General features: G+C 57.1%; 5 protein-coding genes and 2 long non-coding RNA genes across 12 annotated transcripts; 3 read left to right on the top strand and 4 right to left on the bottom strand.

Annotated features, from left to right (window-relative positions):
* TNFRSF13B (TNF receptor superfamily member 13B) lies at nucleotides 3973–28151 on the top strand. The gene is made up of 6 exons (XM_021068044.1): nucleotides 3973–4112; nucleotides 14908–15036; nucleotides 18852–19097; nucleotides 25433–25618; nucleotides 25893–26165; nucleotides 26304–28151. Exons 2-5 carry the CDS (start codon nucleotides 14928–14930, stop codon nucleotides 26150–26152), a joined length of 801 nt encoding a protein of 266 aa, XP_020923703.1. The 5' UTR covers nucleotides 3973–4112; nucleotides 14908–14927; the 3' UTR covers nucleotides 26153–26165; nucleotides 26304–28151.
* Nucleotides 31936–66378, bottom strand: USP22 (ubiquitin specific peptidase 22). The gene is made up of 13 exons (XM_021068045.1): nucleotides 66000–66378; nucleotides 54020–54152; nucleotides 44536–44649; nucleotides 42460–42561; nucleotides 41965–42134; nucleotides 40562–40709; nucleotides 39494–39599; nucleotides 38455–38613; nucleotides 37321–37447; nucleotides 36104–36195; nucleotides 35422–35484; nucleotides 34800–34949; nucleotides 31936–34555 (listed from the first exon to the last, which is right to left on the bottom strand). Exons 1-13 carry the CDS (start codon nucleotides 66135–66137, stop codon nucleotides 34513–34515), a joined length of 1545 nt encoding a protein of 514 aa, XP_020923704.1. The 5' UTR covers nucleotides 66138–66378; the 3' UTR covers nucleotides 31936–34512.
* Nucleotides 74069–77114, top strand: LOC110256147. The gene is made up of 3 exons (XR_002337423.1): nucleotides 74069–74528; nucleotides 75828–76084; nucleotides 76451–77114. It is a non-coding gene; the product is annotated as an uncharacterized LOC110256147 (long non-coding RNA).
* Nucleotides 78662–105539, top strand: DHRS7B (dehydrogenase/reductase 7B). 5 transcript variants are annotated; one of them, XM_021068046.1, is made up of 7 exons: nucleotides 78662–78766; nucleotides 94285–94463; nucleotides 97534–97643; nucleotides 100794–101010; nucleotides 101374–101466; nucleotides 103609–103761; nucleotides 105094–105539. In XM_021068046.1, exons 1-7 carry the CDS (start codon nucleotides 78747–78749, stop codon nucleotides 105297–105299), a joined length of 978 nt encoding a protein of 325 aa, XP_020923705.1. In that variant the 5' UTR covers nucleotides 78662–78746; the 3' UTR covers nucleotides 105300–105539. The 5 variants fall into 5 exon arrangements, with proteins under 5 accessions (XP_020923705.1, XP_020923708.1, XP_020923707.1 ...); XM_021068049.1 differs by having other exon boundaries at nucleotides 78757–78959; XM_021068048.1 differs by lacking the exon at nucleotides 78662–78766 and adding an exon at nucleotides 87920–88497.
* On the bottom strand, nucleotides 88667–90861 carry LOC110256148. The gene is made up of 2 exons (XR_002337424.1): nucleotides 90234–90861; nucleotides 88667–89311 (listed from the first exon to the last, which is right to left on the bottom strand). It is a non-coding gene; the product is annotated as an uncharacterized LOC110256148 (long non-coding RNA).
* Nucleotides 108799–120858, bottom strand: TMEM11 (transmembrane protein 11). The gene is made up of 2 exons (XM_021068054.1): nucleotides 120529–120858; nucleotides 108799–109579 (listed from the first exon to the last, which is right to left on the bottom strand). Exons 1-2 carry the CDS (start codon nucleotides 120585–120587, stop codon nucleotides 109063–109065), a joined length of 576 nt encoding a protein of 191 aa, XP_020923713.1. The 5' UTR covers nucleotides 120588–120858; the 3' UTR covers nucleotides 108799–109062.
* On the bottom strand, nucleotides 124735–135032 carry NATD1 (N-acetyltransferase domain containing 1). 2 transcript variants are annotated; one of them, XM_021068053.1, is made up of 3 exons: nucleotides 134566–135032; nucleotides 128128–128246; nucleotides 124735–126991 (listed from the first exon to the last, which is right to left on the bottom strand). In XM_021068053.1, exons 1-3 carry the CDS (start codon nucleotides 134669–134671, stop codon nucleotides 126875–126877), a joined length of 342 nt encoding a protein of 113 aa, XP_020923712.1. In that variant the 5' UTR covers nucleotides 134672–135032; the 3' UTR covers nucleotides 124735–126874. The 2 variants fall into 2 exon arrangements, with proteins under 2 accessions (XP_020923712.1, XP_020923711.1); XM_021068052.1 differs by lacking the exon at nucleotides 134566–135032 and adding an exon at nucleotides 133999–134460.

Consider the following 138191-nt stretch of genomic DNA (forward strand, 5'->3'; position numbering starts at 1 on the left):
CTCGAGAGGAAGCAACGCTGTGCGTGCCCCTCGCTGGATCCAGAGTCGTGGAAGTCAAGGAAGCAGCGGTGACAAGTTCTCAGGGTGACCGGGAACCGTACGGACAGACCAGACGGTAGACGACACCTTCGAAGGACCAGGGACTTTCTCCGGTGTGAAAATGACAGCCCGTGTGGGAGACGGCCCATCTCTGGAGACTCCGCCGGGTGCTCAGAAGAGGTGTCGGAGCAGCCGGCCAGAGAGGCGGGCAGGGCCGGGCAGGTGGCAGACACTCATGTGAGCAGGGGCTGAACCCCGCAGGCGTCCAGGGGTGTTCATGTCACTCTACTTTGACCCCTTCTCTGGATTTTGAATTTTTTATGATAAAAAGACTGGAGGGGAAACCTTTCCTTTCTTTCTTTCTTCGAGGGCTGCACCCGCGGCATGTGGAGGTGCCCAGGCTAAGGGGTCGAATCGGAGCTACAGCTGCCGGCCTCCACCACAGCCACAGCCACGCGATCCCCAACCCACTGAGCGAGGCCAGGGATCGAACCGGCAACCTCAGGGTTCCTAGTTGGGTTTGTTCACCGCTGCGCCACGACGGGAACTCTGAGAGGAAGCATTTCTAAGTGGAAATTAAGTCTTCCCACAAAAGGCTGGGAACTTACAGCAGAAACCCGCGGCCAGCTTCTTCGAAGTGGGTTTTGCGCAAGTACGGGTCTCGGGCGTTTCTGAGAAATCAGGACCAGTCATGGCAGCGGAGGAAATTCTGCACATCTGAGTCGTGCATGCAAATCACCGTGATGGAAATGAGGGCTTTCGCCGCGTTTCTAAGAAATGCCCTTTTTTGGTTACTCTTGCTTTTCTCTTGCCCCCGGGACGGTTTCAGAGGAGGCTCAGCCGCGTGGCCTCGAGGGGATAGCGGTGGGGTGTGGGGGGGAGGCAGACACGAGGCCCCTGGGGGCAGACGCAAAGTCTGGGGGCAGGGGCCTCAAGGCCAAAACCTCTCGGGGCCCGTGGCAGCGGAAGCGTCTCACCGGAACATTCCACCAGGCCGAGTGATTCCCCCCACGGAATCCAGGCCATGGAACACGGAGGAGGCAAAACCCACAGGGAGCGAAGGAGGGAAAGGTTGCAACAGAGCCGACGATGCTACCTCATTACCCGTAAGGAGCACCCAGGAGCTCATTTAAAAAGACAAAGGCGCGATCGATGGGCTGTATTAAGGGAAAAAAAGAGCCTCTTAACAGTGTTCAATAAACCCAAAATTGGGTAGGAAAAAATGGGGGGGGGTGACAAAACCCATCGCTGGTGGCGCGTGTGCCCCGGGCTCTGCCGAGGCCGCGTGGCCTGGCCAGGGCGCTGCCTCTGAGCAGTCCCATCTCTGGGGGAGTCATCCGCGATGGCCCCCCTTCCTCAGGCCTCGGGGTCCTGTCTACCAAGTGAGCTCTAGGAACTGTTTAAGGACACACATAACTGAACTGGCTCCCAAACCTTGAGGTGACAAGGTGTCTTTACTCCTGGTTCCAAAACTCTTCTGTCACCTTGACTGCAGAGCTTAAAATAAGACTCCCATCTGCCCCGGGGAGACGGTTCAGAAAGGGCTGGTTTCAGAATGAGGTTCAGAGACATCCGGCACCTGTTCTGAGGGAGCCCAGCACAGGGGTCTGTTTCCAGGGGACCCTGAAATCCAGGCCCTGTCACACGGGGGGATGGTGCCGGCAGTTGGGGCCGGCGGGGCAGGGGTCCCACGTGCTACCGTCCTGTCTGAGCTCCATGCTCACTGTTTGGGCAGGAGGTCTCCGGAGACCCCCAGAGGTTCCCCAGTTGTACTGTCTGGTGGAATAAAATCTAATTTGAGCAAAAGAGCCCAGAAGAAAGGGGTGGATAACCCCCTTAGCCTGTTTACACAAAGTTCAGGGACAGACCGAATGCATCTGTCCCGGCAGAAGTCACCCACCGAAGTGGCTATTCTGGGCGGGGTGGGAGCCTGGGAGGGGCAGTGGGGGGCTTGCGAACGCTCTGGGTCTTGATCTGTGCAGTGTGGCCTCGGTTTGCACACATGGAAACAGTCGGCCTGCCCCCGAGAATACCTGCATTTTGCTGCATGCAAAGTACACCTTTAATTAAAGAAAATAGAAAGTAAATAAAACCCCTCATTCGTAAACAGTCTTTGAGCAAAAGCATCAACCAGCTGAGATCAGCAGTGAGACGGTGGGGCCCCTGCCATTCAGTTCTCTGCCACCCAGTCAGGTTGGCTTGTTTGTTTTCCATCTCACGCGTAACCCACGCAGGAGTGAAAACTCTGAAGTGCTGTCCCATCGCATGAGACCGCGTGCACGGCCTGGAGGACAGCAGTCTGTGCCCGGGTCCCCGTCGGGAAGGCGGGGCCTGCTCCATCCAGAGACGGGCTCCGGGTCAGAGCTCACCCCTGCGGGCCAGCTGCCCCGGGAGGCGGTGAGGGCCGGGCCCGGGGGTCTGGCCCCCCAGCAGCGTCTGTGACCGGCCCCCAGAGCCCTGCTGCGGGGTTGGTACTTCTCCCTGACACAGGATGTGTGGGCATCTTCCCCGTGGGAAGATTGAAACAGACAGGGCTGAAGTCCCCGTTGGCCACCCTGAAATCCTGGCCCTCTGCTGCCCTGCCCAGTGGCACTGCTGTCATCGCACTGCCCTTCCCGCGACTTCTGTACCACTTCATGTGCCCACAACCAGGGGGCCGGGAGGCCTGTGTGTCTTTGCCTCCCTGCAAGGTATCTCACTGCCAGCACCATGCCAACGCCACCTGCTGTCGCCCAGCCATCTGAGGTCACCGTCTCTTTGCACCGCGCAGAGGCCTGCCTTGTCCCTTCTGCCCAGTGCAGAGAACTCCTACCACGGCCGTGGCCCAGCCCCACGTGGGCTCGCCATCGCCTGCGTGCCACTGGGCATCCGCATGCACCTGCGGCCGAGGAGGAGAGTCCCCAGGGAGCGGGGAAGCGCAGGTTCCATGTCTCACGCGACCCTGGCAGAAGGCCCTCCCCGCCGCTCCCGGCTCCGCAGGTCGCCTCCAGCACCTGGTGGCTCCAGACTGTGCCGACCTGGTGGACGAAATCTGGCTTTTCGTCGTGGTCTGACTGCATTTCCTGATGACCGAGGAGATGGAGCATCTTTTAGGATTTCCAGCCACTGGTGTCTGCTCTCCTGCCCTGTCACCACCCCGAGCCCTTTGTCTTCCCTGCCCCCACTCGGGCTCTGGCCCAACTCCTCCTGGAACCCCTATCTCTCCCTCCGTCCACCTGACTGCTCCCCAAACAGCACAGCCTTCTGTGACTTCGAAACCCGTTGCCCCCCAGTGCTGTCCCCACAGACGCTGGGAGCACAGGAATGCAGCTCTGAAGGGTGACAGGGACACGTGTTAGTCCTGGACGCCGCGTCCTGAGAACTCACTCGGTGCCAAGAACTTGCTCTGGGCCTGTGACTGTGCACTCTGTGCGCCGCCTGCATGCGCATCACAGCCTCCGAGGCGGGTCCTGCCTGCACACCCACTTTACAGGAGAGAAGACGGAGGCACAAAAAGTTAAGTAAATTCCCACCAAGGCTTCCTGCTGGTAAGAGGCTGAGCCGAGATTCAAGCCCAGTCTGTCTGGCTCTGGTGCCAGCCTCTCGGGTGCTTTGACAGGGTAAGGTCAGCACCCAAGAAGCAGAGAACGGCCACCAACCCGGGCTGGGGCAGTCAGGACGGCTTCCTGGAGGAGGTGACACCTCAGCGGAGCCTGAAGGAGGAAGAAGAGGAGATGACGGGGCAATGACCTGGCAGAGGGAAGGGCCCTGAGCCACACTTGCAGGCCCGAGAGCTGGTCCGCCCTGGCTGAGCCTGGGGTATGTGGGGGGGACCAGGCCCAGGGGGCAGCGAGGCTGGGGGCTCAGCACCCAGCTGGACTCCTGGATGTCAGGCCAAGTGAGCCCCCAGCTCCCGAGACGGAGCGCGCAGGCGCGGGGGGACGGGGGGGCTGATTTACATCCTCCAGGTTGGGGGGAAACCCCGGAAGTGCCGCCCGGGCGCTAATCAAATCTCAGGCTAAGAATAAGCGTCCTGAGGAAGGAGTGGCCTGGGCCGGAGCAGCGGAGGTGACGAGCGGGCCAGGAGGAGCTGCGTGAGTAGCGGGGAGGCGGGGGCGCGAGCCGGGGCTGGGTCGGGGCGCCACGGGCACCGGGGGGCTCAGGGGTGGCGGTGCTCACGTGTGGCTCAGGGGTGGCGGGCCGCCCCGGGGCCTCCTGGGCCTGCCCGCCGAGGGCCTGCAGGCTGCGGCCGCGGGGCCCGGCCTGCTTTCGGGGGCAGAGCCGCAGGGCCGGAGGTCGGCCACACCTGCAGGAACCCCCGGGCCTCCCAGCCCTCGCGGGCCCCGGGCCCAGAGGCACATCCCCAGGACGCCGTGGTGACATCCTGAGGCCGAGAGTCACGCAAGGCAGAGCATCTAACTAGCTCTCTGGCAGCCGGCAGCCGGCAGCCGGCCTCCACCTTCACACCCCCCGGGCGGCCGGACGGCTGCGAAGACAGCCACGCCTTGCATTTTTGATTTGTCAATCCCGCAGTATTTACCTCTTAAAGACAAAAACACCTTAAAAAAAACAAACCCCCAACTTTTGGGGGGAGCCATGACAATGTGTGCAAAGCACGAGTCCTCAGCGCCACCGCAGGGCCCGCGTCCAGACTTGCGACTGCCTGGCCAAGGCCCGTTCCCGCCGATTTGATGACATCAGGGCCCAGACGCGTCCCTTTGGTTGTACGTCCGAATCTAGAACGTTCCCACCCTGTCTCATTTTGTTCCCTGGCTGGTTTTTGAATGAAGAGGCCGGATCGTTTACCCTGGAGAATTTCGAGCAGGTCTTCTTTTGAAGGTTCAAACCTGGCAGCGTGGCTGGGCTGGCATCTGGCCATGTGGGCACTGCGTGCACGGCAGGTCCAGTGGCTCAGTGGCCTCCAGACCCTGAGTGGGTCTGGGGGCTCCCTCGGGCGGCCCTTGGCCCAGCCAACCCACCGTCGCCCCGGCTTCCCTGTGGCCGGGGCGGCGGCCGCTCTCTCCCTCTCGTCTCCCCAAATGACGAGAGGTCCAGGTTGGGCTCTTTCCAGTTGTCCCCAAATGACGAGAGGTCCAGGTTGGGCTCTTTCCAATTGTGTTTGGTCCCCTTTGCTTTGCTTTGCTTTCTTTTACCAGAAGGATAGTTGATTTACAATGTTGGGTTGGTTTCTGTGCCCAGCTTCATACGCACACACACCTTCTTCGTCAGATTCTGCTCCAGTCTGGTTCGTCACAGGATGTGGCATATAGTTCGCCGTGCGACACAACAGGGCCTTGCTGTTCACCTATCTTCTACATACTTGTGTGGATCTGCTCATCCCAAACTCTTAAGTCAGGTCTTCTTGCTATCTATCTGTGCCTTATTTATTGATTTATTTTGCTTTTTAGGGCTGCACAAGTGGCACATGGAAGTTCCCAGGCTAGGGGCTGAACCAGAGCTGCACCTGCCACAGCCACAGCAATGCAGGATCCAAGCTGCATCTGTGACCTCCAATGCAGCTCACGGCAACGCTGGATCCTTAACCCACGGAGCGAGGCCAGGGATTGAACCTGCATCCTCTTGAATATGAGTCAGGTTCGTTACCACTGAGTCAGGACAGGAGCCCCCTCTGGCTGTTTAAATTTGCTTTGTGAACAGTCGTCCCAGGCTGGAAGCCCAGAGAGTAGATTGCGGTAAATATAGCCGCTTTCCTCCCAGCCCTCCGCCCGCCCCGTTCCTGCCTCCCCCAGAATCAACAGCTTTGTTGAGATAATTTACATGGCCGCTCACCCGTTTACAGTAAACAATTCAGCAGTTTTAGGATATTTACAGAGCTGGGCAGCCACCACATAATCTAATTTTAGAACATTTTCATCACCCCAAAAAGAACGCTCGTCTCTCCTCGTTCCTCCCCACGCCCAGCCCTACGCTGCCACGAACTTACTTTCTGTCTCTAAAGAGTCACCTGTTTGGGACAGCTTATAAACACGGAATATGCTGTCTTACGACGGCCTTCCACCATTAGCACAACGCCTTCGAGGGTCATCCATGCAGCCTGGATGTGTTGGGACGTCATTCCTTTTTCGTGGCCCAATAACGTTCCCCATACGGAGAGGGCACATCGTCTCCTGCAGCCGGGGACCGACACTTGGGTGGCTTCTGCTTTTCGGCTGTTGTGAATGACGCCCTGGGAACATCCATGTGCACGTATTTCTTTTTAAAGATTTCTGCTCATTTTCTGTATTTTTTTGTTTTGATTGCCACATTTTATCTTTATTTTTTAAATTACCCCATACATTTTATTACATTTATAGCTGTACATCTATAAGTAATATCATATGATATTCGTCTTTCTTGGTCTCACTTACTTCACTTAGCATGATAATTTCTAGGTTCATCCATGTTGCTACAGATGGCATTATTTCACTCCTTTTAATGGCTGAGTAATACTCCACTGTGTGTATGTACCACCTCTTCTCGATCCACTCCTCTGTCGATGGGCATTTAGGTTGTGTCCGTGTCTTGGTTATTGCAAAGAGTGCTGCAGGGAACGTTGGAGTACATGTGTCTTTGCGAGTCGTGGTTTTCTCTGGGTAGATGCCCAGGAGTGGGACTGCTGGATCCAGTGGGAATTCTGTGTTTTTTTCTGAGGCATCTCCATCCTGTTTTCCAAGTGGTTGCACCAGTTTACATCCCCACCAACAGCGTAAGAGGGTTCCTTTTTCCCCACACCCTCTCTCCGGCACGTATTGTCTGTAGACTTGTGGATGATGGCCATTCTGGCTGGTGTAAGGTGGCCCCTCGTCGTGGTTTTGAGGTGCCCGTGTCAAGTATTTGGACGGACATGTTTCCATTTCTCTGGGGAGTGGAACTGCTGGGCCACATACTACTTCTGTTGCCCGGAACTGCTAATCTGCTTCCCAAAGCTGCAGCATGGTTTGCACCATCCCTGTTAACACGCGGGCTCCAGGGTCTCCAAATCCTTGCTAACACATGTTGCTGCACCTTCTTTCACTACCGCCGTCCCAGCCAGTGTCTCAGTGTGGTTTTCACTGCGTTTCCCTGACAACAAACGATACTGATCACCTTTCCATGTGCCGATGAGCCATTCGACCCATGGTTAATCTAGGTCATCCCATCCGTCTTTTCACTACTCAGTTGTAAAGATCTTTATGTTTGCCGGATACAAACCCCTTATCAGATATACGCACTGCAAATATTTCCTCCAAGTCTGAGGATTATCCTTTTGTCTTTCTTTTTTATGGCCGCACCTGTGGCACATGAAGTTCCCAGGCCAGACACTGAATCTGAGCCACAGCTGCAGCAACACCAGATGCTTTAACCCACCGTGCTGGGCCGGGGGTCCAGCCTGCGCCTCTGCAGCAACCCGAGCTGCTCTGGTCAGAGTATTAATCCACTGTGCCACGACAAGAACACCTGCATTATCTTTTTATCATCATTATTTTTTGGCCACACCTGAAGCCTGCGGAAGTTCCTGGGCCAGGGCTGAACCCACACCACAGCAGCAACCCAAGCCTCTGCAGGGACAGGGCTGGATCCTGAACCTGCAGAGCCACGCGAGAACCCCTGCCTTTTCATTTTCTTGATGGTGTTCTGGGAAATACAAAAGTTTTCAATTTTGATGACGTCCACACTCTCCATCTTCTTTTTAATCTCATGGTTCCTAGTTGGGGTCGTCTCCGCTGCGCCACGAGGAGCTCTCCTAGCTTCTTTGCAGTCACGTGCGGGCTTGGTCTCCTCGCCGAACCCCAACCATGAGCGTTCACACCTGGTTTCTTCTGCAGGCTCTCTGCTTACACTGAGGTCTACGATCCCTGTGAGCTGGTTTCTGGGTGCGCGGTGAGGTAGGGTCCAAACCACTTTTTTTTTTTTTTTTTTTTTTTGTCTTCTAGGGCCGCACCTGCAGCATGTGGAGGTTCCCAGGCGAGGGGTCAAATCGGAGCTGCAGCTGCCGGCCTCTGCCTCCGCCACAGCCACACAGGGTCTCAGTTGCGTCTGTGACCCACACGACAGCTCACGGCGTCACTGGATGGTTGAGCGAGGCCAGGGATGGAACCCACATCCTCTCGGATTCTAGTCGACTCAGCCACAGGGGAACTCGGGTCCAAATTAATTCTTTTGCACGTGGGTCTCAGCAGCATTTTTTTTTTTTTCCTGTGGAGTCCTTTTGGTGCCCTTGGGGAGAGTCAATTGATCATAAATGTTAGGCTTTTGTTTTTGACTCTACATTCTGTTCTCTTGACCCATGTCTGTATTGACGCGGCTCCCACAGGGGCTCACTCGCAGGGACTGTTTGTAGTAAGTTTTGACATTGGGAAGTGGGTTCTCTGACGTTCTCTCTCAAGAGTGTTTTACCCCCTGCGTCTCTTGCGTTTCCATGTGATGTTAGGATCAGCTTCTCGCATTTTGCAGAAAAGCCAGCTGGGAATTTAACTGAGACTGGGTTGAATCCGTGGAATAATTTCAGGACTCCTGCTGTCTTAACACGAATCAGTCTTCCATCCATGAACGTGGGATATCTTCCGACCTTTTTAGTTCTCCTTTGACCTTTTTCAGGAATGTCTTGTAGTTTTCAATGAACAAGGTTTGTACTTTTGTTCAATTTATCCCTAAGCATTTTATTTAAAGCAGGTTTTCGTTTCTTACATTTCCTTACAGCGTTTCTTTAGGCACAAACGCTTATAAATGTGTATTAGAATTTCTCCCCTTTTGCAAAGAGAAAGGGGGCTTAGAAGCCATGTTGTTGTGGACCTCGGTTTGTTTTGATTTTTGGTTACCCGCTTGATATATCCGGGCATTCTTTCCAAAGCAAAATACAAAGAGCTTCCTTATGCCTTTTTACTTTATGTTACTATTTTTAGGGCTGCACCCGGGGCATATTAGAGGTCCCCAGCCTAGGGGTCAAATCAGAGCTGCAGCTGCCGGTCTACACCACAACCACCGCAACACCAGATCCGAGCCATGACTGTGACCTACACCACAGCTCACGGCAACACCGGATCCTTAACCCACTGAGCGAGGCCAGGGATCGAACCCGCATCCTCATGGATCCTAATCGGATTCATTTCCACTGAGCCACGACGGGAACGCCTCCTTTTTCCTTTTTTACAGCTGCATAATAGTCCAGTGTATAGGAGCATATGACTTCATTGGTCAATCCCTTATTGCTGGACATTCGGGTTACTTCCGATTTTCTGCTATTACAAACACTGCTGCTGTGCACGTATCATTTTGCACTCGGAAACAGATCCCAGAGGTTAATCACTGCACGGGCAGGGAAACACATCCACAACTTTGACTCCAAACTTTGCCACCAAACGGCCTCCGCGAGGCTTCTCCCCACTTCCTCTCCTCCCAAACTGAATGGGGCCACTGTTCCCATGGCCCTGCCAAGAGGAGCTGTTACTGAGCTCCCGGATTTTTAAGTCTGTTAGGGAGAAGATGGTCTCGGCACAGCGAGAAGTTGCTTGTCTCTCAGGAAAGCGACCGGGCATCTTCAGCTGTGTGTCGCTGTCGGTGTGCTGCCTGCTCATCGCCTTTGCCCAGTTCTCTGTCAGGGGACTTGTCCTTCCTTTCTGTTTATTCTTTAGACACAAGCAGCAAAGGTTTTCGTCTCATTTTTCGTTTGTCTTTGGACTCTCCTTAAGGTGCTTCAGGCTATGCAGACGTTGTTTGGTTGTTTGGTGTTTTGGCAGAGTCTATTTTATCCGTCTCTTATGTGACAGATTCTGGATTTGGCGTCACAGTGGGAAAGGCCTTTCAGACGCGAGGGTTAGAAAGAAGTTGCTGAGCTGTGCCTTCTCTAGAAGGTTTTATAAGTGTATTCTCTGTCACACTGAAATCACTGATTGAGCTGTTCTCTTTAATCGAGGGGAAATTATTTTCTGTGCTGCGTTCTGGCCCACAGTCACTGTGTACCAAGAGTCCTCTCCTCTAAGTCTTAAAGCAAAGGCCAGGCTCTCTGCCCTTCATCCCCTTGAAGGGAGGAGATGCCGGCGGAGAGGGGGCCGCACGAAACCCAGCCATCCTCCCGGCCCAGGGCAAGAACGAGGACCGCTTTCCAGTCACCGTCCTTGCTGCAGCCCTGTCGGGGGTGTTTGGACCTGGCATGATGGCAGGTGCCCGGCTCAGGGATGGGAGGCCGACGGCTTCCCCGCAAACGTCAAATGACACAAGAAGCAACATCGCCTGGCAGAGGGTACACAGGCCGCATGGTCACCCAGGACGGCAACCTCTGACATCTGAGAGGCCAGGTGACACGACACGGACAGGGACGAGGGGCTTTGGGGTGTCATGGTGCTTGAGCCACAAACTGAGGTTCCGGGGTCAGTTCACAGGCCTGGAGGGCAAATGTGGTGACACTATCTATCACTGTTTCTGATACGATGATGAAACGGCTGTCACCAAGCGCTCATATCCTAAACCACTCAGCCCGACAGCAACTAGCAGGCGGCAGCCTAGCCGTGGGCCGGTTCCATGCCAGTCGGGTGCGTGTCCTTGAGGAAACTCCTGTCCCCATGTGCAGAAGAGGGGGACCGAGGCGGGCTGCCGGGGTCCCCCAGGTGACTGGGTGGTGACTCAGAGCTGTGCTGTCCCCCACGGGCACCGACGCGCTCACACACTGTCGCTGAACCGTGGCAAATCGGTTTTCAGAATGAGCCCGTGAGGCAGAAATGACACCGAGGAGCAAAGTCATCCCTGCCCCCTCCTTCCCGAGTCACACACGTGAGGGCGTGAGTGAGCACACGTGCAGCCCAGAACGCGGGACCCTCTGGGACCCGCAAGCCCACCAGGTGCCCAGCGACGGGCCGGCCTCTTTGCTGCCAGCTCATCCGTTTGCAGTTCCCCCGCCCCGTCCTTCCTGCCCTGCACGTCCTGCCACTGCCCTGCTCGTGGACAGGGTCTAAGGGCTGTGTCCCCTCTCACAGGCGCGTGACTGCTCCGCAGGGGACAAGACCCAGTTCCCCCCGATCCCTGCTCACGGCTGTGACGGGGTCATTTCCCTGGGGCTGAAACGCCTTGATTTTCTCAGGCATCCACCCGCAGTTCTGGGGGGACGGCCGAGCCACCTGTCGGCCACGCGGACTTTCTTATCTGGGTTCCTGGTTTCCACTGGAGACGTTTCTCCCTCCTTCCTCCTATTTTAGCTGAGACGGGGCGCCCCTGGCCTCCCTCCACCACCGCTGAGCACCTCCGCCTTCTCCTCTGGGCTGGGATGCGCCCCGCTTTCCCCGCTCCCCACCACTGAAAACCCGTTGACCGTGGAGAGCTTATTCCGGGATTCCGTCTATCCCACTGGCCCGCATGTCTGTTTTTTGTGGGGGGTTTTTGTTTTGTTTTTCCCCTCTGCTTTTTAGGGCCGCACCCACAGCATATGGAGGTTCCCAGGCTGGGGGTCAAATCGGAGCTGCCACTGAGGGCCTCCACCACAGCCACAGCAACGCCGGATCCCTGACCCACTGAGCGAGGCCAGGGATCGAACCCGTAACCCCATGGATGCTCGTTGGACTCATTTCCGCTGCACCACAACGGGAACTCCCTGTAGTAAGTTTTGCAAGCGGAACAGCTGCATCCTCCGCCTTTGCTCCTCTTCGGGATTGTCCGGATTACTCAGGAGGAAATGAATTTTGGGGGGCGGGTTAATCCATTTGTGTAGAAGAGTCATTGGGACTTGGTTAGGGATTGTACTGCATCTGTAGGTCACTTTGGGTGGCACTCACATCGTAGCAATATTAAGTCTTCAAATCCATGGACATGGGGTATCTTTTGTTCAGGTCTTCTTTAATTTCAAGGTATACGTCTTTCACCAATTTGGTTAAATTCATGCCTAAGTATTTTATTTACTTTTATGCCTTCGTAAGTGGATTTGTTTCCATACATTCCTCTTGGAATCGTTCAAGTATACACAAATGCAACTACTTTGTGTGTGCTGATTTTGTACCTGCAACTTTGCCGAACTTTAGTTATTTAGCGGTTTCTTTGTGTGGGAAATTTTTTAGAGATTTTACCTATGAGACCATGTCATCCACGAGCTTTAGCCTCTCCTCGCCGGTTCGGATGCCGTATTGCTTTTTCTTGCCCAATTACTCTGGCAAGAGCTTCCGGGACTATGTCGGATTGAAGTCGAAAAGTGAGCATTCGTGCCGTGTTACTGGGCACAGGGAGAGGCTTTCTGTGTTTCCCCACGGAGGATGACGTCAACTGTGGGCGTTTCACCTTCGGCCTTTAATCACATTGAAGGAGTTCTCGTCCATTCCTCCTTTGCTGAATGTTTTATCCTGAAAATGATTTTTCTTCATCGAGATGATTGTGTAATTTTCTTTCCTTCATTCTTTTAATGTGGTGTATTACACTGATTGATTTCCAGATGTTGAACCATCCTTGCCTTCTGGGAACGATTTCATTTGGTTATAATGTATAATCCTTGTAATGTGCTGTTGGATTAGATTGGCTAGTACTTTGTGGAGAATTTTACACATATATTCCGAGGCATGTTGGTCTGCAGTCTCCTTAAGTTGTCTTTATTAGGCTTGGATAGCAGTGCAATGCTGACCTCCGAGAATGAGTCAGGAAGTGCTCCCTCTTTAACTTTTTTGAAAGTCTGAGAAGGATTAGTTTTGATTCTTTTTTGCATGATCGATAGAATCGCCAGTGAAGCCATCTGGTCCTGGCCTTTTTGGGGGAGTTTTTTGATTACTGATTCAGTCTCCTTGTTATTGGTCTATTCGGACATTCTTTCTTCATGTATCAGTTTCTGCAGATTGACTGTTTCTAGGAATTGTCCATTTGTGTAGATTATCTAATTTGTTGGTGCACAATTTTCAATCTATAAAATATGTACTAATGCCCCACTTTCATTCCTAACTTTAGTAATTTATTTATTTTTTGTAAGTAATTTAATTTTCCTCTTTTTCTTAGTCAAACCAGGTAAGGGTTTGTCAACTTTATAAATCTATTCAAAAAACCAAATTTTGGCTGTGTTGATTTTGTTATAACTCTTCTATTCTCTCTTTTATTTACCTCCACTCTAACTTTCACGACTTCTTTTCTTCTTCTTGCTTTGAGCTTAGTTTCCTTTTCTTTCTCCAGTTCCTCACGACACAGCGGCTGTGATCTGAGAAATTCTTTTTTAGTGTATGCATTTATAGCTATAGATTTCCCTCTTAGCATTACTTTCACTATATCACATAACTTTAGGTATGTTGTGTTTTTCTTTTCACTTATTTCCAGATATTTTCTAATTTTTCTTGTGACTTCTTCTTGGGCCCATTGGCTTTTTAAGAATGTATTGTTTAATGTCCATTTATTTGTGAACTTTCCAACTTTCCTTCTGTTATGTTTCATTTCATTTTGATCATAAAAGATACTTTGAATTAATCTTTTAAAACATATTGACTTGTCTTGTGACCTAATATATGGTCTGTCCTGGAGAACGTTCCATGGATACTTGAGAAGACTGTGTAGTCTGCTGTTGCTGAGTGTGGTATGTCTGCTCTATGTTTGGTTTTAGTGTTTTTCAGGTCCTCTCTCCCTTATTGTTTTTTTCCCTGGTTCTTCTCTTCATTACTGAAAGTGGGGTATTGAAATAACCAAATATTATCATAGAACTCTTTCTCCCCTCAACTTCACTGCTTTTTGTTTGGCGTGTTCGGTGGTCAGGCAGCAGCATGATTGACTCCTTGAGCATCTCCCGTCAGTGTCCCCAGGTCTTCTCCTTTGGGGCAGGTGGCTCAGAGCAGAGGCTGCTCATCACGTGCCCAGTGCAGGACGGGGAAGGAGACGTCTTTACAAACCTGCCCGCAGCACTCCTTAGGTATGGCTGTAGGGGGAGTGGACCCCACTGCCACCCTCAGCTGTGTGGATGAGAACCCTCAGCCTCCTGCCTGGGTGGGCAAGAGGCCATGGCTTGCTGGGGTCAAGTCTTCTTTATGTAAAGTGCACTGCTTCGCCCTCCCATCTGCTGCTCAGAGGTACCTGGTGCCTCCGGTTCCAGAAACTTCCCGGGTTCTATGACTCAATTCTGCCTCCCTCCCCATGAGCATCGATGTCATGCTCTTCAACGGACACCAGTCACCCCAGGCCACCTGCCTCTATCTCCAAGTGCTGTGGACATCTGTGCCCTCCCACAGAAACCTCATTCATTCTATCTTTGAGGACAACTATCTTTTCCTGTCCTTTTAGTCTGGTTTCAAGAGGGAAGGAAGACAAACGCACGTGCTTAAGCTGCTGTGTCAAGTGGGAGCTGCTGGTCTTTGCTCAATTCATTCTTTCTTTCTTTCTTTCTTTTCTTTTTTTTTTTTTTTTTTTTTTGGTCTTTTTAGGGCTGTGCCTGTGGCATATGCAAGTTTCTGGGTTAGGGTTAAATAGGAGCTACAGCTGCAGGCCTACACCACAGCCACAGCAACGTGGGATCCGAGCCACATCTGTGACCTACACCACAGCTCACAGCAGTGCCAGATCCTTAACCCACTGAGTAGGGCCAGGGATCGAACCTGCATTTTCCTGGATACTAGTTGGGTCCGTTACCACTGTGTCACAATGGGAACTCCAGTACTTTCATTAAAGAAGAAACACATAGGAGTTCCCGTTGTGGCTCAGGCATCAAGAACCCAACATAGTGGATGTGGATTCAACCCCTAGCCTGGCTCAGTGGGTCCAGCATTGCAATGGCTGTGGTGTTGCACCTCTGATTTGACCCTTAGCCCAGGAACTTCCATCTGCTGCAGGTGAGGCCATAAAAGGAAAAAGAAAAAAAAAAAAAAGAAGAAGAAGAAGAAACACGTGTTCCACAGGTGTTCTGATAAAAAGTAGCTCCTGAGAGAGAGCTGTGCCCGTGGCCCTCACCCTCCCTGCCTCTCTGCCCCACAGGGCCAGCGGACAGGGTGGCCATGGATCCCTGCCCCGAAGAGCAGTACTGGGACCCCCGGCTGACCGCCTGCCTCCACTGCAGATCCATCTGCAGCCATCAGGTTCCGCGCACGTGTGCAGCCTTCTGCAGTGAGTCCTGGGGCCTGAGCCTGGGTGGAACTGGCCCTGCTGCCCCTGCTGCCCCTGCCCCTGGGCCCGAGGAGGGGCGGAGGGAGGCGGACAGCGTGGCACCCTCCGCCCTCGCCCTCTTGCTCTCCTTGCTGCTTCCTGCTCCCAGCCTCAGGGCCTTTGCACGGGGACTGCATTTTCCCACGTCCCCCGGGCTCCTCCGACGCACGCTTCAGGTCTTCTCCGACAGCGTCCTCCTTGGTCCTTCTCTGTTCACACTTTCTTCAGAAATTTTGTCACAGAACGTATCAGCCAGACAGTGGACAGCATAATCAACCTGTCTAACCAGCAGAAGACAACTCTGCCCTTGTGGTCCCAAACCAGTTTTTTGCTTATGCGGGGTTTTTTTTTTTCACTGCCAAAACTCTCATTTTATTTTTGCATTCTTTGCTCTTTTGTCTTTTTTTAGGGCCGCACCCTCGGCATATGGAGTTTCCCGAGCTAGGGGCCCAATCGGTGTCAGCCTACACCACAGCTCACAGCAACACCAGATCCTTAACCCACTGAGTGAGGCCAGGGATCGAACCCGCAACCTCATGGTTCCTAGTGAGATTCATTTCCGCTGCGCCATGATGGGAACTCTATTTTTGCATTCTTATGAACAAATGCTTAAGTATTTTAAAGCAAATCCACGAACTCCTATCATTTTACTTTTAAGTAGTTGATCATGAATCCCTAACATACAAGGGTCTTTAAAATACAACCTCAGTACTTATCACCCTCAGCAAGAATTCCTTAATATCCTCTGTACTCAGGCCACATCCGGTTCTGTCGTGAAGTGTATTTGCTTTTGCTGTTCTTTTCACAGCTTCGTCTTTGCCTGATGGAACTCGGCACACTGTGTGTTAGGTTCTTGCCTGTGTGGCTGCTGGGTGTCTGTCTCACCAGCATACTGTGAACTCCTGTCCTTTCTCAGGCCTGGCACAGTGCCTGACACAGAGTAAGGGCTTCCTAAACCCTGGCTGCGTGGGGCTCGGAGAAACTGGGTAACTCGCCCAAGATGACCCAGCACACGAGTGGCAGAGTTGGGATTTGCACACTGACTCAGACTCCAAAGCTGTGGCTGTGAGCCTCCCTAGGAGGTAGAACACCCCTCATGTCGACTCCCAAGCCCCCGAAAAGAGACAGGCCCTCCCAGGAGGTTATCACCTAATGGCCAAAAGGTGCAGTGCCACACGACGTCACAGTTGGGAGACACCAGCTTCGGCTGGGGGCTGGGAAGTGCCCCGAGACGCACTGCTATCAAGTCTGTGGGCACAGACGCTAGATGCGGGAGGGCACCCTGGAGGGACCCGCGTGGACAGAGGCGCGGTGCAGGCAATCTCGACGGGGAGCAGCGAGGCCCAGCGGGGAGCTCGCGAGGCCGGGCGGGGGGGACTGTCACCTGCAAAGGCCACACGGGGGTCCGAAACCAGGGACAGGCCTGCCCTCAAGCCGATTACCTCTCACGAGTGTCGGGTCAGGGAGACCCGGGGCCGGGCTGGGGGAGGGGAGGGCACTGGTCCCCTCAGGGCCCCGCGTCTCCCCTGAGGCCCCAGCTCCAGTCTTCCGCGACGGTCGTTACTCTGAAAAGGATGTGAGAATGTGTGTGTTTGGTTCAAAAAGAAGCAGAAGTGGGAGTTCCCACTGTGGCTCAGTGCAAATGAACCTGACTGGCATCCATGAGGATGCGGGTTCGATCCCTGGCCTCGCTCAGGGGGTTAAGGATCCCGCGTGGCTGTGGCTGTGGCTGTAGTTCCGATTAGACCCCTGGCCTGGGAACCTGCACATGCCAGGGGTATGGCCCTGAAAAGACAAAAAACAAACAAAAAAAGAAGCCAAAGTGTACATTCTACTCAAAGCTTGAGCATGACTGACTGTGTGGCAGGCACCGTACGGGTCACTTCAAGTCCTCCTCACAGCCCCGAGTCTCCGTCAGCCTGTCATCAGCCCTCCCGGGAAAGAGGCGGCCAGGACACGGCGACGCCAAGCCCCCACGCGAGGTGGCCCGCCAGGGCTTCCCCAAGCCCGCGTGGCTTCAGGCTCTGGGTTCTCGGCCTCTGCCTCGCACCGCCTCCAAAATGCACCCTTAGGACCTGCATGTGAGATGCATTTTGATATGAGCAGAAGCTTATTAAAGACACATGCTGTCAACGTGGAAATTTCTGTTACGCCTGCGAAGCCGCTCTCGAGCAAGTGTGCTCAGCTTATGCGCCTTGGCACTGGTACCTGTTTGTACTCCTGCAACTCTCATTTATTATTAAGACAGGAAAAACACTTTTTTTTCTTTTTTTTTTGGTCTTTTGTCTTTTTAGGGCCACACCCGCAGCATACGGAGGTTCCCAGGCTAGGGGTCCAATCGGAGCTACAGCTGCTGGCCTCCACCACAGCCACAGCAATGCTGGGTCCTTAACCCACTGAGCAAGGCCAAGGATCGAACCCGCATCCTCATGGATACTAGTTGGGTTCGTTAACCACTGAGCCATGATGCCAACTCCAGAAAAAACATTTTTTTTTTTTGGTCTTTTTTGCCTTTTCTAGGGCCACTCCCGTGGCACATGGAGGTTCCCAGGCTAGGGGTCAAATTGGAGCTGTAGCCGCCAGCCTACGCCAGAGCCACAGCAACTCGCTCTCTGAACCGCATCTGTGACCTACACCACAGCTCACGGCAACGCCGGATCCTCAACCCACTGAGCGAGGGCAGGGATCGAACCCGCAACCTCATGGCTCCTAGGTGGGTTCGTTAACCACTGCACCACGACGGGAGCTCCCAGAAAACCACTCTTTTTTTTTTTTTTTTTTTTTTTGTCTTTTGTCTTTTTTTGTTGTTGTTGTTGTTGTTGCTATTTCTTGGGCCGCTCCCACGGCATATGGAGGTTCCCAGGCTAGGGGTTGCATCGGAGCTGTAGCCACCGGCCTACACCAGAGCCACAGCAACGCGGGATCCGAGCCGCATCTGCAACCTACACCACAGCTCACGACAACGCCGGATCGTTAACCCACTGAGCGAGGGCAGGGACCAAACCCACAACCTCATGGTTCCTAGTCGGATTCGTTAACCACTGCGCCACGACGGGAGCTCCCAGAAAACCACTCTTACTTTGAGTCTTCCCACCTTCCTTCCAGCGCCTGCCCCAGCTTCCTCTCCATTCCTCATGTTTACATGAAACAAGTTTCTCCTTCATGACACTCAAAAAGTCCACATAAAGAAACCATGAGACAACAAAGTAACCTGGACATCAGCTTTAAAAGATAACTAAAAAGTCCTTACGTGGTTAGAACTAAGAAATACACTTTCAAGCAATATATATGTCAAAGGAGAAATAATAATGAAAAACACAAACATTTTAAATTACATATAGAAAAAATACTACATACCAAAATGTGTGTGATGCAGCTAAAACAGGACTTAGTGGACAATGTATAGTCTCACCCTCGCATATTGGAAAAGGACTTGGATTATTCTGGGATTGCTTTTGGAGAACTGGACTAGGATTTTTTTTCCTGGCACCAGTGGCATGTCGAAGTTCTTGGGACAGGGAATTGAATCTGAGCTGCAGGCGATACCTCTGCCGCAGTTTTGGCAATGCAGGATCCTTAACTCACTGCACTCAGCCGGGGATTGAAACTGCACCTCTGCAGTGACCTGAGACACTGCAGTTGGAGCCTTAACTCGATGTGCCACGGTGAGAACTCCCTAGGACATTTTTATTTTTAAACTGTGATACCCTTTGAGGCCAGACCTACAGTTGCAGCAAGTGTGGGTCACCCCGCAGCATCACACATCTGTCTTCCAGAGTCATTCAGCTGCCGCAAGGAGCAGGGCAGGTACTATGACCAGCTACTGAGGGACTGTATCAGCTGTGCCTCCGTTTGCGGACGTCACCCCAGGCAGTGCGCATTCTTCTGCGAGAGCAAGGTCAGGAGCCAAGGGAGCCTCCCACCGGAGGTCAGGAGACAGCGGACCGGAGAGGCCTCGACCAGGGCAGACAGCCTGGGCAGGCACCAGGGGTCAGAGCACAGAGGATCGGATGCGGGTCCAGGTAAGCCACCTGAGGTCGGCCGGTGTGGAGTCCAAGGGTCAGAATGGGTGGGAAGCAGGCACCCGGCCTCGGCAGGGAGGCCCTGCCAGGCGGCAAGGCCAGTGCAGGCAAGGGACCAGACGCTGGCTGGGGTCGGGTGGGGGGAATGGGAGGTCATCACAGGAGAGGAAACACCAGGCAAAGCCCACAGACGTCTGCGGGCAAGGAGGAAGCAGGAGAGGGAGAAAGACCCGCCAGGTGGGAGCCTTGCACCGGAGGACGAACGCGTTCCTGAAACAAAGGGGAGCAAGTGGCCCGCACAGGCGACCTGTGAGCAAGACTCGCTTCCAGTGACAGGGGGTGGACTTCCTACGGACGAGGAGGAACAGGTCACCAAAAAGCTCACGGTGGGGGGCAGCCAACTTGGACTTGGAGGGGCCTCCACGAAGCACGAGCGTTGGCCTTGACCTGAAAACGCCTCGGCTCAGCTGCTCCGCTCTATGGCGCCAGAAGGGGCGTGTGGCTGAGGACCCGCAGCCCCTGGGGAGGGTGGCCACGCGGCTCCTGGCCTGGCGGGGCGGCTGGTTCCCTCCTGCACGTGACCTTCCTCGTGGCATCGTTTTCATGAGGCCAGGCCCTGCGTGTCCCCGGAACGGAGGGGCCCGGCCTGGCCCCTCATGGTCAGACTGCCACCCTTTGCTCTGCTCTCCCGTCAGGGAGCGGCTGCCACGTAGCAAACAGCCCCAGGTCCAGGGGCTGTTACTGCTCACCGGTATGGGTCTGGCTGGAGGGAGCCGAGCTCTGCATGTCTCGCACTCTCCTCCTGGGGCCAGAGGGCTGGCGGGAGCGTCAGAGGCAGACGCGCAGCCTCTGGACCCTTGGCAGGAGGAGAGCGAAGCCTCCCTGTGGGAGGAACTGCCAACGCACAGGCAGGAGGCGTGGATGTGGGGCAGACGATCAGAACCAGGCCGGACCCTCCCCGTGCCCTGGCTCTCCTGTCAGTTTGCCCCGTCGTGGGGCGGAGGGGCCTCAGTACCAAAACACGGGGGAGTGGGGACCCCAGGCCCTCGTGAGGGGCTCCTTCCTGCCAGGGGTTGGGCACGGGGAAGGGAGCAGCCGCCCCGGAGCAGTGGGTGCCCGGGCAGAAAGGGGGGTGGGCCCCTTGCGGGAAGAAGCAGGGGACCAGCTGGAGGGGCCTGGGGAGGGGACAGACAGCAGAAGTCAGACAAACGATGCCACGAGGAAGGTCACGTGCAGGAGGGAACCAGACAAACGCCCCATCTGCCTGGCGTTTTCCTGGAGGCTGGGGGCAGCGTCGGAAGGAAGGCCGTAACTGGGATGCCCTAAGAGAGCGCCCCCGTCACGCTGGGAGACAGGTGGTGGGTGGCACAACCCCTCAAGGGGCTGTTTCTGGAAGAACAGAGGGGACAGGTGACAAGGACGGGACTGAGGGCAAGGGAACCGATCCGTTCAGATTGGCAGGATGAAAAGGCCTCAGCCCCATGGGCCCCACGGCACCGGGGGCCCAGCACCCTGCCAGGAACAATGTTCTGAGGTGTCTCAAACAAAGCCACAGGGTTAGAAGAACCAGCGACACGGAGATACCGTCAAAACGGTACCTCAAAATAGTAAACCAAATGAAATACTAAATCTAAGTATTACCAAAACGGCACAGCCTGCGACATGAGAACAAATCTAGGTGCTTCTCTACAGAAGTGTTTCGATAACCAGACGGTGTGGCGGGGGCCGTGCTGGCGGCCCGAGGCCTGTGGGCGGGGGACTCCCTGTGGACAGGGGCGGCTACCGCTCGGACGCCGGGCCACGGCCTCCCTGACGTGGGAGCAAAGGCCAAATTCAGTGAACGTAAGACCGGCTTTTTCTTTTTTTTTTTTTTTGTCTTTTTGCCATTTCCTGGGCTGCTCCGGCGGCACATGGAGGTTCCCAGGCTAGGGGTCGAATCGGAGCTGTAGCCACCGGCCTATGCCAGAGCCACAGCAACACGGGATCCGAGCTGTGTCCACACCACAGCTCACGGCAACGCTGGATCATTAACCCACTGAGCAAGGCCAGGGATCGAACCCACAGCCTCACGGTTCCTAGTCGGATTCGTCAACCACTGAGCCACGACGGGAACTCTAAGACTGGCTTTTTTTATCGAAGCCCACGGGGCCCCCAGACCCTACGTGTGGGCCCTGGTTCCCAAGTTCAGAGCTCTGGGTGGCGTGACGAGGGCCCCCTCAGCCTCTGGGTGACCGGAAGGACTCTGGGTGACTCTGTGCTACCCGGCCCCCACCAGGACAGTCCCGGCAGTGCCCAGCTCCAGGGCCTCGCTGGGCGGGGAGGGTGCACGCGGGTCCTCTCCTGGGGGGGGCACACCAGCTTCCCGCGGCTGCCGTGTCGCCGCGCCACCACTGGGGCTTGAACACAGACCTCCTCTCAGCCTGGAGGCCGGACGTGTCCGGCCCCAGGGCACACGTCCCTGGCTCTAGGGAAGGGTCCCCTGATCCTTCCCAGTTCCGCAGCCACAGCCCCCCCACACCTCTGCCTGTCCCCACGGGGCTTCCCTGCGTGTGTCTGCTAAGGACACTTGTCTCTGAATCAGGGCTACCCTTCCCCAGGCCGAGCCCATCTCAAGACCCTAACTGGATCACACCTGCCAAGACTCCTTTTCCCCAGACGCAGGTCCCATGTCCTTTCGTGGGAGGGCCGTGTCCATGAAGGCTGGGGTGGACGTGGCGGGAGGGGCACGCGGCTCCCTCCCCGGAATGAGCGCAGGGGGTCATCTCTGGAGCATCCCCCCCCCGCCACATGTCACAGTGGAGGCTGCCCCGGCCCCCCACCCAGGGCTGAAGCCTGGTGTCCTCAGTGACCCCGCTTGATAAGAGGCTGGGGGCAGGAGCCAGAGAGGAGAGGGGTAGCTGTCCGGGAAATCGGGGCTGGGGAGGGAGCCGGGGAGGGGGCTGGAACGGGAGCCACGTCCCCCTTCCCTCCCATTCCCAGCAGCAGGACTGGGGGCCCCAGGCCCTGATCGGGGGAGGGGGGCATTCTGGAAACAGCTCCTCGCCTATTCTGGCCCAGATGTGTCTCCCAGGATGATGGCGGCCAGGTGTCCCCCCAACACACACACGGAGGAGACTCAGGTGTGTGGGCATCGCCCCAGTTCCCAAGCAGGCAGGTTGCCAGCAGGCCGTGGTGGCTGCAGGGCCCAGGCTCCAATCACGTCCCGCCCTCGGCTACACTGGCTGAAACAAGGCCCCTCTGGACGGTCACAGCGCTGCTTCCCATCCCAAGCCCATCCCAAGCGCAAGCCCAGGCCCAGGCAGCCACTGCTGAGAAATCCTCTTTCTAGGTGACTCCTGGCTCTAAGAAACAGTAAAACTAAACAAACCAAATGGAAAAGCCACTTCGAAGTGAACAGTGCTGCCCCCAGGTGGCGGTGCTTGGAACTGCACCTGCAGGCTTGGTTTTCCAACAGGACGGAGGTCAGAAGTCACATCCTTTCTGAACAAGAGCCCCCAGGTCACTGGGGTGAGCAGACGGTGAGGGGCCAGCTGAGGCTGCCCTGTCCTGAGGCCCAGGTGACCGAGGGCTGGCAGAAGGCAGTGTCCAAGCCTGCAGATCTCCACGACTCAATGACAGAGCAAAGCAGTCAGAGGTGGTGGGGACTGCGTCCTGCAGCCTGCAAGCCGCTGGGACTCCCTGACCCCCTCCTCCCATCTGGCCGGCCTCTACCTCAGCCTCAGCAGTGCAGCGGTGGGCAGGCCCTGCTGCTTCCCCAGCCGGAGCGGACGACACGCACAGGTGGCGGCAGACGACGGAGAGGGCACTGGACAAGACTTTGGAGACACGGCACCAGCTGGGCTTGCTGGCTCACCCGGACTCTGACCTGCGCAGGTTCCACACCAGCCGCACTGCAGCACCACCTCGCCCTTCCTGTCCACCTCCTGCCTCTCGGGTCCGGCCCATCTCAAGCCCGACATGCCGTGCGTTCCCAGCCGTGGACACCCCCCCACACGCAGCTGGTCCCCGGCTTTGGTTACACACGAAGCTCCTGCAAACGCCTGTGTCCACGTCGGGTGGGCTGGGGTGTCCCCTAACGTGGAAGTGGGGGATCAACAGGAAGCTGGAAAGTGCATGCCCCAGGAGGCCCTCAGGGGAGGCCACCCACCAAGGAGGGGCCTGTTTCTCCAGCCTCCTGACACAGGCAGAAAGTGATACCTTTTGCAGTTTTAACAGCCTTTTGCCTCTGGGTCCAGAGGCTTTATAAAGCATGTGCCAGGGGCAGGTGGCCAGGCAGGCACTAGTTCATTTCCCTCAGGAAGCCCCAAATCACAGGTCTGCCCTCCACCCTCCACCCTCCGGAGCAGGTCCCAGCTTTGGTTGTCTAGCACAGCCACTAAAAGCCACTGAGAACTCGGTGGCCTGCAGACAAGCCTCCGCATCTTCCCGGCTGTGGGCTGCGGGGCTCAGAGCCAACACTGGGCTGGCCAGGCCTCACTTCTCCCCCAGGTCAGGGCGGCGGCCCTGCCAGCTGCACTTCTCATGTGGTGGCTGAGGGCACCTGGGAGGGCGGAAGCCACGCCAGGCCACCTCAGGGTGCAGCCCAGGCGAGCCAGGCCTGATCGAAGGGCAGGACTCGGGGACCACCTCTGAACACTTGTCGCCAATCCTGAGTTATCTGGGTGTCAGAAATTGCACTGAAAACATCGGCTGAAAGACGCACGATCTTTCTTCTTGCGCTGACCCCGAGGTTCGCTGCAGACTTAGCAGCATTCTGGCCGCGGGGAGCTCCGGCGCTGACGTGAAGGCTGCCTGCCTCTCCCTGATGGCCCAGGATGATGCTTTAATTTTACTCTGGAGATGATCAGGGCAGGGGAGCAGGTGAAGGACCTGGGCATTGGGAAATCCAGCTATCGAGGGCCCTGCGACCGTTCCCTGGGTCGTCTCACCTTAGGGCCTCCGCCTCAGATCTGCAGAGCCGGGTTCCGTGTGCTCCCCACCCCCGACCTGGGGGCTTGGCTTCCCCTGCCCCGTGGCCTCTCAGAGACCTGGACCAAGGACACAAACACCAGCATCCCACGCCCGGGGTGCTGACGTCAGCCCACTTTTGTCACTTTACAAAACGGACTCTAAGGAGCACACGGGAGAGACAGCAGCCACCAGCCTTGTCACCTCTGTGTGGCCAGCCCGGAGCCCTGGCCTGGAGTCCATCAGACTTATCCGTTTACTGCTCTGCCTTTGGGACCACGGGAACTTCATAGCTCAGTTGTGTCATCTGCAAGATGGGCTATAAAACGGTGGAACCACCGTGGCAAAGAGTCTACAGTTTCCTCAAAGAATTCGACACAGAGGTGCCACATGACCCAGCGATTCCACCCCCAGGTGCATGGCCACAGGAACCTGTGCACGAACGCTCACAGCATGAAGCAGGCGGAAACACCCACAGGCCCCTTGTGAACGAACAGAGCAAGGAAGCATCCTTCAGTCCTGCACCCACAGGGATGAGCCTGGGGAACGAGCAGAGTGGGAGGGGCCGAGCCCAAGGAAGGCCCCGTGTCACGTGACTCCACAGATGCCAAGTGTCCAGAACAGGCAGCCACAGGGACCAGGCACGCGGCTGTGGCTGGGGGCGGGGAGTCAGGGGGGACACGCCCAGGCGGTAGTGACAGCACACAGCCACACATCCCCTTTAAGTGGCGTGTTTGAGGGCGTGCGATTGTATCTCAATTTCTAAACGGAGGCGATGGATCCCCCTTTGCAGCATCGGGAGGGGTATCGAGACCCTGCAGCAGTGTTGGCACAGCCTGAGGGCGCAGCGGGCGGCCAGGAGCATGTCACGCTCCCTTACATTGGCTTGGGCTCAGCAGTCCTTGCCCGGCCTGGGGGTGGGGGGTGGATCTCAAGGGACCATGTCACGCTAGCAGGCTCTGGCAGCCACACCAGAGGCTCAGGGCCCTGAGGTGGGGACACGCACCCACCCCAGGGGCCCCCCGCTTACACCTGCAACACACTGTGACCCCGTCAGGAGACAGAGACACCCTCCCCGGACACCTGTTCACCTCTGCTGCTGCCCCAACTACGCCCCCCAGCGAGGGAGGCGGCGCAAAGTCCCCTCTGGGTCTGAGGTCACACTAGCAGGCTGGGGCAGGGCCGGGAGAACAAGCACACCGGCAGGCCTCAGGGCGGGGAAGGCCCCCAGTGGTCTGGGCCCAGTTCTCCAAGGGACACGGTAGCGTCTCGTGGTCTGCCTAGGGCCTGAGGAGGAGAGAGCCCACAGACCAAGGGGTTGCGGGCGGGCGGGACAGGAAGCTTCAGAGGAGGCCCCTGCTGACCTCGGGCCTCCTGCTGTCTTGCAGCCTCCGCAGGGCTGAGGCTGAGCGCCGACCAGCTGGCCCTGGTCTACAGCACGCTGGGTCTCTGCCTCTGCGCCGTCATCTGCTGCTTCCTCCTGGCCGTGGCCTGCTTCTTCAAGAGGAGGCAGGGCCAGTTCTCCTGCCGGCCGCCCCCCGGGCCATGCCGCATCCAGGCCAAGTCCTCCAAGGGTGAGCATGCACGGGGCCCCGTCCTCGCTTTCAAGGGGAGAACCGTGACCGGCTCTTCCCCAGCGAGCTGGGGGCACGTCCTGCCTTGCTGAAGCCAGCTCAAAATCAAGGCGAGCAGAGAGAGCAGGCACCGGGGGAAGGGGGCGGGCCTGCAGGGCAAACAGCCGAGGAGGTGGGGCCCTGGAGCGGGCAGAAGCGCCCGGCCGTGGCCAGGGTGACTGGGGGGCGGGCCGGAAGGGTGCCGGTGGAGGCCAACGCCCTCCCCCCTGTGCAGATCACTGGATGGCAGCGGGCAGCGCGGCTGGGGGGCCGCCGGAGCCGGTGGAGACTTGCAGCTTCTGCTTCCCCGAGCGCAGGGCGCCCACCCAGGAGAGCGCAGGCGCGCCCGCCTCACCCGGGCCCGAGCACGCGGGGAGGTGGGCGCGCTGCGGCCCGAGCGCAGCCGGACAGCCCTGCGTGCGCGCCCCCGACGGCGAGACGGCGGGCTTCGAGGTCATGCGCACGCCTGCCCAGGAAGGAGGCCCCCCCACGTGAACCTGGCGGAACGGTGAGCGGAGCTGGGGAAAAAGCGAGGAGAGAATTGGAGGGGGCGGACAGGGGCGAGAAGGGGAGCGAGGAGGAGGGACGGGGTGGGGGGCACGGGGGGAAGGGCCGGGGCCAGGCCTTGACCCGGGTCTCCCTGCAGGTCCACCATCACCCCCCCACACCCCTGCTGTCCGGGCGCCACACCTGCTGGACACGGCGAACCCTTCTGAAGAAATAAAACCGCCCTCGCTGCCCAGTCCCGTCTCCCCGTGATCACTGCGCGGTCGGGCCCCCCACCCCCCGCTCGAGGGCTGGGTCTCTCCAGGCAGGTGGCCTCTGTGGCGTCCGAGGTGGCAGGTGCGCTGCCGCTTCCGTGTAAGAGGACAAAGCTGCCGGCCTCCTGCGCCTCCTCAGGGAGGCGTGACAGCTGCTGTGCGCGCGCGCGGGCACGGGGTGCTGGTCCCTGTGTGCGGAAGGCTGGCCGAGGGTGCAGAGGAAGGGCGGGCAGGCTGCGCCCGCCGCCAGGCTGCCGCGTCCCCAGACCACCGCAGGAGCGCGCTCACTTAGACACGAACCTGCACGCTTCTTTAAATAATCTTTTCTTCCTTTGTTTTAAGGGCCGCCCCGCGGCATATGGAGGTTCCCAGGCTAGGGGGCTAATCGGAGCTGTAGCCGCAGGGCTACACCACTGCCAAGCCACAGCCACATCCAGGCCGAAGCTGCGGCCTGCTCCACAGCTCAGGGCGACGCTGGATCCTTAAACCACTGAGCGGGGAGGCCACCCTGCGTCTGCACGGGTTCTGGCCAGACGGGTTTCCTCTGAGCCGTGTCAGGTACTCCAGTCATCGTTTTAACTTACCTTTGCTTCTAGACCCCCTCTCACCTCCTGCTGAATTGCACGCATTCTGACTGATGGCGCTGGTGACATCCAAGCATTCCTACGTTCCCAACGCCACGTATTCGATGTACACACATCCCCGTTAGCACTGAAACCTCCATTTTAGCAGCATTTAAACCTGAAACCGCATGACTCCGAGAGGCACTTGCACAGAGAGATAGAGGCAGGGTCATGCACATCACCAGCCACCTCCCGAAACGGCCTGGCACACGGACACACATCCAAGGCTCACACAGCACACTTTGGCTGGTGTGGACAGGAAGGCTGATGCTCGTCTTCGAGCCACCCGTGGGCTAAGAGGCCCTGCCCGCTTCCAGGGCTGCCGTTTGGAGCACCTCACACCAGCAGCTCCACCGGCAGACACCGTGCTGTCTGAGGCTGGAGCCCACGGAGGTGTCCTCGGGCCGGTCCTGCGGAGGCCGAGGCAGGAGGAGCCGGGGCCCTGCGGGCGGTCTTGCTGTGACTCCTCTCATCCGCTTCCCTCCGTGCAGCTGTCGCTGCATCCAAGTCCCCCCTTTTCATAAGCACCCCATTCTCACAGGACCACGGCTGTACGTCTCCGAAGAGGGTCGTGCGGGTGGCAGCCAGGGTTAGGAGGCCACCTTCCAGGGGACACGCTCAGGCCAGGACACGTGCCTCCCCAGGTCACCCCTGCTTCAGCTCTGTCTGAAGGCAAGTTGGCTTCTAACAAGTTCCTGCCCAAGACAAGTCAGCCCAATGTGGGAAATGGGGACATTTCAGTGCAGTGTCGCCTGTACAGCACTGACTCTCAACCCTGTACCTGCCGGCAACGCAACAGCACACTTCCGAGCTGCCCACATGCGCCAGACGTGAAAGCCCGTCCAGGGAGTGGGGAGCCCCTCTCCCTCTGCAGTTCTCGAATTCTGCTCATCTGAACCCAAGGGGCTCTGGGGATGCTTCTGGGGCTGGAGGGGGCAGGGTACGGCTGCCGAAAACACAGGGAAACGAATGCCATACTATGGCTTTTGACAGACAGAATAACCTTGCTTTTTGTCAGTTTTTCAATTGGTCTTTTGTACATTTACATGGGTTTCGGACCGGGGTTCCTTGCTGGAAAGAAAATCTGAAAACTCTGCATACCATCAATTTTATCTGCGTTCTGTGTTCTGCTTTGACGTCCGAGATACACCCTGATTCCCAACACCTGCTGCACCTCAAGCGGAGCTCCGGGGCTCCCCCAGCCCCCACGGGGCTCCCCAGTGCCCCCTGTGCCCTCCCGCCACCTGGCCCCTGCCGGACTCAGCAAGCTCTTCTGCAAAGGACCAGATGGCAGACTCTGCTGGGACTACCCGACGGCCACCTGGCTGTGTCCACGCAGCCAGAGCCAAGGGGAAACCTGAGGAGGCCGAGCCCCCAGGACCCAGCATGGGCCCCACTCCCGCCTGGCCGCCCTGCTCAGTGGCAAGAGCGTGCGTGACCTGAAACATTGGGTTGTTGGGGCGGCGATGGGATACGGATTTGACACATGCCCACACAACCGCTCCCTCTGGAGGGAGCCCCCGGCACACCTCTGTCAGGTTCTGAGAGCTACTCTGCGGGGCACGCGTGACACGGCATCGACAACCACCAGCCGCGTCACACCCTTGGCCTCACCCCCAAGTCTACGCCCTCTGACGGGGATCTGAGCACCCCCGTCCTTTTTGTGCCTCCTTCTGTGGCTTCGAAAGGCTGTTCGCCACACACACCTTCGCGTCATCCCAGCAACCTCATCCAGCAGTGTCATGTCGTGTGTCTGGTGGTGACGCCCAGACCACACCTGGTGCTGGTTTTGCTCTTAAGTGTTCTGCACCTCCTGATGCACTTGCTATTCTGCTTTAGACACTCAAGTTATCTTTCAGAGTGATTACAACTAAGACAGGAGTTCCCCTGTGGTGTAGCAGGGTTGAGGAGCTGGCACTGTCACTGCGTCAGAGCTTCCACCTTCCGTGAGCACAACCAAATGTGCAAATGAAAAAACCTAAACGATGCCTTTCAAATCCACTTCACGCCTAGAAATCCTCATTTTCCGTGTGGCTTTGCCTCCTTCCCGTGGTAGAGTCTGCAGGTGGTGAATACTGTTCCTTTGCCCTGAACGTCTCTCTCTCACTTTTGAGGGATTTTGCGGGTGTGCAGATTCTGAGCTGCCAGTGTTTCCCTCCCAGTATTTCGGAGACGCAGCCCCACTCTCAGGCTCAGTTTTTGACAAGACAGATGCTCTCCTTCCTATCTTCACTCTTTTCCCTTCATCTCACTTTATTAGCAGTTTGAATGTGATGTGTCTAGGAGTCTCTTGCTGTGAGTACATTTGCTTTGTCATCTACCCTGCTCGGGGTTCTCTGAGATGTTCGGATCTGTAGGTTGACTTTTTTTTTTTTTTTCCCCCCTCCGCCACACCTGCAGCAAGTGGAAGTTTCCGGGCCAGGGATCGAACTTGAGCCACAGCAGCCACCACCGCAGTGACAACTGGTCTTTAACTCTGCTTTGCCGAAAGGAAACTCCCTTAAAACTGTTGGCTGTCACCTGTCCAACTGTTTGATGTTGTCCCACAGCTAAGGTGCCCTTTTTTTTTTTTTTTTTTTGTCTTTTGTCTTTTTTTGTTGTTGTTGTTGTTGCTATTTCTTGGGCCGCTCCCGCGGCATATGGAGGTTCCCAGGCTAGGGGTCGAATCTGAGCTGTAGCCACCGGCCTACGCCAGAGCCACAGCAACGCGGGATCCGAGCCGCGTCTGCAAGCTACACTACAGCTCACGGCAACGCTGGATTGTTAACCCACTGAGCAAGGGCATGGACCGAACCCGAAACCTCATGGTTCCTAGTTGGATTCGTTAACCACTGCACCACGACGGGAACTCCAGCCCTTTTCTTTTGATCCCAGCAGGGACCCAAGGGGATGCCGGCACTGCCCTTCCAAGCACATCAAATCCATCTTCCCCCGTAGGCGCCCCCACCCCCACCCACAGACATGCGACCACACAACCCAAGTGTTGTGCCGCCGACCTGGGGGGCCCGCGGCTGGGTGTGCACAGCAGTGGACACGGCTTGGCCAAAGGTGCAGCTGGAGCAGGTGGCTCACTCTTCCAGAGACACACCGGCTGTTCGGCCCCTCAAGCATCCTTGGGACCAGGTGCCAAGGACAACCCCACAGGACGGGGACGATGGGATGTCTCTGCTGCGTGAAGGAGTGTCTGGTCACCCACCTTGTCTGAACTGAGATTGAGCCAAAAGCGCTGACTGACGCCGACTTAGGGGGAGAGACCAACGGCTCTGCCAGATGGTGAAGGGTTTGGAAGGAACAGGTGTGAAAGACCAGACAGAAGACCTGGATGGGAAGGGACCTCTCAGAGCAGGCAGACTCTGCTCACCAGCAGCCCTTCAGGGGACACCTGCCACCAGCAAGACCAAATACCAGATGGCAGGTGTGGGTGCAGGAACAAAGGGCCCATTGAGACGGCTGGGGGCCAGACCGGCTCCACCTGCAGTCCTCACCCCACCTCACCAGCTAACTCCTAACGCCTGGCAGGTGCCCACCAGGTGAGAGCCTAGCAGCAAACCCCCCGGGGCCGTGTCACTTTCCACTTCCAAAAACCTGTCAGCCACCTGCTGGCAGGTCAAGTGCACGGAGGGCAGAGGCTGGCCGCCTCTAGAAGAAACCCATCTTCTGGACGTGGAGCGGCCCCGCTTGTCAGCACCAACGCCAGGTCAGGCCCCCAAGCACAGAACGGGACAGTTGGCAAGGGGCCTGCACCCACACAGCCGCTTCTGAAGGCACGAAGGTCGGCTTCCAGGACAACCAAACGCCCTTAACCAAAGACCAGTGTGCTGACCACCTGCGGCCAAAGCTTCGGGTCCCAGGATGGAGGACGGGGCAGGATGTCGACACTCACCAACCCAAGCACAGGCCTTCGTTCCCGGCCTGAAAACTCTGGTTTGAAAGCCTGAGACCCCAGAGTGAAGCTTCCTGCAGGGGACGCAGCTGGGGACAGGGTGGGTACTCTGGAACCCAGGGGGATTCACAGGTGCTTCCGCGAAAGGGCCCTGTGACAAAGGTGTCCAAAAGGATGCTTCAGAGACGAAAGGTCAGCCTTGGCACACGGCCAGGCGCAGACGGCACGGAGCTGCCCCTGGCCACACGCCTCTCTGACCATCGCCGCATCTCGGGAGGAGCTCGCTGCAGGTGCAGGTCCTACACCACGTCCCAGGCACGTCTCGGCATCACGCTCTGGCAACGGTCCCTGCATTTGAAACACTCCGCTTGGAGTCCCCGGCGTGGGTGAGGCGTCTGACCACAGCATCTCAGGGCACTGCAGGGGGGCGGGTTCGATCCCAGCCTGGTGCAGTGGGTTAAGCATCTGGTGTTGCCGCAGCTGCAGCGTGGATTCAATCCCCGGCCCAGGAACTTCCCCATGCCTAGCGTACAGCCATGGCAAGTGAGATAAGTCAGTGAAGATGGCCCTCAGGTGACTCTATGTATGTATTTATTTATTTCTGCTTTTCAGGGCCACACCTGTGGCATATGGGGGTTCCCGGGCTAGAGTCTGAATTGGAGCCGCAGCTGCCGGCCTGCACCACGGCCATGGCAACGGGGTATCTGAGCCACGTCTGCCACCTACACCACCGCTCACGGCAACACCAGATACCTAACCTGTTGAGCAAGGCCAGGAACGGAACCCGCATCCTCATGGAACCTGGTCGGGTTCATTTCTGCTGAGCCACACCGGGAACTCCCCAGGTCACTCTGAAGTATCCAAGTCCTGGACGTGTCACCACCCTGCCCCTACAAGGAGGAAATGCAGGCAGCAGGGACACCCCGGCCCCAGGGCAGGTCTGGGTGGGAAACAAACTGGTCCCAGCCTCTCTCCTCGGCTGCTGGAGGCGCTAAGGGGAGAATAGGCCGGTTTTCAGAATAAAATGTAGCTTTATTGTAACAGAGGAAAGACCACAAGCCATTAAAGAAAGAGCAGAATCGAACGTTCCCTCAACTCCACAGGTCAAGGGAGGTGTGAACAGCTCGGTGATAAAGTCCACAGCACAATCACTGGAATCTCATAATTTTTGTTTTCAAAGTGAGAGTAAATGAAACAGTCACTGGAATTCTCAAAAGAACAGCGATTTCACAACGCGAGCATCCACACGAGCAGAAGTACAACAGCACAAGGAGAGATGTTGCAGGAGGTGGCATCTGGTCGTCCGGGCACCGACGGGGAGCTGGAGGTGGCGGAGAGGGGCCCAGGGCCCGAGGGAGGCTGGCCAGGCCCGCTCCAGACCCACTCGGCCCAGCCGCGCGGCCACTCCCCAGCTTCTTGCTGGTCAAAATCCCCACTCACGACACTGAGGACGCAAGGCCCACTGCCTCCCTGGGAGGAGCTGCGTGGCAGACACGCTAGTGGGAGGGGCCGGCTGGTGACTCAGTGCTCGGACACCCGGGACAGCCTGGCCACCCCACGGCGTGGTTACAAGGACGGGAGACCATTCTATTTAGTAGCTGGACTGAAAGAAAACAAATCCCAAGTCCATGGGGTTCCTGACGAGGCGAAATCAAAGGCGGACCTCCGTGTGGAGGGCTCGGGGTGGAGCAACCCCCACCCGCAGCGCCTCCGGTCACAGGGGAAGCTCGGCAGCACAGAGAGAGGAAGCGCCCACAACACCAGCGCCGGGAAAAAGAGGATTCACCTGGATGTCCGCATTCAACAGGACGTCCAGAAAGGACGCGGCCTGCCTCCCCAGCCCTCACGCTCCTGGAGCAGCTGAGCCCTCAACGAGCGGGTGGCGGGGAAGGGGTGCGAGGAGGGACAGAGCGGGCAGAGAGGTGACCAGACTGCAGGAGACCTGCCAGAAACCCCGAGGCCAGGACAAGGGCTGTCCCCGCTTTGCCCGGGGGACGCCCCCGAAATGCACTGGCCACAGGTTGGCAGGAAGCCCCGGGACTCAGAGCCTGCAGCCACCATCAGCCAAGGGCCAGCCCCGCCAGACCTCTGCCCAGGGGAGCTCTCCCTGCAGTCACACACAGACGGGCCACCTGTGGCCACGTATGAGGACGTGGAAAGTGGACCTGCCCACGCTTCTCTGAGGATGCCTCTGGGTATTGACAAACAGGCCTTAAGACTTGTGTTTCCTGAATGCAGAAACACAAGGCAGACTGAAGCACAACCTGAACCCAGGCCTCTACCCTACACGGTGACCCCACGGCTTGACCCCAGCACCTCAGCACAGAGCAGCAGCCACTCGGCGCCTGCAACGCAAGCAGCCGAGGAGCCAGACCTGGGACCCGCCGGCCTGTGTGCGGCCTGCAGCCAAGGACAGTGTGCTCACCCTACGTAGTGAACGAGCCTAAAATCTGGAGAGGTCTGAAAAGCACATGCAATTCAAAGGTCCGTGTCCCCCCCAGGTTTTACTGGAACACAGCTTCGCTCACTTGCGTGGGACCTGGGGCAAAGACGGCACCGTCCACAGCCCCAAACAGCTACTGCCTGCCCCTGATGGAAGATCTGCCGACCCTGCGATGGCCCAGCCCCTCCGGGAGGAACCTCGCAGGTCAGGGCAGACTGGCTCCAGGATGCCCCCTGCCTGGGGCTCCGGCCTGTCACTCCCCAGACGCAGACAACCCCCAGGGACAGTGACGCTGTGGCTGCCCCTCACCCACCCTTCCCAGGCGCCAGCCCCGCCGTGCCTCCTGCTCCAAGAGAAAAGGCCAGATGCAGTGCCCACTGGACAAGGCGGCAGGAGAGCTCTTAGGACGGCCGGGCGGCCGGAAAGGAGACACGAGGAAGGGAGACAGGCCAATTCTGCGCCTTCCTTCACTAAAGGATGGGCACGATGGAGACCGTACCCGCTGCGCCCGCCAGCGTCGGCCAGGACACGGACGCTCCGACCAGGGGCGGGGCAACGAAAACAGCACCAAGTAAAAAGCAAGATTCACTCAGGGAAAAGGGAAGACAACCCAGTGTCAGCACGAGATCAGCAAACCCTCACGTCACTACCACTACGCCTACGAGACCCACCGTTCTAGAAAAAGAAAAAGAGGAGCCTAAGAAAACGCCTATTCCTAGAAAGCCGGGACGGCACAGGCGGCCTCCCGCATGCAGGGTGGCGCTAAGTTATCTGCGGGACAGACCCGCCGGCGCCTCCAGCTCCACAGGCTCCGGGGCTCCCGTGCCTAAGCCCGCGCCACGCACGACACACTGACAGAGAGACAGACCCCGCCAGGGCCGCCCCCTCCACTTGCCTGCTTTCTGGACCCACGAGAAACGCTGGCACCTCCACCCCCGCCCCGCGAGAAGCAGGAGCCACGGCCCAGGCCCCCCCGCACCCGGCCCACCTCCAGCCCACTGTCCGAACCCCACGTCCTGGGCACTCCTGGGGCCGCCTCCTGGGGGCCCAGGCTGCAGGGGAGCCGGGGCGCTGGGGGCGTCTGGCGGGCGGCAGGAAGCGGGGGCGGGGGGTCAGGATCACTCTGGGGGGCTTCCAGCTGACGGCTACTCGTACTCCAGGAACTGCTTGTGATAGAACAGCAAGTACCTGCGGGGAGAGAGCAGGAGCTCACGCCCTGCAGCACCAGGGGCCGAGCACGCAGGCCCCGGGGAGCAGAGACCCAGCGGGGAGCACCAGCGCCCCCACCCACATGGCCCAAGGTCTGCCTGCCGCTGCCGCCAGGGGCCAGGTTCCAGCCTCAACTCCCGGCCCCGCCTCCCTGCAGCCCCAAGGCTGTCTTCTCAAACTCGGGCTCCTCAGGGACCCGCGGGACCCAGGCCAGCACACCCACCCCTCGCTGTCCAGCACGTCCTCAATGCTGGCCTTGGTGATGATGGCGTCGTCACACTTGAACCACTGGTCCTTGTGCTGCCGGATGAAGCTGGTGTAGTGGCCGCTCTCCAGGGTCCCCTGGTGGTTGACCACCGCAAACAAGGAGTACCTGGTTTGGGGGGGCAGCAGGGAGGTTCCCTCAATTCCACCAGCTCCCGAGACCGTGGTCCCCACGGTCAGAGGCCTGTGTGTGGGGAGCAGTCCACTGACCAACGGCGAGAGCCCAGAACGAGCGCTGATGGATGAGGGCGCGGGGACTGGGCTCAGCCCCCGCCCCAGCGCGAGGGGGTGGGGCCGAGGGTCAGTGCCGGAGACACCGCCGCCGCTCTGCCCTCCCTCCTCCCGCCAACGAGAAGGATGGGAGAGAAGGAGCAGGGGCCCCACACCCAGGGGAGAAGGGCGGGCGCACGAGCCGCTCGTCAGAGGGTGGGAGGCCCCGGCCAGGAAGCAGGCCAGCCGCCAAAAGCACGAGAACGGCCCCTCAAACGCAGCCGGGCAACGCTCTGGCCACCCCTGCCCAAGCACAGGCCCACAGCCCGCCTCGCGCTCCAGCTGCCAGGACACACACAGGCACCGCTTACTTGTTGTCGTTACTGAGGCTGTCCGTCGGCTGCTGGTACTGGCCGTTCATCCTGCTCTCCTTGCTGCAACAGAGGGCGGAGACTCAGCATCGGGCCGCACAGTTAACGCAAGGCCTGCCGCTGAAATGATGCCAGCACTGTGCCAGGTGCGTCTGGTCCTGCCAACTCCACCCTCGCGGCCCGTGAGGAAACCCAGGCCCAGGCCGGCGGTGTGAAGCGTCGGGACGGAGGCTCGGAGACGGGATGGGCCCAGCCCCACGGCCGCTGCCCCACGACTTCCGGCTGCCGGCCTCCAGAACTGGGGACGGGTCTCTGCCGCTTGAAACCTCCAGCCTGCAGCTGTGCTCGACGGCAGCCTCGCTCATGAGAGACTGTCCTGGCATCAGAGGAGGGTCCGTTTTAAGTGCTCTGCGACATATCGACTCCGAAACAAGGCCACCGAACTCTCCAAGTGCAAAGTCACACTACTGCTCTGTGCTCCACGCCTGTGCCTTCAGCTGCAACGCTACCCTGTGACCCCGCGTGGAGGGTCCCCGTGTGGAGACCCCCCTGCAGGAGCACCCCCCTCACGCGGGGACTGTTTTGGGCTGAGTCAGGACAGTCGGCATTAGCAGATGCAGCGGCCCCACCAGGGACCTGGCAGCAGCCCGCGCGCCCACCCGCCCCTGGACCGGGGACAAACCTGGAGGCCATGAAGGGGGTCATGTCCAGCTCCAGCGGGAAGGACACGTAGGTGGTGATCTTCCGCCGGAGCTTGGCCGAGTGCTCGAACCGCTGCAGAAACGGGAGAGGGAAGCGGTGGTCTCCGCGGCCCCTTCCCTTTTTAGGCGGCCTCGGCCACAGCAGAGCCCGGGGACAGCCTCCACCCATGCCACGGCACCCACGGGCTCCGGCCAGCCGCCAAAGGCACGAAATGCTGGGACGTGACCAGAGCGCAGTCGGGGTGTGGGGGGCACTGACACACCAGACCTGACACTTGCAGATCCAGCTCCAGACCTGCCAGCCAGGACCTTCCTTTTCTCCTTTTTAGGGGCACAGGGGTGGCGCATAGAAGCTTCGAGGCTAGGAACGGAACTGGAGCTACAGCTGCTGGCCTACGACACAACCGCAGCCACGCAGGATCTGAGCCGCGCCTGTGACCCACACCACAGCTCTCGGCAACACCAGATCCTTAACCCGCGGAGCGAGGCCGGGGCTCGAACCTCATCCTCATCAGTACTAGTCGGGTTTGTGACCGATGAGCCACAACGGGAACTCCTGTCTTAGGTTTTTAAAAGGTCACGAAATAAAAGCAACAGAGACAATGATTTATACACAAAACCAGACAAAGGTCCAAAACCAGCACACGCGCAACCTTTGCTGCGAAACCTCCTGCAACACGCTGCCCACAGCTCGCAGCTCGCACCCACTGCCGGCCTTCCCGGGAGAGGCCGGCCCGCGCCAGGACGAGACGGGAGCGGAGGGTCTTTGCCGTGGGCCTGCGGGATGCGCAGGGAGGAGGAGCAAAACCCTAACGCGCCCTGAGGAACTCACCCCGCCTTCCTCACGAAGCAGCTCCTCTTCTTCTTTCCCTTTTCTGCCTTTCTAGGGCTGCACTTGCGGCATACGCAAGTCCCCAGGCTGGGAGTCAAATCTGAACTGCAGCCGCCGGCCTACACCACGGCCATAGCAACACTGCATCCAAGCCACGTCTGCCACCCACACCACAGCTCATGGCAACGCCGGACCTTTAACCCACTGAGCAGGGCCGGGGATTGAACCCGCAACCTCGTGGATACTAGCTGGGTTCCTTACCACTGAGCCATGATGGGAACTCCTGAAACAGCTGCAGGTCCTCCTCCTACTCCGGCCGCTGCCCCCCTCCCGCCCCCCTGGCCTGGAGACGCCGGTGGAACTTACTTTGAGATGAAAACAGGCAACAATAGGCAGCTTCTTCATGGTGAGCTGCTTGGTGGACTCCTGGTAGCTGTGGCAACCGCTACACTTGATCTTGGCACTGCTCCCCAAGTGCTCGGGTCTGGTAAACCTGCCGTGCGTTGAAAAATGCAATTTTAGGAAAGAGGGATGGAGAGGTCGGGGTGAAAGGTTACTTTATTACGTTCAGCATCACTTTAAAAAATATTTTCTTGCAGTTCCCGTTGTGGCTCAGTGGTTAACAAACCCGACTAGAATCCATCAGGATATACTTTAATCCCTGGCCTTGCTCAGTAAGTCTAGGACCCAGTGCTGCCATGAGCTGTGGTGTAGGCAGGGAGCTACAGCCTGGACTGGACCCCTAGCCTGGGAACCTCCATATGCTGCAGGTGTGGCCCTAAGAAGACAAAAAACAAACAAAATTTCTTAAAACTTTTCTAAAAGTGGAAAGTCTAAAGTGCCCACTGTGGCTCAGCAGGTTATGAAACCCAACATTGTCCCCATGAAGAAGCGGGTTCAATCCCCAGCCTCGCTCAGTGGGTTAAGGATCCGGTGTGGCTGTGGCTGAGGCAGAGACCTCAGCGGCAGCTCCGATTCAACCCCTGCCCCAGGAACGTCCATAGGCCGCGAGGTGGCCCTAAAAATGAGGGGGGAAAAAAAAAATCTTTAAATGTGGGATTTCTAGAAATGGAGACCAGATCTGCGGCTGCCAGGAGCTAAGGAGGCAGTGGTGGTGGGTGGGCAGGCGTGTGGCTGTGAGGGATCCCGCAGGGACTGTGCGATGCTGCTGGCCTGACTCTGATCCTGTGCTCTAGCCTTACAGGATGCTACCCCTGGGGGAGCCGGGTAGAGAGCACGTGGGATCTCTCTGGGTTACGTCTTACAACTGCAGGCAAAACGTCAATTATCTCAAAGGAAAAAGGTTAATTAAAAAAAAAAAATGAGATTTGGGGGGTTCCCACGGTGGTGAGTGGGTTAAGGAGCCGACTGCAGCGCTCAGGCCACTGGAGAAGCGAGGGTTTGACCCCGGCCCAGCACAGTGGGTCGAGGCTCTGACGTTGCTGGACTTCACCCTGAACAGCCTGGACGCAAAGACGGGCCCCCTCCTCCGTAACTCGCCTCCGCAGGCAGTCCGTGAGGGTCGTGGTCCCCGACGCGTGGCTCTCCCCGTTCACCACGCTGCCCTCGCTGCCGGGGCTCAGCGGCCAGAAGGGCGTGGAGGAGCCAGGCAGGTCCAGGCTAATGTCCCAGAAAGGGTCGATGGTGGTGGAGACGCCGCTGGGAACGAAAGAGACAGGACGTGTGGGCGCGGATGACGGGAGAGCGAGGACGCCGCCGGGCCAGGGGCACAGCGCGCAGACCACCCACGGCCACGGCTGCCCCTGCAGCAACGGCCTCCGAGCCCCAAAGATCAGCACGGCTGTTCCGGGAACTGCGGAAAAACACAAGCTCCTGGGCCTCCCCTGAGGGATCGACCGCAGCGCCTGGACCGGGGGCTTCGGGCCCAGGAGCTGGGAGCTGCAGGCCTCGCCGCGAGCCGCCCTCCGGGGCACGCGACGCACTGCCTCACAAGCCGACTCCACCCGAGGACCCCGGCCGGGAAATGCCGCAGACGGGCCCACAGGACAAGAGCCCCGAGTCCAGACCCTGCTCGGTCGGCGGCCTGGAGCACCCTCGCCTCGGAGGCGGCGTCACACGGGAACCTGGCCCCTTCCCAACCGCAGGGCCCGCTCACCACAGGTTCGGAGTAGCTTCAGTGGGTGACCAGGGCTTTTTAAAAACACAACAACGACCGAAGTGGAAGAAAAAGCGGGGAGGGCCTGAGGGGAAGGAGGGCTCGCGACCTCCCCAGCCAGGCCCTCGGCCCCCCGGAGTCAAAGCCGAGCCCAGGACGAGGGACGCTGCTCCCGAGAAAACGGAAACACAAATGCGGAACCACCACCAGGGACACCCGTGGGAAGCGGAGACGTGGGGGCGGTCGGAGCAGCTTGGGGGAGGCCCCCGCCCCTGAAGGGCACCCAACGCCGCACCAAGAAGGCCCGGCTGGGGCACCGGGGTCTGAGCCCTTCGACCTCGGCCGTGACCAGCCCCGTGGCGGCAGCGGGCGGCACAGGAGCAGGCGGGTCTGAGGCGGCCCGCGTCGGCGGGAGGCACTTACTGGCACACCTGGCAGGTGACGTCGGACTGCAGCCCGCCCGTGAAGATCTGGTCTATGATGCAGTTGCAGTGGTTGGGGTTGTTGGCCTTCTTCCCGTTGTCGTCACCTGGGGAGACCGCAGCCCTGTGATCCCGGCCCCAGGCCGGCGGGTTCCCGCCGCAGCCGCAGGCGGCCGCGCTTGCCAAGGCCGCCCGGTCTTTCCCACGCGGCGGGGAGGGCCGGCCGGCCGCGCGCGTCCCGTTTCCTCCTTGTGCCCCTCCCGCGGACTCCCCACCACCCGCCAGGACCCTGAATGCGTCTGCCGGCAGCAACGGGGGAGGCAGGCGACGCCCTCTTCACGAGCGGAAACGCAACAGTTTCTCACTGGGGGGCCAACACTCTGGCCAGAAGCCCCCAGAAGCCTTCCGCTCCTGGACCAGACAGAATGGGGTCCCTGCTCTAGGAGGCAGCCCTGCAGGACCCCTGCCCATCCCTGTCAGCTCCGGCCCTGGGCACCCGAGAGCCCCGATGGCACACGCTCCCCACACACCCGGCCGGCAGACAACCACACACGCGTGCTGCGGGGCCTGGGCTCAACTACATGCAGGGCATGGGGTGTTGTCTGGGCCCGTGTAAAGTCACGTAAAGCTACACTGTTACAAGGGATACAGGACGGCCGTTGGGTCTTCTGACAGCAGCTGTCTGGAAAGACAGGAGAGAAGACCCCAGAAGGATTTCAACCTTGGGCACAAAAAATTAGGATACGGGAAACACACAGAAAGATGCCACGAAAAACAGGCCGAAAGTCACCTGAGGTCACGACCCACGTGCAGGGCAGGCCTGGCTGGACGGCCCTCCCGGTGCTGGGGGCCGGGAGACCTGACCAGCCCAGGGCATCCTGACGGCCAGGCTCCCCACAACCAGGCGCCCAGGCCGCAGCTCCCTGTCCTCAGGGTCAGAGGCCACCCTGCTGCCCCTGCTGCATAGACACCACGCGACGTTGCCCGCTCAAGACGCACCAAGCAGCTCGCTGTGGACACAGCTCGCTGGGGACAGGGGCCGCCCCCGCCCCAGGACCCTCTCAGGCACCTTTGCAGTGGCGGTGCAGGACGTCCAGGGCCGCGATCAGGAACTCGTGCGCGTCCTGCTGCTCGTACCCCGCCAGGTGCCGGGCGTGCGTCCACACCAGGTGCAGCAGCTTGTACGGGATGTGTGGGGACCGGTGCCCGGAGTAAAACTGCTCAGAGAGAAGGAGAGCGAGCCCTGGACGCTGGGCGTGGACCTCGAGCAAGACCCTCCGACCACGGCGAGCTCCACGGACAAGCTGCCGCCTCTCCTTCAGCTCCGGTTTTATTTGGAGTTTTTTTTTTTTTTTTGTCTTTTGTGTTTTTTGTTATTGTTGTTGTTGTTATTGTTGCTTATTTCTTGGGCCGCTCCCGCGGCATATGGAGGTTCCCCGGCTAGGGGTCAAATCGGAGCTGTAGCCACTGGCCTACGCCAAAGCCACAGCAACGCGGGATCCGAGCCGCGTCTGCAACCTACACCACAGCTCACGGCAACACCGGATCGTTAACCCACTGAGCAAGGGCAGGGATCGAACCCGCAACCTCATGGTTCCTAGTCGGATTCGTTAACCACTGCACCACGATGGGAACTCCTATTTGGAGTTTTTGATCTGCACCTACTTTTCTCTATCCCACCATCCACTTCCCAGAGATGAGCAGAGGGATGAAGTGGGACAAACACTTGCCAAAACAAATACATACACAAAAAGGCGATGTTTGCTGTGTGTAAACTGTACCTTAATAAACCCGGGCCAAAAAACCAACCCCAGCAGCTGCTGGCAGGTTCCGGTAGGGGAACTCGTTAGGCTTGGCCAGCGGTTCGCCACCTCTTCCTGAAACGGGCCTGGCGATGAGCAACCGAGCTCTGCGGCCAGACGAGCGTGGACCAAGTGTACCCTGCTCTTGCCCCTGCCCTGGGCAGCCACTGCCCCGAGAGAAACGCGGGGGTGCAACAAGGGTCCCGACACAGTCAGACCAGGCTGAGGCTGCTGGCCCTGCGGGTGGACGCCTGATGAGCTGCTGGGCCTCCTAGTGGCCGAGGGGGCGGGAGCCAGGCCTGCGGGGTGGCAGGGCGGCTGCAGCGGAGTGCAGTCCTGCCCTTGGGGCTGGCCCGGGGTACGTGGACGCGCGTGGCTCAGGGCAGCCTACGAGCCGTCAGACAGAACCTGACTTCAACACAGGCGCCCCTAGAGAAGCAGGATCCCAAGGTCGGGCCACAGAAGAGGAACCCGCCCACCCTGCGAACGGAGCAGGGCACACGCCCTCTGTGTCGTGCTGGACACTCGCCCGCTGCTGACACCCACTAGACCCCGGGGCTGCCAAGTCCTCCCCGACAGCCCCTTTGGGAAAACCGTGCGTGCCACTGTCGAGGCACCTGTGAAACAGGCCCCCGCCCCGCGGTCCCGGGCTCCGCGGTCCCGGGCTCACCTCCTGGAAGAGCGACGACATCTCGCAGACCAGGCAGGAGCTGGGGCTCTGCATCTCGCAGCGGTGCCGGTCCGACAGGAAGAAGTCCCGCAGCAGCGGCGTGTGCGTGAGCGCCTGCACGATGCAGTTCATGAAGCACGTGTTCCCCAGGTTGATGAGGCCCCGCAGACCTGGCGCGGGAGAGCGGGCTGACGGCGCTGCGGGCAGGCGGCTACCCCCACCCCGCCCTCCAAGGCAGGACACGGGCAGGTCTCCAGTTTTATGCCGCTTTCCTATAAAACGTCCGGGGGGGGGTCCCCTGCCCCAGGACCCGAGGTTGCGATGGCAGCGCCAAGGTGTTCGGTGGCAACGGGAAGCCAGAAAGGAGCCTGACAAACTGGTGAACCAGGTGCGTACTTGCCGACGCCTCAGGAGGCCTGGGGACCCGCTCACAGGTGCCTCTGCCCAGGCCCCCGACCTGCAGCTGCCCACCAGGATGCGCGAGCCCAGGCCCACCTATGGTGCAGTTGGCGGTGATCTTGCGCCTCTTGGGGTTGTGGGTCAGCAGCTCCAGCTCCCGCTTGGTGGGCTCCCAGGTGGAGAACTTCTCCCCGATGCCTGGGCGGGCGGAAGGTGCCGTCAGGCGGCCTGCACGTCAAGGGGGGCCGCGCACGGGGCTCGCGGAAAGCGCCTCACAGACATCAGGGAGCGTCTTTCGGAGCCGGGGCCATGACCAGGCTGCCTTCTCGGGGGACAGGAGAGCAGCGCCCCGGCCCCCTTCTCCCCCGCCTGTGGCCCCGGAGCCCAGACGGCGGCGTCAGCACCCACGGGGGCACCAGGCAGGAAGGTGGAGGACCCTCCTGTGAAGGAGCCAGGCCCGAGAGGGGCCGGCGAAAGACACAGCGAAGCCCGGAACTGGGCCAACACTGCCACGAGCCACTCTCCCCCCGACACACAGCCTGCTCCCAAGACCCTGGCTCCATGGACCCCAGATTTCTGCATAACAACAATTAAAAGCCACACCCCCTGCGGGCAGGTGGAGACGAGGCGTGATTTCAGAAAGACTCCGACACGCGTCCCTGAGGTTTCAACGCTCTACGCAAAGAAGTAACGTCCTCAGACTCGGCTGCCTGCTCCCCCATCCCCAGGCTCAGCTCACAAGACAGTTCTCCAGAGAAGATCTGCCAACCAGCTCTGTGACCAGCACTGTCTCTCCTGTTCTAAGATCTCACATGAGGCGTCATTAAAGCAGAACAATTAAGGCAAAGAAGTGCGGGCCAGATGCTGGGGGTGTACACCCGCTGCACTGGCAACAGCTCTCCTAGCTGGGACATGGTCAGAGTCCATCGGGCTTTTCTGTACCTGTGATGCTGCCGTGGCCCACGGCCGTCTGTTAGAAGTGAGAACAAAATAAGCAAAAGAGAACGAAGAAGGAAAAATACCGGGGCAACCAAAAGGAAATACATGAACAAGAAAGCAAGCAGCCTGCATCCATCCCCCCACCTCTAGCCTGCAATCCACGTCCCTGATTCTCTTCTCTGTGGAAAGGTTCGTTTGTGCCGTAGATCAGACTCCAGAGGTGAGTGATACCATGTGGCATTTCTCTCTCCTTCCCACGTACTTCACTTAGTGTGAGAGTGGATGAGCAGTGGGACCCTGCTGCAGAGCACCGGGAACCACATCTGCCCTTACGACAGAGGCGATGTGAGGAAAAGAACGCACACTGTGTGCCACGGGGCCACCCTGCTGAGGAGCACAGCTTGACGACACTGTAAACCACTGAGGCGGGAAAATAAAAATCACTACAAAAGGGGGGTGCGGAGTTCCCGTCGTGGTGAGGTGGAAACGAATCCAACTAGGAACCATGAGGTTGCGGGTTCGATCCCTGGCCTCGCTCAGGGGGTTGAGGATCCCGCGTTGCTGGGGCCCTGGTGGAGGCCGGCGGCTGCAGCTCTGATTCAACCCCTAGCCTGGGAACCTCCATGTGCCGTGGATGCGGCCCTAAAAAGCAAAAAAAAAAAAAAAAAAAAAAGACAGAAAGCAAGCAAGCAGCTACGTGACGCGCGTACCCTGACTGTGTGCCGGGTGTGGACAGTGTGTGCCGCAGCCGTGGGGGCGGGAGGGTCCGCAGGGCACCGTGGCTCCCGCGGGACAGGAGACCCCCGCCTGTGGCCCGGCCCCGTCCCTGACAAGCACCCCAAACCCGCCAGGGCCCTGGCCATGGGGGCCCCAGGAGAAGCTCTCGTCCTAAAGATGAGAGTCCAGGGCTCCCCGGGTGGGGGCTGCTCAACAGAAAGACCAGGCGGGGATGAGACGCTGGGGGTTTTGAGCCCCCCGCCCCGACTCCACGTGGGAGGGAGAGGCTGGAAATGCAGCGGAGGACGCAGCCTGCCTCCGGAGGGGCCCTCGCCGGCCCCGAGCGCGGGGCTCAGGGGCTTCCGGGCCAGGGGGGGCGGCACCCCAACCCCGCGGGGGCAGCCGGGGCGCTTCACTCCCAGACCAGAGCCCGCAGCCTCTGCCTGGAGCCGGGCCCCGGCTCGCCGTGCGGACGGTCGGGGGCGCGGGGGGCGGCGCGCTCAGTTGAGGCCACACCTTGCATCTTCCAAGCCTTCCGCTGCTCCTCTTTGGCGACGGCCTCGATGTCCCTGTCGTAGATGTAGTCCTGGCACAAGAAGCAGTAAACGCCGCCGTACACAAGCTCGATGGCTGAGGACAGAGAGGGAGACACCACGTTTGCCGAAGACCAAAGCAGACGCCGCCTCAGGACACAAAGCAAACACCCAGCTTCCGAGGCGTCTCGCGTCTGCACCCTCCGCGCCCCCGAGAACCTGCAGCCCTTGAACCTGAGAACCTGAGAGAGCGCCCCCCAGAGGGTCCCGCCAGGAGCCGAGGGACCTGAGAAGGCCCGTCCACACCTCACACACTGTTTAAAAGGCGCTGTCACATTTCGGCAATTCTCACGATACTTCCAGCACCTCCATCATCACCGCACTTGTGCGGAGGTGTGGGAGCAGGGACCATCTGCTGAAGGCTCACACGATAGCCCTTTCCGGCAATAACAGGGTGTTTTTGGGTCTGCGCCCTCAGCACCCGCAAGTTCCAGGCCAGGAATCAGACCCAAGCCACAGCAGTGACAACAATGAATCCTTAACCTGCTAGGCCACCAGGGAACTCCAGCAATACAGTACTTGTCAACTGAGGTGTCTACCCTTTGAAAGACATTACTACTATCACACACCTAACAAACTACAGTATACTGTCAACGTAATTTTTTTTTTTTTTTTTTTGTCTTTTGTCTTTGTTGTTGTTGTTGCTATTTCTTGGGCCGCTCCCGAGGCATATGGAGGTTCCCAGGCTAGGGGTTGAATCGGAGCTGTAGCCACCGGCCTACGCCAGAGCCACAGCAACGCGGGATCCGAGCCGCGTCTGCAACCTACACCACAGCTCACGGCAACGCCGGATCGTTAACCCACTGAGCAAGGGCAGGGACCGAACCTGCAACCTCATGGTGCCTAGTCGGATTCGTTAACCACTGCGCCACGACGGGAACTCCCTGTCAACGTAATTTTTAAGTGCAGTGGGAAACCAAAAATTTGCGTGACTCGTTATGGAGGTATCTGCTTCATTAAGAAGCCAACCCACAGTGTCTGCGAGGTCTGCCAGTACCCAGAAGAGATGAAAACATGTCAGCACAAGAGCTCCTATATGAGGCTTGCCACGGTGGCCCAGCGGTAACGACCCACTAGTACACGGAGGACACGGGTTCAATTCCTGGCCTTGCTCACTAGCTTAAAGATCTGGCGTTGCCATGAGCTATGATGTAGGTCGCAGACTCGGCCTGGATCCCGCGTTGCTGTGGCTGTGTAGGCTGGCAGCTACAGGGGATGGCAACGGTAGCCTAGGAACTTCCGCATGCTATGGGTGCAGCCCTGAACAGACAAACGTGCACACACACACACGCGCGCAGCCTCAAGCGTTATCATCCACAGCAGCATCATTCAAAACCCAAGACAGACACCCAAATGTACACGAGCGGCTAACCAGATAAGCAAACTGTGGAACAGCTGCCCCAGGAACACTCTGCAACCACAAAGTAGTCCTGACACGTCACGGATGAACCCTGAAAAGCTGCTCAGAGAGAGAAGCAGATACTAAGGCCCACATTCCAAGAGTGCTTCCACATCAAATAGTCACTCAATGAAACCAGAACACACTCTCAAACTATGCACAAAAAATAAACTCAAAATGGGAGTTCCCGCTGTGCCTCAGTGGGTTAAGAATCTGACAAGTATCCATGAGGACTGGGTTCCACCCCGGCCTTGCTCAGTGGGTCAAAGGATCTGGTGTTGCCGTGAGCTGCGGTGTGGGTCGCAGACACGGCTGGGATCTGCGGTGTAGGCTGGCAGGTGCGGCTCCAATTCAACCCCTAGCCTGAGAACTTTCACTTGGTGCAGGTGTGGCCCTAAAAAGACAAAAACCAAACCAAACCAAACCTCACAATGGCTGAAAGAATTAAACACAAGACACCATAAAACTCTTAAAAGCTGTGTTATGTTGTGGCTCAGTAGTAAGGAACCTGACTAGTACCCATGAGGATGCGGATTCGATCCCTGGCCTCACTCAGTCGGTAAAGGATCCAGCATTTCCGTGAGCTGTGGGAAAGGTCGCAGACGTGGCCAAGATCTGGCGTGGCTGTGGCTGTGGTGCAGGCTGGTAGATGCTGCTGTGTCTCAACCCCTAGCCTGGAACTTCTATATGCTACAGGTGTGGCCCTAAGAAGACAAGTAAAAAACAAACTCTCAGCGGCCTTGGTCTTTCGGCTTCCAGGACTTAATGGACCCTCAGAGCCTGATGCCAACGCTACCAGAACCCAGAACCGCGGGGGCAGAGGGGCTTTGCTCTGACTTTCCAATAAAGCTGTTGGTCTGAAAACAAAAAACCAAAAACCAACCAAACAAGAAACCTCCTAGAAGAGAACACAATCGAACATTCTCTGACATCTGAGAATTGATTAGGTGAGTCTTCCACGATCAAGAATTAAAAACAAAAATAAACAATTGGGACCTAATCACTCACAAGCTTTTGCACAGCAAAGGAAACCATAAAACAAGTGAAAGACCAACCCACAGAATGCGAGCAAACAGCTGCAAACGACGCAACCAAAAAGGGCTTGATTTCCAAAATACAGAAACAACTCATCCAATTAAACGGCAAATAAAACAAACAACCCCACTGAAAAGGGGACGGAAGACCTCAGCAGACATCTCTCCAAAGAAGATACACAATGGCCAACAGGCACAGGAAAAAATGTTCCAACAATGTAATCACTAGAGAATCCAAGTCAAAACCACAGTAAGGTACCCTCACACCAGTCAGAGCGATCCTTGAGAAGCCCACACATAAATGCTGGAGGGGGCGTGGAGAAAAGGGAACCCCCTGCAGTGCTGGCGGGAATGTAAACTGGTACAACCACTATGGAGAACAGTATGGAGATTCCTCAGAAAACGAAATACACAACCACCACATGAGCCAGGAGTCCCACTCCGGGAACATAGGAGGAAAAAACTTTCATTAAGAAAGATACACGGAGGAGTTCCCGTCGTGGCTCAGGGGTTAACGAACCCAACTAGGAACCATGAGGTTGAGGGTTCGATCCCTGGCCTCGCTCAGTGGGTTGAGGATCCGGCGTTGCCGCGAGCTGTGGTGTAGGTCGCAGATGCGGCTCGATCCCGTGTGGCTGTGGCTGTGGTGTAGGCCGGTGGCTACAGCTCCGATTCGACCCCTCGCCTGGGAACCTCCATATGCCGCGGGAGCGGTCCTAGAAAAGGCAAAAAGACAAAAACATAAAGAAAGAAAGAAAAAGATACATGAGATGGGATTAAGACGGTGGAGGAGGAGGACTGGAGCTCACCTTCTCTCATAAAAGCAGCAAAATTACAACCAACTGTTGAACTTACCTTCAACCAAATGGACTATAAACTATCAAAAAAGACACCCTACTCCAGAAGACAAAGAGGAGGCCACGTCAAGAGGCAGGAGGGGCGATTACATGATATGAGCAACCCCATGCCCGCCAGGTGGGCAGCCCAGACTGGGAGGTAACTGTATCACAGAGACTCACCTGTGGCAGTGAGAGTTCTGAGCCCCACGTCAGGTCCCCACACCTGGGGATCCGGCACTGGGAGAGGGAGCCCCCAGAGCATCTGGCCTTGAAGGCCAGTGGGGCTCGTATGCAGGAGCTCCACGGGGCTGGGGGAAACGGAGACCCCATTCCTGAAAGGCGCACACAGGCTTTCATAGGCACTGGAGACCAGGGCAAAGCAGAGGCCTCCTGGGAATCCGGCTCAGACCTGCCTGCTGTTCTTGGAGGATCTCCTGGGCAGACAGGGGGTGACTGTGCCTCATTGTGGGGCAAGGACATTGCAGGCAAAGGTCTCAGGAATAGTCATCAGTGTGTGTTCCTCTAGAGGGGGTGTTTTGAATTTTTTTAAAGAAAAAAAATTTTTTTTGGTCTTTTTGTCTTTTTAGGGTCGCACCCATGGCATATGGAGGTTCTCAGGCTAGGGGTCGAATCGGAGCTACAGCTGCCGGCCTACACCACGGCCACAGCAACGCAGGATCCAAGCCATGTCTGTGACCTACACCTCAGCCCACGGCAACGCTGGATCCTTGACCCACAGAGCGAGGCCAAGGACTGAACCCACACCCTCATGTATACAGGTTGGGTCATTAGCCACTGAGCCACAGGGCATCTCCTAGGCGTGGCCATTTTGGAAAAATCTGGGCACACACATCAGGGCTGAGAAGCCCCAGGCCTAACAGTAATCTGGGTTGGAGCTCAGCCCCACCCTTCAGGAAAAAGGCTGCCTAAAGAGCCCCCAGGCACACAGCTACCTCAAATCCCACCCAGACAAAGCCCCACCCACCAGAGGCATAAGAATCAGCTCCATCTACCAGTGGGCAGACTTCAGAGCAGGAGAGGAAACCACCCACTGTCTGCAAGAAAGAGACCACACCAAACCCCACAGTGACCGTGCTCCAGACAAGGGAGCAGAAAATCCCCAGAAAAACAGCTGAGCAACCTGGAGACAACGAGCCTCCAAGAAAGACTTCAGACGGACGACAGGGAAGATGCTCCAAGACACTGGGAGTAAAGTGCAGGCGAAGACGGACGCATTACAAGAAACGCTGAGCAAAGAAACACAAGAGTTAAGGATTAAGCAGGCAGAGACGCAAAATTCAATAACGGAAATAAAAGATTCATTAGAAGCAACCCACAGAAGAATAAGGAGGCAGAAGAACAAACAAGCGAGGTGGAGGACAGACCAGTGACAATCACAGATGCGGAGCAGAAAGAGAAACCTCCCTAAGTGCGTGGGGAAGTTATCGCTCACTCAAATCCAGGACGCAAAACGAGTACCACACAAACCCACGGAGGAACACCCCGAGACACGGCTTAGTCAGACTGACCAAAATTAAAGACAGAGCGAAAACACCGAAAGCGGCTAGAGAAACAAACCAGTAACACACAAGGGAACCTCCATAAGGTTACTGGCAGATTTTTCAGCTGAAGCTCTGCAGGCCAGAAGGGAGTGGCAGGATACACTTAAAGAGAGGAAAGGAAAAAAGCCTCCAACCAAGATCACTCTACCCAGCAAGGCTCTCATTCAGATCTGAAGGAGAAATCAAAAGCCTTACAGATTAGCAAAAGCTAAGAGAATTCAGCACCACTAAACCAGCTTTACAGCATTTACTAAAGGAACTTCTCTAGGTGGAAAAACAGCCAAAACTACAAACAAAAGTATCACAAATGACAAGGCTCACCAGTGAAGGCACACATATGGTAAAGGCAGGAAATCACCCACCCACGAATATGCCACCAAAATCAGAAATCGTGAGAAGGGGAGGGTACAAATGCAGGACACTGGAGGTGCACTTGCAATTAAGAAACCGACAACCTAAAACACTCGTGTGTGTGTGTGTGTGTGTGTGTGTGTATAGACTCATGTATCAAAACTTCATGGTAACTACAAACCAAAAATCCACAACAGAGACACAAATAAAAAAAAGCAATCCAAACACATCACTAAAGACAGTCACCAAACTACAAGAGGAAAAGGGAAGAAAAAAGACCAACAAAAACAAATTCAAAACAGTTAATAAAATGGCAATGAGAACATATTTATCAATAATTACCTTAAACGTTAAATGGACTTAAATGCCCCAACCAGAAGACTGTCTGACTGGACACAAAAACAAGACCCACACATACGCTGTCTTCACGAGACCCACTTCACTTCTAGGGCCACATACAAACTGAAAGGGAGAGGATGGAAGAAAATACTCCATGCAAACGGGAGTCAAAGGGAAGCTGGAGCAGCAGTGCTCCTATCAGACAAAACAGACCTTAAAACAACACCATGAGAGACAAAGAGGGACGGTACATGATGATCAAAGGGTCAGTCCAAGAAAGAGGTAGAACAACTGCAAATACATATGTGCCCAAGACAGGAATCACCTCAATATAAAGGCAACTGCTACCAACCTTAAAAGGAAAAATCTACAGTAACACAATCATAGTGCGGGACTTTTAACACCCCACTTACAGCAACGGACAGATCATCCAGACAGAAAGTCCACAAGGAAACACAGGCCTTAAAAGACACATGAGATCAGATGGCCTTAAGAGACCCGTACAGAACACCACCTAGAAGCAGCGAGACACATGTTCTCAGGTGCACACAGAACACCCTCTAGGATTGATTACCTTCTGGACCACAAATCAAAGCCTCAGTAAATTTAAGAAAACTGAAATCATATCAAGAATCTTTCCTGACCACAACGCTATACAACTGGAAATCAACAAGGAAAAAAAACGTGCAAAAAACACAAACATGTGGAGACTAAACACCATACTACTAAACAACCAACGGGATCACTCAAGAAATCAAAGAGGAAATTTAAAAATACCTAGAAGCAAACGACAACAAAGATACAACACTCCAAAACCTATGGGATGCAACAAAAGCCGTTCTAAGAGGAAAGTTTATAGCAATACAAGCCCACATGAGGAAACAAGAAAAAGCTCAAACAACCTAACTACATCTAAAGCAACTCGAGAGAAGAGACAAGACCTAAAATTAGCAGAAAGAAAGAAATCATAAAGATCAGAGCAGAAATAAATGAAATAGAAATGAAGAAAACTCTAGAAAAGATCAATGAAACTAAATGCTGGTTCTCTGAAAAGATCAACAGAATTTTTTTTTTTTCCTTTTCTAGGGCCTCTTCCCTGGCCGACCTACACCACAGCCACAGCAACTTGAGATCCAAGCCACATCTGCAACCTACACCACAGCTCATGGCAACGCCGGATCCTTAACCCACTGAACAAGGCCAGGGATCGAACCTGCAAACTCATGGCTCCTAGTCGGATTCATTAACCTCTGAGCCACAAAGGGCACTTCTCAACAGAATTGATAACCTCTTAGCGAGACTCATTAAGAAAAAGAGAGGACTCAGGAGTTCCCGTCGTGGCGCAGTGGTTAACGAATCTGACTAGGAACCATGAGGTCGCGGGTTCGGTCCCTGCCCTTGCTCAGTGGGTTAACGATCCGGCGTTGCCGTGAGCTGTGGTGTAGGTCGCAGACGTGGCTCGGATCCCGCGTTGCTGTGGCTCTGGCGTAGGCCGGTGGCTACAGCTCCGATTCAACCCCTAGCCTGGGAACCTCCATATGCCGCGGGAGCGGCCCAAGAAATAGCAACAACAACAACAACAGACAAAAAGACAAAAAAAAAAAAAAAAAAAAAAAGAAAAAGACAGGACTCAAATCAATCACACAAGAAATGAAAAAGGAGAAGTTACAGCGGACATCGCGCGAATACAAAGGATCACAGAGATACTACAGGCCACTAAAATGGACAACCTAGAAGAAATGGACAAGTTCTCAGAAAAGTACTACCTTCCAAGACTAAACCAAGACGAAACAGAGAAGATGAATGGACCAATCACAAGTACTTAAACTAAAAACTGTGATTAAAAAACTTCCAACAGAAGTTCCTGTCATAGCACAGCACAAACGAATCTGACAAGGAACCACGAGGCTGCGGGTTCAATCCCTGGCCTTGCTCAGTGGGCTGAGGATCTGGCATTGCCGTGAGCAGACGTGGCTCAGATCCTGGGTTGCTGTGGCTGTGCTGTAGGCTGACAGCTGCAGCTCATTCGACCCCTAGCCTGGGAACCTCCGTGTGCCGCAGGTACAGCCCTAAGAAGGAAAAACAAACAAAAAACCACAAAACTTCCAACAAACAAAAAATCCAGGACCAGATGGCTTCACAGGCGAATTCTATCAAACATTTAGAGAAGAGCTAACACCTACCCTTCTGAAACTATTCCAAAAAATTGCAGAGGAAGGGATACTCCCAAACTCATTCTATGAGGCCACCATCACCCCAATACCAAAACCAGACAAAGATACCACCAAAAAAGAAAATTACACGCCTACATGACTGATGAACACAGATGCAAAAATCCTCAACAAAATACCAGCAAACCGCATCCAACACGACATTAAAAGGGGTGGACATGATCATGAAGTGAGATTTATCCCAGGGATGCAAGACTCAGTGTCTGAAGATCAGCGTGACACACATGAACAAACTGAAGAATAAAACCATATGATCCTCTCAATAGATGCAGGAAAATCCAACAGCCATTTCTGACAAAAACCCTTCAGAAAGTGGGCCTAGAGGGAACCCGCCTCAACATGATAAAGGCCACAGATGACAACCCCACAGCGAACATCCTTCCCAATGGTGAGAAGCTGAGAGAATCCCGCTGAGATGAGGAACAAGACAAGGATGCCCGCTCTCGCCACTACTCTTCAACATGGTTCTGGAAGTCCTAGCCGCAGCCATTAGAGAAGAAAAAGAAATAAAAGAAATCCAAATTGGAAAGAAAAAAACCACTGTTTGCAGATGACACGACACTATACCTAGAGAATCCTAAAAGATGCTACCAGAAAACTGTGAGAGCTCATCCATGAATTTGGCAAAGCAGCAGGATTCAAAATTAACACACAGAAACTGACTGCATATCTATATACTAGCAACGAAAGATCAGCAAGAGAAATTAGGGGAACAATCCCATTTACCATCACATTAAAAAGAATAAAACACTTAGGAATAAACCCCAAAGAGACAAAAGACCTGTACTCTGAAAACTGTAAGATGCTGATGAAAGAAATTAAAGACGACACCAACAGATGGAAAGACACACCATGCTCTTGGACTGGACGAACCAGTTCCCGTCGTTGCGCAGTGGAAACGAATCTGACTGGGAACCAAGAGGTTGCGGGTTCCATCCCTGGCCTCACTCAGTGTGCTAAGGATCCGGCGTTGCTGTGAGCTGTGGTGTGGGCTGCAGATGCGACTCGGATCCGGCGTTGCTGTGAGCTGTGGGGTAGGCCGACAGGTGTAGCTCCGATTAGACCCCTAGCCTGGGAACCTCCATATGCCATGGTGTGGCGCTAAAAAAAAAGAGACCAAAAAAATTTATATATATGTATCTCTAAATGACTGTACTACCCAAGGCAATGTACAGGTTCAATGCAATTCCTATCAAATTACCAAGGACATAGAGACGGCCAAAAACACAGGAAAACATGCTCCACATCACCAATTTTTAGGCAAATGCAGATCAAACCACTATGAGATACCACCTCACACCGGCCAGAATGGCCATCATCAAAAAGTCTACAAACAGTAAGTGCTGCAGAGGGTGTGGAGGAAAAGGAACCCTCTTACGCTGTTGCTGGGCATGTAAACTGGTGCAACCACTTGGAGAACCGGATGGCGATGCCTCAGAAAACTAACACAGAATTCCCACTGCGTCCAGCAGTCCCACGCCTGGGCTTCCACCCAGAGAAAACCACCCGATGCTACAGTGTGGGGGCCATGTGCGCTGCTGCCCCTGGAGCTCCAGGAGGACCACGCAAACCTCAGAGGAGCGGACGTCAGAATGCAAAGAACAAGACTCAGGGCCTCGACCCCAAAGCCCGGCGGCATCTCGGGACCTTACCCAGGTTGTGCCTCTTCGACTTGGCGTGCTCGTGAATGTGCTTCTTCGTGAAACAGCCAAAGAAGACGCAGTGGAGGCAAGAGTGCAGCCTGTTCAGGTGGACGCCACACACGTGGCAGACGCAAGACTTCGCCTGAAATCCAGAAAAGGGAATTAGAAAGCTGTCATTCTCCGGTGCCGGGCGCAGCTCAGAAGGAAGCGCGAGCCCAGGTTCCGTCCCAAGGCCCTATTACTTAGCAGAGCACCTCCTTAATCCTGCCTATCACCCCAAAATGTCCTCAGGTCACCTAGCTCAGTGTACGCTAGGAGAGCTCAGTCCGGCCTCAGGGACCAGGGCCCGCTGCCTGCTGACCCAGGTGAGAAGCCTCCAGGTCCTCCTGCGTCCCACGTGCCCCCCATGGCTCCTGCCCCCCAACCCTTAATCTGGCCGTTGTTTATTTTTTAGTTTTTTCCACTACAGTTGATTCACAGCATTCCTTTATTATTATTATTATTATTATTTGCTTTTTAGGGCTACACCTGTGGCATATGGAAGTTCTCAGGCTAGGGGTCCAATCAGAGCTGCATACGCCACAGCCGCTGCAATGAGGCATCCAACCTGCACTACAATCTACACCGCGGCTCACGGCAATGCCAGATCCCTAACCACTGAGCGAGGCCAGGGATCACACCCTGCCCTCGGGGATACTGGTCAGGTTCTCCACCTGCTGGGCCACATGGGAACCCTGTGGACGTCACTTCAAGGATGACCTGTCAGACTCCACCACCGGATCAATTCGGCATCCACCCACCGGGAGGGACACGGGTCAAAGCGAGACACAGAAACGGGACAAACACCGAATCCATACCTAAGTCGTCATCCACCCACCGGGAGGGACGCGGGTCAGAGCGAGACACAGAAACGGGACAAACAGCGAATCCGCACCTAAGTCGGCATCCACCCACCGGGAGGGACACGGATCCAAGCGAGACACAGAAACGGGACAAACACCGAATCCGTATCTAAGTCGTCATCCACCCACCGGGAGGGACACGGGTCAAAGCGAGACACAGAAACGGGACAAACACCGGATCCGCACCTAAGTCGTCATCCACCCACCGGGAGGGACACGGACCAAAGGGAGACACAGAAACGGGACAAACACCGAATCTGTACTGAATTCGTCATCCACCCACCGGGAGGGACGCGGGTCAAAGCGAGACACAGAAACGGGACAAACAGCGGTCAGAGGTGGAACCTGAGCAGAGGCCCGACGGCTTCACTGCAGCAATGACGCGTGCGGGAGTAAAACCTCTCACCCACCCAAACTCCCAGGGACGCCCAGCAGGACGATCACACCAGCGCTCACCACGGACCCCACGCACGGGGCTGTCAAGAGAACACCCAGCCTCGGAGGGAGCCAAGGACACGGTCGTCTGGCTTTGATGGGGGTGCAGGGAGCACGGGGAGGAAGGGGGCGGTGAAGGCGAAAGGAAGCGAGGAGGGAAGGTTAAAACAGAAAGGGCCCAGGAGCTCCTGCTGTGGTCCTGCAGGGTCAGCAGCGTCTCTGCGGTGCTAGGATGCAGGTCCGACATCCACCCGGCACAGCAGGTTAACCGCCTGGAGACGGCTGCCGCTGCGGCTCATGTGCGATCCCTGGCCCGGCGTCTCCTTACGCCATGAGTCGCGAAAAGTGAAATGCGGGGTGGGGAGGGGGGAAGGACAGCACCACGGACATGACACAGACTCTGTCTGGGGCTGGACATGGGGCCCACTTATGCCAACCAATCCTGGCGGCCAGTTCTAGAAGAGGCTGTAAGCTCTACTTTTTTTTCCTTTTTAGGGCTGCACCTGCAGCATGTGGAAGTTCCGGGTTAGGGGTCGAAGAGAAGCTGCAGTTGCTGGCCTACACCACAGTCTCACAGCAACGCTGGATCCCTGGCCCACTAAGCGAGGCCAGGGATCGAACCTGCAGCCTCACAGCGGAAACTCCAGCTGTAAGCCCTTCCCACGTAAAGCCGTAGCTGACTAGTGTGTGGGCTGGTGACCACATGCATAAGGACCCTTAGAAAGGGATTCCTGGCACCTGTTTACTGCTCACTCCCACTATGGATGGAAAGATTAAGAGGTGTTCCTTATTTTATCTCTAAAGGCATAATCCTGATTTTGCAAAACTTCTCTGTGGACTTGATAAACAAGCAAACACGATTCTATTTATAGAATTCAAGAGAAGACTCAGGACTGGCCTCACCCTGAAGATATAAACAAACACACAAGGATAAGCACGTAATTCTAACACTATTATTTTCCCTTAAGCCCCACAAAACTTTGAAAAACAGGTCAAAATTAAGCCTTGATTCTTATTTTGTTTGTTTTAGCCAGATCCACAGCAACTGGAAGTTCCCCGGCCCAGCGACTGAATCTGTGCCAAAGCAGCAAGCTGACCTGCTGCAGTGACAATGCCAGATCCTTAACCCGCTGTGCCCCAAGAGATCTCCAAGCCCTGATTTTTAAATGCAAATCTACATTGCCCAATCTCTTGCAGAACCTCAAAAAGGAAGGAAACATCTGCCTAAAGAAAAAAAAACCTTCAAGAATTTTAGCTGCACAAAAACAAACTACAGGAATTAAACAGAAGCAAATCAACTACAACCAGAAACAAAGGAACTGGTCACAGTGGAGGGAAAGAAAGCCTCAGATATAACCCAACACACACACGGTCTGACTAAATCTTTTCCACATAAATAAAAGCCATGCTCAGGACTCATGTGAAGGCAGCGAATCAGGTTTTATAACTGGGGCTCCGCTGACTGGCAGCCCCAAGCACAAACCTAGTTTCCATAAATGCCAAGGACTCGCCACACACTCAAGGTATGAACAACTCTTTGTGGTGCTTCCTAAATAAAAACGACCATGAACGGGCACCTCTTCACAAGCCACTGACTCCCACACTGCTGGGCATGAGAGGAACAGAATGGCACGGGCTTAAGAAATTCCTACTGGGCAATCCTGGCATGATTTGAGTATATAAATTAGTGACAAAAAGAATGGATTACACTAAATAAAAAAACCACAGTCTTCCTCATAAAAGGATTCCATCTAATGTAGCAGAAAAAAACAAAATAGAAAACCCTCAGCATTCCTGCTGTAGCGCAATGGGATCAGAGACGTACTGGAAGCCCTGGGACACAGGTTCGATCCTCAGCCCAGCACAGTGCGTTAAGGTTCTGGTACTGCTGCAGCTGTGGCTCATGTCAAGACTGCAACTCGGAATTGACGCCTGGCCAGGGGAACTCGATATGCCTCGGAGTGGCAAAAAACGAAGGAAAGAAAAAAAAAAAAAAAACAGTAGAGAAAACCCTCACTGTATAATCATCACAATAATAACTGATTCGAGCTAAAAAAAAAAAAAAGTCAAAACCATGGGGTAAAAACATATTGGGTCATTCACTGCAGTTAATAGGTGGAAACAGGAGTTTCCACTGTGGCTCAGTGGTAAGGAACCTGACTAGTGTACATGAGGGTCAGAGTTCCACCCCTGGCCCCACTCAGTGGGTTAAGGATCCTGCAGGGCCATGAGCTGTGCTGTAGGTTGCAGACATGGCTCGCATCCAGTGTCGCTGTGGCTGTGGTGCAGGCTGGCAGATGGAGCTCCAATTTGACCCCTAGCCTGGAAACTCCCAGATGCCGCAGGTGCACCCTAAAAAGCAAAAAAAACACAAAACCAAAAAAAACCGGGGGGGGGGGGGGGAGACAGCCCAAATCTCTCGTCTCTATTAAACTCCATAACGGATACACATAATGCCGTGTAGTCACACAACAGTCTCACCCAACCACATAAACCAGAAGGCAACGACGCATGCTACAGCATGGGCGAACCTTCAAAACACGCTAAGTGAGAGAAGTCAGACTCCAAAGGTCACGGAGCATGACCGAGTCCGTTGAAATCTCCAGAGATGGCCAATCCACACGGCAGAGAAATGAGATGCGGCCGGGGGCTGGGAGAGTCTGGGGAGCAGATGAGATGGTTGGAAACACGACAGAGGCGGGGAGGCAAACGTGCCGGATACAGCAGCTCATTTTTTTTTTTTTTTTTTTTTTTTTGCTATTTTTTGGGCCGCTCCCGCAGCATATGGAGGTTCCCAGGCGAGGGGTCTAATCGGAGCTGTAGCCACCGGCCTACGCCAGAGCCACAGCAACGCGGGATCCGAGCCGCGTCTGCAACCTACACCACAGCTCACGGCAACGCCGGATCGTTAACCCACTGAGCAAGGGCAGGGACTGAACCCGCAACCTCATGGTTCCTAGTCGGATTCCTTAACCACTGCGCCACGACGGGAACTCCAGCAGCTCATTTTTATGTGACCTTCACCTCAGGGTAAAAACAGGCAGGTGTACAGACACAGGCGTGTCACCGGTAAAGGTAACAGTCGGGGACAAGGGTTGACAGCACCTCTCTGTTTATTTTTGATAACTTTCCCGTAAATCTAGAACTACCGTGTCATTGATATGTATCAACCCACATACAAACGGGCACGAAGAAAAACGGGGGGAAAAGGAATAAAAGGGGAGGACGGTGTTGAATTCAAACACAACACACAAGACAAGAGAACAAAAAAAGAAATGAAAAAAAAAAAAAAGACTTACAAAAAAAAAATCCAAAACAATTAACAAAATGACAATAAGAACATACATAACAGGAGTTCCTGCAGCAGCCTGGTGTTAATGAACCGGACTAGTACCCATGAGGATGCGGGCCAGACCCCTGGCCTCGCTCAGTGGGTTAAGGATCCAGCATAGCCGTGAGCTATGGTGTAGGTCACAGATGCAGCTCAGATCCTGCATTGCTCCGGCTGTGGTGTAGACCTGTAGCTGCAGCTCCAACTGGACCCCTAGCCTGGGAACTTCCATATGCCCTAGGTGCAGCCCTAAATAAAAAGATAAAAAAATAAAAAAAACCCAGGACCTGTACATGCCATCTACAAGAGATTCACTCCCGCCCTAGAAACACAGACAGACTCAGAGTGAGGGATGAAAACAGGCATCACACACAAGTGAAAATCCAACTAGGGCATTCCCGCCGGGCTCAGCATTAACCAACCCCACTAGGAGCCATGAGGACACAGGTTCAATCCCTGGCCTCTCTTAGGGGGTCAAGGATTCGGTGTTGCAGTGAGCTGTGGTGTAGGTCGCAAATGCAGCTCAGATCTGGTGTGGCTGTGGTGTAGATCAGCAACTGCAGCTCCGATAGATTTTAAAATAAAGACAAGTACGAGAAACAAAGTATGAGACATTAAAAGATCAAAGGATACATAAAAAATCAAAGACCACAGGACCAATCCCAGAGGAACACACAGCAATTGTACAAATGTACACGCACCCCACGGATAAGGCAACTGTGAACAGACGAGTAAAGAGAAACTGCCTGTAACGGAGTCTCGGGGAGCTTCTGCACCTCATTTACAGCAAGAGGTCATCCAGACAGAAAACCACAGAGGAAACACGGGCCTTACATGACACATCAGACCAGATGTGCTAAGGCGACATGTACAGAACATTCCATCCTAAGGCAGCGGGATGCACATTCTTCTCAAGTGCACACAGAACATTCTCCAAAGCAGATCACAGGCTGGGCCACAAAGCAAACCTCAGTGAACCTAAGAAAATTAAAACCATACCAAGCATCTTTTTGGACCATAGCGCTCTGAGATGAAAGATCAACTACAAGGACAAAAAAACGGCAAAAAACACAAAAATGTGGAGGCTTAACAATATGCTATCAAATAGGGAGTTCCGGTCGTGGCTCAGCAGTAACAAACCCGACCGGTCTCTGTGAGGACAGGGGTTCAATCCCTGGCCTTGCTCAGCGGGTTATGGATCTGGCGTTGCTGCGAGCTATGGTGTAGGTTGCAGACACAGCTCAGATCTGGCATTGATGTGGAGCAGCTACAGCTCCCATCTGACCCCTAGCCTGGAAAATTTCAGGATGTGGTTCTAAAGAGACCAAAAAAACCAAAGTTATTAAATAGCCAACAGATCACTGAAGAAATCAAGGAGAAAATCAAAACATACTTTGAGACAACAAAAAATGAAAACAAGTGATCCAAAACCTGTGAGGTTTTTTTTTTGTCTTTTTGCTACTTCTTTGGGCTGATCCCGCGGCATATGGAGGTTCCCAGGCTAGGGGTCCAATCGGAGCTGTAGCTGCCGGCCTACGCCAGAGCCACAGCAACGCAGGATCCAAGCCGAGTCTGCAACCTACACCACAGCTCATGGCAACGCCGGATCCTCAACCCACTGAACGAGGCCAGGGATCGAACTCGAAACCTCATAGTTCCTAGTCAGATTCGTTAACCACTGTGCCACGACGGGAACTCCAGCAAATGCAGTTTTAAGGGGCAAGTTTTCAGCAATACAAGCTCACCTCAGGAAACAAGAAAAACCTCAAATTGGTGATCCCACCGTGGGACATGGGATCAATGGAGTCTCTGCAGTGCCTGGATGCAGGTTCCACCCCTGGGCTGGCACAGTGGGCCTAAGGATCTGGCACTGCTGCAGCTTCGGCATAGGTCACAACTGTGGCTCAGATCGGGGGGAAAATGAAGAAAAACCTCCAATAAACAAACTTACGCCTAAAGCAACTAGAGAAAGAAGAACAAGCACAACCCAAAGTTAGTAGAAGGAACAAAAATCATAAGGAGCAGAAATAGATCAAATAGAGGCTAAAAAAAGAGACAGAACAATCAGTGAAACTAAAAGCCAGTTCCTTGAAAAGACAAAACAAAATTGATAAACCTTTAGCCAGACTCATTAAGAAAAAAATGGAGTGGCATTTCTGTTGTGGCATAGCTGAAATGAATTCAACTAGTATCCAGGTGGACGCGGGTTCGATCCCCGGCCTCCCCCAGTGGGTGAGAGATCTGGTGTTGCCATGAGCTGTGGTGTAGGTTGAAGACATGGCTTGGATCTGGCGTTGCTGTGGCTGTGGTGTAGGCCTGCACCTGCAGTTCCAACTGGACCCCTAGCCTGGGAACGTCCATATGCCACAGGTGCAGCCCTAAAATGCAAAGAAAAGGGAAAAGTTCCCACTGTGGTGCAGTGGGCGGAGACTACAGAGGCACGGGGCACCGGGTAGGCGTGGGTTTCATCCCAGACCTGGTGCAGTAGGTTGCAACTGCAGCCAGGATTCAATCCCTGGCCCAGGACCTTCCACAGTTTGCCGGTGCAGCCATTAGAAAAGATAAAAAACGGAAGAAAAAAGATTAAGAGTAGAGTTCTCCTGTGGTGCAACACGTTAAGGATCGGACGTGCCAATGCAGCAGCTTGTATCGCTGCCACGGCACAGGTTGAATCCCCGGCCTGGGAACTTCCACATGCCACGGTTACAGGAAAAAAAAGAGAGGGAACCCAAATCAAGAAAATTAGAAATGAAAAAGAAGAGTTCCCGTCATGGCGCAGTGGTTAACGAATCCGACTAGGAACCATGAGGTTGCGGGTTCGGTCCCTGGCCTCGCCCAGTGGGTGAAGGATCCGGCGCTGCCGTGAGCTGTGGTGTAGGTTGCAGATGCAGCTTGGAGCCCGCGTTGCTGAGGCTCTGGCGCAGGCCAGCAGCTACAGCTCCGATTCGCCCCCCCACCTGGGAACCTCCACGTGCCGTGAGAGCGGCCCAAAAAATGGCAAAAAGACAAAAAAAATAAAAAAGAAGTTAAAACTGATGCCACAGATTTACCTATGACCATAAGAGACTACCACAGGCAACGATATGCCAATGAAACGGACAACCTAGAAAAAACTGACAAATTCTTAGAACAGTCCTCTCTCCCAAGAGGGAGTCAGGAATAAACAGAAAAAAAGGAACAAACCAATCACAAGTACGGAAACTGAAGCTTTGATTTAAAACTCCCAACAAAGACTGGGGCCAGATGGCTTCACAGGTGAATTCTACCAAACATTTAGAGAAAAATTAACACCTGTCCTTCTGAAACTATTCCAAAAAATTGCAGAAGGAACGCTTCCCAACTCATTCTATTAGGACATCATCACTCTGATACCAAAGCCAAAGATATACAAAAAAATAAAATGACAGGCCAATATCCCTGATAAACATAGATGCGAAAATCCTTAACAAAATACTAGTAAAAGCAAACCCAACAAAACATTAACAGTATCATACACCATCATCAAGAGGGATTTATTCCAGGGATTCAAGAATTTTTCCACGTCCATAGGACAACCAATGTGTTACACCACATTAACAAACTGAAGAGCAAAAACTATACAAACCATCTCAATAGATGCAGAAAACATTTCTGATCAAATTCAACAGCTGCTTCTGATAAAAACCCTCCAGAAAGTGGGCACAAAAGGAACCTACCCCAACACAATGAAAGCCATATACGATAAGCCCATAGCCACCGTCACACTCGGCAGTGAAAAGCTGAAAGCATTTCCTGTAAGATGAGGAACAAGGATGCCCACTCATGCCAGTTTTACTCAGCGGAGTTCTGGAAGTCCTAGCCACAACAGCCAGAGAAGAAAAAGAAATAAAACGGATCCAAATTGGAAATGGGAGTTCTCGTTGTGGCTCAGTGGTTAACAAACCCAACTAGGAACCATGAGGTTGAGGGTTCGATCCCTGGCCTCGCTCAGTGGGTTAAGGATCCAGCGTTGCTGTGAGCTGTGGTGTAAGCCAGCAGCTACAGCTCCGATTTGACCCCTAGCCTGGGACCCTCCATATGCTGTGAGTGCAGCCCTAAAAAGACAACAACAAAAAAGGAAACGAAGTAAAATCACCACTGTTTGCAAAGGACATGATACAAAGGAAATTCTAAAGACGCTACCAGAACTCATCAGTGACTCTGATAACACCATAAGACACAAATGTAATACACTGAAATCTAATGCCCCCCCCTTCTTCTGTTTATGGGCAGGCATGCAGGATATGGAAGTTCCCAGGCTGGGGAGTCGAGGTGGAGCTGCAGCCTACACCACAGCAATGCCCAATCTGAGCCAGGTCTGTGACCTACACACACCACAGCTCACAGCAATGCCGGATCCCTACCCCACTGAGAGAGGCTGGGGACTCAACCCACCTCCTCGTGGATATTAGTTGGGTTCATTAGCACTGAGCCACAACAGAAACTACCCTAGTCCCCAAATCTTGTTACAAAAGAACTTCACAACCTGTTTTTTTTCCCTCCAACACTGCCCAAGTTAAATCAGAATCAGTATGGTCCAGAAGTGTCACTGCTTCGCTTCAGGTAAAGTATTTGGGGGCAGTTCCTGCTGTGGCGCGACAGGATCAGAGCCCTAACGAGAGGTTTGATTCCTTAGGTTGAAGCTGTGGCTTGGATCAGGTCCCTGGCCTGGAAACTCCATATGCCAAGGTGGCCAAAAGAAAAAAAAAAGTGTTTGGGTTAAAACATTTACTGTGGCTACAAAAAGGGCTCTGGTTTGTGTGGGGTTTGTTTGTTGTTTTGGTTTTTTGGTTCTGGGGTTGTTTTGTTTTGGCCGTGCCTGAGGCATACGGAATCTCCAGGACCAGGGACTGGACACAAACCTCAGCTGCGACCTGCACCACAGCTGCAGCAACAGCAGATCCTTAACCCACTGTGCCACCAGGAAACTTAAGGGCTTTGTTTTTTTGAGGACACGCTGCTGGAAAATTTTAGAGTCACAGAAACAGTTCAAAGAAGAGAGATGTGATTATTTAAAAAACATTACCTGTCCCCCAAAGTGTCTACACACTCCAAATGCAACATAGACTGTGTTAAGTCCTAACATCCAGGAGAACTGAAAATTCCTGATGTCTTCATTGCCAGGTGCCATTTTCACACACACTCACGTGGCAAGTCATATAATCGGAAACATGCAGATGGCACTCCGTCCTCTATCCGAGGAATATCTTACGTCTAGTAGTACCAAAAGTTGTCAAGGCTGACCACTCTCTTCTCACTCTGCCTACCAAAAGAGTAATCAAATTTTGGGTATCAAAAACCGTTACCCACCTCTACCTAAAGGAAAGGGAGTTTTTTGCTTTTGCTTTTTAGGCCACATCCGAGGCATATGGAAGTTCCCAGCCTAGGGGTCAAACAGGAGCCACAGCTGCTGCCCTATGCCACAGCCGCGGCCACCCCAGATCCCAGCCGTGCCTTCAACCTACACCACAGCTCAGGGCAATGCTGGATCCCCGATGATCCACTGAGTGAGGCCAGGTATGGAACATGCATCCTCATAGATACTAGTCTATTTCCTCTGAGCCACCACAGGAACTCGGAGGAGGAGCAGGAGTTTTGTAGTTACACTGTAGCTGGGACCTCACTGTAGCCTCTTTAAGTAACTAAAAAGAGACTTAACTTATGTATAAAAAACTTCCTACTGTTAAAACCAACTGCTAAGCCTACTGAGAACCCCCAGTAAACTGCCCAACATGAGAACATGCATTGCTTACTATTCCTCAGTGTTAAACCATTCCTCAAACCAACTTGTCCCTGGCTGGGCCACTCCTAGGGAGGAGAACTGCACAGGACCCCCGCCGCATTCAGCGCATTCAGAGAATACCGGTGCTCCTGGGACAGGATCAAATGATACTGCAGTGCTGACACACCTGACCTCTGAAAAAGGTACTTCAGCTCCTGCCTGTCTGTAGTTCAAGTTCCTACTAGCGAGTAACACAAATGTGGTTCAACAGCTTTTGAACTGGGCAACTGACACTAAAAGATCAAACCAAGCCACAGAGAGCAAAAAAAAGGGGAGAATTCCTTCCTTATGAAATTAGAAAAAGTCCATAATAGGTTAAACAATACTCCTTCCTCGATGTTAAAACTGCAGCTGGAGGAGAGGGTGGCGACGAAGAGGAAAGACAGGCAAGGAGCTGTGGCGACGGGTCACACATCTCACCCAACAAACACAGCGGAGCAGTAACACACAAGGTTATCGTTGAAAACCTCAAAGGTAACCAGTCGGTTTTATTTCACGGGCGTACAATTCCATCAGCAAGGACCTCATTCCCATCCTAGCGGAAACCTTTCACCCCCAATTTAGTTCATCCTAAGAGATCGTGCTTCCCAACGCCGTTTCTGATCCAAGAAATTGGTGCTTAGCGCTCTGGGCAGTCTCACCCGAGGTTAGTTTTCCCATTAAAGATGCTACTAAACGTGGACACTGCCAACTGCAGAATCGCGTTACACAGTAAAAACAAGGCGTGTTCATTGTTCAGGTAAAAGGAGAGAAAAACGCCGTCCTCAGATTTTCAGACCGCTAATAAGCCGAAGGGCGTAGATGGCCCGTTTCCTGAGCGCCTCAGGGAGGCGACTCGCGTCTCCCAGGAGGCACCCAAGTCCCACCTGCGGTCAGACCAGCGCCCCCCCCCCCCAAACCCGCTCCTGCGCAGCTACAGGTGACGCCGCAAATCACCGTCGTGACCTCACGACTCAGCCCTGGGCCGGCTCTTTTCCCGGCGCCGCCGCGCGCCGCACCTGCGCCCTGCACACCTAGGGGGAGGGGCGCGGGCGGGAGCGTCCCGCGGACCCCGGGCCCGGGACGTGCCCCGCGCTGGAGCTGGGGGGGCAGTGAGCGCGTGTGCCCCCGCTGATATGGGGGGGAGGAAGGGGCGAGCGGCACCTCTACAGCATCCAGGGGACCCCGCCCGACGGCCGGCCCCCAGCACGGCGACTCCCAGGGCTCGGGCCGCAAAGGCCGCTTCCCCTGCAGCTGGGTCGGTCCTCTCTTTCTCCAGCGCCCCCATCCCCGCCACCACCCCCAACGGGAAGGCCCCTAGGACACGCCCCGCAGCGTCGAAGACCCTCCCCCTCCTACCCAGCAACCGCGCGAGAGACCGCCCCCCGCACGTCAGCCCGCGCCCACCCCACCCCCGCCAGTGCCACAAGGGGTGGGGGAGGGGAAAGCGAAGACCCTACCCCCCCACCGTCCCGAGACAGACGGACGGACGGACACACACACACGCACACGCCGCCGCGTGTTGCGGGGGGGGGGGCGCACCTTGCGCTTGCGGGCCTCCGCCGAGCCGCTCCACACGAAGCACTGGTAGATGGCGCGCAGGTTTTGCTTCCAGTTGTCCACCTTGAAGCTGCCCAGGTGCGCGCAGCCTGGCGGCGTCACCACCAACTCCGCGTCCATGGCCTCGCCGTCCGGCTCAGGCCGGGGCGCCGGCGGGGACGAGGACGACGCCAGCGCGGCGCGAGGCTTCGGGCGGCCCGACCGACGGACCGGCCCAGGACAAAGCAGAGCTGCACAGCTGATGTGGAGGGAGCCGCCCGCGCTGCGCTCGCGGGTCGCTGAGGCCGCGGCGGAGCTACGTCACCGCCGCCGAGCGCGCACCGCGCATGCGCTAGCCGCCCCCAGCCCGCCTGCTCCCCGCTGCCCCCGCCGACTCCAGAAGGCGAGGGGTGGGGCCAGCGAGGCCCCGCCCCACCACCACCACTGGCCACCGCCGGCCGCGTGACGTCGCTCGCCCGCACCTCCCTCTCCCCGCCCAGGAGGGGCGGTGCCAGACCGGTCTGTGCCGCCGGGCGTTGCCGCAGGGGCGGGGCGGGCGCCCGGCTTGGCTCCCGCACTCGGGCCCTCGGTCCGGTTCGGCCCAAGCGTCGGCGACTCGGGTCCGCCAGCCGCGCTTCAAGGCTAGGGAGTTGGTGCCCTGTCCGGGGGCGGCAGGTTGTGCGGATAGGTGAGTGCTTCTCGGGAACCAAGGCCGGAGCCCCTGGGGCTGCCCCGCTCGCCCGCATCGCCAGCGGGAAGGTAAAGATGGAGTCGCGGCAGCTGCAGCTCAACAGCCAAGCCCAGGGGAGAAGCGCTCGTGGTGGGGACACCCCGCCAGCCCTGCGCCCGCAGCGCCGTCAGCCCCGGTCCACGGTGGGCCGCCTCAGGGAGGCAGCGCCTGCCCCCCAATGGGCCTGACAACCCCCGAATCCTTCATTTCCTTACCAAAGAATTTACTGGTTTAACTCATTGCATGAAAGCTCCGTGAGGGTAATGATTTTTGTGTTTTATCAGTCTCTGTATCCCCCACTGCCCAGAGTAGTAGTGGTTATATGTAGGGTCTCAAAAGTAAGTTTCTAATTAATTAAACCAAACAAACTGATTTTCAGAATTAAACATTAGTGAAGTTAGGCACGCTGGGGAAAGGAGTACCATTTTAGTGAGAAGTGAAATCAGTAATGGTAGCGACATGGGAAAGATATTACTGGAATCTGGGTTCTTGTTCACAGAGCTTAAGAATGAACTTCACGAACACAGGCCGCGAGCAAGCAAGTCTTTATTACAGGAAAGCAAATAGCTGCCAGCACGGACACTGGGAAGGGGAAGAAGAGTCCGCCTTTCTAATCTTCTAAGGAGGTTTTATCTCTTAAAGACAAGGGTACAGGAGTTCCCATCATGGTGCAGCAGAAACATATTCGACTAGGAACCATGAAGTTGTGGGTTTGATCCCTGGCCTCACCCAGTGGCTTGGGGATCCAGTGTTGCTGTGAGCTGCGGTGTAGGTTGAAGACGCGGCTCGGATCCCAGGTGGCTGTGGCTGTGGCATAGGCCGGTGGCTACAGCTCTTGATTAGACCCCATCCTGGGAACTTCCCTATGCTGCAGGCGCGGCCCTAAAAGGACAAAAACAAAAATAAAATATGACTAAAACTTAAAAAGAGATGACGAAACGTGATACAACTAAGCCTGGGAAAGGGAACTTGCTCAGGACCCACAGCGTCAGCTGTGTCTAGACTTTCCATTCCTTCATGGACTCAGAAAAGAAGGCAGGACGGCTAAACCTGAGACTGGCTCCACCATTTACTACCTGTGTCACCTGGAGAGGATCACTTATCTGTTGAAAGTGGTGTGACACCAACTCAGCGCCTACATTAAAGGCTTATGGCAAGGAATCAGTGGTGAAACATGCCCAGCTCTTAGTACACGACTGTCAAGGAAACATTAGTAATTGACCTGAGAGTGGCTGGGCATTGAGATGATTAAGACAATACCCTATGTTAAGAATCCCACAGTGGGAGCTCCCTGGGGCTGAATGGGTTAAGGATTTGGCATTGCCGCTGCTGTGGCACGGGCTGGGGAACTTCCACAGGGCAAGGGGTGGCCAAAAAGGAAAAAAAGAATCCCACACAGTAGTGGGATAAACAGCCACATGAGCAGGTAATTATAGTACAGTCATCTCTTCCTAACCGTGGGTACCTCATCCATGGATTCAACCAACTTTGGGTGGAAAATATTTGAAACGAATTTCCAAAAAACAAAACTTGAATTTGTCCTGTGCTGCCAACTAATTACATGGCCTTTACATTGTATCAGGAATTATATGAGTTCCCATCATGGCTCAGTGGTTAACAAAGGCGACTAGTATCCATGAGGATGCAGGTTCGAGGCCTGGCCTTGCTCAGTGGGTTAAAGATCCGGTGTTGCTGTGAGCTGTGATGTAGGTCACAGATGCAGCTCAGATCCTGAGGTGCCGTGGCTGTGACGTAGGCCGGCAGCTGTACCTCTGATTTGACCTCTAGCCTGGGAACGTCCATATGCTGCAGGTGCAGCCCTAAAAAAAAAAAAAAAAAAAGAAAAAAAAAAAAAGAGAGAGAGAGAGAGAGAGAGAGAGACCAAAAAGAAAGGAATAAATAAGCTAGAGATGATTTGAAGTACACAGGGGAGTTCCCATTGTGGCTTAGTGGTAATGAACCCGACTAGTATCCGTGAAGACTTGGGTTCAATCCCTGGCCTCGCTCTGTGGGTTAAAGGATCCAGTGTTGCTGTGAGCTGTGGTGAAGGTCACAGACACTGCTCAGATCCTGCATTGCTAGGGCTGTGGCGTCGGCCAGCAGCTACAGCTCCCGTTCAACCCCTACCCTGGGAACTTCCACATGCTGCGGGTGCAGCCCCAAAAAGACGGAAAAAAAAAAAAGTATACAGGAAGATGTGTATACGTCATTTTATATAAGGGGCATGAGCGCCTGGGGGCTGGTGTCTACAGGGTGTCCGGGACCAGCGCCCCGAGGATACTGAGAGATGACTCTAACGTGACCCTGCAGAGATAAAGGCAGGTCCGGTGGCTGAAGACACTCTGACATCTCTTGCCCCGCCCCCGTCCAGACGGTTTCGGGGGAGGGATCCGAAAACGCCTTATCTAAGTGTAGAAGGATGGGTAGGAGCTGGCCAGTTGAAAAATAAGTGACACAGTGGGGTATCTGCCTCAAAAGGGATTTCCCACTGTCCATGGGACTAACATGGCCTCAAGTGGTATTCACGTTTTCTTAAAAAATTGATTTCAGGAGTTCCTGTCGTGGCTCAGTGGTTAACGAATCCAACTGGGAACCATGAGGTTGTGGGTTCGATCCCTGGCCTTGCTGAGTGGGTTAAGGATCCGGTGTTGCCATGAGCTGTGGTGTAGGTCACAGATTCGGCTCGAATCCCGCGTTGCTGTGGCTCTGGTGTAGGCTGGCGGCTACAGCTCCAATTAGACCCCTCGCCTGGGAATCTCTGTATGCCGCTGGAGCGGCCCTAGAAAAGGCTAAAAAAGACCAAAAAAATTTGATTTCAGATTTTCAATTTTTTAAATTTTTCTAGCTGTGCCCTCAGCATGTGGAAGTGCCCAGGCCAGGGATGGAACCCATGCTGCAGCAGTGACCCAAGCTGCTGCAGTGACCATGCCAGATCCTTAACCTGCTACACCACAAGAGAACTCAATTTTTTTTCTTTGGTTTTTTTTTTTTTTTTTTGGAGGGCTATGGAAGTTCCCAGACTAGAGATCAAATCCAAACCACATATGCAACCTACACCACAGCCCATGGCAACAGCAGAATGTTAACCCACTGAGCCGGGCCAGGGATTGAACCCACATCCTCATGACTAATCAGGTTTGTTACTGCTGAGACACGACAAGAACTTTTTCCTTTTTAAATTTTTTGGCCACTTTGCAGCGCATGAAGCTCCCGGGCCATGGATCAGATCTGAGACACAGCTGAAGCTGACCTACGCTGAAGCTTCGGTAATGCTGGATCCTTTAGCCCTCTCTGAGGGGCAGGGAGTTGAACCTGTGTCCTGGTGCTACAGACACTTAAATCTCATTGCACTGCAGCAGGAACTCCTTTGCTAATTTTTTTTTGGTCTTTTTAGGGCCATACCAGAGGCATATGGAAGTTCCCAAGATAGGGGTCAAATTGGAGCTGCAGCTGCCACCCTATGCCACAGCCACAGCAAAATGATGGGATCCAAGCCATGTCTGTGACCTACACCACAGCTCATAGCAATGCCAGATCCTTAACCCACTGAGCAAGGCCAGGGATCAAACCTGAGTCCTCACGGATCCTAGTCGGGTTCGTTAACCAGAGCCACGAAGGAACTCCCAGGCCTTGAAGTTTCTAAGGCCTGGCTCTGAAATACTACTCAGCATCACGTGCAAAGAATATAGCTGCAAAGTGCCTTTTTTGCTGCAGAAATGGAGCATGGCCTGAACGCGCATCTTGTTGAACACGAATGAAACGGAAGCAAAGAGTACACCCTGTGGGGAACGCATCAGGCCATCCTGTATTTAACTTTCTTCTGGAAAACGTTCCAGGTGTTATTAACCTTTGATGCTTCTTGAAACAACTGCTTTCCCATCCACACTGGTGTAACGGTCACAGCAACCCTTGAAGCGGGCATCAATTTTCATGTTGCCCACTCAGGAAGTGAGGCTCAGAGACCCAACGCACAGGCCTTGCTCCGCCCAACTCTTTCATGGCAGTGCGAGGCCTGGAAGCCTTGCCTTGTCAGGCTTTGATGATGGCAGTGATACAGACAGTAACGGCAATGACTAACACCTACGAACACCTGCTACATACCAAAGACGGTTCCGTGAAAGAAATCCCCTCATGAGAGCCCAGTGAGGTGCCTGCTGAGACCAGCTCTGTCGCACACAGATGCATCAGACTCTTAAGCCCCCAAATATTTACACTCCAAAAGGCAAAGAGGTTTACATTTTTAAAAACCTTTTGCATTCTGAGATGGGCCATAAATATAGATGCTTCCAAATATCCTTGAAGCAGAGTTCCTGTCATGGCTCAGTGGTTAATGAACCTGACTAGGAACCATGAGGTTGCAATTCGATCCCTGGCCTGGTTCAGTGGGTTGGGGATCCAGTGTTGCTGCGAGCTGTGGTGTAGGGTGCAGATGCAGCTCAGATCCTGCGTGGCTGTGGCTGTGGTATAGGCTGGCGGCGACAGCTCCGACTGGACCCCTAGCTTGCGAACCTCCACACGCTGTGGGTGTGGCCCTAGAAAAAACAAAAAAGCAGAAAGAATCAAACAAACAAATATCCTTGAAGGGAGTTCCTGTCCTGGCTCAGGGGAAACAAATTTGACTAGTATCCATGAGGACGCAGGTTTGAGGCCCTAAAAAGACAAAAAAAAAAAAGTATAAATTAAAAATAAAAATAGGAGTTATTGAAAAGATAACTATAAACTAGAAAGAACTACAAAAAGCCTTGAAGTACAAACTTCAAAAGCTTCGCATCTATAGATAAACCATGTCTTGTTTTTTATTAATAAAAGAGGAATTCCTGGGAGTTTATATTGTGCCTCAGCAGTAATGAACCTGCCTAGTATCTATATGTGGACCTGCTCAGTGGGTTAAGGATCTGGTGTTGCTGTGAGCTGCAGTGTAGGCCAGCAGCTGCAGCTCCGATTTAACCCCTTGTCTCAGAACCTCCATAGGCCGTGGGTGCAGCCCTAAAATGACCAAAAAAAAAAAAAAAAAGAGGAATTCCTGGTTTTCATCAAAAAGACACATTACCCAGTCAGAATTGAAGACTTGTATATCATGATCTGAACTACACCCACCATCTCTTTTCAGCTGCTGACCAGTTTTTCTGAAAGGCAGACTTCACATGCATGCCTGGCAAATGGACACTTTCACTCAGTGCTCAGAACTTGTTCGTGAGACTTTTTCTTTCCTTCTTTCTTTCTTTTTTCTTTTTTTTTTTTTTTTTTTGTCTTTTCTGGGGCTGCACCCGTGGCATATGGAGGTTCCCAGGCTAGGGGTATAATTGGAGCTACAGCTGCCAGCCTACACCAGAGTCACAGCAATGCCAGATCTGAGCCACATCTGCGATCTGAGCTGTGTCTGCAACCTACACCACAGCTCACTGCAACGCCAGATCCTTAACCCACTGAGCAAGGCCAGGGATGGAACCCCCAACCTCATGGTTTCTAGTTGGATTTGTTAACCACTGAGCCACGACGGGAACTCTTTTTTTTTGAGACTTTTTCTTTGACAGCACCAATAACATCATCGTGTTCCAGAAACTGGACACAGAAAAGTTTGGTGACCTGCCTGAGGCTGCCCGGCTGGGATAAGAAACCAGGCTTGCCTAAGCCCACTTTGACTCTCTCTGCCATGTTCCGGCCACTGCTTGACTGCTTAGCCCCTGCTCTGCTAAGGAAGTAGTTTCTTCCACATAATTGACCAACCCCTATTTTCTTTTCTAGCTTTGTCCTAGCCACTGGTAAGATGAAAAATACAGTCACTGCCCATGCAAGTTTGGATGGGGACATCAGATAGTGACATAGGCCCTGGAGGGATGCACAGGGGCTCAGAAGTCCAGAGGACGGCCCCTCACCCCGCCTTAGAGGTCAGAGAAGGCTTCCCAGAGGTGGTGATTAGAGCCGAACCTCGCAAAACAAAAAACAAGAGTTATCCAGATAGGGAAAGAGAGGGTGGGAAGGAGTGCCCGTTACAGCTGTCCTGGTCATCTACTGCTGTGTCACAAGTCCTCATGGTCAAGGGGCTGACGAGCTTGGTCTCTTTCAGGATCTCTTATGGTTTCAGGGGGAAGGCTGGCTCTGGATTCATCCTGGAAATACCGATTGCTGACACTGGCTGCAGCATATGGAAGTTCCCAGGCTACGGGGCAAATTGGAGCTTTAGCTGCTGCCCTACACCAGAGCCACAGCAACGCAGGATCCGAGCCGCATCTGCAACCTACACCACAGCTCAGGGCGACGCCAGATCCTTAACCCACTGAGCGAGGCCAGGGATTGAACCTGCAACTGCTCCTTTAACCACAAGATTACATTACTCATCAAAAAAGTATGTGCTTCGGCCTGAAGATGATAGGGAGCAATGTATTAGAAAATAAGATTTCGGGAGTGCCCTGGTGGCTCAGTAGGTTAAAGATCCTGTGTTATCACTGCTGTGGCGTGGGTCACTGCTGTGGTGTGGGTCACGGGCCAGGTTCCATCCCTGGCCAGGGAATTTCCACATGCTGCAGGAGCAGCCAGAAACAAAAAACAAAAACAAACTAAAAAAAAAAAAAGGAGATTCGATTATAACAAAAGCAGAGAATTTACACTAAAACTTGGTGGCGTGATTTTGGAGCTCATGGGGAAATACGGACTCAAGGATGAAGTGTTACCACCTTCACTTTTTTGGAGGTGTATTGTAACGCAGTGAAGTGCACTAATCTTAAGGGTAGAAACGTGAAGAATTTTTACGAATGCAGACACCCACTTAACTACCCCCAGATGAAGACGTAGGCGAATCCCCATCCCCGCCCACAGTGCCCCCTGCCCCATCACCACACCCGCCCAGGGAACCACTGCCTCGGCCTCCGTCGCCTCCAGCACCTGTTCCTGGACTCCACGGAGGGGCACGGTCTCTGTGAAAGATCCTCCTCACCCGGTCAGCCGCACACCCACGACACTGCGTTCCCGACGCTTGGCTGTCAGTCCACTACACGAAGAAGCCCCAGTTGGCCTGCCGGTGAACGGCTCGTCTTCCGGGGGTTCTGGCGACTCCGACTCGAGCGGCTCGGCACGTTCTGACACTCCTGCTGGTGGGCCACACCTTCAGCGCTCGACTCGGCGGTTCTTCCGCGGGGAGCGCGGGCGCTATAGCCGCACCGCAGCGCAGGACCTCCCGCCGCCCTCCGGGCCCCGAGTCCGCGACTCGCGGACGAGGCTTCCAGGGAGTCTCAGGCCGGGGGCGCCCCGCTGGCAGGACGCCGGAAGTGGTCGCAGCCTGCTGACGTCTCATTGGCCCCGGCCGGCAGCGGGCTCCGGAAGTGCCTCCCCTGTGGGCGGGGCGAGCTGCAGGGCCGGTGGGTCTCCCGTCCGTGCGGCGGGGGAGGCGTGTTACGGCGAAAGGAGGGATTTTTGCGGAGAGGAAGGAGCGGGGAGTAACCCGCAGCTTCACAGGACTGGACGCCGGGAACCGTCAGCCTCCTCCCGTCTTTTCTTCTTTCTGGACCTGGCGGGACCTCTCGATTGACAGTCGAGGGTCCGAACCGGCAGACAGACGCGCGGTGCGGGGACCGTAGACTACAAGGCGGGGGAGGCCATGATTCCTGCGGGCGGGCCGTGGATCTGGGGCCTCGGCCGCCACCCAGACCCACGCCCAATCCTTCGGCGCTTCTCGAAGCTCCCGCGGCAGTTTCGGTCTTTGGGGGCTGCCCCAGTTGAGAGCGCCTGCCGGAAGGGGCTGCCTCCCTGGATGGGGGCAAAATTCGCATTTCTCCGCTAACTGTTCAAGGAGAAAAAGGAGAAAAGTGAGTAACTCATCGGGATCAAAACTGTGACATCTGGAGTTCCCGCTGTAGCGCAGCGGGTTAAGGATCCGGTGTGGTCTGTGCGGCGGCTCAGGTTGCTGCTGGGATTCGATCCCTGGCCGGGGAACTTTGTGCCAGGAGTGCCGCTGTGGGGAGGGGGGAGTGATATCTGATTCCCCACCAATTACCAGGAGGACAGTATCCACTTTATACTGACCAGGAAACCTAGAGTGAGGAAAGAAAATCACTTTAAATAAATTCCAGGCAGCGGGCGTTTCCTGTCCCTCAGTTAAGAGGACTGCCACCCTCTGTCCGCATCCAGTAATACACCAGGTGACATTTGGATCCCAAAGCCTTTGCCTCCGAATAATCTGTCATCCCGATTCAGTTTGTAGATAGGAGCCCCTCACTTCCAACATCAGTACCTAAATTGCAAGGCGGAATCAAGACTGTGTAGACACAGATCGAGGTATGAGGCTTTAAAGTTCCTTGTCTTAGGTTTTCCTCAACAGAAGGTTATTGAAACCAACACCGGGTCCTTTACCCACTGAGCAGGGCCAGGGATCTGCCCGCGCCTTCACGGGTACTAGTAGGGTTCATTACTGCTGAGCCACAACGGGAACTCCTGACGGCTAATTCTTTCCCTCTGTCTGACACACAGTTTCTTCGACAGGGGTAGAAACGCTTGGCGAAGGGAAGGCCTACAGACAGGCGCCCTGTCGGGGTTAACGTGCCTCACCTGGCTCATCCTGCTGAACGTTCTGAGGGCGTAGAAATGTTCTACCTCCGTGTGGCTTAAAGTGTGGCTTATGTGACTGAGGAACTGAATTTTTAAAAATTTTGTTTTGATGAATTTACATTTAAAGAGCCACTGGTAGCTAGTATTGTCTTTGTGCTAGCCCCAGAGGCCCCCCGCCTCCTGTGGAAAAATCAGTTTTATTAAAATGTCTCGGAGTTCCTGCGTGGTACAGTGTGTTAAGAATTGGACTGTACTGGCTCGGGTCGCAGCGCAGGTTGCACGTTCGATCCCGGATCTGGCACGGTGGGTTAAAGGATCTGGGGTTGCTGCAGCTGCAGTGTGGTTCACAGCCGTGGCTCAGATTCCGTCCCTGGTCGGGGAACTTCCATATGCTGCGGGTGCGGTTATAAAATAACAATAATAATACCAATAAAATGTTTCTTCCATCTGATAGTTGATTAAGGATTTGAAGAAATACTGCATAGATATTATTTGTTAGAACAGGCAATAGAACACTACAAGACATTTAATTTTTATTTCCTTTTTTTTTTTTTTTTTAGTTTTTCTTTTTCAATCACCCCTGTGGCATGTGGAGGTTCCTGGGCCAGGGATCGAATCTGAGCTACAACTGCAGCAATGCCAGATCCTTAACCCCTGTGCCAGACCAGAAATTAAACCTGTGCCCCAGAGCTCCAGAGACGCCAACGATCCCATTGTGCCACCGTGGGAACCCCAAGCACTTGCTTTTCTACGTTTGAGTAGCGGTAAAAGTCCCCTTCCGTCCAGGAACCTTCCCGGGAATGACAAATAACAGCAGGTGTGTATGTCTCAGCTTCGGGCTCTCTGGCCCCGCGGCAACAGCCTTCTTCAACCATCACCTCCTCCCTGTGGTTCTTCTGACCATTAGTAACCTTGGCCTAACACTGAGCGGGAGGAAGGAGACCGGAAGTGCTGTGTGATATTTAGTAGCTGTGCCAGCTCCTGGGGGGGAGGCCTTGGAATCATCTCCCAGCTCCAAGCAGCATCACACAGAGCACCCATCAGGAGGAAGCAGGCTTTACCAAAAGACTCACAGGGTGCGGGTGGGGGTCGGGTCATGTCCGAGTTCCTGTCCCTAAAGACAAGGTCTCCTTAGAGCTGCAGGTTTAGCCTGGAAAACTCTTTTCTTTTTTGTCCTCCTCAGGAAAGCACGGTTGTGCCACTTTGTATTCTTGCAACAGTTCCACCTCAGAGAGCAATGAAAGCTACAACTACAATGTACGGAACAGGAACTCAGGACCGTACATTGTGTTTCACAACTGTTGCTGCCTTTGGTCTCACACTTGATTGTCTCCAGCTCAGGCTGAATGAATTATGGACTCCCCAAAGTTGCAAAGGTAGTATACAGCATGATTACATTACATGGTCAAAGCCAGGAACCCAGCAGTGCATGGGTGGGGTGTGTGTGTGTGTCTGTGTGTGTGTGTGTGTGTGTGTGTGTAGATTCGTAGCCACCAATGCAGTCAAGATGCAGAGCTATCCTGTCTTACAAGGACCTCCATCCTACTGTCCCTTTGCAGTCACTCCCCTCCCCACATTCCTAACCCCCTTTGACCATTAATCTGTCACTACAAGGATGTTATATCAATGGAAACCTATGTATGTGACCTTTTGCAGCTGACTTTTCCCCTCATCGCAGTGTTCCTGAGACCATCCAAGCTGTTGCGTGTATCAGTACATCTTTCCTTGTCTTCCCTGACTCATAGTCCATGCTCAGGATGTACCACAGTTTGTTCAAGCAAGAGGGACATTTTGGCTTGCTCCCAAGTTTTTGTCTGTTACAAATAAAGTTTCTGTGAACAACTGTGTTCAGGTTTTGGTCTGTTCCTCCGTTTCCATTTCTTTGGGATAAATGTAATTAGTAGGTTGGATGTTTAGTTGTTTTGTTTTTAGAAACTGTCAAATTGTTTTCCAAAGTGTCTGTACTGTTTTATATTCCCACGAGTAATGCAAGAGAAACGCACTTCCTCCGCAGCCTGTCTAGCATTTGGTATTGTCGCCTTTTTTTTTTTTTTTTTTTTTTTTTGTCTTTTTAGGGACATACCTGCAGCATAAGGAAATTCCCAGGCTAGGGGCTGAATCGGAGCTGTAGCTGATGGCTTACACCACAGCCACAGCAGTGCCAGATCTGAGCCGCATCTGTGACCTACAACACAGCTCACCACAACGCCGGATCCTTGACCCACTGAGTGAGGCCAGGGATTGAACCCACAACCTCATGGTTTCTAGTCGGGTTTGTTTCTGCTGCACCACAATGGGAACTCCTACTATTGAGTTTTGAGTTCTTTATGTAATTTGGATATGAATCCTTTTTCAGATAAGTGATTTTCAAAGATTTTCTACTACTCTGTAGTTAGTTTTTGCAGCCCACTAACAGGGTCTTTGCACAGCAAATGAGTTGAATTATATCATTTTTATCCACTCTTCCAATCTCTCTTTTTTTTTCTTTTAGTATTGTAATTGTTGTTTTTCTTTTTGGCTGCACCCTTGGCATGTGGAAGTTCCCAGACCAGGGATCAAACCTGCATCATAGCAGTGACCAGTCACAGAAGTGACGACACCAGATGCTTATTAACTCATTAAGCCACAAGGGAACTCCTTAATGTAATTATTAATAAGTTATGGTTTAAGTGTGTCATTTTTTATTTTCTGCTTTCTGTTTTTCAGTTTAGTTTTTCGTACCTTTCTGTTACTTGAACATTTTCGGATTTCATTTTGATTTTTTTTTTTTTGGCTGCATCCACAGCGTGTGGGAGTTCCTGGGCCAGAGATCACACTTGAGCAAGAGCAGCTACCTAAGCCACAGCAGTGACAACGTTGGATCCTTAACTGCTAAGCCTCCAGGAAACTCTTCTAGAGCTTTCTTTAGGTTTGTGTTTTAGGGCTGCACCTCGGGCACATGGAAGTTCCCAGGCTAGGGGCCAATTGGAACTGCAGCTGCCGGCTTAAGGCCACAGCCACAGCAACATGAGATTGGAGCTGCGACTGTGACCTACGCCAAAGCACGACGCCGGACCCTTAACCCCTGAGCGTGGCTTCATGGATACTAGTTGGCTTGTTAACGCACTGAGCCGCAATGGGAACTCCCCACTGACTTTTAATTCACCTTTGTGCCAATATCACAGGCTTTAATTATAGTTTTATATGAAGCAAAGTACATTCTCCATCTTGGTGTCACCTGCACCCCCCACGAGTTCCCCTTCGCGGAACTCCGAGACGACGTTCCCCATTTCTCCCCGGAAGACTGAGGGGCAGCACTGACGTGAGAGGACGCTGCTCAAACCTCAGCGCGCAGCCCTAGCTACCTGCGCCTTACAGGGCGGGGCGTGTGTACTCCCGACGCGCATGCGCACCCCCAGGGCTGGGATTGGACGGAACCGCCTGGCTGGGCGAAGGGAAAATACGTCACGGGCGAGGCGGGACGATGGAGCTGACTCGCCATGGTCTCCGCAGCTACCAGGTAAGGCTGTCGGAGACACCGCCGTGGCCAGCGGCGCGGCGAGTCCGGCTCGAGCGCATCTCGCGTGCTGAGCGTAGAGAAGCGGTGGAGAGGCCGAAGCCCAGAGAGCCTTCCTCGGTGGGCCCAGCTCGGGCCCTTGCTCCGGAGTCCGGCTTGGCGTTTTCTGGTTGGGGAGCTGCTCCTTCGCTGAGCTGTGAGCCTCGGTTTGCGCCGCTGCAAGTGGGTGTAGGCAGGCGGTGGACCCAGTTTCCCCGACTCTCCTCGGTGCGTGTCAGCCCCGCCCCGTGCAGGCTGGCAGCACCTGTCAGGGTTCAGAGTTAGGGAAGCAGGTACTCTCTTTTCGGAAGCAGGGCAGGGGTAGCCACTGTGGATCTCTTACTCCTCCCGCCCTGGCTCTGCCACTTCCCGAGCTGTGCTGCTTGGGCTTGCGTCCTGAACTGTAACTTTGGGAATGATGCGTCCACTCCTGAGGCTGTCGTGACGCGTAATGAGATTGCGCGTGGCGCGTGGACCATACTCAGCTAGCGTGTGGCACAGAATAGGTAGTCAACAAATGGTCCTACCCATAGAGCCTTTCTTCAGTTCCCTTTCCTACAGTGATTTGACAGTTGACTAGCTACTTTTTTGTTTGTTAGCTTTTCAGCCGCGCCGAGGCATGCCAGAAGTTCCCAGGCCCAGGATCCCATCCTGTCACTGCGCCACAGCAGTGACAACCCCGGGTCCTTAAACGCTAGGCCGCCGGGGAACTCCTAGCAGTTTTTATTATTATTTTCTTTTTTTGCCTTTTCTAGGGCCGCTCCCGAGGCATATGGAGGTTCCTAGGCTCAGGGTCGAATCAGAGCTGTAGCCACCAGCCTACACCAGAGCCACAGCAATGCGGGATCCGAGCTGCGTCGGCAACCTACACCACAGCTCACAGCAACCCCAGATCCTTAACCCACTGAGCAAGGCCAGGGATTGAACCCGCAACCTCATGGTTCCTAATCGGATTTGCTAAACACTGAACCACAACGGGAACTCCTGACAATTTATTTTTAAAATAACTTTTGGGCGTCATATACACGTATGTTTCTTGAACATGATACTTCTCAGAGTTCTCTTGTGGTGCAATGGGTTAAGGATGCAGCGTCGTCACTGCAGCAGATTGGGTTGCTGCTGTGGCGCAGTTTCTGTCCCTGGCCTGGGAACTTCGAGCTGCTACATGCATGGCCAATACCCCCCAAAATTTGCTCTTCTTAGTGGAATTACAAAGACGTGTGTTTTTCTTCTTTCAGCCTGTGTGTGGGGAAAACAAAGAGGAAGTCAGTTTCTAGAGAAGTGGTAGATAGAGGAGTTCCCATTGTGGCTCATTGGTAATGAACCTGACTGGTAACCACGAGGATGAGGGTTTGGAAAAGACTTCTTTCCCTATTTATTTATTTATTTATTTATTTTATTTATTTATTTTTACTGCCTATATTTAGGGTAGTATACCTAGGAATAGACTCTGTAAGCCTGGACATAAAAGGGCTGGATGTTGGGGGGGTTCTTGTATTACTCCTCTGATTTTATCATAATTAACTTTTTTTTTTTTTTTTTCCTTTTTAGTCTTGCAGTCAAGGCATAGGGAAGTTCCTTGGCTAGGGGTCGAATCGGAGTACAGCTGTTGGCCTACTCCACAGCAACAGCAACATGAGATCCAAGCTGCGTCTGCAACCTACACCACAGCTCACCACAATGCCGGATCCTGAACCCACTGAGTGAGGCCAGGGCCCAAACCCACATTCTCATGGATACTAGTTGGGCTCGTTACCACTGAGCCACAATGGGAACTTCCCATAATTAACTATTTTTAATGAGGACGTCCATATCCCTTCTATTAGGCAAGAGATAAAGTGGCCTCTCCTGTGTCTGGGGAGTCTACCTGCTCGTTCCAATTAGGCTCCACATGAAGGACAGTAGAGTTTACTGGATCGTTAGTGGGGTCTTGAGTATGTAAGGTGTCTGCATGGGCTTGGGCTGCCAGCCAGATTCGTTCCTTTGGGGGAGAGAGTAGAGCTGAGCATAGCATAGATATCTTGCCAGGTTAAATCAGAAGAGGGGAACTCCTGTCATGGTGCAGCAGAAACACATCCGACGAGGAACCATGAGGTTGTGGGTTCGATCCCTGGCCTCACTCAGTGGGTTGACGATCTGGCGTTGCCGTGCTCTGTGGTGTAGGTTGCAGATGAGGCTTGGATCTGGCGTTGCTGTGGCTGTGGTGTAGGCTGGCAGAAATGATTAGGCAGAGGACAGGGGACATTTAGGGCCGTGAAGCTGTTCTCTTTGGTCACATGTCGTTCTACATTTTTCCTTTTTCTTTTTTGCTTTTTTAGGGCCGCACCGGCAGCACATGGAGGTTCCCAGGCTAGGGGTCCAACTGGAGCTACAGCTGCCAGCCTGCACCACAGCTCACGGCAACACCAGACCCTTGACCCACTGAGCGAGGCCAGGGATTGAACCCGCAACCTCATGGTTCCTAGTCAGATTCCTTTCCGCTGCGCCGCAGCGGGAACGCCCTCATTCTACGTTTTTCAAAGCCCATAGTGTCCCCAGCAGTGAAGCTTCACATAAACCACGGATTTGGGATGGTTATGACGTGGGCTCATTGGTTGTCACTAGTGCAGCTCTGTGATGGGAGGCGTGGTGGCGGGGGAGGCTGTGTGGGTGGGGGAGTGGGCGTCGGGAACTCTGTACTTGACTCGCTTTTTCTGTGATCCTAAAGTTACTCTAGAAAATAGAGTTTATTGATTGAATAATTGAAAAAACAATAGCAGCCCCAAAACAGTGAAATTATCTATTCAGAGAAAAAACTGCCAACCCAGAATTCTGAATTTTGTATCTAAAACTATCCTTCGAGGAGTTCCTGTCGTGGCGCAGCGGAAGCGAATCTGACTAGGAATCATGAGGTTGCGGGTTCAATCCCAGGCCTCGCTTAGTGGGTTAAGGATCTGGTGTTGCCGTGAGCTATGATGTAGGTCAGAGATGTGACTCGGATCCTGCGTTGCCGAGGCTGTGCTGTAGGCCAGCAGCTGCAGCTCCGATTCAACCCCTCACCTGGGAACCTGCATATGCTGCAGGTGCGCCCTTAAAAAGCAAATAAAATAAAATACAGGGAAAGCAAAGGTACTTGCCGCAAACAACGACTGAGGTCGCCTACTGACTGCAGGCTTACCTTTCGAGAAATACTGAGGGCAGTCCTTGTAACCCCGGGTGGGCCTCAGGAGCACTGGGCATGGCTAATTTGTGGGCAGGTGAACCAGATTGTATAAATACATTTTTTTCATCTGTCTTTAACTTTTGTGACAGTTGTGAGATTGTGTTAAAGCCGTTATTATTTCATTATCGGCTTTGTAACATATTTAGAGGTAGCATATCTGACAATAAATGCCAAAGGCGATGAGCCGTGGCCCGAGCAGAAGTTTGATAAAGGGCTGCTGTCACTGGGAGTGACAGTCCCGGGTGGGACGGGAACGAGTGGCTCAGGGGGTGGACGAGGTGGTGGAGGAGGGAGGTCACAGACCTGAGAGCCACGGAGGAAGCTCCCCAGTGAATAGCCAGTTGCCAAGAGTTATGCTGCCAGGGGGTGTGACAGTGGGTCAGTAGCTCACAGTCCTCTAGCAACTGTGGGGGAGGCGACCAAGAGGAAGGCAGGTGGTCGCGAGGAGGAGTGGGCGACGCCGTCTGACAGCGTCGCAGCGTCGCAGCCGAGTGACTTTGGGGAGGAGGGGACGTCGGGAAGCGCAGAGATGACCGCCCGGCAGAGATGACCGCCCGCCCCCTCGTGCTGGACTGCAGGGTGCGAAGGGGAGGTCCGTGCCCAGGTGGAGCCCGACCCGCTGGGGGCGCCAGGGGAGAGGGCCTCTGGGAGCAGAGGTGGAGGATGCAGGGGCTTTGCTGGGGACCGACCCAGCGGACCGCTGGGTGGCGGAGCCCGGCTGCGGAGGGAGAGGGTCGGGAACGGCAGGTGCAGCGTGGCTCGGGGTGCGGGAGCCTGGGGCTGCCTCAGGGACCCGTGGTTTCCAGCCAGGCGCGGGGATGAGCTTGGGCCTCGAGGGGGGTGGGGGCCTTCCAGGGGGCTGCTCCCGGCCCCCGGTCGAGGGAGGCTGGGCGAGAGGCCGTTCTGCCCCAGGGCACGGAGGGTGGCACATGGCCCGGTCGACAGCTACAGAGGTCTTCAGGGGCTTCTGCACCTTGAGATCATCAGAGGACGGTGCGAAGCGTCCAGATGCCCAGGTCTCCTCCTTTCTGGAATTACCGATTCAAGGGTCTGTGGTGGGTGAGGCCCTGGAGCTGCGCTTTCACGGGTGCTCCTGAGGCCGTGAGTGACTCCGCTGCCGTGCGTGGACGTGGCTCGGGCCAGGGCGCTCTGGACTATGCTGGGGAGGGAGGCCTGGAACACCTGGTGATCAGCTCGGTCGTCGCCTGGTCTCAGGTGCCCCCAAGGGACCCAGTCAGGACCCCGACCTACCTGCCGCCCCACGCAGATGCCGCTGAAACTGGACGTTGGCCCATTTGTTCCTCTTGGTGTTCTAGTTGGTGGTTTTTGATTTTTCCTTTTTTTTTTTTTTTCCATTTTAGGGCCGCACCTGTGGCATATGCACGTTCCCAGGCTAGGGGTCAAATCAGAGCTACAGCTGCCGGCCTACACCGTAGCCACAGCAACTCGGGATCCGAGCCACATCTGTGACCTACACCACAGCTCACAGCAGCGCTGGATCCTTGACCCAATGTGCAAAGCCAGAGATCGAACCCCCGTCGACTAAGGGATACGAGTCAGATTCATTTCCTGTGCCACAATGGGAACTCTTATTTGGTGGTAATTTTAAGCCAATTTTATTTTGCAGGTTTGATACTAATTATTCCCTTTTCCAACCGTATTTTAGCAAAGTTGAGCCTGAAAGATTATAGACGTGTTCACAGATACGCAAAAGTAGAGCAAATTCCCGGGTAGCCATTGCCCAGTTTCACCATCAGTGTTTTGTCAACTTGGCGGAAAGAAACTTAAATCTTGCATTTCCTGACTGACAAATTTGACTACTCTATGTATTTATTTATTTATTTTTTTTGTTTTGTTTTGTTTTTTTGTTTTTGTCTTTTGGCTTTTTGTTGTTGTTGTTGTTGTTGCTATTTCTTGGGCCGCTCCCGCGGCATATGGAGGTTCCCAGGCTAGGGGTTGAATCAGAGCTGTAGCCACCGGCCTACACCAGAGCCACAGCAACGCGGGATCCGAGCTGCGTCTGCAGCCTACACCACAGCTCACGGCAACGCCGGATCGTCAACCCACTGAGCAAGGGCAGGGACCGAACCCGCAACCTCATGGTTCCTAGTCGGATTCGTTAACCACTGCGCCACGACGGGAACTCCTATTTATTTATTTTTAAGGCCCCATCTGCCGCATATAAAAGTTCCCAGGCTAGGGGTCAGATTGGAGCTGTAGCTGAGGACCACACCACAGCCACAGCAACGCCAGATGAGCTGCATCTGCAACCAGAGCTGCAGGCTGCACCAACGCCAGATCCTTAACCCACTGAGCAAGGCCAGGGATTGAACCTGCATCCTCACAGATACCATGTTGAGTTTTAACCTGCTGGGCCCCATGGGGACTCCTGTAAATTTGACTTTAAAATGTGTTTGCCTTTGCCTCCTTCGTGGCTAAGCTTATTAATGCTAATATGACCAGAAAGATCTTTGTTATTTTACAGCGTTTATTGACTTTCTGGTTTAAATGCGTTTTGTTTTTTTAATTTATTTATTTTTGGCCACACTCGTGGCATGCCCAAGTTCCCAGGTCAGGCACTGAACCTGCACCACAGCAGTGACAGTGCCGGGTCCTTAACAGCTGGGCCACCAGGGAGCTCCAGTGCGGTTTTAAAAGCAATGGTCTTCGTGCGGTTACACACTCTTAACAGTGAACATGGTGAAAATAAAGCGAGTGTCCGTCGCGGCGCAGCGAAAGCGAATCTGACCAGGAACCGTGAGGTCGCGGGTCCGATCTCGGGCCTCACTCAGTGGGGGAAGGATCCGGCGTGGCCGTGGCTGTGGTGGAGGCCGGCAGCTGGAGCTCCCATTCCACCCCTAGCCTGGGAACCTCCATATGCTGCAGGCGCGGCTGTAAAAAGAAAAAAAAATAACAGACATTTTCAATTTAGGACATTTTTTTCTCTTCATATAGGCTCTGGAATTTGCAAAATGGTTTTTTAAGCCTGAAAGGGCTCAGAGAGAGAAATAAGGAGGGACGTGTCTCTGGGGAAAGTTAAATCTGCCGGCAGCGCTTGGTGGAATAAATAGGCGGATGGATGGCTCACTGCGGACCTGCCCCGAGGAGACACAGCTGTGTCCTCAGGGGGCTCTCTGGAAGGCCTGGCAAGAGCAGGCGACGGGGCGCGGGCTGGGCTATTTTAAGTGCAGGCTTAGAAGCCGGCCCTGGATAAACTTTCTCAGTGATTGCTCCTCCCTTCCCTTCAGTCCTTCCAGCTGCGAAGTCCGCGCCATGAGATTTCTGGCTTTAAAAATCGCTGCACCACAAGTTTAAGTAGAAGCATTATAAAAAACTGCTTTAGAAAAAAAAAAAAAAGGCACTTCAGAGAAAAGGGCATTTCCTGGTTAAATTTCACAGTAACGTTCTTCGGTCCCCAAAATAACTTTGGGGACCTCAGGGTGAACCATCATCTTAAATAAATTGTATGAGAGAGAGAAGAGTGGACGGAAGTAAATAATTTGTCCAAATCCATGAGGAAACTAATTTCTTAGAATTTTAAAATAATCCAATTTCAGCTGTGAGCCTGCTTGAAATTGGCATTTAATGTTTGTTCGGTTTTGGCTTTGTTTTGCGTTTTAGGTCATATGGACGTTCCCAGGCTAGAGGTCGAATCAGAGCTACAGTTGCTGGCCTGCACCAGAGCCACAGCAACGCGGGACCCGAGCCGCGCCTGCGACCTACACCACAGCTCGTGGCAACGCCGGAGCCTTAACCCACGGAGTAAGGCCAGGGATCGAACCTGCGTCCTCACGGAGTAGTCAGATTTGTTTCCTCTGAGCCACGATGGGAGCTCCTGGTTTTAGTATTCTGTTGAGGATTTTTGTGTCACTGTTCAAAGGGGTTACTGGCCTGTAGTTTTCTTTCAGTGTTTTCTTGGTGTCAATGCTGGAATGAGTTAGACAGTTTCTTGCCTCTTCAGTTTTGGGGAGAAGTTTCAGAAGGTTTGGTATTAGTTCTTTAAATATTTGGTAGAATTTCCAATGAAGCCATCAGGTCCAGGACTTTTCTTTGTTGAGATTTTTCTTTTCTTTTCTTTTTTGTCATTTTGCCATTTCTTGGGCTGCTCCCGTGGCACATGGAGGTTCCCAGGCTCAGGGTCTAACTGGAGCTTTAGCCACCGGCCTACACCACAGCTCACGGCAACGCCGGATTGTTAACCCACTGAGCAAGGCCAGGGACCGAACCCGCCACCTCATGGTTCCTAGTCAGATTCGTTAACCACTGCGCCAGCCACGACGGGAACTCCTGTTGAGATTTTTGATTACTGATTGCATTCCCTTAATGGCCCTAAGTCTATTTATATTTTCTGTCTTCATGATTTAGTCTCAGTAGGTTTTGTGTTTGTAGGAACGTGTCCGTTTTGTCCAGGTCATACAGTCTGTTGGTGTACTGTGTTCTTAGTTCTCTTTTATAACTTTTTTATTTCTGTAGAATCAGTAGTAACGCCCTCACTTTCTTTTCAGATCTTAGTAATTTGAGTGTGGGGGTTTTTGTTTGTTTTGTTTTTTCATTTTTGGTCTCTCTGCAGCATATGGAGTTCCCAGACCAGGGATCAGATCTGAGCCCCATTTGTGACCTAAGCTGCAGCTACAGCAATGCCAGATCCTTAACCTGCGGTTTCTGGCTGGGAATTGAACCTATGTCGCAGTGCTCTCAAGACGCCACCAATCCCATTGCATCACAGTGGGAACTCCCAAGAGCGTGTTTTTAAATTGAATTTTCTAGTTTTGCTTTTGTTATTGATCTCTAACCTCACCCCACGTGGTTGCCAATGATTCTTTGTCTGATATCTGTCTTTTAAGTATTGAGACTAATTTGAGACTTCATTTGCGGCCTAACGATGGTAATCCTTAATTTCTCCCTTATTGTTTCCCCCCCCCCCATTTTTTGCTGCACCTGAAGCATGTGGAAGTTCCCAGGCCAGGGACCAAATCTAAGTCCCTGATGTGACCTATACCACAGCTGCAGCAATGCTGCATCTTTAACCCACTGTGCCAGGGGATCGAACCTGCACTCTTGTGGCTACTAGTTGGGTTTGTTACTGCTGAGCCACAAGGGAACTCCCCTGATGCTCTGTTTATTTTTCTTCTATCTCTTTTTTCTTCTGTTCCTCAGATTCCATAATTTCCATTGTCCTGTCTTCAAGTTCACTAACTCTTTTTTCTTCCTATTCAAGTCTGCCTCTGAATCCCTCTAGTGAATTCTTCATTTCAGTTTTGTTCTTTTCGGCTCCCGTATTTCCTTTTGGTTTCTTTTTTAGGTTTTGTCTCATTATTGATGTTTCCTTTTTTCTTCATACATTATTTTCTTGACTCTGCTTCTTTCTTTAGTTTTTTGAACATCTTTAGACAGTTGTTTTAATATCTTTTTTGGGTAGACCTACTACCTTCAAGTCCTTTTCAGGGACAGTTTCTGTTGCTGTTTTTTTCTTTTGCATAAGCCATGGTTTCCCATTACTTTGTGTGCGTTTTTGTTTTGTTTTGTCTTTTTGCCTTTTCTAGGGCTGCTCCCGCGGCATATGGAAGTTCCCAGGCTAGGGGTTGAATCAGAGCTGTAGCCACCAGCCTACGCCAGAGCCACAGCAACGTGGGATCCGAGCTGCGTTTGCGACCTACACCACAGCTCACGGCAAGGCCGGATCCTTAACCCAGTGAGCGAGGCCAGGGATCGAACCCGCAACCTCATGGTTCCTCGTCAGATATAACCACTGAGCCACAGCGGGAACTCCTTTGTGTGCGTTTTGATTTGTTGAACATTGTACATTTGAATCTAATACGGTAACTTGGAAAATCAGATTTTCTCCATTCCCTGGCATCTGCTATTTTTTGTTATTGTCTTTATTATTATTTTTTTTTATTTATTATTATTATTATTATTATTATTATTATTATTATTATTTAGCCTCTCTCTGTGCCGAGGATAGGCCTGATATATAAACATGAGGTCTTCTCAAGCCTTTTCTAAAGCTGTACCTTCCCCTGGGCGGGCATGGTCACTTTCTAATTTCCCCCATACATAATTTCAGTTGCTTTTGAATGTTCTTGTCTTTAATTACCAGCTTTCAAAGAAAAAATGAAGGGAGGACAAAACAGCACTGGCCCTTTAAACCTCTGGCATTCACCTCATTGGGGTGGAGGTGCAGCCACAGTGGCTTCCCCGCCCCTGCCCTGCCCCCCACAGCAGATTGGGAAGTGACAGGCAGCAACGGGGCACAGAGCCCTGCTCTTTGGAGGACAGGGTCACTTTTGCCTCCCTCACTCCCACAGACTGTGTGCAAGCTGCTCCAGGGACATGTGCACAGCTGCCCGTCCCTAGGGAACCCTGTGCAGCTGCTCCTGCACTCAGAGCTGAAATTGGCCACAACTGCATCCCAGCTTCTCTGAGTATTTGCACGACGTCAGTGGACCCAGAGCTTCAGAATAGTTACATCAGACAGGTGCTGTGAGTGCAGGTGTGTACGAGTGAGGGGTCCCCTCTCTCTCTCCCTTGTCTTTCTAGAGCCCTTTCAATGTCTCTTTTGTTTGCTAATCTCCCACTGATGTGTCGTCTCCTCGAGGACAGTGGTTTATTTCCTGCTTCATTCACTGTACCCCACAGCCTGGGAAAATGGACACAGTAGGTGCTCAGTAAATATTTATTCAGTGACTCTTTACTGTGGCACATAGTGGGTGACTCTGCTCCGTCTTGCGTCTGTGCCGTGGCGGGTGGCTGGCAACTCCGCTCCGTCTTGCGTCCACACCGTGGCGGGTGGTGGGTAACTTCCGTCCTGTGTGCAGATGCTGTGAGCGACCGTGTTTTACCCTCACATTTCTGGGGCTGATGCCTGTGCACAGGTCCTGTAGAGGCACAGGTCTGGGGTCCAGAAACTCCTTTACACACTCCGTCTGACCTCACGTGGACCTTGGCACCTTGTCTGTCTTACTGTTGTTGTTCTGTGTGGTTTTTCAGGTAACAAGCTGAAACTCAGGAGGCACACACAAGCTAGCAGCCCCCTGGGCCAGGCTGTGGGCCGTGTGGCCAGCAGGCCAATGTGGGTCATCTGGGCTTTGAGTCAAAGCTTCAGGCGAGGCTTGTCCTCTAGACAGGCCATATTATCACAGTTCTAGTCGCTTCGTTTTGCGTGTCTTTGTTGTCTGTCTGTTCCTCTAGGCGCCACGAGGTAGGAACCCACACCTGCTTGGTCTTTCACCTGCACTGCACGTCTGGCCAGTTCTGACGGTGGAGCCCGAGGCGTCCCAGAGCTGAGAGGGTCCTCGGCACGTGAGCTGTGGGTATGAAGTAGGAGCTTGGTCTTTTTGCCAAACGCACTTGAACGTGCACAGCCCTTAACGCTGCCTGCTTGGCCGCCTTGGCTCAGTTCCTTTCTGAAGCCCTGCCTGGAGCAGCCTCCTTTCGGTCAGTTTCAGCGGGACTCCAGCACTTACATCGGGCTTCCCGTGTGGTGTCTCACTGGAACACTCACCCCCGTTTTGACGTTAGGACGCTTACTGCCGGGGGAGAGTGGATCAGCCTGCATTACACAGTGAGGACATGACCGAGTGGACTCGAACCTGCTCCCTAGAGCTGACTTGGTGCTTTGTCACCCCGAGGGCGAGTGCCTTGTGTGGTTTCTGTCGGGGGTCGGGGGTGCTGGGCCTCCTGTGTGCTCTCAGAAAGAGGGCAGGATCATTCTGGCGTCTTCCAGTAATACTGACTTCATTTTGTTCTTGTCTATTTATTTTTGTTGTTTTTTTAGGGCCACACTCATGGCACGTGGAGGTTCCCAGGCTAGGGGTCTAATCGGAGCTGTAGCCGCCGGCCTACCCCACAGCCACAGCAACACGGGATCCGAGCCGCGTCTGCAGCCTACACCACAGCTCATGGCAATACTGGATCCTTCACCCACTGAGCAAGGCCAGGGATCGAACCCGCAACCTCATGGTTCCTGGTCGGGTTCGTTAACCACTGCGACACAACGGGAACTCCAAAAAGCGCATTTGAAACCAGAGTTGTGTCTTGGTACAGGGTGTCTAGGTAGCTGTCACAAGTGCTGTTCTTCACCCTGCACCAACTCTTTGGCCTGCACGGAGTGCCTGACCACAGCGCCCCGGCCCGTGTCGGGAGCCTGCACCTCGGGGTCTGCGGCTGCCCTCGGCACCCCCCCCCTGCCCCGCCCTCCCCGGCTGGGCTGCGTCTTACCCGTCTTACCCGAGAGCAGTGCTCGCTGCAGCCCGGCTGCTCTTCCGGGGCTGGGCCCTTGGCGCTGGGCTCCAGAACTCTCAGGCCTTCCTTCCGGTGGTGTCTCCGTGACGCCAGCCTGCAGCCCTCTCAGCGGCGGCCCGAGGCTGGCCTCCCAAAATACACCCCGCGGGCCCGCGTCCGAGGCTCGTTCTGGCATCCCGGAGAGGGCCTGCTGGCCCGCAGCCTCCGCTGGCCTCTGCTCTGCGTCCTCTGCCCCAGGTCCAAAGACCAGAGAAGACACGCGTGCCAGGACCCGCCACGGGCCCCTTTGCCGCCCCCGGAGGTAGGATGCTGTCCTGTCTTGTCGGCCAAAAACGGCTGCACTGCTGCGTCTCCTACGCGCGAGAGCAAGAAGGGGCAGCCTTCCTCTGCTTTAACGTTCTGAAGTGAGCTACGCGTTTTGGGGTTATTTTCTGATGCGGGTCGTGCACGTGACCCTCAGCTCAGGTCACCTTTACTCGCACAGCTGTTGGAGCTGGCCATCCGCGGGGACGCACAGGAGCGGCCTGGGCACCGCGTGTGCCACCCAGCGCTCCTTGCGGCGCGGCCCCGCGTCCCGCCGTCCAGCTGGAACCCTCTCTGCCCTTTGGCCCAGTTTTCTTGTGCGCAACACGGCCCGTTATTTCAAGACTAATTTTAAGACCTGAACTCATTCTTATTTTTGATTTTGGAGGGTTTTCAGATGTGGCTATTAATGGTGTCATTTCTATGTGTGGTTTCTGAGTATGTTCTAACAACCTGTTTTTATTCATGGTTCGACTTACTTTATTTTTTGTAATTGTTTGGGAGAAAAAAGGAATCTTAGGAACAAATTCTATCTGTTAAATGCCACGTGGAATTTTGTCTAAAGGGAGTTCCCATTGCGGCTCAGCAGGTTAAGAACCCAACTAGTGTCCACGAGGACATGGGTTCGATCCTGGGCCTCACTCAGTGGGTTACGGGTCCCGCGTTGCCGTGAGCTGTGGTGTGGCCGGCGGCTGCAGCTCCGATTCAGCCCCTATGCTGGGACCCTCCGCATGCCGTGGGTGTGGCCCTGAAAAAAAATACTTTTGGCTGAAGGATGGCGCCTGGATGAGATGGCCTAAGAGGTGACATTTCTGCTCCGAGTTGCTTTCTTGGCGGTGGTCTCGCTTCTGGTGGGAGGTGCCGAAAGCCCTTTCAAAGAACCTCTGTAGAAATAGGAGAGCAGCTGAATCCGGGGGCACAGTGGGCACTGGGGCCTGAATGGCAGGTGCCTCCGCCTCCTTTAGCCTGCTCTGGAGCTCCGTCATCTGCATGTGTGCTGGGCCGTGCGAGCGCCTGGGCCCCAGTCCGCCTGGCCCTTGGCACAGGTCGTGCTCCTGTGGGCTCCTGTCCAGGGAGCCTTGGGCAGACGGGTGCCATGTGCCTTTTGCAGAAAACAAGCCCCCTTTGACCTTGCTTTGGATAGAAGACTTGTTTATTTCCTGGTCTGGACATGGCCAGCCAGGACGCAGGCCCCTCTTCCCCTTGCAGCTGTCCCTTTTGCTCAGAGAAGGCCCCGCAGGAAGGAGTTGGCGCAGCTGCTGCTGAGGGTCCGGGCGGCCCCGGCACGGCCACACCCGCCGCACAGCGGAGTGAGAGCTGGGAGTTGGAAGAACTCCCGCAAAGAGTTGGGGTCGCCCCTCGTAGCAGCTTCCCCTGGTCAGGACGTTCCTCTGAAGTTGAAGCTGACCCCTGGGGGACGTCGAGCCTCGCACCTGGGTGGTTGCTGCGGGGGTCAAGCTGCTGCGCGAAGTCCTTGATCCTGCGGGAACTTGCCCGACTGGATGTCCACACGCTCCTTACAGAACGTGGGCTGAGACGGGCCCCATAACCTGGCGGGGGGGTTCCCAGGGCCAGGAGACCTAGGCCGGCCTGCCATGTGCCAGGTGCGCGAGGAACGCCAGACGGGACGAGACGGTGTGTGGTCCCGTCGTCAGAGGTTGCTGGCGTGGGTTTTGAGCAGGCGCGTGGAAACGCAGCTGGGCGGGGGCCTTGCTCGGCTCCGGTGGGCGGCCTGGGGGCTCGTCCTCCTCCCGCTCCTCCCCTGGCTGCTCGCTCCAGCCCTCAGCCTCGGCCACTGTTGGGCTGGCCCCGTTTTCTGAAACAAACCTGGGGCTGTGGGACTCTGACGTCGGACGGGGTTGGGGCTCCTTCTTACTATTTGTCAATTGCATTCAACGGGACTTCGTTTTGCAGATGTGGGTGCGGAGGCCCCGGGCCCTGGGGTCCCTTACCTGGGCTGAACGTGGCCGAGCCAGGCCGGGAGCCCGCCAGGCCAGGCGAGGGCTCGTCCTTGCAGCCCTGTGCTGCCGCCACCATCCGCACGTTTTCAGGCAGTCTCCGAAACCGCCGAGTTTGGGCACCGGTGGGCCGCGTACTGGCGCTCGAGCCCGCGTAGCCTTCTGTGGGGTCCACCGCCGCCCGGGCTGTAGGGCTGAGACAGGCCAGCTCCCCAGACAGGGCTGCGGTCGCCAGGGCCTGTGTCCACTCGCTGACCGGATCGCTGACCTCCGGTCCTTATGGAAGCAGTGCCCCCACCTCCCTGGGCACCTTGGGCAGTGGCTGGGCCACCTTGCAGCTCACCTGGTGAGGCCCTGGGGACAAAGCTCCCGCAGTCATGGCTCTGAAGTCGACCCATCCCTCCCCTGCCCTCACGTGAACGCTCTGAGACTGCGGGACCTCAGGGCCTGCCTGCGCTGTCGGTCGCCACGATCCTGTGCTAAAGTCCCTCTCACACACTGGCAGTCATTCCTGCCCCCACAAGTCACCTCCGCACCCCCAAGGGACACTCCTGCACCCTGCTATCTTCAGGGGTGGGCGCTGTGGCCCCGGGCAGCCCGCCCCAGGCAGGCACCCCTGGCAACACCCCCAGCAGGGCCCAGGCAGCGCCCCCCGGCCCAGGGGGTGGCGCTCACGCTTGCTCTGCCGAGGGACCTGGAGTGCTCCCGGGTGCCAAGCAGAGCAGCTCTGGGTCCCACCTCTCCCCTGGGACCCGGCCTGGCCTGAGCATCTAGCTGAAGGCCTGGGCTGGTGCCAGTAGTACCCAGGCAAAGAGCTTGGTTCTCAGAGCCACCTGGGCTGCCCTGTCACTCATGGGCTGGCCTGGCACAGTGCAGGGTCAGGGGAAGCATGTCCACTCAGCCGACTGTGGCCAGGGTTTTTCAGAAGTAGATTAAGTGCAAGTTGGTAGGACGTGGTCGTCTTTGTCTGTGCTTGTGTGAGAATGTTCATTTCTGAGGGTGACCGAGGATTCGGGGAGCTCCCGCTGTGGCGCAGCGGGATCAGCAGTGTCTTGGGAGCACTGGAGCACGGGTTGGACCCCTGGCCCGGCACAGTGGGTTAAGGATGCCGTGTTGCCGCAGCTGGCGCTTAGTTTGGACCTGATCCCTGGCCCAGGAGCTCCATATGCTGCGGGGAGGCCAAAAAAAAAAGAGAATTTAGGTGTATGCAGAGTTTCCTGGCGGCCTAGCTGTTAGGGATCTGGCATTTTCACTGCTGTGGCTCAGGCCTGGGGACTCCCATGTGCCACAGGTGGAACCGAAGAATAAATGACTACCTAGGTGTGGGGGGCACGGGAGGCGCGCGCCCCTCCGAGGAAGGCTCGGCAGCCTCGGGCTGGTTGCTGCCCTTGCCTCCAGCCTCCTGGTCCGCGAGGAGGGTCTCGCTCACGATGTCACAGTCCCAGGGGCGGGCTGGGTGGGCACCTGTCCTCCCCAGTAGCTCCTCCTCGACGTGGCTTTAAGCCCGTGCCTCCTGGTTTTCTAGCTTCACAAACACAGGCGTTGGAAGGGATGCTGTTACTTCAGTGCCCCAAACAGATTCCCGAGGGGAGCCAGGTCGGTGCTCCCCGGGGCTGGTGCAGAGCCGCCGTCCCTGCGTGCGGCCAGGCCCACGGCCCCGCTGCCGGCTCATGTCCCTGCACGGCGAGAGCTGCGGCCTGCGTGCGTCGCGGGAGGGCCGGCGAGTCCCTGGCCCCTCCCGCCTCGTCACTCACCGCTCGGCTTTGTTCCTCCAGGAGGAGTCTGCTGAAGGCGCGGGCTATGGACCTGATCACCTCCACGGCCACCCTGCCCCTGCTCTTTGGCTGCGTGGGCGTCTTCGGCCTCCTCAAGCTGCTGCAGTGGCTGCGCACGAGGGCCTACGTCCGCGACGCCGTGGTCGTCATCACAGGCGCCACGTCGGGCCTGGGACGAGGTGGGTCGAGGGGGCCGGCAGTGCGGGTGCAACACAGAGGCAGGTGGGTGACGTGGCCACACGAGCATGTCGCCGTCCTGTCCGGGTGGAAGGCAGAGCCTGCGTGCAGTGAGGGCGGCCAGGCCTTCAGCACCTGCTCGGAGGCCGCGGCCAGGGAGCAGACGCCGTCTGCGTGTGGGCAGCTCCCGCCCCGTCGTGTGGACGTGCTCCCGACTTTCCAGAACAGACCCCGATTTAACAAGCGCTTCTGCCTCTGCGGGGCCAAACAGAACAGGCCTTTTCCTGGGCCGAGCTGGCATCGCCAGTTCACACCTGGGTGTCCAGTTCCCACGCCTGCCCTGGCAGGGCTCTGCCCCCAGCTGTCCTGGGCGCCCCCCAGCAGTCCTGGGCCCCCCCAGCCGTCCTGCGGAGCGCTGTAGCGTGGGTTTCATGCGTGTTGGCACAGCTCTCTGCCTGTCTCCTGCTGTGTCTCTTAAGCTCTGTGAGTTTGTCCTTGTGAAACAGTAGGAAGGCCGAGGGCAGGGCTGCAGCGTCCTGGGCCCTGAGGTCGTGCACGGCAGCTTTGAGCTGTAAGCCGGCTGGGCCGGGCCGGCAGCACCAGCGTGCCTGGCAGCCACCTCGGGGCTCTGCCTTTTCCCCGAAACCCTCCTGCCTCCTCGTAACAGCTTTTCCAAGGATGGAAGTGGCATCTTTCCAATCTCCTGTTTCCATTTCTGTCACTCTGCGCAAACCTCACGTTGCTCCCTTTTGGCTTTGCCAGGAAGCAAAGCTTAAGCAGGATGCAGGTGACCGTTTTCGGGAAGTTTTAGTCACTGCCTCTCCCCACCCTGGATCTTTTTTTTTTGGGGGGGGGGGCTCTTTTTGCCTTTTCCAGAGCCGCTCCTGTGGCATATGGAGGCTCCCAGGCTAGGGGTCGAATCAGAGCTACAGCCGCCGGCCTACAACCGGCGAGCCAGCGCCACCCAGGCTCTGCTTGACCGCCTGGCCTCTGAGACTCAGGCCAGGCCCCGGGGCTGCACGTCGGCTGGGGCTGCGGGTCTGGGCAGACCTGCTCAAGGGCGCTTGAGGGCGACATGGCCTCCGGGAGAGCAGGCTGGGCCTCCTGGACCCGTGCTTCCATCTGCACCAAGAGCCAGTTTTCAGAACACTTTAACGTTAGTTGTTGTCAGGGAGTTCCCATCATGGCTCAGTGACTAATGAACCTGACTGGTATCCATGAGGATGCGGGTTCGATCCTTGGCCTCGCTCTGGGGGTGAAGCATCCAGCGTTGCCATGAGCTGTGGTGTAGGTCACAGATCCCGTGTTGCTGTGGCTGGCTCAGATCCCGTGTTGCTGTGGCTGTGGTGTAGGCTTATGGTTGTAGCTCCAGTTTGATCCCTAGCCTGGGAACTTTCATATGCTGCGGGTATGGCCCTAAAAAGACACAAAAAATAAGTTGTTATTTTATTATTATTATTATTATTATTATTATTAGGCTGCCACATGTGGTGGCTTAATGTGGGATCTCAGTTCCCAGACCAGGGATCGAACCCAGGCTGCAGCAGTGTAGGCACCAAATCCTAGCCGCCAAACCATCAGGGAGCTCCCTAGAACATTTTTTTTGTCTTTTGTCTTTTTAGGGCCGCAGCCACGGCATATGGAGATTCCCAGGCTAGGGGTCTAATTGGAGCTGCAGCTGCCGGCCTCCACCAGAGCCACAGCAATGCCAGATCCGAGCCACGTCTGGGACCTACACCACAGCTCACGGCAACGCCGGATTCTTAACCCACTGAGCGAGGCCAGGGATCGAACCCGCAACCTCATGGTTCCTAGTTGGATTCTTTTCCGCTGCGCCACGACGGGAACGCCGAGCTCCCTAGAACATTGGAAAAGGGCAGCTTAGAAATACAGAACTAGGCGGGTAAAGAGCTTTGTCTCCCGTCATCCCAGCTGTGTATCCGAGTCCCCGAGGAGGAGGGTGAAGGGCGCAGGGGTGATAACTTCCCAGCATCACGGAGCCGTCAGCTCTGCACACGGCAAGTCTGATCGCGGCCCATGCTCACCAGGAGCCGTGAGCTTTCGGGCACTGAAGCCTCGGCCGTGTTCAGGGGCTGGGCAAGCAGGGGCAGGAGGACCCCCCCGCCTCTGCCCCTCCCATCAGCCTTGGGGTTCACCTGTGACCCTGGCTGGGCCGGTCCTTATGGTGCGGTCCCCACCACGGCTGATCCAGCCCCTGCCAAGGTTCTGACCCCAGAACTTGGAGGGAACAAGGCCGAGCCTCCTTATCTGAGGGGCAGTGGTGTCTGTGTGAGCCCAGAGTGTCTGCAGCCCCGACCCCCTCTTGGGGAGAGGTCAGGCCGGGGAGCGAGGTGGGGAGGGGCCTGCCTGCGCCGCCACCCAGCCTTCAGCTCCTCTTCTCAGCACCGTGGAACCTCCTGATAAACCCTCTTCCCTCTGCCCTGGGGGGCTCCAGCCTCTTTTCTTGCCACCAGAGGATGTTAACTAAGAGAGGTGCCCCGGCAGTTTTGGACTCTGCCCGCCGATCTTAGTGGGCGTCAGTTGTCACCCGATGCTGTAGGGACTCGGAGCAGCCGCTTTCCCCCCCAGAGCAGGAGGGAGCCCTCTCAAGACGCGGCCGACCCTGAGGCCTTCCGCTGTGGGCCTCTCCTCTCACCCCCGGCGTGCCGGCTGGACCCCCGCTCTCTCAGCCCCCGGCACTGGCCGGTCTCCCTGCCCCTCCGTCCGAGTCCTGTGCCCCCCCCCCCCCCCGCCTCAGAACCGGGAGGACCCCACGCGGATGTGCCTCTTGCAGAGGTGACTTCCGAACAGCCAGGGTCACCACGGCCAGAGCATCCGGGCGTGGCACCCGCAGTCGGCCCTGGGCTCCTGCCTCCCTGTGGCCTGTGCACGTCCGTCCCCCTCCCCCCGGGGTGTGAGCGCTCAGGCCTGGCTCCTGGCTCCGGGCTCCAGCCTGCCCGTCGGGGCCAGTGCCACCGTTGGTCGGGGCCCAGAGAGGCAGGTCTGTGTCGGGGCGCGCCGCCGGGGGGCAGGCCCTGGCTTCCCGGCCGCCACGCTTCTCTCTCTTCCCAGAGTGTGCCCGAGCCTTCTCCGCGGCGGGCGCCAGGCTGGTGCTCTGTGGCCGGAACGCAGAGGCCCTGGAGGAGCTCAGCAGAGAACTGGCTGCTTCTCCTGCTGCCAAGGTGAGCACGGGGGGCAGATGCGCTCCCTCCTCCGCGGGCCTGACGTGCGCCCTGCGGCCCGCGGGCTCATGGCCTGGGGCAGAGCCGGGCTCGGGTCAGGGCCCTCCGTGGGCGCCCCGCCCCTTTGCCAGGCTCGTACCTGGGCACGTCTTGGTGGTGGCGGAGGCTGGCGAGGCCTTTACACTTTTCATTGTGGGGACATACGCATAACGTGCTGGTTTTCGTCCACGGCCGTGTACAGGCCAACAGCTCCGTGGTGGCAAGCTCGTTCGCAGCGTCTGTCACTGTCACTGCTGTCTGTGCCCCAGACCTTCTCAGCATGCCAACAAAAGGCCCGTCCCCGCTGAACAGTTCTGGCTCCACTCCCCTTCCCAGCCCTTCCCATGAATGTGCCGGTTCCAGAATCTTCATCTAAGTGGGAACACGTGCCCTTCGGTGACGGGCTGCTTCACTGAACCTCATGTCCGCAACTCATCCACACAGGTGTCCGAACGAACGGCTTTCCTTTCCGTGATGGGAAAATATTCCGCAACATGTGTACAGCTGTACCACACCTCGTCCATTCATTTTTGTGTGTGTGTCTTTTTAGGGCCGCACCTGTGGCGTATGGAGGTTCCCAGGCTAGGAGTCAAACTGGAGCTCCAGCTGCCAGCCCTGCACCACAGCCACAGCAACACCGGATCCTTAACCCACTGGGCAAGGTGAGGGATCGAACCTGCAGCCTCATGGTTTCCAGTCGGATTCCTTAACCACTGAGCCACGACGGGAACTCCTAAACTACTTTGTGGTCTGATAGCACAGCCACCCTGGTTCTCCGTCAGCTGCCACTGCCGTTGTTGTTGGGGTTACCATGGTGCCGTGGAAACTGCAGAAACTGCACAGCACAGCAGTGAGCACACTGGATTCTGAACCAGCTGTGCCACAAGAGGACTCCTCTTGCTTACAGCTTAAATGGAATATGTCTTCTCATTCTTTTACCTTCAACCTGCTTGTGCCTTTTTTTTTTTTTAAGGGCCACACCCGCAGCTCATGGAGGTTCCCAAGCTAAGGGTCGAATCAGAGCTACAGCCACCGGCCTCCACCGCAGCCACAGCCACACAGGATCTGAACCACATCTGCGACCTACACCACAGCTCACGGCCACACCGGATCCTTTACCCATGAGTAAGGCCAGGGATTGAACCCGCATCCTCATGGTTCCTAGTCGGGTTCGTTTCCCCCACGCCACAACGGGAACTCCCGATCCTTATTTCTCCGACACAACTTTGAGTCCCACTGTCCAGCTTCTGTCCGTTTTAAACCTGAGAGGCTTCATTCGGCATCTCTGGCAGGGCATATGTCGAGTGCTAACAGACTCCGTCAGCTCTTGTTCACCTGAGAACCTTAATTTCTCTTCATCTTGGAAGTTATAGAATGTGGGTATAGGATTCCTGGTGGCGGGTTTTTCTCTCAGCACGTTGAACACACTGACCCGTCTCCCAGGGTTTCTAGTGAGAAATCGGCTGGCCTTCCTGCGGCTTCGCTGTGATGTGAGCGGTAGTTTCTCTCCGGCTGCTTTCAGATGCTGTCTTTGGCCAGTGGCTGGTGCTGTGGCCCAGCGCGTGTCTGAGTTTATCCTCCCTGGTGTCCAGCTTCCAGGATGTGTAGATTCGTGTCTTGCATTAAATCGGGGCGTTTTTCAGCCTTTCTTTCCTCGATGTCCCCTCTCCCCTCAGAGCCCCGCAGTGCACAAGCTGGTCCACTTGACAGTGTCCTGCTCACCTGTCCTGATTCTCTTCGTTCTCAGATTTGATTATTTCCGTCTTCCCTCTTCACGTTCATGGATTCTCTCTTCAACCGGCTCATGTCTGCTTTGAACCCTGTAGTGTGTGTGTTCATTTCAGTTACGGCACTTTTGAGCTCCAGAGTTTTGTGGTCTGTTTGTTTTGCTTTTTAGGGTCACACACGCAGCATGTGGAGGTTCCCAGGCTAGGAGTCACATCGGAGCTACAGCCGCCAGCCTGCACCCGAGCCACAGCAACGCGGGATCTGAGCCTCGTCTGTGACCTACACCCCAGCTCACGGCAACGCCGGATCTTTAACCCACTGAGCGAGGCCAGGGATCAAACCTGCAACCTCATGATTCCTAGTTGGATTCGTTTCCACTGCGCCACGACAGGAACTCCCAGAATGTTTTAATCATTTTTCTTTCCAGTGATATTCTCATCTTGTTATACGTCAGTTTCCTGCCTTTGTGTTTTAAGGTCTTTGTCCAGTAAGTTTTCCTGGGCTTTTTAAGAAATGTTTCCTGGGGGTTTATTGCATTTTTGAGTACCAAAAAGCAGGTGCAACTCCTTTGAAGCCATTGGGAGCCACGTTAGCCAGTGGTGGTCGAGACCTCGGCACCTTGGCACCCAGAAGGGCATCTACCATCACAAGGCAGCCCTGCTGTTTGGAAGACCAGGGCCTTATGGTCTCGCTTGACTCCCTTGAGCTGCACCAGAAACACGGGCTGCCTCCCCAGAGCTTCCCCCGCAGAGCTAAGGCTGAAATTGGCCAAAATTGCCTGTAATTTGCCAGCCAGGTATTCCCTGCAAGCGTTCAGATCGACTCGAGCGTCTGAATTAGCCCTTCAGAGCGTCCCACCCGTGCGGCTGTCCAGGCAGAGAGATGGCTCCCGGCCCTTCCTCTCCGCCAGCGTTTCTGAGGCCACCCTCCCCTCCTTGGGATGCTGGGAAGGCCCGAGTTAAAGCGCTCGGCCGTGTACGCCTCGTGGCCTTCTTGCAGTTACAGGATCCGTCTGTCATCCCTCGAGACTGTTTTAGGACCGGAACCCACCCGGCTTGCTTTCTGCTGTGTCGCGGTGTCGGGCACAATGGGGGTACGCATGCGTCTTGGGAGCACAGGCGTCCAATGGCCTTGGCCTGGGGAGGACGGCGGCTCCGATGAGCACGGGGCGCCGCCCCGAGCCGGCCCGGGCGCCAGGGGGGCCGCGATGAGCAGCTCCCGCGCTCACGTCACACGTGGGCCCCGCTGTGGAGCTTCCAGTCAGTCGGGAGGAGGCTTGGGCTGAGGGCAGGGTGTGCAGGGCCCTCCCAGGACCGAGGAGCAGGGCCTGTGGCTCACGCCCGCCACCCTGAAGTGCGTCTGGCTTCTCTTGGCCTTGGCCAGGTGCAGACACACAAGCCTCACACGGTGACCTTCGACCTTGCTGACCCTGGGGCCATAGTCGGGGCTGCGGCCGAGATCCTGAGGTGCTTCGGCCACGTGGACGTGCTCATCAACAACGCCGGCATCAGCTACCGCGGCGCCGTCGTGGACACCAGCCTGGATGTGGACAAGAGGGTCATGGAGACCAACTACTTCGGTCCAGTGGCTCTAACCAAAGGTAGCGTCTCAGCGGAGAGGGGGGCGCCGGCCCCCGCGTCCTGCCCCCCGGGGCCTCCGCCCTGGAGCTGGGGTCCGGGGCCGTCCTTCCAGCCTGGGCGGCGGCTTCTGCAGGCGTCACTTGCGCGCTCCCTTCCCAGCGACAGCCGCATCGGGGTGGGCTCGCCTGCCTGGCCTTGCCCTGCGTTTGCAAACCCAGAAGGGGGGGCCCTCTCGGTCCGCGGTTCTCCCCGGACCGTCCGTGGTGGTGGCTGGGCCTCTGTCTGCCCCTCCCTGGTCCCCCGCCCGCCTGCTGGCCTGCTGGGCACGCGGAGGCCAGAGTGCCGCCTGGGCTGTGGTGACCTCCGCCCCCCCCGCCCCCCAGCGCTCCTGCCCTCCATGATCCGAAGGCGCCAGGGCCACATCGTCGCCATCAGCAGCATCCAGGGGAGGATCAGCATCCCCTTCCGGTCGGCGTGTAAGTGCTCCCTCTCCTGCCAGGCGGTGCTCTCTGCCCCTTTCTCCCGGTTAGAAGCAGCGCGTTTTCTGTCCGGAAGCGGTCTGCCCGCGGAGCGGCAGCAGAGTGTGCAGGGACTTGGCTCCACTGCCCAGCAGAATGCCCTGCCTGTTGAGTTCAGCCCTGCAGTAGCCCCACTGCTGCGCCAAGTGCGCCCTGGGCGAGGGGCCCCGAACGGCGCGGGGTAGCCAGGCGGTCTCAGCCTGGGGGGTCCCGGGGGACTCGGTCATCCGTGAGCGTGTGCAGGCACTGCCCTGTCATCACTTGCAGCTCACGGCGCTGCTGACGCGCGCCACGTGACCCAGCGCGCAAGACTGGGGCCCCGCTGTACCCAGGTCTGTGGTGTGCTGAGTCTGCTCGCTGACGTATCTTTCTCCGTCAGGATCGATGGATTCGCCTAATTCTTTTAAGTAGATATAGAGTCATTCATGGGTTGGATATGACATAATTTATTCAGTAGTTTTCCTGGATGTTTTCCCCTTCTGAGACCAGCAGCAGTGATGTGCTACATAAAACATCCTTCAATATTTATACCTCTGGGCCCTCATGGGCAGGTTTTGGGAAGTTCTGAAAAGTGGAAACATTAGGACCAAAAAATTAAAACTGCCGGAGTTCCCGTGTGGCTCAGCGGAAACAAATCCGACTAGTATCCTTGAGGACACAGGTTCAATCCCTGGCCTTGCTCAGTGGGTTCAGGATCCGGCGTTGCCGGGGCTGTGGTGTAGGGTGGCAGCTACAGCTCCAATTCGTCCCCTAGCCTGGGAACCTCCATATGCTGTGGGTGCAGCCCCAAAAAAGAAAAAAGAAAAAAAAAAATTAAAACCGCCAAAATGACTTCAGCGGAGACTCTCATCTCCCGTGTGAGTGGCTGTGCCTAGATGTTGAGATTACATTTCCTTCCTCTGCCCTCACATTGCACCAGCAAAGCAAACAGAACCTTGTTTTGTTAAAAGATCTTAAAGGTAGTTTCATAAACTGTCCTGGTCACTCCGTGCTTGACTCCACCCTCCGAAAGGAAATACGTCGTGACAGCCGCACCAGCCCAGTCGCTTAAGGCAGCCACGCGGGCGAGCTGGGCACGCTGCAGGCATGCGGGGGGTGGGCAGAGCTGCCTCAGCACTAGGAAAGGACCGTCACACACGCCCAGCTGGACGACGCAGGAGCCACCTGTCACAACCCAAATGCAGCAGAAACTTCAGGATGTGACCCCAGCCCCTCCTCCTGGTTCCAGTCGGTTGGCAGGTGCAGGGAGCCCCTTTCCGTCTCAGAATCACTTAGGTGTCGGGTCCTGTGCCTTTCCGGGGAGAAGCGACAGCAGTGGCTATGTCTGCGGAGCAGCCAGGAAGGGGCGCAGGGCTCGCGTTGCACCTTAGTTCCTGCTCAGCTGTTGGAATAAACCCCGTAGGCATTAGGTTTCATTTTTTAACTTTTATTTATTTATTTATTTTTCGGTCTTTTTGTCTTTTAGGGCCCCACCTGCGGCATGTGGAGGTTCCCAGGCTAGGGGTCTCATCAGAGCTGTAGCCACCGGTCTACACCACAGCCACAGCAACGCCAGATCCTGAACCCACTGAGCGAGGCTAGGGATCGAACCCGCAACCTCATGCTTCCTAGTCGGATTCCTTAACCACTGAGCCACGACGGGAACTCCGTCGAAGCTGCAGTTTTGATCAATGCCAGGTCCTTAACCCACATGTGGGGCAGGGAACCGAACCTGTGTCCCAGTGGGAACTCCTTTTAACTTTCATCTTAGAACAGTCTCACCCTTGAAAGTGGCAAGAACGGTACAGAAAACCCCATGAGCCCTTCACAGACCTTCCCCGCTGGTGTCTTACCGTGTTCGCCGCTTCCCGTCGTGTGTGCACACATGCCCCACCTTCAGCGCTCTCCCTGAGCCACCCGAGAGAAGGGGTCGTGGTGCCCCTCCCGCCAAGGGTGCCTCCTCAGACGGGGCGGGGGCACCGCTGGCTCGGGGCGCATGCTGCCTCGACGGCACAGGGGGATCCGTTGGTCGGGGGAGAGCTGGAGGGGGCGGGCGGGCGGGCCTGTCCCCGCCGCGTCCCACCCTCACGGGCCTGCCTCTCTGGCCGCCGACCTTTGCAGACGCGGCCTCCAAGCACGCGACCCAGGCCTTCTTCGACTGCCTACGCGCCGAGGTGGAGCAGCACGGCGTCGAGGTGACCGTCATCAGCCCCGGCTACATCCACACCCACCTGTCGCTCAACGCCCTCACTGCCGACGGCTCCAAGTACGGAGGTGAGGCCCGGCTCCGCTCGTCTCCAGAACGCGACTCGGTAGTTCCGTGATTGCTGTCATTTTCACTTGGAATCTAAGTATAAAACCGAAACATTTGAGGAGCTCCCACTGTGGCACAGCGGGTTCAGAACCCGGCTCGCATCCCTGAGGACGCGGGTTCGACCCCTGGCCTCACTCTGTGGGTTAAGGATCCTGCGTTGCCGTGGCTGTGGTGGAGGCCGGCAGCTGTAGCTCTGATTCGACCCCAAGCCTGGGAACCTCCATATGCTGCGGGTGTGGCCCTGAAAAGCAAAAAAAAAAAACCCCGAAAACCTGAAAATCTGAACACTTGGCATGTGGGTGTTGGTTGTATATACTGATGCCTCCACCGCAGAGCACCCGGGGCTAAGGGGAGCCGTGGGGCAGCCCCGGGGCAGGGAGAGCCGCCTGCCAGCCCGTCGTGAGGTCGAGGGCAGGAGCCCGCGGGAAGGCCCAATCCGCCTTCCCTCACTGCCGCCCCTGTGCTGGGTCCTGCCTCCCTGGATGTGCTCCCGATCCTGCGTTGGGTGCTCTCCAGGGGCCTCTGGGCCTGACGCCCAGCCCAGCCCAGCCCAGCTGGGCCTGCACCAGAACCGCCTGCGGCCCGGGCGGGGCCCTCCCACTCAGCGAGGCGCCGGAGGCCACACAGACGCACACGGCCGGAGGGGTTCCCCAGCACTTACCCCTAGAGGAATCGCTTTCACAGTCTCCCTCTGGGAGTTCCCGTTGTGGCTCGGTGGGTTCAGAACCCGGCCCGTATCCATGAGGACGCGGGTTCGATCCTCAGTGCGTTAAGGATCTGGCGTGGCTGTGGCGGAGCCCGGCAGCCGCAGCCCCAATTCGACTCCTAGCCCGGGACCTCCATAAGCCTCACATGCGGCCCCAAAACCAAAAACGAAAAAGAAAAACTCCGCTGTGGCATTTCAGAGCGTTCTGCTGTTCTGCTGGCACAACGGGGATGGATCCCGGAGGGCAGCTCGGCCGCTCCCCCCATCTGCGGGGCCGCTCTGCCTGCTGCTCACCCCCGCTGCCGTCGGCAGAAGTGGCCACTGCTGAGCGAAGTGGGAGCTCCAGGCGCCCTTCCCCTGGCAGGTGCCACAGGCCACCAGCGGGGTTTCTCCGCGACGCCTGTCCTACCCGGCTCTGCTCTGTGCCAGCTCGCCCGCCGCCGCCTCTCCCACCCGCACCGGGCTCCCAGCCCACGGCCTGTGGGTGCTCCGGGGGCCGGGATGCGCGTGCTGAGAGCCCAGAGGCTCGGAGGGGCTGCCTCCCCGGGGCCCCGTCAGCTCAGGCCCGGCTTCTGTCTTGTTTCAGTCATGGACGAGAGCACGGCCCAGGGCCGAAGCCCCGCGGAGGTGGCCCGAGACGTCCTGGCGGCCGTGGGGCAGAGGAAGAAGGACGTGGTCCTGGCCGGCCTGGCGCCGTCCCTGGCCGTTTACCTGCGGACTCTGGCCCCCGGGCTCTTCTTCAGCCTCATGGCCTCGCGGGCCAGGAAGGAGCGCAAGTCCAAGCACTGCTAGTGCCCGGCGGCCCGACGGGCGGGTGGCAGCTCCTGCCCGGCCACGGCCCCTCGGGGACAGGTGTGTGGCGGGGCTGTGACCGGACTGGCCTCGGGAGGGTGGGAGGCATGCTTCTGCCGAGCCCTGGCCGGGCCCCACCGCCGCCGAGGGAGGGAGGGAGCGCGGGCCGAGGCCAAGGCGACCCCCCCAGTGGGCTTTGGACCCTAGGACGTGAAATAAAGGAACTGTTTGACCTCTGGAGGTGGAGTCCCCACACCCCCGCGAACCCCAGCCTGCGCCCTCTCCCAGGCCTGCCGTGGGCTCTGCCTTGGGATCAGAGGATGCCCTGGTGAGGCCGGACCCAGGCCTCGTGTTGACTTGCTCGGCGCCGGGGCTGCGTGTCCAGGCCTGGGGTGGGGGGCTGCGGAGCTCATCTGTCCCCAGCGTGCCCCGCGTCTCCATCAGCTCGGCACAGGGAGGTATGTGGCTGGCCTTTGACCAGGGGACGCTGGCGTGGGCTTGCGTCCCTGTTGAGGCTCAGCCTGTAGGACTCCAAGCAGGTGAGTCTTCTAAGGAGGCAGCAGCCTCTGGGCCGAGGAGCACCTGGCCTGGTCTCACGTACCCTCTGGACACGAAGACTCAGGGCCGGGTCAGGTGTCCCTGAAGCAGAGGCTGGGGCCTGCTGGACGCGGTGCACTTGCAGTGGTGACTGCGGTGCAGCCGGGAAGGGTCCCTGCTCCCACCTTTCTCGTTGACTGAACCCCTGGGGCTCATCGTGTCAGCTTCAAGCTCAAGTTTAGGACAGTTCCTTTTTTTTTGTCTTTTTTTTGCCTTTTCTAGGGCCGCTCCCGAGGCATATGGAGGTTCCCAGGCCAGGGGTCGAATCGGAGCTGTAGCCACTGGCCTACACCAGAGCCACAGCAACGCGGGATCCAAGCCGCGTCTGCGACCCACACCACAGCTCACGGCAACGCCGGATCCTTCACCCACTGAGCAGGGCCGGGGATCGAACCCGTTACCTCCTGGTTGCTAGTCGGAGTTGTTAACCACTGCGCCACGACGGGAATCCCGAGGACAGTTTCAGACCTTGAACTGGAATAAAGATCCCCCAGCCTGTGGTGCTGGCCTCTGACGCCCTGACTCTGGACCCAGGCAGCTGGCATTTGAAACAGCTGTCCCCAAGGTAACGATGGCCACGGCCAGCCCGGGTCAGAGCTTCCGGGCAGGAGGTGGTGTGGCACCTGTGACCCTACTCCCAGCACAGCCTGGGGTCCAGGAACCTGTGGCTGAAGTGTGGACCCCTAGGGGCTTTTCCATAGAAACCATCGGCTCCCGCCTGCCGGGAAGACGCCCGCTTAGTGTCCCCGTCCCCGCGGCCCAGGCCTGAGGTCCCTCCCGGAGGGCGTCTCTGCTCAGACACGTGGCGGCCCTTGCGAGGGAGCGCCCTCCTCCCACTGCAGAGCGGCCCGCCTCGCGGGGGCGACGTCTGCAGGCAGGAGCGCAGCCCCCACCAGGAAGGCGTCAGCCTGCGGGGGGGTTGGTTCTGCAGCCCCCGGCCTCACGCCCAAGCAGACACCAAGGGCCTCGGCGGAGACTCGACACCCGAGCCACTTCCAAGTACCGCTGGCTGTTTGTTTACCCAACGTTAAAAACACTCAACCCACTGAAACTTTATTATTATGGTGGGGGTTTTTTTGTTGTTCTTTTTGCTTTTTAGGGCTGCTGTAGTGGCACATGGAGGTTCCCAGGCTAGGGGTCAGATCGGAGCTGGAGCCGCCGGCCTGCACCACAGCCACGGCAATGCGGGATCCCAGCCGTGTCTGCGACCCGCACCACAGCCACGGCAATGCGGGATCCCAGGCGTGTCTGTGGCCCGCACCACAGCCACGGCAATGCGGGATCCCAGCCGCGTCTGCGACCCGCACCACAGCCACGGCAATGCGGGATCCCAGCCGCGTCTGCGACCCGCACCACAGCCACGGCAGCACCGGATCCTCGACCCACTGAGGAGGCCAGGGACTGAGCCTGCAACCTCACGGATACCAACTAGTCAGGTTTGTTACCACTGAGCCGCAACAGGAGCTTCCTCTAAAACTTAATTTAGAAACTGTTTTTAACTATATTCTACTGTGGAACACACACAGAGCCACTGAAATCTAGTGGGACCTGGTGGCTCCAGAGGCTGGGTCTGCGGCCTGGACGTGGCTGGAGGTGGCAGGGGGTGGTGCTGGGTGCCCCTCCCAGAGGGCTGGGGTGGGGGCTGGCCCACGGGGCAGCGTCTGGAACAGAAGGGCCGAGGGGCCGGTCGTGCTGTCCCAAGGCTCTGTCCCGGTGGGCTGCCACGCACGGCATGAGCGGGCTCTGCCTCCAGACCAAGTTCCCAGGCGCTTTCAGCTCTGCTCTCCAGGCCTCCTGGTGTCCTCCTGGTCTGAAGGCAGGAGCGGCCGTCACGCGTCATGACAGCATCAGCCTGAAAGATAAAACCCGAGAGAGATTTTCCGTGAAGCCGCCGGAGCTGCCTTCTGCTCCTCCCGCCCCCTCGCAGGGATCACAGCTGCCACTTCCTGACCAGCAGCTGCAACGAGACTCTTGTTCTGAGCCCTGTGGGACCCAGTCCTGTAGTGGTGGCAGGGCTCCTGGGTGTGGCCTCTGAGGAAGCCCCGCAGGCTCGGTCTTTGGAGGCCAGGGACACAAGCCCTGCCTGGTGTCCACGGTGGCCCCGAGGCCTCACCTCCTGGGCCAGGACACGCAGCTGAGACGGCCCTTGGGCACCGAGTCCACCAATAGGACCCGCGCCGCACCTGGCTTCTGTTCTGTTCTTCTGCTCGGTGGACCCGCGACGGCCACTGCTTCCCAGACACTCTGTGCACAGGCCGGGGACAGGCCCCCTTTCCACATCGTGGCTGTCGGTCATAAAAACACCTCCCGTTTTCCTGCCCAGCCCGCTCAGCGGGGTCTGTCTAGGGCCCCTGCCAGTTTGCGCTTGTTCCCGACCGTCCTGCCAGCCAGCACCCAGCTGAGGGATCAGCACTTCCAGGCCCCTCGCAATCGGGTCAAGGTCTCTCCAACTCTCACAAGCCCTGGCTCTTCCCCCAGAAAGTGGCCCCCGGCCCCCCTCCGTTACTCTCTGGGATGGGACCTTCCTGAGGCGCCTTTAAAACGAGCAGAAAGTCAGTCTGGTTGCCCTTCGAGGCGCCTGGCAGAGGTCTCGAGAGGCTGCAGGGCCAGGGCCCCGCCTCTTCGGGGGAAGGTAAGCGGGGAGCGTGGGGCTCCCCTGGGCCCGGGCCCCCATCGGGACGGCCTCAGTGCTTTCAAGGTGTGGAGGTGGTTCCCGGCTCCTCCCGCGTCAGATCCCTGGACACGACCCAGCCCCAGCTCTGCAGGCGGCCGCCCGGCCGTGCCGCCCACCTGTCCCGCCAGGTCCCTGAGCAGCACGGAGGGTCTGGGCCTGCCCGTCGCCAGGGCTGACACCCGTGCTGCCCACGCCCACCAGGGCCGTCACGGAGAGAGACACCGGGCGGAGGGGAAATTCTCATCACTTTAATGGTCAACAGCTCCGGCTGGCTCTGGGTGGTACAGTTACCGGATGTTCTCAAGGACCCCCGAGCGCGGTCGCCCCCCCGCAGCGCTGCTCCCACCACATCCTGCCGCCCCGTCGGAAACCCGCACCGCCGACCCCGGGGTCGCGGGACCCACGTCTTCGTGGGCTGAGCCGAGCGCCCCGGGGCCCCGGTGATGTGTCCTTCCGTTCAGCGGACAAGCGTGAGGCCGGCCGCCTCCCGGCTCACACGGCGCAGAGCTCGTACACCTTCTTGACACAGTACACCAGGGCCGCCAGCGCTATCGTGTTGTGCAGTCTCTTCCTGTGCAGGTCGTCCTTGCGGACCAGCACCACCGGCGTGGAGGAGGTGAGCGTGTGCAGGGGCAGGCGCGACAGTTTGTAGGCGTCGTACTCCACCTGGTACTTGCAGCAGGGGTCGAACTGCCAGGAGATGCCGTAGAGGGTGCAGCAGGCCAGGCTCAGCACGCCCGCGGGCAGGGAGACGTAGTGCGAGTAATCCAGGGGCAGCGCCAGCGGCGTGAAGAGGCAGGCGGTGCCCGCCAGCACGGTGGTCTTGTGCAGGCAGTTGCCCACGGTGATCCAGCGGGCCGTCTCGTCGCCGATGCGCGTGGGCTCGATCACGATGTACTTGTACTGGGCCTCCAGGGCCTGCTCCAGCTCGCACTCAAACTGGTCCTGCGCGTTCTCCCCGCTGTAGATCTCGTGCACGATGTAACAGTCCGTGGCCGCCAAGCTCAGCCTGCGGGGGGGGGGCGGGAGAAAGGAGCCGTGAGCGGGGCGCCAGCTGGGGGGGCCCCGCCGAGCTCCGGAGGGCGCGCACGGCTCCCCGGGCCGCCCCCTTCCCGCCCTGCAGATGGGGCCGAAGAAGCAAGCCGTGGCCCACGAGAGACACAGCAAGGGGCCCTGGGGCTCCTGCGACAACATCTGTGAGGATGGCGGCCGACGACGGGGGCGGCCTGGCAGTTAAGGCAACGCAGGGTCAGACCCGTGAGTCAGCAAAGCCCCAGGGAGAGGGGGCCTCGGGCCCACGACGCGGGGACAGAGGCCTGTGACGGCAGGTGCGCCGTGCCCTCAGCCCACCAGGGCCACTGAGCCCGCACGGCCCACCTTCACGGGTCCGGCCGTGGTGGACGGAGAGCAAGCTGCCCGGGTCCTCCTGGGGCGGCAACGCCAAAGCCCCCCCAAGGGCCACCTGGCCGGGAGCGCCCCACTCAGTGCCTCGGCCTTGGGCGCTGGGATGAGGGTCCAGGGGCCTCGTGTTCCTGCCGCTCTGACCCTGTGGGCCCAGGACTCTACCTATGGCCACTGAAGGCGTCTCACCCACGGAAGCAGCCCATGCAGCGACCCGGCCTGCCGGGGACGTGACGCTCACCAGCAGACAGAGCCCAAGCCCGCGGGAGGCCTCAAGCGGGACCTCCCACGCCGGACGCAGGACCCAGCGCCTGTCACCCTCTGGCTCGTCCCCGCCCATCCAGACCCTCCACGCTGCCCCCCAGCACAGCCGGTTCCCCCAGTTTGGTCTTCACTGCTCATCTCGCAAGAAGGCTTCTTTACCCCGGCCTCTCCCAGCTGGACGGGTGGCTCCCTCTGCATCACGTCACCAGGCCCTGCGAAGCCACCTTGTCACCTGCCTTCCCTTCAGTAGCCCCTAGTCCCCCGACCTGGCTCCTGGTGGTCACTGTGCCCCCGGGTCCACGCCCCTCAACCTGGGGCTCTGAAGGGTGCCCCCCAGCAGCAAGAAGCACAGCGCCGAGGGCCCAGACTGCAGGACAGCAGCCCCGAGGGCCCCACGACTGCAACAGGCCCGCCCAGACCCTCTCCGTTCAGCATCTCCTTTACTGAAGAGGGCAGTTCCGTGTGCAGGGGGCAGAGACGGGGCTGCCAGGCAAACGCCAGGGGAAAAGGACTGGTGGCAGGAGAGCCGCCACTGAGTGCGCCTTCCTGTCGTGGCTCCCAGGTGGGGTTCAGCAGTAGAAGCTCCCCTGCAAGCAAATAAGCAAGGCCAGGAGGCAGGGCTTCCCCCCCACCCCCGGGGGCGACCCGCTGCCTGATGCTCTCCTGGGTCCCAGGAGCCGGGCCTCAGTTGCAGGGGAGGCAGGTCCCTTGGGAGGCGCTGCCTGGGACTCGGTGGCTCTTTTCTCGAGAGAGCAGCTGTAACTAAGCTGAGCTCAGGGACAACTCCTAATTAAATCAAGGCTCTAATTAAACCCTGAGCACCAGGGAGAAGCTGTCCCAGGGGGCAGCGGTGGGGGGGACTGACTGCAGGGGCCCGTTGGCAAAGCTGCCTTTCTGGGCCGCCTCTTCCCTTGAACACTTGACGGGGTCCCTCCAGGCTCCTGCTCAGCCCTGACAGCACAGGAGCCACCACCGGTGGACTCGACAGTCAGGACACCCCAGACCTGAGGGGTGCGGCCAGCGCCCCCCCTCCAAGGCATCTAGGCCTCCCACGGCGTAAAGCGCCCTCCCAGGCGCCTCGGGACGCAGGTCTTGGGAGCCCGGCCAGCAGGCCCGCCGCCCCGAGGCTCACCAGTTCCCGGGCTGGACCCAGTCAGGGAAGGACAGACACCAGGCCTGGACAAGCAGGTTTCCGGGATGTCACCTGAGGCACAAGGAGGGAGACTCCCAGGCAGGCACCCCCTCTGTCAAAGGACCCCCCACGACGTCAGCAGGCACACCTCCACTTGGCGGGAGCCACGGCTGTCCCTGCACATGCAGTTTTTTGGTTTTGTTGTTTTATTTTTCCGGCTGCCCCCGTGCGTACGGAAGTTCCAGGGCCAGGGACTGAATCGGAGCTGCAACCTATGCCGCAGCTATGGCAACGCCAGATCCTTAACCCACTGCACGAGGCCGGGGACCGAACTGGAGCCTCTGCAGTGACCTGAGCCACTGCAGGCAGGTTCTCAACCCACAGCGCCAGAGCGGGAATTCCCTGTAAATGCAGTTTTACAGGCTGCCTGGACCACCAGATTCAGCTCTGCCTTGGCATGAACTTTGCCTCAGAATCCAGGTGGCCAAGAATGCCCAGGAGACCCACAGCCACCCACGATCACTGAGCTACCCCAGCACCCACTACACGTGGCCTGCTTGTTTCTGGGTCAAAAGCAACCCAACTAAGAAAGAACCCAGTTAGAAGGTCACCCTGAACCATCTCACAGCATCACCAGCCACCCTCCAACTCGAACCCTGTACACACAGGCCAATTAAAGCATTAAATAGCTGGGAGTTCCCACTGTGGCTCAGCAGGTTACAAACCCAACTCATCTCCATACAGGTTTGCTTGCGATCCCTGGCCCTGCTCAGTGGGTTAAGGATCTGGCGTTGCCATGAGCTGCAGTGTAGGTCGTAGACATGGCTTGAATCCCACATTGCTGTGGTGTAAGCCGGCAGCTACAGCTCTGATTGGAGTCCTAGCTGGGGAACTTCCATATGCCACAGGCGTGGCCCTAAAAAGCAAAAAAAAGCTGAAGTTCTGTGGTCAAGGATCCGAAGTTGTCATCACACTGGCTCAGGTTGCTGCTGTGGCACTGGTTTGATCCCTGGCCCAGGAACTTCCATGTGCCATAGGTGTGACAGAACCAAAACCAAAACCCAGTAACAGGAGTTCCCATCATGGCTCAGTGGTTCACGAATCCGACTAGGAACCACAAGGTTGTGGGTTCGATCCCTGGCCCTGCTCAGTGGGTTAAGGATCCAGCGTTGCTGTGGCTCTGGCGTAGGCCGGTGGCTGTAGCTCCGAGTGGACTCCTAGCCCGGGAACCTCTATATGCCGTGGGTGCAGCCCTAAAAACACAAAAAATAATAATAACAAATTTAAAAAAATAATAATTAAAGCATGAAATAAAATACATCTACACATACGCAGAGAGCGCGCTAACAGTGGAAAGGCCTCCAAAGGGCCGTGAAGAGGCACAGAACAAAGGAGCTGCTCGGGGCATTTCTGAAAGAGGGCACGTCTGCTTCAAGCCGCACCGATACGCAGAGCCCTGGGGATCATGACTGTCCCTGGGAGGGGAAGACAGTGGCTCCAGAAAGAAAAGGGGTCCCTTTTTACCAAGTGGCTTCAGACCCTCCAACCGGGCAGGTTCCCTGGAGCTCAGGGAGGCGCAGGCCTGTGCGGCGGAGTGCGGGCTACTGGCTGCAGGGGCGCTCAGGCTGGCGCTCCCGACCCTGCCTCCCTCGGCTCTGAATCTGCTCTGGCAGCACTCAGGGAGGCCCTCAAAGGGACCCCTGGAACGCTGGCAGCCCCCCCGAAGAACGGAAGGGACCAACCCCTGGGCCCCTGCGTGTTCGCTTGGCAGCCTGGCCGGAATGCAGCCCGCATCCCCCACGCCCACGTGCAGCCACGATGACAGAAGCAGTCTCGAACTTGGGTGCCGAGGTCTAGAGCCACCTCTCCGCAGCCAGTGCTGCACCAGGATGTTCAAAGCCGTGCTGTCTGGTGACAGCAGAACAGGTGGTGACACCTCCACAAGAGCGAGAACAGTGGGGTCCCAGCCACCCAGGCCCCCGAGCACGCACGGGAGGGGAGGGCGCGTGCCCCACACCCACGTTCACCTCTCGTGGGGCGCGAGCATGAGTCAGGGTAATGCTGCCACTTGGTTTTTTCAGTCCTTCTAAATTACAGGAAAATTTACCCTCCTGACCGCTTTTCAGCGTGCGGTGCAGCAGTGCGGAGTACATGCAGTGCGAAGTACGTGCGGTGCGAAGTACATGCGGTGCGGGACGGTGCGTCTCCAGAACCTCTCCATCTCCAGAAACTACAACTCTGTCCCCATCGAGCCGCAACCCTCACCCCACTGACTGGGCTGCTGAGGACCGCACCTAAGAGGAATCGCCATGGGTCTTCTGCCACCAGCTTATTCTGCGAGGCACTGTGGCCCCCAGGCTCCTCGACGTTGTGGCGGGTGTCAGGGCATCCACTGTACGTACGGACCACGTTTCGCTACCCGGCCGCCCGCGGACGGGCTGCTGTGCACATGGGTGTCAAAACATCTGTTCAAGTCCTGCTTGTAATCTCTCTGGGTCTATCTAGAAGAGGAACTGCTGGATCATCCGGCAGTTCTACTTTTATTTTTTTTCTCTTTTTAGGGCCTCACCAGAGGCATATGGAGGTTCCCAGGCTAGGGGTTGAATTGGAGCTTAGCCGCGGGCCTCCACCACAGCCATGGCAACACCAGATCCTTAACCCATGGAGCGAGGCCAGGGATGGAACCCGCAACCTCATGGACCCTAGTCGGATTCATTTCCGCTGAGCCACGACAGGAACTCAATCTATTTTTACTTTTTTGAGGAGCCTCCGAGACTGCTTCCCTCGGCGGCCAGACCAATTTACATTCCCACTAACAGGGCAGACGAGTTCCCGTGTGTCCACGTCTTTGCCGGCAGGCTTGTTTGGTTTTTTCAATAGTGACTGTCCCAGAATTGTGCGGTTGTGGTTTTCACTTGTGCTTTTCAAGTAACGGTTTACTGAGATAGAATTCACCCACTTACCCGCACAGGTCAGTCACGCGAGACTGAGTCGCGCCGCTTCCACCACCACCACCACCAGTTTAGCACCTTTCCCCGTGTCCCTGCCCCAGTCCCCGAGATCACCAGCCCGCCTCCTGACGCTCCCCTCTCCCCAGCGCTCCGCAGGAACCCCGCCCGGACACCCGGGCCTTGGGGCTGGCTTGCGTCGCCGAGCCTCCTGTGTCCAGCGTCATACACCCGGTAGCAAGTTCCTAACCTTTCACATGTTGAAGTGCACTTTTGATGGATTTCGCATAATATTTAAAACTCCCTGACAAAACACCCGGGGGAGCATCGAAGGGGCTGCACATGAAAAAAGGACAGCAGGAGGAGTTCCCGTCGTGGCGCAGTGGTTAACGAATCCGACTAGGAACCATGAGGTTGCGGGTTCGATCCCTGGCCTTGCTCAGTGGGTTAAGGATCCGGCGTTGCCGTGAGCTGTGGTGTAGGTTGCAGACGTGGCTCGGATCCCACGTTGCTGTGGCTCTGATGTTGGCAGGTGGCTCCAGCTCTGATTCGACCCCTAGCCTGGGAACCTCCATATGCCGCGGGAGCGGCCCAAGAAATAGCAACAACAACAACAACAACAACAAGACAAAAAGACAAAAAAAAAAAAAAAAAAAAAAAACAACTTAAAAGAAAAAAGGACAGCAGTTTTCTTTGGATGGTGGCCCAACAGGTGACTTTTAAATTTTCTTTTTCTTCATAGTTTTCTGTATGTTTCAAAAGCAAAAGACAAACATGTGCTGCTTTTATAATGAAAAATTATAAATGTTTTCTTAAAAAGCAAAACCGTCCCACAGCCCTGCCCCCTTGGGGCGATGAGACCAGACAGCGCCGCAGAGTCCCGCGCTCCCAGGACCAAGCAACCCCCGCCCCCGCCCTGGCTGAGTCGCCACGTGGTCTGAGACCCCGGAGGTCCTGCCAGGAAGGGCAGGAGAATTCCATTTCCCAGGGGTTCCCTCAAGCGAACATTGGCCTGCACCCCCCATCTTTTCTGATCCTTCTAGAACCAGAAGAACCAACCCTAAGTGCAGTGCTTTAGGGCTGCTTCCTGGAGCGGCCCTGAGCTCACAGGCTCCACCTGAAACACAGAGGGAGACGGACTCGGAGCTCCCTGAAGGCAGTGACTGTGCTTTCATCACGGTCCCTTTGCACTGGCCTGAATGTGACAGGTTCCCGACAGACGGAGAGGAAGTAGGTTGGAAATGAGTGACAGGAGGCAAGAACCAGTATGATAATTAAGAGAACTTGGCACTGAAAGGTAAACCAACCAGGTCCACTCAGCAGGCAACCACCTGCGACATGCCGGCTGGAGGACTCGAGTTCTACCCCTGGTCTGGAAAACCCACTCCGGCTGACCCCAAATCGCTTCCTCGAGAGTCATCAAAAGCAGTAAAATTCTGTATTGTAGGTTCAAAGCCCGGCTAGGACAAGAGGCACAGGCTCCAAATATTGAGAAACGGTCCAAACAGGTGCCCGGTGTTTTCCGAGGAAGCCACACGCCAGAGAACGGGCTCCTGCGGCGCTCCGGGGACCGGGCTGCTCTGCTTGGGGACAAACACAGTGCACCAAGAGGGGGGCCAAGAGCCTGGGTTCTGGCTGTGTCCAAGGGCTAAACTCCTTGCTGCTCGGAGCCGGCTTTTCTTGTATCCAACGGGGCCACGGCCCCAGCCTGCCCAGAGGGAAGACAGGCCAGGCTGGGATGGGCATGCAAACAAAGTGACAGCTGCAAAGGACAACCAGCATAAGGCCCGAGCCATTTAAACTTAAGAAAAACTTAAAATTCAGTTCCTCAGACACCCCAGCCGCACTTCAGATGCTGGACAGCCACACGTGGCCAGTGGCTGCCCTAATGGACAGTCCCAACCCAAACCGCGTGACTTCTCGGGCACACAGCTCCCCCGCTCTGTGGCCCATAGAGGCACTGCTGGCACCGGAAGGCCACCACAGGGGCAGCTAGAAGGCTCCCCATGGACTCGCCCACCAGTGCCTCCTTCTTCCTCCCGCTGCCCTCGCTCTGAGCAGCTGGGCAGAGGCCTCCCTCAGGACATGCCACCTCTCGCTTCTTCAGAAAGTCAGGCCCGACTCAACCAGTCACTGCAGCGGGACCGGTCAGCTTGAGTGAGTCAAGGAACATGGAGACTGTGCCAGAGACCAAGGCCCAGCAGACCCTAACCTACAACAGCCAGCCCCCGGGAGCAGCGCCTCTGGCAGCCAGCTGAGCGGGACCCAGGTGACGGGCACGGCGTCCAGGCCTCGAGGAGAGGCGCGTGCCGCACCCATTAGGGCCAGAAGGAGTCGTCAAGAGAGACGGAAGACCCACACCCCCAGAGAGCCTCAGCTCTAAAAGAAAGGACCCAATCAGAGCGAGGGAACGTGAGCCTCCTGCCCACGGGGCCTCTGGCTGGCTCGTTCAGCTGTCCTGGGAACTGATCCCTCCACCGGCATCCAGGACATCCATCCAAGTTGCCCATTAAAAGTAAAGCTTTCGGAGTGCCCGCTCTGGTGCAACGGGACCAGCGGTGCCTTGGGAGCACTGGGACACAGGTTCGATTCCCAGCCCGGCACTGTGGGTTAAGGATCTGGCATTGCCGCAGCTGTGGCTTAGGGCTAGTCTGCTACTTGGATCTGATCCCTGGCCCAGGAACTCCACGTGCCACGGGGTGGCCAAAAAAAGAAGAAAAGAAAAAAGAAAAGAAAAGAAAGCAAGCAAAGCTGTCGAAGAGGGGCAAGTCCCAGGGAATAAGGCGCAGGACAGAGAGATGTGGACGTGACCCGGCAGAGCTGGCTGCCTGAAAACGCGGGCACAGACGCCTGCAGAAGCCAGAGGAGGGGAGGCCACAGAAGGGGTCTGACCCTAAGACCCGCGCCTCTAGTCCAGCACGCCCAGCCCTGCGAACACACCAGGCCTCCAAGCCGCGCTGCCCCTCCCACAGAGACCAGACGCAGATCAAGTGTGTCCACACGCTGAACTCACACCCACAACGGCGGGGAACACAGGACCTCGGGGCCCTGAGGGCAGGCAGACAGCGGGACAGCTGGCAGGTCTGTGAGATGGCCCGTCTAGGAAGGCGCCCAGCGGCACAACACTCAGATGCCTGCCCTCCTAGACGGGCCAGTGTGTTAAAGACACTGACAGGACCTGTGGCCATCTGTCTGGCGTGCTCACTGTCCGTGCCCTACTGTGGACAAGAATTCAGGTTATGGGAGTTCCCTCCAGGCTGAGAGGAGACGAATCTGACTGGCATCCATAAGGACACAGGTTCCATCTCTGGTCGGCTCGGTGAGTTAAGGATCTGGCGCAGCAGTGAGCTGTGGCATAGGTCGCAGACCCTGCATTGCTGAGGCTGTGGTGCAGGCCAGCAGCTACAGCTCCAATTCGACCCCTAGGCTGGGAACTTCCATATGCCATTGGTGCGGCCCTAAAAAGCAAAAAGAAAAATTTAACTGTCACAAGGGACTAGCGACCACTGAATTAACACAGCTCGAAACTCAAGAACCAGGTGAAGAATCCGCACACTGTGTACTTTCTAAACTGGATCATCGCTAACACACAGCTGACAACATAACTCTTGGGGACAGTCTGGCAGGAGCTGCTTTAAATCCAAGCGTGCTTCCATGTTTGCAGCCACCGGCAAATCTGCAAAGTCTGCCCAAAGCGCTGCTCTGCTCCAGCCCCTGCCCCAAACCAGGCAGTGTTTCCCACGCTTTCATCATAAAGCAGACTCCAACCAAGTGCGTGCAGCAATTCGGGAAAGTGGTCTCACAGCGTGAGCTGTAATCTGAGCCGGCACAGGTGTGACATGGAACAAAGTCATTTAAGAGAGCCCTGAACAGCCTACTTCAGTCCCAAGAGCCAATAACATGCTTGAGCTTCCATCTAGGGTGTGGGCAATCAATTAATCCAACCAGCCTGCCCAGAGTCTCCCCACCCCCGGGGCATGGGTGGAGGTGCGCCCAGAAGTTAGCGAGCTGACCGAGGGCTGGCGGGTTGGGTTTCCATTCCCTGCTCAGCATGGGAGGATCCCAGGGACACCAGGACCAGGCCAACACTCCTCCACCAAAGCCCTGCTAGGCCCCACGGCACAGGCCAAGAGAGGGGCTCCCCGCCGCACTCCTTATCTGTAAGGAGAAGAGATGGTACCACCCAAACCACAAAACCAGATGCGCCATTCCCAGCTGACAGAGACGTCTGGACGTGTAAGCAGGGCCTTCTGTTCCAGGCCAAAGGTTGCAACCTGAACACCCAGCACGACCAGGCAGGTAAGGGCACTGAGTCGGCTGTCAGGTGAGGAGTGATGAGCACCTGGCCTGACCAAAAAGAGCCACCATGCAGCTTTCCAAGGAGTTTCTCGTGAAATCTTTCCATCGCCAGGCTTTGGCAACTCATTTCAATCCTCTTAGAAACCGAGAGTCACAGTCGAGGGAGGACTGGATTCAGCCCGGTGGGAATCCTGGTTTGCAAACTTCGTTTTGAATTAACTCCTGTCTCAAACCAAAGAGAAAAAAAAAAAACCCAACATCAAATCTATTGGATGAGTAGAAGCCTAACTGCTGCTAGCACAGCCCTGGGTGACGTCCGGGGCAGGCCCAGCCGGCCCCTTCCGTCTGCCTCCAGGAAGGAGGCGCGCTCTCTCGCTCTGTGACACCGAGTTTTCTAAACGGGTTATTTCTTATTCCTAAAGGACGAATGTCTGCAACACCGATCTTGAACACGTTGGCAAGATTTTAAGGCCATGTGGAAACCACTGAGCTCACCTCTTAACTTTTTATTTTTATTTATTTATTTATTTATTTATTCTGTCTTTTTGCCATTTCTTTGGGCCGCTCCCGAGGCATATGGAGGTTCCCAGGCGAGGGGTCGAATCGGAGCTGTAGCCACCGGCCTACGCCAGAGCCACAGCAACGCGGGATCCGAGCTGAGTCTGCAACCTACACCACAGCTCATGGCAACGCTGGATCGTTTACCCACTGAGCAAGGGCAGGGACAGAACCCGCAACCTCACGGTTCCTAGTAGGATTCGTCAACCACTGCGCCACGACGGGAACTCCACCTCTTAACTTTTTAGAGCTGGGTCTAAGAAACATACCAGGTGGACGCTGGGAAAACAAAGATACCTACGTGCTTGCCATTCATTCACTGCTTCTTTTCCAAGGCAGAGGAGCTGAAGAATGGACAACGTTGGGTGACGCTGAGCTCAAGCATAAAATGCAAGTGAACACAACTAACAAAACAAGGCAAGAGCAACAAACATGTGACGGAATCAGTCAAAGAAAAGGAACAACGCAGAATAGTTAAGCGTCAGAACAGAGAAGGAAAGGGAGAAAAAGAAAGAACTTCGCTGTATTCCAATCTTCACAGAAAAGAAACGAAAAAGAAAAGCGAAGGTCTTGCTGACCTCTACTAGGCCACTCCGGTCCTAAGCGAATGGTCAGGGCAATTCACACCAGGTGACTCCCCCAACAAGCACTCTTTCCCAAATTTCTGGTGGGTGAACAGCTTCTAGTGGCTTCCACTAGCTAAACTGTTTTCTAGGAGCAAAAACTGTGAACTCGACACGAAACACGACAACTACTCCCACCTCGTCTTCTAGAAATGAGTCCTCTAAATCAAAATCCACCTTGAAAGAAACAAGCCCCTAGCTCCCTACTCGTAACACACCCTTCGTTAGGAAAGGTCACTGCAAAGGACTTCCACGGCAGGGGCGCTCGCAGAGAAGCCTCCAAAGTCCCAGGAATCACCCCCGGAGAAAAGCGGCCGGCTTGGAGCCCGGAGGCCACAGAGCGGAAGGCGGAGGCCCCGGTAAACGTGCGGACCGCACCGCGCTTCCCGCACCGACCCGCGATGGGAAGGCTTCCCCTTCCCGCTCCGTCCCGGGAGCCACCCCTCGCCGCGGCCGAAAGAACTCCCCGCGCGACCAGGCGGGCGGGCTCTGGTGCCGCTCGGCCCGCGGCATTCAGGCGGGCCCCGCGGCGGCCCGACGGTGCCCGGGCTGCCGTCGCCCCTCCCCGGGCCCGCCGCGGAGGCCGCGGAGGCCGGAACCGGGACCCCGCGCGGCCGGCGGATGCACCGGGGAGAGCCGCGCGTCGGAGGCAGGGGCAGTGCTGCAACCCCAAGGGCGTCGCCGGCTTCCCGCCCCGCGCCGCCCGCAGGGAAGGGAACAGCGCCCGTCTCACCTCTCTCGCGCGGGGCCGCCGCCGCCCGGGCCGAGACGCCTCCTTCCCCACGCGGCCATCTTGGAGACTCTCCGCTCGCGAAAGCCTCGCGCCGGGCGGCCTCGCGACAGCGCACGGGCGGGAGGGAGATGTAGTCCGGCCGCCGCCCCAGACAGAGCCCCCGGCTGGGGCCGGGCCCCGCGGGACCACAAGGTCCACAATGCACCGCGCGCAGGCAAGGCCTGCCCCGAAGCCGCCCGGGAAACGCAGGCCAGCCCAGCGGCGCGGAAAGCCCACTTCCGGGCTCGACTCCTCGGCGCCCCGGGCCCTTCCGGAGGGCCTGCCGCTCGAGGTCACCGAGGGGCCGCTCCCGCTCGTCCCCCACATCCTCGGGAGGCTAGGCACAAGCGGCTCCCGCCGCCACCGAGTCCTTGCTGGCAAGCCGTCGGCGGGGAGGGTCTGGAAGAGGAGAAGGGGCCGAACTTAACGTGTGGCGGCGGCTGGGAGAGACCGGGCTCCGCGCGCATATCCCGCTCCTGTCCGGCCGCGGTGACGAAAACGCAGTCCAGCCCTCGGCCCCTGAGAAGGCAGTGCTGGCCCATCACCCCGCCGACGGGGCCCTGCCTGGACGCAGCCGCGACGGGCAGGCGGCGCAGCCCGGTGACTCCTAAGCGCTGTTCCCGCGGAGCCGGGGCCAGTCCGGGGGTCCCTGCAGCCTTTGAAGTCGCAGTCCCTCAACTGCTCTCCACACAACGTGGCTGGACGTATTAGTTGGCCCCATAACTGTTTGAGCCACTGTCGTGCGGAAATCCGCTCCGGGGTCAGAAACGGAGAAGCGCGGCCCCTGCTCTCAGCCCTCAGGTCTGGACGCACCGGGCGAGCCGGCGCCCCGATGCGGCTCCCCCACCGAAGGGTCCCCAGGATTTCCTTGCAGTTCGCATTCGCCAGCAGAACGGAACGTTTGAGGCCGTTCCACAGACCCTCATTACCTACCAGACGCCGCTCAAGCCCGTCAGGGCAGCCTTGGAGCCCCTCCGTTCTTTGGAGGCTGCTCTCCCCTCCAGCTTCCGTCGCAAATTCAGAGCTTCCTTGCTGTGGCTAAAATGCTTTTCGGTCCCTGAGAAGTACCTGCTCTTCCTGTTGGGTCACAGCCCACCTCCAGGTGCTGGCTCTGGACCCTTGTGAGTCGTCTGTTTCCTCTGGACCAGTGTGCTGATGCCGAGGGTTTCCAGGGATTCTAGAACAGGAACTGTGAAAAATGGGGGTGAGCCAGTTCCCGCTGTGGCGCAATGGAAATAAATCCGACTAGTATCCATGAGGATGCGGGTTTGATCCCCGGCCTCGCTCAGTGGGTGGGGGGTCCGGTGTCGCCCTGGCTGTGGTGTAGGCTGGCAGCTGCAGTTCTGATTCGACCCCTGGCCTGGGAACTTGCATATGCAGCCCTGGGCGCAGCCCTAAGAAAAGTAAGTACATTAATAAAATGGGGGTGATTTTACCTCTCTTGGTCATTGTCTAATTAGGAAAAGAAAAATCCATCCTAGATATTTCAAGCAAAAGGAATTTAATACAAGGCGTTGTTTATGGATGTGTTCGGAGGGCCAGAGCAGCTGGGGGGCAGTAAGGACCCCCACAGGCTGGTGACTGAAGGGAGCAGCTGTGGCCCCTAAAGCTGAAGGAGCAAAACTGTTGTCCTGATTCTTGCTGCCAGAGCAGGAGCTGGGAGCTGGGTTTGGCAGTGAGCTCGATGGGTGTGTTGTGCTGTAGTGGAGCTTTCACTGCAGTGGCAGGAAATGGTCAGCCAGCCAGGAAACAAGAACAGTCCAAGAAGTGATAGAGGGTCAGAACGAGAGGGAGGGACAGGATGAGAGTGCCCAGGGAGGCGGCATCAGCCTTTCCTCCTGCCTAGAATTTGCATGTGATATCTGGAGGGCAGCAGCCATTCTGTGACCACGAGGCAACAAGCATGAGGGCAAAAGCCACCACATGAAGGATGATACGAGGAAAGATGCAAAGAGCCCGGGCCTCTCGGGACATCACGGCACCACAGCATGAGACCTAGACCTTCGTCCTCCAGACTTGGTGCTGCTTAAGATGAGGGAAATGCCACACGAGTTGGCTTTTTCTAGCTTCTGAACACGTCTAGCTAAAACACACCAAAATGACAAGGAAGATTAAACTAGGATCCAGAGGAAGCACCTTTCCGGCAGAGGGCACGGCAAGTGCAAAGGCCCTGAGGCAGGAACAAGCTTGAAGATTTGGAGAGCAGAAATGGAATGAGTGCACCTGAAGCTGCAGACCTGGATGAACACAGCGGGGGAGGACTGGGTCACGTGCTTGGGAGCACTGTCCCCCGGGATCTGCCCTGCCCCCGACCTGCCTTCCTGCCCCCAGCCTTACCTTTCAGTCACTTCTCCACACAGGGAGGCAAGAATGCCTTTAAAACAAAGAGGACCCACCTACCGTCAGGCGATGCCTCAGGGATCAGATACCGACCAGGGGACCAACTCTTTCACTGCCTCTGTCACTCCGTTTCCACATCAGGGACAGGGAAGGAGAGATGGGTGGGGAGGGCAGCCTTGTTCCTGCAGACAGCTTACGACGGGGAGGGAGGCGGGGAGGCGCAGCCGGGGTCCGGGGTCCGGGAAGGGCCGGCCGCCCACCACAGGCTGGCAGCATTGCCCTTTCCTCACCCACACCCCCGAGAGGGTCGCCCCACACCCAACCCCGTGTCTGCCCGAGGTCTCAGCTCTGGTTCTCCACCAGCAGCAGCCTGGGGTTTAGAGGTAAAACCCAAGTTACTGCCCACCACCGAACCGAAATGAAACGGTGCAGCAGGGACAGGACGGACTTGGGAGAGTTCCCACCGGGACAAGGGCGGGCAGAAGCCGGCCACTGGGCAACGACGGAGTCGCCGCGGCAGGTGTCTTGGGCGCGCTGCGCGCCCTGCCTGGCCTGCCCCCGGCTCGGCTCTCCAACAGGCCTTCTCATCCCGTTCCTCTAGGGCTACACTTTGGGCAGCTCCTTTCCTGGCTTTTCTCTGAGCAGCCACTCAGGGGCCCATGTTCCCTGCGGCCCCCACTAGCGCCCAGGACAAGGACACAGGGCCCTCTGACGGCCCTGCGGTGCCTGGGCACCAGGGTCTGTCGCTCTCGGCCTTTGGGACTGATTGGCATGCGTCCGGTGCCCACCCCTGTGGGCAGGAACCTTCCTTCTATGTCTCAAGTGTTTGCTGGCCCAGAGCCCCTCCCCGTGGGCTGCGTATTAACTTCTGCCTTTTGTGGGGGAGGGGGTGGCTGGCAGGAGACTAGGAGGCTGGGAAGGGCTGTCTCTGAGTCAGGTGGCTTCAGGGGCTGGGGCTAGTGACACGGTGCCTCTGGCCTCTGGCCCTTCCCAGGGGTCCTGATGAGCCCCTCTGCAGGAGGCTCTGGCAACAGCTTACGTTATCCCGACTCTGCAGCGACCACTCTTAGAGCAGAGGTGGCCTCCGAGGAGGGGGCCTCCCAGGCACAGGAGGCTGGGGTGGGGTCTGACCTGACTGCGTCAGAGCAGTGACCTCACTCCCCCCGGGGGAAATGAACCCCGGACGTGAGCAGCATTTCATCTTGCCTGTTTAAGAGCCCGGGGTGTGGTGCCTCTGGACACCAAAGCTTGGGGCCAGGGGGCTTCTGACCACATGGCCTTGGCCATTGGGACACGGCGTGGCCCCAGAGGCACTCGAGTCAGGAAGAACTGCAGCCTCAGCTCTGGGCTCCATCGTGTGTCCCCAGCGATGCCACCCTGGCCTGCATGCATGCTAGACGCCCCAAGAGAAGGCTTCTGAGGGCACAGCTAAGAGCAGCAGCAGGTGGAACGTGGCAACCTCTTCCTGGTGACCAGCAAGGGGGACCCAGTGCCAGGAGACGACAGTGGCCTCAGAGGGGCCTGCACCTGGGAGAAGGTGTGGCCTGGCCAGCAGGGGGGAACAGGTGTGGGCCATCCCGACATCACCTGCGCCTCCCTCTCAGAGCCTGGCTCCCCCTGCTGCCAGTTAGGTGACAAGGACACGGGAATGCAGAGCTCCTGGCGGGGCAGGGTTGGGGGAGGCTGCCCCACCCACCTCCCTCACACCTGCAGGCTCCCCACCTGCTGAGCTTCGGGCTCCTCATCAGTAAAAGCGGGGCCACCAGGCCGATTGCTGTGGGGGTGGAGAGCACCCCCGCCCTTCCACAAGGAGTCCTGGAGCCAAAGTGGGTCACACCTTTTATTGAAATGTATGTCATGCAATCCGTCTGGAGACCGGCCGTGGCCCAGACGCCACCTGGAGCACGTCCTGAGTAGGAAAGGCACATGAGTTACCGCCCGTCCGAACAGGGCGAGAGAGAGGCCCACAGCCAGGCGTGGCAGGAGGGCCGTCCGCTGGGAGGGGCCTGGTGGGTCTCCCTGCCAGTGGCCACGTGACCTGCCTCCTGAGCAAGGGTTCCCGAAAAGACATATCCCGGGACAGGCAGGGGGAGGCTGGGACCTCAGACAGTCAGGGTAGCACCGGGGACTGGCCAGCCGCAATGGGATCGGGCGTGCTGGTGGGGTGGGCTGGGGGCTCCAGGGCCCGGGTCTGTGGCAGACCCTGGCCCGGCCTGGGAGAGGAGGCCGAGGGCTGTGGCGGAGCCGCCGCTTTAACGCACCTGCAGCCACTGGGGAGAAGCGGGCCCCGGGCCAAGGGCTGCAGGGCCCTCGAGACGCCGCACACCCCTCGTTCCAGTACTGGGTTTGTGCATGTGCGGCCAGGTGTAGAGAGTCACTTGCTGTCAGAACACAGGTGCAGGCTGGGACACGGCAGGGTCCCCCTGGTACCACCTGGCCCTCTGCTCCTCAGTGCACTGCTTGCCCTGGGGTGCCCTGTGCCACCACAACAGGACTCCCTCCATGGGTTACTGCCTCCTGGATTGGGTCACCTTGTCCCCAAGGCTGCAGAGGGACGAGCACCAGCTCGCTGAGCTAAGGGAGACAAGTTTTCATGACAGTCTGTGCTTGAACTTGGGGGTAGGGGTGGAACTGTACCAGGAAGGGGACGCCCCCAGCCGAGCCCACCTCCTGCCAAAAGGCTCCCCAAGAGCCCTCTACAGTGGGATGGGGGGGCGGGGGGCTGGGAGGGGAGGAGGTGAGGACAGTGCCTCTGGGGCCGCCAGCCCTTCAGGCAGGGCAGACAGATGCTGCTGCCGCGTGGTGAGAATGTGTCTGTGCGGGTGTCAGGGGCGAGGTGAGGGCCTGGGTGGAGCAGACCAGTGAGGGGCAGAGTCACGCATCAGGTGTGGCGGAGTCGCAGGGACGAGCAGCCCAGACAGCCAGAGGCCTGGAGGGGCCTCGTCACGTTCACTCGGGTCTCAGCCCACAGGGGACCAGGCATGGATTCCGCCCTTGTGGGGACCAGGGACCAGGAGGTCAGTACCCTGAGCCCTAACCAACCCCCCAAGGAAGCCCCCACAGAACAAAGGGCCATTCCCAGGAGGCTGCTGTGGGGGGGGGGGGGGGACTCCTGACAGGCCACGAGCTCGCAGCAAAGCAAAGACGCCCTGGTGTCCGGCGGCCGCAAAGGAAACCCCTCTGCAGATCTGTGTCTTCCTCGGAGCGAGGCTGGTTCCCGGGGGGCAGCTTCCTCCTGCCCGCTCTGGCTGCCAAGGGTCCTCTCTCAGAAAGCTCACCCACAGGACAGCAGGGAGGCCCGTGAGGGGGTGGGGACGCCCGCGATGCCCAGGCTGGAAGGGGGGGCGGCCACAGGTGGGGCCTGGTTCCCGCGGAGCTGACAAAAGGGGGTGTGAGGAGTTAGGACACCTCCTAGCTCAGCCTCCCCGCCAGAGCACAGCTCTGCACTCTGTGTCCTGCGTGTGTGTGCGCGTGTCCAGCCGTTCCCGGCCTCTCTCCGCAGGGAGGGCTGTCCCCGGCTTCCCGCACCAGGCACAGTCGGAGAAGGGGCAGCACGGGGGTGGCCACACCTGGCATGATGCCCCCAGAAGTTGGCACATAAGGTTCCTTGTTGCTCCCTCGGTCGGGGGCATCCCCCTCGTCTGCACAAAGGACCCTGACCGGGCAGGTCGGCAGGACCCAAATCAGCCGCCGTGCCCATCCATCCCAGAGTGGGGAGCAGACCGGCCCGAGAGACGACCCGTCTGCGTCCCAGTCCCGCCCGCAGGAGCGACTGGGACCTCCCTTCCACCACGGCGGCTGGACCACTGCCCGTCCTCAGCCAGCCGCCTCCGGGGGCCACGAGCGTCCTTACAAAAATAACTCTGAGTCTGTCCCCCGCGGGGACCAGGATTCCTGAGAGCACGGGGAGGCCGGGAGGGGGCTGGCGGGAAGGTCTGGCGGGTGGGCTCCCGCCTGCGGGCCGGGGCTACGGCTGCAGGCGCTCCAGGTACTGCGGCAGGGGGTTCTCCTTGACGTACTTCTGGATGTACCAGCACGTGAGATGGGCCTTCAGGTCCTCCTCCACCACGAAGTCCAGAGCGGCCTGGCAGCCAGGCAGAGAGAAGAGCCGTCAGAGCCCCGGGGGCCCGGCCCTGCCCCCCGGCCTGCCCTGCACCTGTTCTCCCGGGGCTGCCGTCCCACCCCCGTGACAGTCGGGAAGCGAGGGAGAGAGCTCCGGTACATTGCGGGGAAGGAGGGAGAGGGTGGGATCGGCCCTGGGAGAAGGCCCGCCGCCAGGGCTGCCTCCCCACAGGCCGGGTGCCCGCCGAAACTCCCCTCCACTCGTCGCTTCCTCCTGGAAGCGTCCCCGTCGGCTGGGTCAGAGCGCCGGGGCGCCCATGGTCCCCAGCAGAGGTCACTCAGTTTTCACAATGGATCCTAAGGCCAGCAGTTGCGGGGGCAGGGGGCACACACTGGTGCTTAATTAACATTTGCTGAACCAGTGGAGGACAGCCTGGGGGGGGCGGCGGGCCTGAGGAAACAGACGCTGCCTGGCTGAGCGCAGACTCGGTGCCTGGCTGCCTGGCTGGTCTCTGGCCGTCCGGGCCTCCGGAGGCCTGTCTGTACTCGCTGCCCGCCCCCGACCCCCGGGCTTCAACCTGAGACCCTTTAGTGACAGGATTCCAGTCCCTTCTCCCACTCTGCAGATAAAGGGGGGGCCACAGGTAAGCATCGCCACGTCATGGGCAGACCCCCCCCACCCAGGTAGTAACGGTTGGGGTTCCTCACCAGTAACACGGATGGCCCCACAAACCAGCTCACAGCCGCTCCTGGGAGATACTCGCCCCTGCAGGCGAGCGGGCAGTGGAGGTGGGGGAGCAGGAGACAGAGGGGCCTGTGCTTTCGGGGAAACTTGAGCCCACTCTCCGCTCCAGGCTCCACCCCCGTGTTAAGCCCAAACCGTAACAGCCTGGGGTCAGCGGCGCTCTGGGGACGCAGGGGGCACCAGCCGATTCACCAGAGTGTCCACTGAGCACTAACGACCTGCTGGATGCTGGGCCCAGCCAGCCAGCTCCCGACACGCAGCAGGTGTCGGTGGCCCTGGAGGCCTCGGCCCAGGACCAGCCGCCAGCCTGAGAGGTGCTGGGAGTGGGCAACAGCTGCAGCCCGTGTAAAGAGGCCGGGCCGCCGGGGCGGGTCTCCTCCGTGGGGGGAGCAGCTCCCCTCCCACGCCCCTACCTTGGCGAGGTGTTTGGCGATGCCGCGGCCGCGGTAGGCGTCGGGGACCTCTGTGTGCTGCAGGTCCACGATCCGCTTGCCCACGTACTCGTAGAGCAGCACCGCCCGGTCGTGACAGCCTGCGGGTAGGGTGGGCAGGTGAGGCTGGACCCGAGCATGGAGCTGGATCTGGAATAACCCCTCTGTGCCTCGTTTCCTTGTCCCCGAGCATGGGCACAACACGACACTTCTCAACAGAGTGTCTGGACCGCTAAAACGTCATTTCCGTAACATGCTTAGAACAGCCCCCTCGAACGCACGGGGGCCCCAGGAGGGCTTTGCTGCGGTGGCCGGGCTCAGCGTCCCAGGCCCCCAGCCCCCGCATCCCCACCCGAGCACCCAAGCCCAGTGCTGTGTGTAGAGCAGGGCTCAGCAAGTCCCCGGCCGAGCCAGAGCCTGAAGGGACAAGCGAGCAGGCCAAGAGACCCCAGGGAAGGCCAGAGGGAGTGGCAGCCGCGTCCACACGAAAGCAACACAAGGCGCGGGGGGCGGGAACCAGCCAGCCTTCCCACCGTCTCGGGCCTGGGCCTCGCCAGCCCCACGGCTGCTCCAGCTCCTCCAAGCTTAGTGTCCAGCTCCCCACCGCCTGTGCACATCCGACCACGCACACCCCTTCACCCATCCAGCCTCCGCCTGCCCATCTACCTGCCCAGCCTCCACCTGTTCTGCCCAGCAAATGCTCACTGAGCCGCAGGCACTGTTTGTGGCGACAAACAAGGCAGAGCACGGGCCTGCCCTCATGGGACCGGTCAGAGGGCCAGGCAAGAAAAGCGAGGTACCGTGTGGCAGAGCACAGGTGTGTGTGCATGTGCACGTGCCAGGCGGAGAGGTGTGGGGGGGTGATGCTTGGGGGAACAGCCAGCGCAGAGGCTCTGAGGCAGGAGTGGGCGAGGGGAGGGCGGAGGAGGGGGGCTGGGAGGAGATGGGGGAGGCTCTTCGGGGGAGAGGGGCTGAGAGAGGGGAGGGGGTCCTTGGCAGAGGCGGGGCGGGTGTAACTTCATGCTGTGAGGAGAACATGCTGGGGGCGGGAGCAGGCGGACCAGCGCCGCGCTGGCCCAGGTAAGGATCCGGGGGCACTGCCGAGTGAGAAGAGCTCAGAGGCAGGTGATGTTCTGAAGGGGGAGCTGGCAGGACGGGCTGACGGCGCCGACGTGGTGCCGCGGGAGTTGATGAGGACGGCTCCGCGGGTTATCCTCTCAGGGAGGCGCGAGCGAATGAGGGGAAAAACCAAGCTGGGTGGGGAGTCGGCCATTTAGCCAAGGGAGTCGGGGAGACCCTCCCCGGGGAGAACTCCTGAGCTTAGGGAAGAGCAGGGGAGGGGTGGGCAGAGGGCACGGCCAGTGCAAAGGCCCTGAGGTCAACACACAATCCACTGGCCCTGAAAGAAAACACCCCATTAAGGCCAAGCATCTTTCTCTGACTTTCACGCCGTGTCTTTTCGCTCCTTCGTGCATCCCAAGAGGACTGACGGGCGAGAGCTACCGAGGAGCGGTCCTGGGTGTCACAGAGGGTCAGACCCTGTTCCAGGGTCCAGCTTTCTGGATTGCCCCAAAGCTCAGGAGTGAGGCTCCAATGCAAGGCCCCACTTCCAGATGGAGAACTGAGATCTGGGGAGCCAAGTCCACCATGAGGCTGGACCCCGCTGCCTCTGCCCAGGCATCTCCCACTGCCTGGAAGGCCCTTCCCCTTCTCAGGCCCAACTGACGGGCCCCCAGCACCCCTCCTCGTGGCTGGACCTCTGCACTGCCAGATGTGCCTGCCACCCTGACCGGGCCCACCCGTGGCTCCACTGCTGCCTGCCTGCCTGCCCAGGACCGGAGAGCAGAGATGGGGCCTGACCCAGGCACCGGGCACTGAGAAGCCGCCTGCCCACTCTGGCCACTTTATTACCCAGAACCCTTCAGGGCCCTGCATTGGGTCGGGCAGGCTCTCCAGCAAAGAAAACGAAGAACGCTCTCTCGCTCCCTCGAGGAGGGAGACTGACAGGTCACATCGTTTTAAACAACACAGGATTCAAAGGTAATAAACTGGCAAACACAAGAGCAGGGAAGGGGGTGGGGAGGCAGGATGTCCAGGGAGGGGCAAGAGCCAAAGGGGTGCGGGGGGGGGGCGTCCAGGGGAGAAGGGCACGTGCAAAGGCCCTGAGGCAGCGAGGCTGCGGCAGGGCGGGGCGGCGGGCAGGAGAGCGCAGACCTCAGCTCTGCACTCTGGCCGCCTGCAGAGAGGGGTGGGGGCCCTTGTCCGCAGTCTGCTCCCTCTCCTCGGGGCCATGGCACCATTGCTGCTTCGGGATTCCTGGAATGGCTACTGGGCCGCAGACCCCAGGCGGCCTGGGGGATTCTCGGCTTCGCCCACCCCGCCAGCTCCTGGTGGTTACATGAGTGGGGTGCCCGCCCCGTCCCCACGCCCAGCCCAAGGCAGACACCCAAGACATCTCTGCACCACAAACACCTGCCATCCGCTCTGCCAGATGCACCACGGGAGCTGGAGGCTGGCTGGTGGCTCCTGTAGCCCGGCCCCTCCCCAGGCCTGGCCCTGTGCCCTCGGGGGACCAGGACCGGGACAGCTGCAGCCCGGCCCTGTCCACACACTAATCCCCCCAAGAACCTCAGGAACGGGGAGGCTCCTTCCAGCCCAGTCCGTGGACGGGGAAGCTGAGGCTGAGAGAGGGTCACGCGGCCCAGCGTGTGGGGAGCTGGCTGGGGACGCGCGGGGCTCCTTAGGGGCCACTGGCTGAAAGCAGAACAGGAGGGCATTGGGGGCTGGGTACCAGCAGGTCAGCCCTCATCCCAGGCGCCCCGCCGTCCTGTCAGCAGCATCTGGGCCCAGGGACGCCACTCTCGGCACCAGGGCAGAGCCCAGGCACGGCCTGGCTGGACCCCAGGCCCCACTCTGGGCGGGGTCAGTACTTGCCGCTTTGGGGCCACAGGGGCAAAAGGCAGGCCAGTCCACTCTCCGCCAGGTGACCTCAGACCCTGCCTGTCCTAGGACAACTGTGCTTCCCTCCTGGGCCTGAGAATCGCATCAGGTCACGGGCTGTGGCTGATGCTGAGAAGAGGGCGGCGACCTGGCTGATGAGGGGCTTTTTTCTGGTCGCCTCCCTTGTGCCCCTCGCTGGCCCCAGCCCAGGATCAGAGGCCCCAGGAAGTGACCAGAAGTGGTCACTGAGAGGGGGGGTCTTCCCTGGCCAGCGGGGGACAGCAGCGGCGGGTCCGCGTGGGAGATGGGGGGCTGCGCAGAGGGCGCTCCTGACGCCGTATCTGCTCTGCCTGCACCAGCCTGAGAGTAAGGCTGGCAGGTCAGAGCGTCTGTTGAACAGGCGAGGGGACCCAGACAGGGGCCACGCCGGAACCCGGGTCTCCTGCGCCCTCTGGGAGCTGAGGCAGCCAAACGAGGGCACATGTGTGGGGCAGGAGGCCCCCAGCTGGCTTTGCTGGGCCTCCCCACCTGAGAGCCCGGTTTGGGGATGAGCCGCAGGCTGGTGGCTCAGAGCTGGGAAGCCTGAGAGGCAGACACGGGGGCTGCTTAGGAAAGCCCACCCACAGGCCCGGCTGGTCGGCTCCCCACACCAGGCACCCCCGCCGTCCCTGCCCAGGGACCTGCTCCAGTGCAGCCCAGGACGCTAAGGGCACGGGGTTCCCTGGGGGCTCACGCAGGGGTCTCCTGCCCCAGAACTGGGATCTGAGCACAGGAGGCCTGCAGACACTTTCAGGGCACAGGGGTGCTGGGGAGGACGTAGGAGACTCTGGGTTCTAGGACCCCCCCAAAGGGCCCCTCTCCTCAGGGCAGGTGGGACACTCAGCCCTGGCTGAGACGGGGAAGGGAAGGCCTAGGAGGCGAGGGGCTGGCTCTGGCTCAGCGGCTTGGCTTCCCACCCGTGGAGTGGAGACACACAGGCCGGCGTTTCAGACCCTGGGTCTGAGGCCAGGCAGCCTGAGCACCAGCGCTCTGGCACCCTGCTCGCCAGCCAGACGTGCCCACACTTCCTGCGCACGGCCCAGGAGCCACAGGCCCAGACTGGGGCGGCGGCTGCCTCCCTGCTGGGGTCCTGCCCAGGATGTGCCACCCTCCCTCCGCTCAGCAGCTTCCCAGGCGCCCACCTCACCTGGGGTCTAAGCCCAGGCCTCACGATGCCTTCCAGGCCCCGCACCACCGTCCCCAAGACCTCTTGGTGTCATCTCTCCTTTCCTTGCCTCCGCTCCCAGTGGGCACCAGCCACCCAGGGCTTCAACTTGCTGCCCCTTCCTGCCTGGGACAGCGGCGCCCTCAGACTGGCTTCTGAACGGCAGCCTGCCCTGCCACGCCAGCCCTGGCCCGAGGGCGCCAGGACACTCTACACTCTATTTCTGGTCCACTGCCCCTCGAGACGGCCAGTCCCACGAGCTGCTGGCACCGAGAACCACCTCTGGCACTGGGTAGGCACACAACAGGCCCTTGTGGAAGGAGTCCTAGTTCTTCCACCTCTAAGCTGAACAACCCGGGCCGTCCGTCACGTTCCCTGCCTCAGTCTCCTCCTCTGCAAAGTGGGCAGAGCCCGTCCCCGACCCCACCCAGCAACGCCTGGGGCCTTCCTGGAACCCGAGGCCTTAACGCACACAGCTGCTCAAACCTCTTCACGCCCCAGAACCAGAGCCAGCTTGAGGCTCATCAGCCTTGCTCTGCCCGGGGATGGCGGGGCCGAGGCTTCCACCCGGAACCCCAGGATGGCCCTGCCTCAGCTGGGCACTGAGAGCTGGCCTCCAGGGCCTGCCTGACCCAGGGCAGCCTGCTCCCCTTCTCAGCTGAGGTGGGGGCGGGGGAGGGGAGGCTCAGACGACCCGTCTCCTGCCCTCTGCCCCCCACAGACACACCCAGACCAGGTTGCACCTGGCTGCACCGCCCCACCTTGCAGGCTGGAGAGGAGCTGCTCCTGGGCTTGGCTGGGGAGCCCAGTCCACTTTATCGTTAGCCAGCTGGGCAGCAGGCTCTGGAAGGGGGCGAGTTTAGAAAGATGGCTGGGCACGTCCAGCTCTGACCACAGCCAGTTCTGGAGGCGCTTCCTCCGGCTCTACTCATGTGGAAAACAAAGAAGGAAAACCCCAAACATCCCCTTCTTCTTCTGTCTCGGGGGGTGTGCAAGGCCCCCTGAGCCCCCCGAGGGAATCACAGGCCCCTCTGGAGCCTCAGAAAAGAGGATCTGAAAGGCCACGAGGCCCCTCTGCACAAGGGTAGCTAGGGCCCTGAGTGTCATGACCCGCTGGGCCACCGTCAGCGCCAGGGGTGGAAGGACTTGCCGGCCCGTGGCCTGGCACTGGTGACGCTGGGCACGTCACTCCTTCCCTGTTGCCCCAGCCCGGGTTTACTCTGAATGTGGGCAGGGGGTGCCAACATCATACGGATGTTCTAACAGAGGTGTGCGGGGCCTGGCTCAGGGCACAGCTCAGCCCAAACAGGGGTCTGAGCAGCGGCTCTGCTCCAGGGCCCAGACCCTGTCCACAGGCAGGTGGGAAGAGCCCAGGTTCAGGAGTCAGACCAGCGGGGCCCCTGTCCCCGCTCTGCCTCAGTCCACGGCCTGGCATCAGGAAGCCTCTCCCTTCTTTTCTCAGAAATGGGTACAGCGGCCTGGAAGAGCCCTTTCAGCTTGAACACTGCCACGCACAGGGGGCCTGGCTTGGAGGGGAAAAAAGTCGTTAAAGCAGAAGGGGGTTCAGCTCTCCATTTTATCTTTCTACTTTCCATCCCCAAACCTCTTGGGCAGAGGGCCTGTGAGTTAGTAGGGGATGGAAGCGTTCTTTACAGGAAACGAAGATTTTTGCTTTCTGGTTTAAAAAACAATGACCAGCCTGTGTTTACCTGCACTTACTCTGTGCCGCCAGGCACTGTTCTGAGCCTTCCTCCTACTGTGGCATCTCATCCTTAAAATCAGCCAGTAGTTGTGCCCTGGTGTTATTCCCACTGTAGACATGGAGACGCTGGGGCGCACAGAGATGAGGCAACTTGGCCAAAGTCTCAGAGCCGCTGGGGTCTGATGGCGACATCGCCCCCCTGCCTCCCTCCAGGGCAGAAGCCCCGCTGTCCGCCTCGGGTGCGCCCAGCGGATTCTTTCAACCCCCTCGGTGCAGAAAAGCTAAGGTTCCCAGGGGCAGCCAGCAGCCACTTAACACGGGGGAAGGGGAAGGTCGCGGCCCACCCGCTCCCAGGACCCAGGCAGCAGCCCGGAAAAGAGCCGGGCGGAGCAGGTGCGGGGTTCCCGGCGCCTGCCTCCGCCTCCCCGGAGCCCTGCCCGCCCCGGTTGCCCCGCGTGGGCGCGCCTCTCCCGGTAGCCCGCCCCCGCCAAGCCCAGGAGTGCGTCCCCGGCTTCGCAGCGCGCGCCGCGGTCGCGCGCGCAGACAAAAGGCGGGGCGGCGGGCCCCGCGTTACCGTTGAGCCTGACGGTGAACTGGCGGCGACGACGGTCGTGCTCCACGCGGATGGGGCAGCCCTGCTCCGGCGCGCCCGGCGGCACGGCGGCGGGCGACTGCGCCATGGGCGCTCGGACCCGGGCCGGGGGCGCGCGGCGGGCCGGGGAGCGCAGCGGGGCCGGGGGCCGGCTCTGCAGGAGGCGCGCGCGGACCCGCACCGGGAGGCCGACCGCAGGCGGCGGCTCAGAAACTGACACTCGGCGGCGGCGGCGGCAGCAACAAAAAGGGGGGAGCAGGAAATCAGCTGTGCGGTCACGTGCGGCGCGCGGCCAGTGGGCGCGCGGCCGCTCTGTTTTGATACATTCCGTTCGGCTCTTAAAGGCGCCGCGCGGCTCCCAGCCCCGCGCCTGGGCCCTTGGGCCTCTGGCGTCCGGGCCGCTTGAGACGGGGCCCCCGCCCCGCCACCCCCCAGCCCCGCGGCCGCTTCTCAAAAAGGTGTGAAGACCTACCGGGCAGTTCCCGCCGATCCCCTCGCAGCCACCGCTTATTAAGCGCTTGCTGTGTGCCCGAGCGCAGCCAAGCCCCGGAAGCTGCAGGAAGCGCTCCTTGGAGACTCGCCGAGACCCTGGGAAGTAGGTGCGCCTGACTGCCTTTCACCGAGAGGACAGTAGCCCGGGGCAGTGAGAGACCTGCGAGGGTCACACCACGCTGCGTCGGGATTACTCCCGGAACTATCGCTCGGGGTCGGGTGAAATGTCACCTCTCCGCCAGGGACGGAGTGAGGGAAGTGCCTCGAGCTCCCCGGATCCACTCGCAGAGGGGGAAATTGAGTCCCGAGAGCGCGAGGTTCTTGCGAGAGGTGGGAGCCCAGGCTTCTTTTCTGAAAGGAGTTTTGGCCCCCTCTCCACTTGTCACACCAAAAGCTGCCCCCGGAGTCGCATGACTCCAGGTGACTTTTTACTAGTCTGTTAATGCAGGTGCAAGCATGACGTCACTGCCTGGTGACCACCGCCTACCTCCAGATAAGTAACACTGCGTTCTCCTTTCCCGTCAGTACCCCACCCCTTGAGCTAACCACTCTCCTTCTCTAATTTGCTTTTCCTGGAACCTCGTGTGAAAAGCAGCTAGAGGAGTTCCCTGGTGGCACAGGGGCTTAAGGATCGAGCGTTGTCACTGCAGCGGCTCAAGTTGCTGCTGTGGAGAGTTTCAGTCCCTGACTTGGGAACTTCTGTATGCAGTGGGCGCAGCAAATAAATCAGTAAATAAATACTCCAGCAGATGCAGTGTGTGCTTTCAGGGTCCAGTTTCTTTTGTTGAACATTTTCTCTGTGAGATTAACTCACGCTGTTGGGAGACGTTGTTGGGAGTATCTTTTCCATCACAGAATCATATTCCATTGTGTGCATATTCCACGATTTATTTACATTTTGGGCAGAACCCGGGGCATGTGGAAGTTCCTGGGCCAGGGCTCAAACCCATGCCACAGCAGTGGCAATGCTGGATCCTTAACCTGCTTTGCAGCTTGGAAACGTCCTCCATCGTTTGTTTATCTGGCCACTGTTGATGGGCATTTGGGTGGTTTTTGGATTCTGACTGTTAGGAGTAAAACTTTGGTGGACATTCGTGAACATGCGTCTGCGAGGCTGCCTTGTACCAGTGAGTTTTATGAGGCATTGCCAGACCTTTCTCCGAAGAGCTTGGTCCGTTTTCCACTCCTGCCAACAGTTTTGAGAGTTATTCTTGGGGTCATCAGTCTTTTTGATTTTAGCTCCCCTGACGGTTATGAGGTGGTCGCGCTCTGGCTTTAACTTGCCTTTGCCTGAAGGCTGATGGCGTTAAACCTTGTGTGTCCCCTCCTTGACTGTTTCGTTATCTAGTTTTGCGAAGTGCCTGTGTAAGTATTTTGCCTGTTCATTTTTTTTATTGCCGTTCTTCTTATTGTTTGGTTTTGAGTCCTTCGTTTGGACATATTTCTGGAGAATATACTAGCCTAGCAGATTTTTTTTAAAAAAACAAGTGTGTTTGGGAGTTCCCGTTGTGGCGCAGTGGTTAATGAATCCGACTGGGAACCGGGATGTTGCAGGTTCGATCCCTGGCCTTGCTCAGTGGGTTAAGGATCCGGCGTTGCTGTGAGCTGTGGTGTGGGTCGCAGACACGGCTCAGATCCCACGTGGCTGTGGCTGTGGCTGTGGTGTAGGCCGGCGGCTATAGCTCCGATTCCACTCCTAGCCTGGGAAACTCCATATGCCGTGGGAGCCGCCCTAGAAATGGCAAATAAATAAATTAATTAAAACAAACAAACAAACAAACAAAAACCAGGTGTGTTTGGAAACCAAACAAGACTGAGGAGTGAGCCATCATACACAGGAGACAGGGCGGGCTCCTGGGCTCAGAAGGGGTCTTGCGGAGCTGAGTCAGGGCTGGCTGCAACCTTGAGCAAGATGTCACCTGGCGTGTGTGTCTCAGGTGACTTCTGTCTTTCCAAGGAACCTAAGTGGTGTGGGGAGCCAGAACAAGTTTCTGGAAATTCTGTTAACTGGCCGTGCTGTTTCCCACACTGGGCCTTTGCAACGTGCTGTTGCTGAAACATCCCCTCCCCTGAAAAGCCCTCGTGGAAGCTCCCAGCCAGCCTGGGTCCAGGGGAGACACCTGGAAGGGCCAAGTGCAGGCCAGGTCAGCGTAAGAGCCCAGGATCCTCCCTGGTGAGGACTCCCTTCTTGCACTCCTACTTTTAAATGTCTGTTAGCTGTAGTTCCTGTTGTGGCGCAGTGGTTAACGACTCCGACTAGGAACCATGAGGTTGTGGGTTCGATCCCTGGCCTCGCTCAGTGGGTTGAGGATCTGGCGTTGCTGTGGCTATGGCGTAGGCCGGTGGCTAAAGCTCCAATTAGACCCCTAGCCTGGGGACCTCCATGTGCCACGGGAGCAGCCCAAGAAAAGGCAAAAAGACTAAATAAATAAATAAATAAATGTCTGTTAGCTTGTGGGGTCTTTAACCCTTGCAGAAATCCCTTGTGGAACCAGGCAGTGGATCAGTCAAAGAATAAAGGAAACAATCAGTCTCTACAGCGTGGAAAGGACCTCCTGCTCTGTCCTTGGGCCCCAAAGCGCACGGGTCCCAGAGGTGACCCCCAAGGCAGACAGCAGAGCTGTCTGGGGGATGGGCCCTGAGAGCCTGGTGGGGCCACAGGGAGACTGGGCCACGTGTCCATCGAGTGTCATTTATTCAGCCGTTAATTCACTTAGCAATTATTTAGTAAGCACCTACTGTATGCCTCTCACTATTTTAGGGGGCACGCAGTGAACAAACAGACCAAACTCCTTGCCCTTCGGGAGCAGATATTCTAGGGAGGGCGAGACACTCGGGCAGGAAGTGAGTGAATGCGGGCGCTCAGGGAGGTCGGGGCCCAGAGACGCAGAGGGAGGGGCCCGTGCTTTAGGAGTCTCAGACCTCAGCTGACAGAGGGCAGCTCTTTTACTGAAAGACTTGAAGGAGCTGAGGGAGTGAGTCAGCGGCTGTCAGGAGCGCAGGCCGGAGCGAACAGCCAGTGCAAAGGCCCTGGGGTGGGTTTAGAGACCTGAGGTCACATGGGGTCTTCAGCTTTTATGCTGAGCAGGAGGGGCCGTGGGAGGGTTTGAGGAGAT

This window comes from Sus scrofa, chromosome 12 (genome assembly GCF_000003025.6).
Source record: "Sus scrofa isolate TJ Tabasco breed Duroc chromosome 12, Sscrofa11.1, whole genome shotgun sequence".
In the NCBI taxonomy this organism is placed as follows: Eukaryota; Metazoa; Chordata; class Mammalia; order Artiodactyla; family Suidae; genus Sus; species Sus scrofa.

Bases quoted from the DNA above. Each gene is read 5' to 3' on its own strand.
- TNFRSF13B (XM_021068044.1), top strand. From the start codon at position 14,928: ATGGATCCCTGCCCCGAAGAGCAGTACTGGGACCCCCGGCTGACCGCC. The intron at 15,037-18,851 runs GTGAGTCCTGGG...TCTGTCTTCCAG, and splicing joins CACGTGTGCAGCCTTCTGCA to AGTCATTCAGCTGCCGCAAG. The intron at 25,619-25,892 runs GTGAGCATGCAC...CCCCCTGTGCAG, and splicing joins CCAGGCCAAGTCCTCCAAGG to ATCACTGGATGGCAGCGGGC.
- USP22 (XM_021068045.1), bottom strand. From the start codon at position 66,137: ATGGACGCGGAGTTGGTGGTGACGCCGCCAGGCTGCGCGCACCTGGGC. The intron at 54,153-65,999 runs GTGCGCCCCCCC...TCTGGATTTCAG, and splicing joins CGGAGGCCCGCAAGCGCAAG to GCGAAGTCTTGCGTCTGCCA. The intron at 34,556-34,799 runs GTGGGTGTGCTG...CTCTCCCCGCAG, and splicing joins GACGTGCTGGACAGCGAGGG to GTACTTGCTGTTCTATCACA.
- DHRS7B (XM_021068046.1), top strand. From the start codon at position 78,747: ATGGTCTCCGCAGCTACCAG. The intron at 78,767-94,284 runs GTAAGGCTGTCG...TTGTTCCTCCAG, and splicing joins ATGGTCTCCGCAGCTACCAG to GAGGAGTCTGCTGAAGGCGC. The intron at 101,011-101,373 runs GTAGCGTCTCAG...CCCGCCCCCCAG, and splicing joins TCCAGTGGCTCTAACCAAAG to CGCTCCTGCCCTCCATGATC.
- TMEM11 (XM_021068054.1), bottom strand. From the start codon at position 120,587: ATGGCCGCGTGGGGAAGGAGGCGTCTCGGCCCGGGCGGCGGCGGCCCC. The intron at 109,580-120,528 runs GTGAGACGGGCG...CCCCCCCCGCAG, and splicing joins GGCGGCCCCGCGCGAGAGAG to GCTGAGCTTGGCGGCCACGG.
- NATD1 (XM_021068052.1), bottom strand. From the start codon at position 134,110: ATGTCTACAGTGGGAATAACACCAGGGCACAACTACTGGCTGATTTTA. The intron at 128,247-133,998 runs GTAAACACAGGC...CCCTACCCGCAG, and splicing joins GCGGCACAGAGTAAGTGCAG to GCTGTCACGACCGGGCGGTG. The intron at 126,992-128,127 runs GTAGGGGCGTGG...CCTGGCTGCCAG, and splicing joins TCGCCAAACACCTCGCCAAG to GCCGCTCTGGACTTCGTGGT.